The sequence below is a fragment of the Malaclemys terrapin genome, chromosome 4 (genome assembly GCF_027887155.1).
Source record: "Malaclemys terrapin pileata isolate rMalTer1 chromosome 4, rMalTer1.hap1, whole genome shotgun sequence".
NCBI lineage: Eukaryota > Metazoa > Chordata > Testudines > Emydidae > Malaclemys > Malaclemys terrapin.
The window spans coordinates 12,734,639-12,839,742 of record NC_071508.1 but is presented as its reverse complement, the minus strand read 5'-3'; the positions used below and the strand labels follow the sequence as shown (position 1 = coordinate 12,839,742).

The 105,104-nt window shown below is 42.6% G+C and overlaps 1 protein-coding gene and 3 long non-coding RNA genes across 8 annotated transcripts; 3 read left to right on the top strand and 1 right to left on the bottom strand.

Moving 5' to 3' along the window:
- The first annotated feature begins 339 nt into the window (after window positions 1-339).
- Window positions 340-39,767, top strand: LOC128836530 (C4b-binding protein alpha chain-like). 2 transcript variants are annotated; one of them, XM_054026884.1, is made up of 14 exons: window positions 340-475; window positions 15,246-15,437; window positions 16,328-16,424; window positions 17,297-17,382; window positions 18,918-19,124; window positions 21,038-21,220; window positions 21,940-22,119; window positions 25,313-25,495; window positions 26,212-26,403; window positions 29,988-30,173; window positions 30,579-30,608; window positions 32,210-32,276; window positions 34,520-34,625; window positions 37,284-39,767. In XM_054026884.1, exons 1-13 carry the CDS (start codon window positions 355-357, stop codon window positions 34,608-34,610), a joined length of 1,815 nt encoding a protein of 604 aa, XP_053882859.1. In that variant the 5' UTR covers window positions 340-354; the 3' UTR covers window positions 34,611-34,625; window positions 37,284-39,767. The 2 variants fall into 2 exon arrangements, with proteins under 2 accessions (XP_053882859.1, XP_053882860.1); XM_054026885.1 differs by lacking the exon at window positions 34,520-34,625.
- A 564-nt stretch (window positions 39,768-40,331) lies between these two features.
- On the bottom strand, window positions 40,332-80,271 carry LOC128836540 (uncharacterized). Of its 4 annotated transcripts, none has more exons than XR_008444794.1 (5): window positions 79,434-80,271; window positions 78,379-78,509; window positions 75,304-75,420; window positions 70,956-71,064; window positions 40,332-50,054 (listed from the first exon to the last, which is right to left on the bottom strand). It is a non-coding gene; the product is annotated as an uncharacterized LOC128836540 (long non-coding RNA). The 4 variants fall into 4 exon arrangements; XR_008444796.1 differs by lacking the exon at window positions 40,332-50,054 and adding an exon at window positions 64,763-64,785; XR_008444797.1 differs by lacking the exon at window positions 40,332-50,054 and adding an exon at window positions 70,410-70,473.
- LOC128836546 (uncharacterized) lies at window positions 59,278-64,144 on the top strand. Its single transcript, XR_008444803.1, has 3 exons — window positions 59,278-59,356; window positions 59,630-59,695; window positions 63,101-64,144. It is a non-coding gene; the product is annotated as an uncharacterized LOC128836546 (long non-coding RNA).
- LOC128836547 (uncharacterized) lies at window positions 78,535-81,167 on the top strand. The gene is made up of 2 exons (XR_008444804.1): window positions 78,535-78,839; window positions 80,265-81,167. It is a non-coding gene; the product is annotated as an uncharacterized LOC128836547 (long non-coding RNA).
- The last annotated feature ends 23,937 nt before the right edge of the window (window positions 81,168-105,104 follow it).

The window sequence follows — 105,104 nt, the reverse complement described above, 5'->3', positions numbered from 1 at the left end:
ATGACCGGTCCCCAGCCCTCCCCCTACCCCGGGGAGGGGCCTTGTCCCACCCCCAGCCAATGATTAAAACAACCCACAAGCCCTATGACGAGAGAGGGGCGTGGCCGGGGGGGGGCGGGGCAGCGCCGGCTGGGCGAACCCCGCAGACTCCCCCGGGGGAAGCAGCCCGGCCCCGCCCGAGCGCTTCCCGGGCGAGGCGGCCGCAGCCTGTCTCGCGCTCCTACGCAGCGCGCGCGGCCGCTCCCTCTTCCGGCTCTTGAGCGCGAGCGCGCTCCCCCTCCCCTCCCCCGTGGCACGCGCGCGCCCAGCGCCTTATGTCATCCAATAGGCGGCGGCGACGGCTCGGTTCCGCCCATGCGCAGTGTGAGGCGGGGCGTGGTTCCTGGATGCAGCGCCATGGAGCTGCTTCGGGCGCGCTGGGCTCCGCGTGTCTCAGCGCTGCTGGTGCTCGCGCTGCTTCCCCGGGGAGCGCTGGGTGAGTGTCGGGGGCCAAGGGAGCTCCCGGCCCCGCCCCCGGGCTCCCCTTTCCCTGCGCCGGGCTCCGGGCGAGCAGCGGGGGGAGCCGGGACTGGGGCTGCAGCTCTGCCCGGGGGCAGGAGGGGAGTGACTCCGGCGGGGCGGGGGTCTGTGCTGGTGGAGGGGGGTCCGGTGCCCGGGCTGCCAGTGACGGATCACTTGGTTCTCCCCGAGCCGGCCGGCCAGTGGTGAGTTGGGGTCCCCCAGCGGCCAGACCCAATTCATTGCTGTCGCCGTGGGCAGGGGTCTGGCGGTCGTCCCCAGCGTGGCTGGAGATGCTGGAAGTGGTGCAGTTCTTCTGCATCGCCTCCGGTTTAAACGGTATTGGGCATCCACCTGAACAAAATCACCCAAAGGGCCGTAATGCATAGAAACCGTGCTTAATTTTGACCAGATTTGCAGGCCGTCTACATGTTCTGCATTTTTCTGTACTGTTTTGACTTGGGTTAAAGGAAAAGTCTGTAGTCACAGGGCAGTATGAGCTGAAAGGAAATATTAATTGGGCCCAGGCAAGAAGGAGAAGTTCTCTAGTCTAGTGGGTAGACTATTCATGTGACATGGGGGTTCAATTTCTCCTGCCTGCTGAGGAGAAGAAGGGGTTTAGCTTGGCATCTCCCAGTGTAGGCTCCTCTTTTAATTAGCTATGACTTGGTGGTCCAAATATGCAGATCACTGTTTTGCCCCCTATGGGTCAGGCTGTGGGAGACCCCTGTTAAAACTCCTTCATGAAGGGATTTGACCAGGGGTGTCCCACACCCTACACCTAAGAGAACCTGAGAGGTGGGGGATCGTTGTTTCCACCTCCTCTGTTTCCAGAAAGACAAGGGCCTCCTGAGAAAGGAGGGGATTTAAACAAGGGCCTCTCATCTGGGAGGTGATTCAGTCTTGTCCAAACCTCCTCTTAACAGGCTGAGGGAGGATTTGAAGTGGGGTCTCCCACTTTCTATGTAAGTAGCCTACCCACTGGGCTACAGAGCGAGCCTAATTTTCTTGCTGGTCCAATTACTATTTAATTAAAGTGGAATAGCTTCAAGAGGCAAAAGTGAGGGAAGCTCCCACTTAACCCCCTTTGTCCTCATCTGGTAGAGGGCAGACTTGAACTAGTAACTCTGAGTTTCCCAGGAGAATAGCCTAACTGCTCTAGCATAGAGGGCTTCCCAGAGGCAAAACCTCAGGAGCTCCCATTTCAAACCACATCTCATCATCATCTAGTACAGGGAGAAATTGAACTAGGAACTCCAAGTTTCCCCACTGGGGTAGCTTAACAAGTGTAACATAAATGGCTGCTTGTTTTTGTTTTGGCCCAATTATTATTTAATTAAAGTGGAATAGCTTTAAGAGGAAAGATTCAGGGAGTTTTTGAGTCAAATCTTGTCACCTCAAGGGGAGATTTGAACCTGTATTACTAAGGCTCCCAGGGCATCATCTCAGCCACTGTGCTATAGAGGGTACTTGTTTTTTTGGGTCAATTTAACTGGTATAGGTTCAAGAGGCAAGACTGAGGGCGCTCCTATTCAAATACCTCCTCATTTCATAGAGGGAGGAATTGAATCAGCAAATCCACATCTCACAAGCGAGGCACTGAACGCTTCTATTACAGAGGACTCTTAGTTCTTTGCTTGACCCAATTAATATTGAGTTAAAGGGGAACACCTTCCCAAGGCAAGAGCCTGCATCTCATCAGATAGAGGGAAGAATTGAATCCACAGCTCCGGCAGTCCAAGGGAGTAGCCTACCCACTCTATTGTAGAGGACTTGTCTATTTTGCTTTGGCCCAATTATTATTTAATTAAAGTTGAACAGCTTGAAGAGAGAAGGAGTTGCTAGTTTATCTGCTACATGGGGAAATGGAACCAGCATTAGCTAAGAGACCTCAGGGGGAGAAGCCTAACCACTGTACTATAGAGGCTCCTTGGGAAGTTATCAGTCCAATTTATAGTTAATTAAAGCTTCAAGAGTAAAAACTGAGGGAGCGCCCACTTCAAATCCCTTCTCCTCATCAAGTAAAGGGAGGAATTGAAGCAGCATCTTTAATGCACCACGTGTTTAGCCTCACCACTGTACCATAGAGTGCTTCTCACTTGGACTTTGGCCCCCTTAATATTTAATTCACGTGGAACAGCTTCAAGAGGAAAGACTTGACGAAGCGCCCGCTTCAAATCCCTTCTGCTCATCGAGCCACATCTTCAAAATTCCACATGAATAGTGTAACCACTATATTACGGGGGTCTTCTCACGTGCTTTGGCCCAATTAATATTTTCTTCAAGTGGAACGGCTTGAAAAGGCAAGCTAACAGGAGCTCCCAGTTCAAATTCCTTCTCAGCTGGTAGAGGGAGACGCCTCTCCAAGAGCCTACGAGAGTCTCGTAACCACTCTGCTATTGAGTGCTTCTTGGGCTTATTTTGGCCCAATTAATATTGAATTAAAGTGGAACAGCTTCAAGGAGACAGCCTGAGGGAGCTTCCAGTTCATGTCCTGGCAGCTAGAGGGAGAAATTGAAGCTGGGGTTCTCCAACACACCAAGTGAGTCCCCTAACTCCCTCACTGTAGAGGGCTTAATTAACATAGCCCAGCTTCAACTAGAAAAGAACACCCCTTTGGAATAGCCCTTAATTCAGTTATTAGGCCATATGCATTAAGTGCTGACAGATCCATATTCATCTCCTTTCTTTTAAGATAGGCAGGGAATTAAACCATCTGTCATGGTACAGGCTACGACCCCAACCACTAAGCTAACAGCAAAATGGAAGATTGCTGTCATCTCTCCTCAGCTGTTTTGTGTGGTGCTGGGCAGGTACCTAGCAATTTCACAAGACATGGTTTAGGCACTTAAGTCAGCTGCCTTCAGGCAAGGATTTTGTGGCTGTGGCTTTCAAGCAGAGACGGACGCACCTCACTCCATGAAAGGCAGCACTTAGCATTGCCCTGATCAGCCATCATCTCACATCAAAGATGATCCAACCATCTAGTAGGCAACTACATCTCTGCTGGTTGAGGGCTTTATAAATTACAGGCATTACTTTGAATCGATGACCTGACCTAAGTAGCATGTGCTCAGTAACGCTAGCAAGAGTTAAATGTAGGTAATGTGGCATCTTTATTGTACAGTGGTAAGAACCAAGTATCTCTAGATAATGTGCACTGCAAATTGTTTGCTAAAAACAAAACAAATGAGGAAATGCCACCTTCAATGGCCTCCTTCAGGCAGCACCTAAAAAGTGTATTTTATCAGTCACATATATGGAATCATACAACAGTTCAGTATCTTCCAGTGGCCCCGGTCAGCAATGGGTGGGTAGCAGATGGCACAGGACACCTTGTTGGTAAAGTGAGGGTGCTGTCAACTGCTCCAAAAGCCACCCTCACCCCTGTCTTGTGAGAGTATGTGTGCAGGAAGGAGCTGTGAATGCCTCAGGTGTGCTCTGATGCATGCCACTGTGATAGTGACAAGTGTAGCAATGGAGTAGTGAACACATTGGACCCAGATTCTGAGGCAGAGTAAAAATGTTTCAACTATCTGCAACTTACTGTGAGCATTTTTCTGAGTAAATATAGCTCAAAGTAGTTATGTTAGCCATTCAGTAGCTCAGAGTTACAGGTAGGGGTTAATTAAGAATACAGAGCTATACTTAGTTATTCACACAATATATTCATACAAGACATTGTACAGCCCTGCTACTTAGTCATCACTTTTACATTAGTAATGTACATGTATTACCCTGTGAAGTTACAGGGGTACCACGTGTGCTTTAGACTTATGGCTCCATCTGAGCAGATAACATATATTTCTGAGGTTGTATAATTAAGGGGTAGGGATCTTATCTGCATAACTTCATAAAATAGAAAAAACTTTTCTGAAATGAGACCATTCTGCAAATGATAAATATTTTGATGTATTGTATGGTACAAAGAAGCTCGTACTGTCATGTGAATGTAGACTTTGGTTTTAAGAAAAGGCAAAGTAGTACAGGAAAATGCATAAAATATACCACGTGGGGCTAAATAAAACTCAAACATTCCAAAACAATGCACTATGTAGTCAAAATAGTACTGTCAATTGTATTTAGAAACTATCTGCCCATTTTGGTCAAAATTAAACTATGTTTCTATAAGTTACAGCCTTTCTGAGATTTTGATTTTTGCTGATTGGATGCCCGATAACATTTAAACAGTACATGGTATAGAAAAACTGCACCACTTCCAGTCTCTGCAGCCACGGTGGTGATGACCACCCGATACAGGGAGACGTGATAGCACTGACTTTTTTTTTTTTTTTTTTTTTTTTTTTTAAGCTAATGGGTCGTTTGTCCTTACATCTAAGGCATTAGAAAGCTGCAGGAACAGTCTGGGAAGTTCTGTTTTTGACATTTCAATTGAATGCATCTGATTAGTTTTAAGTGTTTTGTAAAACATCACAAGCTTAGTGTAATTTTCAGATTCATTTCTTCTCTCCTTTAAAAAAGTGTGTCACATCTGTTGGTGATTAGTGGCTTCTCTGTAAAAGAATCAGATTTTTTTCCACTGTAGTCTGTTTTTTCTGTCTGCATATCTGTGTTGTCCTTCAGTCAGGCCCAGGCTCTAGCATTCTGGACAACTGTTGCTAGGTTCCACTGTGTGGGAAAGGAAAACAATCAGTGAGAAAACACCTTTAAGATTTCAAAAGACTTCTATGGTTTATTTTTAAATGGAATCTAGATATTTAAACGACAAAAAGTGAAACAGCCCTTCAGCTGACATTAGCCGTATACAAAAGTAGGCAGACTATACTTAACTAGTGACACCACACTGATAAACGAAGGGCAACTATTATTTTTGGAGGTTGATTTTATAGAATAATTCGTTTTAAAATGTGTAATGTAAAATTATCATCTTATGTGGTGAAGACTCTTCAATACGTAAATCAACTCAAAGGAAACTGTCTCTAATTAAACAATTATAGCAGCAGGATATGAACTCACATCTCCTCCACCCTATTCACTTCACAATCTTTCTAAGGCTATTCCAATTTTAGCATTGGGTGGAGATTGCAAAGTCCTGCACCCATGTAATCACTGAAGATCCTACATCATTCTTAAAGCATTCATCCTGGCTTTCGGCTCAAATTTAAGTACATGAGTGCCAAATTGACTTCAGTGGGGCCACTCCCATGCTTAAAGTTAAGCACATGCTTAAGTGCTTTGCTGAACTGGGGCCTTGGTGAAATAGGAATATTTCATCTGCCAGAGAAATGCAGCTAACAGGTTGAAAAGTATAATAGAAATGCAGGATTACTACCATGATTAACAGGCTGGCCAAACGCTACCAGCATAGAGGCCCTTCACAAACATTCTTTTTGGTCTCTTCCTTACAGGTCTTCCATCTTAAAAAGAGAAGGCACATAAGGGGACTGAATCTATTGTTAGCTTCACAGAAGAAACACAGTTGGTGAACGCTACTGCATGAGCTTACTTATGGTTTTTCATAAGACTTTGGTACATTCCAGATCCCACTATGGAGAATAACTAGGTTATTCTTCTAGCAGGGTGTTAGCAGCTCTTTGGCAAAAAATAGGAGAAAAGGAACTGGAGAAGGTTGAGGTCTGCAGTGGGCAGGCTGAGTTTCCTTTGACGAGATCTGCAGGGAGAATGGCTGTATGAGTGATCATGACAGATCTCCTTTTGTACGCAGGAGTCTGTAAAATACAGAAAACACGATTAATAGGCAGCAGATTTAGTAATAGGCAGCAGCGTTAGAACAAAGAAAAACCAAGTACTTCACACAAGGCACAGTCCACCTGCAGAACTTGTTGCCATGGGATGTGGTGAAGGCCAAAAGCATAACTGGGTTAAAAAACGAATTAGATAAGTTCATGGAGGATAGATCTATCAACGGCTATTAGCCAAGATGGTCAGTGATACAACCCCATACACTGTATTCCCCCTAAACCCCCAACTGCCAGAAGCTGGGACTGGATGACAGGATGGATTATTTGGTAATTGCCCTGTTCTGTTCATTTCCTCTGAAGCGTCTGTCACTGACCACTGTCAGACACAGGATACGGGGCTAGGTAGACAATTTGGTCTGACCTAGTATGGCTTGTTACTATAACTAGATTGCTTCCTGACCCCAGACTCCATCCTTTTTCAAAATGTAAGTGTGGGGTAGCAGTATTACCCTTCCACCCAATGAAAGCAGCACCCCACACTCCTATTAGCCAGCTCCAATTTCACACCCAAACTTTTCCATCAGATGGTAATGTTGTAGTGCCTAGGAGCTCCGGTGGTACTCTAGGGCCCCCATTGTGCTAGGCGCCGTGCAAACACACAACAAAAATATGGTCCCTGCCCCAAGGATATTACAGTCTTAAGACAAGAGTTAACAGATGGACAGAGACAGACCAGTGGAGGAGTACAGGAGAATAGACGATATTGGTCAACATGATGGGCTGTGGTCTCAGCACACCAGCAGCCTAATTATTACCAAATTTTTTGGTAGGCAGCATGGCACAGGAGAGATTTGAAGGGAGATACGTGCACATGTTACCTGGGAGTTCCTCCCAACTATGAAGAGCAGCATGGCAAAAGGCACGAAGAACGGGCTTATTTGAAGATTTAACAAGTGGGCTTAGAGGCTGGCATCATAGTCTAATTGGAGGTGGGAGTTGACTTTTGAGACTGAATGAGAGATGATAGGGTTGGGATAGGTCATGAAGGGCCCTTGAAAGTGAAGACAAGTAGCTTATGTTCATGACAACGGAGAAGACTGAGCCAGTGAAAGAATGTAATGATCAAAGCATGGGCTAAAGAAATGATCTTTGCAATAGCCTTCTGAATGGTTATGAGTGGGGCAAGATAGCATTTGTCAAGGCCGGAAAAGGATGTTACAGTAATCATGATATGAGGTGGTGAGAGCTTAGACAAGAGTTTTAGCTGTGTGTGTGGATGGATGGAAAGTCTATCTTAAAGACGTTGTGCAGAAAGAATCTGCAAGACTAAGGCTTTTTCTACACTACCTCTTTTGTCGGTGAAACTTTTTGTCCATCAGGGGTGTGGGGGGGAAAAAAACCTCCCCTGACCAATATCAGTTTCACCGGCAAAAGTGCTGGTGTCAGCAGGAGAAGCTCTGCTGCTGACATAGGTAACGCTATTGGGGGTAGTTTGTTTAATTTGACGAGCAGCTACACAGGAGACCTTACAGTTGTACTGCTGTAAGGTCCATAGTATAGACATAGCCTTAGACATATCCTGGATGTGAAGACTTAGACCTCTCTCCAAGTTCTCCTTTGAATGTTCTTAGGTCTTTAAATCTGACTCACTGAAAATCACTTGAATTCATTACACTACATCATTAACAGTTTACCCTTTACTGTTTATGCTGGTGTAGCGGATGTTTATTTGGAATCTGGACTTTCAGCATAATAATGGTGAAACCTAATGACAAATGTAACCCACTAGATACTAGTAACCAAGAAATGACTTTTTTCCAGTTGGAGTTCATGTAATTAGGAACATAAGAGCATTAATCTTGAATCATTAGGCAGTTGATACCAGTACCTTGCCATTTTTTACCAATGCCAAACCACCAACTGATAGTCTTCCAGATTTCCTTCCTGTTAATACCATCTTAAAATACAGGCGCAATAAAAATTAATGTTAAAATACCTGGAAGTGAAGACACTTATCTTTCTTGAAATTGGGTGGGCAGATATCAGAGTTTTGCAATGGTAAGCTGTTTTGAACTTTTAACAAACAAACACACACCATTGTTTTTGGAAGTTCTTCCTAAGACTCTCGTATCTTAAGAAAAATTAAGAGCCAATTTTCTCTTTTTATTCCATATTTCTTTTCCGTTTTAATTGTGATATTTAGTGACAAGTTAATCTGTCTTTTTGGGTAACTTAACTTTCTTACTCCTTACTTAAAAAACGTAAGCGTCTCAGGGTACATCTATACTATAAGCACTACAGTGACACAGCTGCAGTTACGTTGCTGTATTGTAGACACTTGCTAAAGTGACTGCAGGGGATTTTTCATCGCTGTAGTAAATCCACCCCCTCGAGAGGCAGTAGCTAGATCAACGGAAGATGTCTAGTAGTATCTACATCGGGGTGGGCAAACTTTTTGGCCCAAAGGCCACATCTGAGTATGGAAATTTATGGCAGGCCATGAATGCTCACTAAATTGCGGGTGGGGGTGCGGACTCCGTCTGGGGGTGTGGGCTCTGGGGTGGGGCTGGGTATGAGGGGGTGGGAGTGCAGGAGGGTGCTCCAGGCTGGGACCGAGAGGTTCAGAGGGTGGGAGGGAGATCAGGCTGGGGCAGGAGGTGGGGCACAGGAGGGAATCAGGGGTGCAGGCTCCGGGCAGCGCTTACCTCAAGCAGCTCCCAGAAGCAGCGGCATGTCCCCCCTCCGGCTGCTACACAGAGGTGTGGCCAGGTGGCTCTGTGCGCTGCCACGTCCGCAGGCACCGCCCTTGCAGCTTCCATTGGCTATGGTTCCCAGCCAATGGGAGCTGTGGGGGCGGTGCTGGGGGCAGGGGCAGCGGGCAGAGCCCCCTGGCTGCCCCTATGCTTAGGAGCCAGAAGGGGGACGTGCCACTGCTTCCGGGAGTCGCGCAGAGCCACAGCACACACGGAGTGGGGCAGGCCCCAGAACCCGCTCCCTGGCAGGATCTTGAGGGCTGGATTAAAACATCTGAAGGGCTGGAGGCAGCCCCTAGGCTGTAGTTTGCCCGCCCCTGGTCTACATCATAGGTTAGGTCATCTTAACTGTCTCTCTCAGCAGTAGCTCAATCGATGGGAGAGGTCTCTCCGATTGCCCTAGAGCAGCGACACCAGCAGCACAGCTGCATTTCTGCAGCTGGGCCATTGTAAGCTCTCTAGCGTAGCTAGCCTACACCTCCCACTATCTATCATACTGCAAGTGCATCACAGTACAGAGACCGTTATGGATGCTGTGATTCCTTGATTTGTCTGTGACTTCTCTGTATTTGACTTCCTGCAGGAAGGCTCTAAGTGGGTGGGTTGCTAACCCTCAGGAGGGGAGGCCCCCTGGGGAGGTGTTGAAAGGAAGCCTGCCTGTTACAGGGTATACCACTCACCTCTGGACTGGTGCCTCCTCCTGATACTCTGGGGATTAGCTCAAGGACTACCCCGCCCCCACAGTTCACACATTGTCACTCTATCTGCCTGTAGCTCCTCCCACAGCTTCAGGAACCATAGCGTTCTCTTCATGGCTCAACCCTCTGGCCGTGTCACTGACTGTGCGCCCCACTTCCAGGGGTGGTTTAGCCATCAAGAATCCTAGGTAGTCCTCTCGCTCACTGTCTCAGTACTGTTCACCCAGTGGCTTGTAGGGGAACCTAGGCTTGCCCTCTATTCTGGGTTCTAGCCCTCAGCTCAGCAGTCTGGACCTTCTCTCTCTGGTCTCACTGCTCAATCCCTGGGCTACTTCCTATTTTTAGTTCCCCTTTCCTTCCTAGGCCTATCAGTTCCCAAAAGTCTCTTCCCAGGAAGTGACTGCAATCTCCACCCACTCCACCCTTTCCGTTGTGGGCTTTATAGGGCCCGCCTATTCCTGCCCAGCTGAGCCTTTTTAATCAGGTGCCAATATTTTTCGTCTGCAAAAACAGATTGTTCTTTGAGTGACTGTTCACACAGATTCCACAATTGGTACACATGCACCCCCTGGGTTGAAAATCCAGTTCTTTTTGGCTAGAAGTGTCCATTTAGCTGCACCTGTACCCTTTTCCATTGCTTCCCTCTCCCAGAGGGTACAAAGGGTGGAGTGGGCCCAGCCACCTCTCACTTTCTTCTTACTTCCCATGGCCGCAAGACAACCCCACACACTGGCTTTTTCTCTCTGCTACCTCCAAGAAAGTGGACAAAAGATATCAGTGTGATATTCCCGAGGATACAATCTGGACAGATGGTCAACTGTCCCCCCTCAATTCTCCAGTCTGGGATGCCTTGTACACTGTTTTGCTGTGAGAACCACCACTCGTGGCCAGATCTCACACAGCTTCAAGCATGCAAAAATCACACCCAGCTGAATTACATGAATGCTCTGGCCAGCCACTCATGAATTACATACAGGGCACCACCAGCAACTTCCCAGTCCCAGATCTTGCCCCTAAAATGTTTTTCTTGTACTGCCAACCTCTCTACTGAACAATGCAAGCTCACATAAAGTCCATCATTTCATCAATGGAAAATGATGTGCACAAATCTTGTTCTCTCAAGTGGAGATTCCCAAATACTTCAATCCAAACACACTGGTTTAGATAAAACAATAAAACAAGTTTATTACCTACAGATAGATTTTAAGTGATTGCAAGTAATGAGGCATAAAAATCAGAATTGGTTAAAAAAAAAAAGAAACAAACAGCAAAATGCAAACTAATACCTAATTTCACAAACTAAGCATGCTTAAAAGCAAAAAGGTTTGCCTCCCTGCCAGCTTATAGCCATCTGGATGGATTACTTCAGCTAGGACCTCCCCCCAGTTCAGTGATGCTTCCTTTATGTTTCAAACATTGATGTCATGAATGGAGAGAGGTGATTTGGGAGCTTCTGTTTTTCAGTCTTATACCCTTCTCCCCTCTTTGAGGCCTACCTACAGCTGGGGTTCAGGCAACAGTCTGTTTACATGGAAACCCCCCAGTTGTTCCTTTGCCATTATGTAAAGTTCTAGCTCAGGGGTAGGCAACCTTTCAGAAGTGATGTGCCAAGTCTTCATTTATTCACTTTAATTTAAGGTTTCGCGTGCCAGTAATACATTTTAATGTTTTTTAGAAGGTCTCTTTCTATAAGTCTACTTTACATACTACAGTAGTTTAGTAATATAATATGAACAAGGTTTTCAAAATGTTAAAGAAGCTTCATTTAAACAATGTTTAAACAAGCTTCAATTAAAATGCTGATCTTACACCGCCAGCCTGCTCAGCTCGCTGCCAGCCTGGGGTTCTGTTCACTTAGGCCAGCAGTGGGCTGAGCGGAGCCTGCGGTCGGGACGCCGACTGGCAAGGGGTCGGCAGCCGGGACCCCAGACCTGGGGGGGTTCAGGGGTCAGGGCAGAGAGCTGGAGGTGTGTGGGGGTGCAGGGCAGAAGGCTGTGGGGGGGGGGGTTCAGGGGTCAGGGCAGAGGCTGGGGCTGTGGGGGTGCAGGGCAGAAGGCTGGGTGTGGGGGGAGGTGGAGGGCAGAAGGCTGGGTGTGTGGGGGGAGTTCAGGGGTCAGGGCAGAGGGCTGGGGGTGTGTGGAGGTGCAGGGCAGAAGGCTGGGTGTGGGGGGGAGTTCAGGGGTCAGGCAGAGGGCTGGGTGTGTGGGGATGCAGGGCAGAAGGCTGGGTGTGTGGGGGGTTCAGGGGTCAGGGCAGAGGGATGGGGGGTGTGGAGGTGCAGGGCAGAAGGCTGCATGTGGGGGGTTCAGGGGACAGGGCAGAGGGCTGGGGGTGTGGGGGAGTTCAGGGGTCAGGCAGACGGCTGGGTGTGGGGGCGGGTCAGGGCAGAGGGCTGGGGGTGTGTGGAGGTGCAGGGCAGAAGACTGGGGGCGGTTTCAGGGGTCAGGGCAGGGGGCTGGAAGGGATATGCCCTGTTCCACCCCCTTCCCCAAGGCCCTGACCCTACCTCTTCTCTGCTTCCTCTACAGAGCAGGGAGCACGCTGCCACTCCTCCCCTTCCCCCTCGCAAGGGCCATCAGCTGATCGGCAGCAGGGAGAGGGAGGAGGAGGGGCAGGAAAGCACCACACTGGGGGAAGAAGCGGGGGAGGAGGGAAGCTTGGCTGCCGCAGGACCAAGCTTCTCCCTCCTGCCCGTGGAGGGGAGAGCGGTGGGCGGAGGGGGGTGCTGAGTGGGGCTGGGGGCCGGGACCCCGGCAGGCAGCAGCGTGCCACTCAAAATTAGCTTGCGTGCCCTGTTTGGCACGCATGCCGTACGTTGCTGACCCCTGTTCTAGCTCATGCCCTTCTTCCTGCCAGAGAGTGGCCACATGGTAGACCATTTGATTAGGTTTGGGCCTGTTTTTCTAACTTTGGAACATGTCACAGCAACATTATACAGTAGAGTGTTCTAACTTTACATACAATGTTGCCACACATTTTACCAGGGCAGTAAGGTCCAGCAGATTGAGTTTTCACATGATGCCTTGTGATGGGGTCTATCTACTCTGCATTGGGCCCCCAGGGCTTAACTGTGCATTGCAGACTGAGGAAGCCACATCCCTCCATCCCTGCTGAGCATGCCCAGCCTGGAGACCGGGTATAAAGGGAAGCAGCCCAGCTCACTTGGGCTGGACTGCCGAGGAGAAAAGATGTGTATTGTGAGCTCCCTCCATGGACCTGTGGGAGCCCCAGGTCACAGAGGCTAGGCATGCTGAACCCTAGGTGGACACTGGACAGCCAGTGGTTATCTGGGAGGGGACTGAGTTGCTGCAGACCTTCCCAACAGATGACCCCTGAGCACCCATGGACTGCTGTACTAGGAGACCAAGTAGGAAGTGGCCCAGGGGAAATAGACACTAGTCTGGTCATGAGACTGAAAAAATCTCACTGTTTTGGGCAGATCCCTGCTGACCCAGTGGCACAACACTCTGCCACTGTTAGGGCCCTGGGCTGGGTCCCAGTGGAGTAGGGTGGGCCTGGGTCCCCCTGCTGCTAGCCCCCACTGGGGTGGCAACGCCCCCACCTTACACCTAGAGCGTTGCTGTTGTCTACCATTCACCAGAGTCAGAACACTAGACTACTGAGACTGTGTATGTGTTAGCTGCTCTGCCCTGACTGAGGGCCTGAGATCCTGAGTGGTGGCGCAATCTACCCTGACCACTAGGTCATGCTCCCTGGTAACAGGCCCTAGGGGACTCTGACTGCTAGGTCACACACTCCTGTTTTGTGTGTGAAGCTATCAGAGACTCTCGCAGTTGAGGCGTAAGGTCCCTGCTGACTGTATGTGATCAGACACCCCTTGATGGGATTTATCTACCTAGGATATGCCTCAAAAGGCATCCTTTGTACAAAATTCGTCGTCATTTCTTAAAAAGAATGAACATGGTGTGCAGACTGTCAATCAGGTCCCCTCAAAGAGGCTTAAATATTTTTGAGCTACCTACACCTGGCTCTGTGGTTGTACAAGCTGTACAGGACAAAACAGTATGGTCCTCTAAAGTCCATCCCTCGAGAGAGACTCCTTGCCTCCTCTCTGAAAAGCTTGACTTGTTTGGCTGAAAGGTCTGTTTTCCACAAGCCTACAAATGAGGGTAGCAAGGTACTAAGCATTACGGGGGGTGGGGGGGGGTGTTAAACTGGGATGGACTGCCCAATTTTGTGGATAAGCTATCCAAGGAATACTAGGAAGAACTGAAAACACTTTTGGCAGAGGTCTAAAACTGCCAGAACTTCTCTGCAGACTGGATGTGTCTGACACTGCAGACTGGATGTGTCTGACACTGCAGTGCAAACAATGACCATTGGAATCCCTGAGGATTGCAATCCTGGCAATTCTCCTAATAGAAATTGCAACCCTCAGGGATTCCAAGAGGCAAAAATTGAAGACCTTCCAACTGAGGGCAACATTGAGGCACTCCATACTCTGAAGGATTGATTGCAGGGCTGCTCTGAGCCCTAAGGAGTGCAGTGTCCCAACCCATAAAAGAGAACAACAAAAACAGCCAATAGTTCAAGCAGTGCTCCCTGATTGTCTGAACCTCTGAAGAAAAAGCAGAGATTTCACCAGAGGCAACCTCTGCAACTTCCTCAGCTGCTCCACAATCTGGGGCTTTGAACAGACAGCCCCCTCTCCCCACTAATGTGGAGTCCTAATCCTCTGGGATTCTAGATTGTCAAACTGAGAGATGGTTGGGTCTGCACCATCTTTATGTCCTGGGCGTGGTCAAGGATTGATCAAGGATCCAGGTATGGCCCCAACAGATCCTGCTAGCCAGAAAGATTCCAGTCTCTCTAGTGCCTGGTGTTCTTGTGCACCAAGAGTGGAATCTGTGTCCAACACATCTTGAACCATAAATACTGTAGATGAAGTAGCTATTCCTTTACTGCAGAGTAAGCATCATCATTAAGCACCATTTAGTGGAAAGTTGCAGTCTGATGTGCAGCCTTATGTTTCTGCAGATTTCTTGTTTGCATAAGTAAACTGGTCAAAATGCTACAGATTTAGAGAAATGTCGTCGAAAGTGGAGTTGTCACACTGTCATAATGTGAAGAAGCAGATCAAGAAAAAGGGGAGAGAATAAAACAAGTAATGGGATGACTGCTAGATCATAATTTTTTTTCAACAAAGATCCTTGTTGATTGGACTTGAATCAAATTGATTCTTGCGGTTGGACATGCAATTAAGTTAAGGGGCCGGTATCTCTGAAAATTGCATGCCACGGTGGCAGATAACACTTGCTTTCAAACTTTGAGTTCTGTTGATCTTGCCACTGCTTAACTAGTCACGCTTGTTCTGTGGATTTAAAGATTTTTTTTTTAAATAAGTATCTAAACAGAGTATTGTATGTTCATTTTTCTTACCTTGTGCCTCACAGCTTGGTAGTGCGAGCTACTCGTTGTACTCCTTGTTTTAAGATTTCAAGCGGGGATTTCAAAAGAGCCTAAGGAAGTTCTATGCCCAGAACCCACTGAAACTTTCCTAGGCTCTTTTGAAAATCCCAGCCTCTGTCAATTAAGGCTTAGTTAAAACAAATATAAACTAAGAGTTTATGGTTTTTTTCCAAAGTTACAATGTTATTTTTTTTTTTACATAGGTAATTGTGGTGCCCCACCAAGGCTAACCTCTGCTGAGCTGCAGGACGAGTTTAAGACCCAGACAGACTTTGCAGTTGGGACCACAGTGAGATACAGCTGCCGCTCAGGATACCAAAGAGTCCCTGGAGTGCCGCCCACTCTTACTTGTGAAAGAGACTCTGTGTGGTCAGAACCCAAAGAGTTTTGTCTAAGTAAGGTTTTTCTCCTCTCTGCCACCCCTCCACACTCGGGGGTCAGAAAACACTAACAGGTTAAAGGCTCTTCTGGATTGGAATGAAGATTTTGTAACATTTGATGATTTGGAGCTTGAAAGGGACAAGGTTTTTCAAACAGAATTGTTTGTTTTTAGGAGGAGCATAAAGCTTCCCTAAAGACTCAAATGTAAAACTAACACAGAAGATGAAATTCTGGTTTACTTGAAGTCAGTGGCAACACTTCCATTCAATAGGGCCAGGATTGCACATGGTGATTAACGCAGACATTGCATGTAGTTATTGATAAAAGCGTGCCAAGCCCATAACTTAGTGATCCTGATTGGCATTGCTGTGATGGTGATATCAGTTAAATTGTTTTTCTTTCTCTGTGGAAAGTGCTATGTGGAGGGCTGTGCTTTCCTTGAGAAAGGAAATGTTGGGTATAATTCTTTAGCTCTCACATCCTTCTGGAAAGTATAAGTGCATCTTGCAGGATAGAGCTCTTTAAGTCAGCCACAAGTTTTGGCATCTGGTTGTATTATCTTCTGTGTAATTCACTTGATTTGGGTTCCTAGTAATTTGAAAGTCATCTGGTGTATTAGCAGGACTCAATCTGTAGCTTGGCAATGTGATAGCTTATAACCAATAGGGATATTATTTCACTAAAAGGGCACTGATCTTCTCCATTCCACTCAAACTCCACAGTATGTAAATTCATCATATTTGAGGGCCTTTTTCTTGTCTTCATAGGCTTTTTAAATTAATGTAACACTTAGCTTTAAATTAGTTACATAGGAAAATGTGGGTCACTTATTGTTTGCCTTTAGTTATCTTTTCTAACAGAACATAGAAAGAAAGATCTAATTCCTGTTTTATTCTCTTTTTAGGGAAATCATGTGGACATCCAGGAGACCTAGTTAATGGCAAGGTTCATATCACAGATCTCCTCTTTGGTTCAAGCATTACATTTTCTTGTGACGAAGGGTAAGGATGTCAAAGTGAGATTTTTTTTTTTTTTTTTTCCCAGTACTTTTCTCCTTCCTCTGTAGACAATTGTACTGTCTAGATGTCAAATTATGACAAACCTTCAGCAGGATATTCTGGAGTAAGAAGTTTCTGAAATAAATAGCAGAAACTTTTTAGCTGTTCTGCATTTTCAATGTAAAGAAGGTTGGGTTAGTGTTTCCATTGTGTGAACCTACTTTTTTTTTTTTTTTTTTTTTAAGTATCTTGTATTCAAATTTGAAAAGATATTTGCTTTCAAATCTTGGAATGACTTTTTTTAAACAGGGTCCCCAAAAGCTTTTTTAAATAGGCCTCCCCTTTATAAACATTTTTGGTGTTTATATTTTGTTAAACATCTATAATTGTATAATTATGTACATAGGGCAGAATTTTGTAATTTGTATTAACTTTATCTGTCTCTTTCAGGATGTTTGGGATATAGGGTCATGCATCAAACAAATACAATCAGAATGCACTGAGCTCGTAAACTGAGTGTTTGTTCTGAATTTGGTAGCCATTATTTTCCTCCCCCTACAGTATCTTTGGCATTGCTTTGGTAATTTTCAAAGAATCAACAGTGGTGACTGGGGTATCTATAATATGTAAATCTCAGATGTTGATCCTTCTGTTAGCTGGAGTCACTTTTCTCACTTGCTATTTTTTGGCTTTGATCAGAATACTTAGCAAAATAAGTAACTCTTGTCTTTATAATGAGAATGGCATCACCTGAAATTCAGTGTGTCATTGCCATCTGCTGGTAGAACAGAAGTATACTCCAAATATCTGAGCTGATGGTTTAGAAGTTCAGTAATTTAAGAAATTTTGCCTTTTAAAAAAATGTTCTTCTTTAGGTTCAGATTAATTGGATCGAAGACTATTCAGTGTGTGATTGATGGAACAAGGGTTATATGGAATCATGAAATTCCATTTTGTGAAGGTAAGTGGATTTTATACATTCTGTTCTGGTTATGCCAGTTCATGCAACTAGTTTTGGTAAATTGTCTTTAAGATGAATTCACCAGTAAAGAAAATAAGTATTGTTAAAATGTTCAGTCTTGTGTTTATTTCACCATTTTAAAAGCTAATGGAGGTACCAGTCTGAGGAATACTATGTTGAAAATGCCCAAAGATTAGGGATGGCTAGCTCATATGGGTCGAGTTCACTCACTTATTGAAAATCAGGAGTAAACTTTACCTGTAGAATAACTGGTAATACAACTGTCAATTTGTGATTAATAGTCTACATGGAATTTATGGCCACGTGTCAAATTCATTTTGTCTAAATTACATTGAAGAAAATTGTTTTAAAACTGATTTGTTTCTGACTGATTTTAGGTGAACAGGATACGTTTTCATGTATAATCCTGATACAAAGGAAGTAACACAGGATTATTGGGTATCACAGTAGGCTTTTTTCCCCATGACTTATTTGTAGAAAATGTGATGAATTAAACTTTTGTTTTGCTGTGTTCTTCTTCAGATTTATTGTATGTGGGAGCTAAAGTCATGCTTGCTTTTTTCAGACTCTTACGACATTTTATTCATCCAGTGTCATAAGTGTATTTAATGGAAAATATCTATTTGCTGCTATTATGGAAGTTCTTTTCGGATACATTTTAATGGCAAGCTTGTCAGATTATTTCATTCTAGACTAAGTTCTAGATTTTTGCATACATTAGGGGCTTGTTCTTTTAATAGTTATTTTTGAATCCTTATAAGGAAAAGGATTCCAATATAACTTCACTCTATACAGAGGTTAATCAAGCATAGAATCTAACTGCATTTCTAGCAAAAGTTGTATTACACTAACGTTTCCTTTTAATGTCCATAACATTTACATTTTTACTTCCGACCTCTAGTTTCCTGTGTAATAGAAAAGCTTGTTATCAAAATACACTCAGGTTTTCCAATTAAATATCAGGAAGATGTTAACATAATATTAATAACTTTCCTTCAGAAGGCAGCGAGGAAAACAAGTCAGTGATTTCCAGTGCAAATGCATCTACTTTATTCAGGTTTTCAGAGAGCTCTTTTTTCCCCCTGTTTTCTGTTCATCTACCACTTTAGCATCTCCTTTCCCCATTATTCTGCTAACATAAAATTGTATTTACATCTCCATTTTCTCCTTTTCTGACCTTTTTGGTGGTAGTTTTGCAATTATTAGTTTGCACCACAAACCCCCATTATCAAATAGTTGAGCTGATTGAATGAAATCACTTCAAAAAGTGTATTAGACCCATAAAATGGGTCAGATTGCAAGCTTACATGCATCAGATCTTTTGGAAATCCCCTTGCCTTGAATAATATTGCTGTAAAAATTAGTAGGCTTCTGTAATTCTTTGCACTAGCCTGAATGACTGTTGCCCTATTGCCTGTAGACATTGTACCTTGTTGTAGTTGTGCTGCTTGTTGTGATGTCAGTTTTTCTCCCTTCCATTAAATGCTTCTTTCTTTACTTTTAATATTTTCTAGAAATTCCATGTCGTCCACCTCCAGAAATCGAGAATGGGAGGTACAACGGTGACCCTAATAATCACTACACCTATGGATCAACAGTAACTTACAGCTGCAATACAGGAGGCACAGAGAGATTCTCACTTATTGGAGCAACATCTATTTATTGTACAGCTGACGAAGACCAAAATGGAATTTGGAGTGGAGAGCCCCCTGAGTGTAAAGGTCACTATTTTTTGTAGCTTCTGTAAAGTCATACCAAAAGGATACTCAGATTTAAGATTAAAGATCTCATCTGGATTAAATAGGGCCCCCCAGATCTCTTGTTTGTGTTTTGTCCTTAACTTTGAATTCCTTTGCTTCTGTGGTATTGGTTCAAATCCCGAACCTTCACATATCACGTTTCTTAGTTGTTCAGAGGGGTATCCCTCCCTAGTTTCCTGCTGTTTAGTAACGTTTTCAGATACGTGGCACCAGTAGATATGTAGTTTTCTTTAAAAATCCCCAATGCTAGATAATCCTGTCTCTTCCACTGAGTTTTTAATCTGAAGAAAAAAAATCAACAATGCTGAACTGCTTGGGATAGGAGGACAAATAGTTTTTGCTGCTAAAAACTTGTAGTGCATCCTTTCAGAACTTTAAAAGGAGTGGTAAAGCTCTCTCTCAGCTCAGTTTTCATCTCGCCCTGGATTCCTCGCTGTTAACAGTCCTCAAGCACTCCTTTGGCAAGCTCAACATCATGTGCTTGTATTTATACTGTGCAGTAACATTACAAGCTACCCAAAGCACAAGACTCTTACCTTCTCACTAGGGACAGGCTGAGGGATGTTATCTCCCTGTGATCCTGGGCTTGACTATCCCTTCCTTCCAGACTACCTCTCTTCCTATCCTCAGCTGGTGAGCTGAACCACCCTGTTAACTGATTAATCACCCAGTCCGTAACCAGTTATCTCCCCAGTTTGCCCCATGTGGGGGCACTTTCCAAGTCCCTAAACTGGTGAGTCAGCTTTAGGCTACTCCCATTCTCACACAGATGTTATGTTCGTATTTCACTTGAGTTTAAACAATGGTATGACATCAACACTTGACAGATATGCAGGCGCATTGCTATTAAGATGAGCATGGTATTCTAACCTATGTAGAATATAATCCTAATGAGTCCAGCCAGTCAATCCCAAACTGATTTGGACCATGTTTGTATTAGTGACAAAGCTTGGAATTCTCCCTTCTCTTTGTAGTAGCACTGGATAAGTTAGCTTTGTGTTGCTGTCAAATTGAACAAATCTCATCCTCTGCAAGGGATAATGAACTAGTAGTAAAGACAGAAGGGACCAGCTCCTCAGTTGGTATAAACTCGTGTAGCTCCCTTGAAATCAATGATTCTGCATAATTACCCCAGCTGAGAATTTGGACCAGGACCAGGGATCAGTTTTTATAAAGCAGATTGAGACACTTGATGGAAAGTGTAATCATAGGATGGGCGAGAGGAAATGAAAGAATATAAATTTCGATACTAGCAGGACAACAAAAAGCAAGAATACAGTAGAGTTGGATCTTGGTAATTGGGAGCTGAGGAATGAGAAGGAGAGTAATGTTGATTGGTCAAGGGCAACAGATCTACTAAATGAAGAGTGCAGACACAAAGAAAAGGGTCATAAGACATAAACCCACTAAGTATGAGTAGCAATGTAAACATTTTGTCACTTGGGCATATGGACACCCTCAGTAAAATTTAGGGTTTTTTGTCTGAAGTGAAATTGTCATTGATCTACTTAGAGTGTCACAAATAGCAAGGTTAAGGAAGAAATTCCTGTAGGGTTACCACAACCATGCTATTTCTTGGACTTGTGAAATATGAGTGCAATTAAGTATAGGGTTGTGATTTAATATCTGTATGCATCTGTTTGGTTACTTAGTTGAAAGTTCATTTTGATATATGTAAAAACATGATTTTTCCCTTGTCTAGCTCCTAGGCAGCCGTTGTAGAAATAAACGTTAAAATTAGGTCAGGGGGAGAAGGGGATGCAGAATTATAGCCACCATTTATTTAAAAAAATGTAAAGAGATGCTATTCATATGTTTCAGGGCTTAAATTCATCTTTAGAAGATGAGTTTTTCACATTCTTATCCATTTTCAGTGGTCAAGTGCAGTAATGTAGAAGTTGAAAATGGGAGAAAACAAAGTGGATTTGGTCCTTCCTATACATATGAAGACGCCATTACATTTGGATGTGATGCTGGCTACTTCTTGGTTGGCAGTAAAGTGATTGTATGCCAAGCGAATAATTCATGGTCTCCTGCAATACCAATTTGTGAAAAAAGTAAGTGCAAATGAGATTTGATGAGAGGTCAACTTCCCTTACACATTGCGCACACAGCATTATAAAAATCACACTTGTTCTTCCAAGACTTGGTTGGACTATAAGGTTGTTTAGAGTGAAGAAAGGAAGTGTAAATTTTAGACCTAACATGGGATTTCTCCAAAGCTCCTAAGGGAGTTCACCTCTACAAGCAGGTTTGGGTTTTTTGTAGGCATTCAGACATTTCAGTAGTAGCAATAGTTGCTTCTATTGAGAATGACAAATACAATTGAGTGTTGGTGTACTGTTGGCAGCTGAGCACAAAGTGTTTAATTCTCTGGAGTGATTTCCTGTAGATATTGAAGAGGAAAGCGGATAGCATGGATCCCTGTAAAATCTCACAGATGAGGGCCCTCCATTAGGAGGAGCAATTAGCCATCAGCAATTGAGTTTCAATCACTTGATGACGGAGTCATCTGCTCCTGCTATGTCCTGTAGATGGATTAGCAGTTTGTTTATGGTCCACTGTTTCAGAGGCAGCATAGAGGTCACATAATATGAGCAATCTTGCCTATGTCCATGATCACAAGACGTTTGTCATCTTGTGCCCTTAGAACAGTCTCTGTGCTATGTCCTGGTCCAAGCCCTAATTGTGAGGCATCCTGGTCACATGCTGTTGGAACTTTCAGAACACATTGCTTCTGCTCTGATTTGTGAAAATGTATGTATTTTTACTACAGGAATTTGCAGTGCCCTAGAGTTCCCACATGGAACAGTGCTTCCATCAAAATCTCAATATCTCCATGGAGAATCTGTTACCTTGACCTGCGATGCAAATTATTTCTTGCTGAATGGTGCAAAATCGATGACTCTTCGCTGCGAAAAGAATACATGGGATCCTCCTATACAAACTTGTCAAAGTAAGTAATGGTCAAAGTTGTCATGGTCCTTTCCACCGTTGCTTCACAGGCATGTGCATTAACACAGAGGTTGCTTCTGCAGATTCTAGGCCCTAGGAAACATTACCATTAAACTCCAGTTTAGGATAAATAGCTTTTAATTGTCAGCTGTTAGGGTTTCTGCATTGAGGGGGGAGTTTAAGGTTTTGATTTTATCTGTCAATGTATGCGGTGGTTACTATTTAAGTTATTTTGCCCAGGAATGGGATGTTGAAGAGGTTTTCAGGGTCCAGTTATGGCTTCTTGAGGATTGGGAAGCTACTGTTTCTTGCAAGGGGCTTGGTAGTTATGGAAATAGTACTTCTCGGAGAGAAGCATAAGTAGTAGCCATAGTTCCCTACTGGCCTTTACTAGCCAGGAAGGGCATGGACCCATTTCACAGCTTGTGGTTTAAATATTTTCCAGGGTTTCTTGAGCTACGGCTTACGTGATGGAGTCTTGCTGTTGGGTTGTGGAGCAGATAATATGATCTGGTCAGGGGTGGATTTCTTTCCCAGTTAAGTTTGACTGATCATATATGTAACTATCAGTGAAGTAAGCTGAGTGCTCTTGGTAATGGTCAATTCTTGGGTCTGATGTCTGGGCTGATTAACCTGAGGGCTATGAGAAATAGCTCTGCTGTGATTGAGACTCGCTGATGGCAGAGTAGAATGCTCTCTTTGCTGCCTTCACTGCAGTGGCAGTCATGGAAGAGCCAATGCTGCTGGCAGGTGGGTTCAAAATTTTATTCATTTGTGTGCTTTATTTGCCATAGTTCATCTGTGAACCATGGTGATCTTCTTAGAGTGGCGGAGGAATTGAGCAGCTTGGGGCCAAGGCATCCGTGACAGTGGACGTTAGATGTGCTAACTCATTGGCAGTTTGGCCTTGCACATGTGTGACTTGTGCAAATTTAAAACCTAGAGAGTTCAGGAGTCTTTAGGAGCATACTAGCTGTGGTTGTTCACTACCCTGGTGGGAAGCAGGAAGGCTCTGATCTTTGCCTGGATGAGGAGGAGGTGGTGGTCAGACCAGGAGAGTAGTACATTGGTGGTGTCTCCAATAGCCACTGCTAGGCTCAAGGTAGGATCTAATGTATGTCTGGCTGCATGTGTGGGCCCAGAGACTGCCTTGGAGAATCCCACATAGGGCAAGAACAGATATTTGTGTAACATCCACTCAGGCTAGGTCTACACTGGGGGGGGGGGTTTCGACCTTAGATACGCAACTTCAGCTACGTGAATAGCGTAGCTGAAGTTGCGTATTTTAGGTCGACTTACCTGGCTGTGAGGACGGCGGCGAGTCGACCGCTGCCGCGCCACTGTTGACTCCGCTTCCGCCTCCTGCCGCGGTGGATTTCCGGAGTCGACGGCAGAGCCATCGGGGATCGATTTTATCGCGTCTTCGCTAGATGCGATAAGTCGATCCCCAATAGATCGATTGCTATCCGGCGGGTAGTGAAGACGTGCCCATAGACAATGTGGAGGATGAGATCATTAGGACAAGAAATCTTCACCCCTTGTCCACCACATGGAGTTGAAGTTCATCTTCGCTTTCAAGGCTGTACAGAGTTGTCCCTTGCTTATCTGTCCTTCTCTCATTTCCTCACTCCATGCACTTCATCAGTGATGTTAGCCTTGATGCTTTGTCGGACTTCCTCTCTAGCATCTGTATATCCTACCTATGGACCACCCTTCTTGAGCTGTTCTGGGAAGACCTCCTTATACAAATCCCTCCTTAGGAGGCCCTTCTAATATGCTTACCAGAAAATCAGGCAAATCTGCTTGCATGTTTTATTTTTCATATCCTGCTTATCTTTTAGAACATTAGCTCTTTGCACCACTGTCTGTCTTTACAGCAGGAGGGAAGAGATGGGCAGTGTAGGGAATAACTACCATTGTCAAAGGACAGGACATCGAGCTGGGTGAATAATAGTTCCCCAGCTTCTGGGATGTATGAGCTGAGCCACCCTATTAACTGATTAATCACCCACTCCTTAACCAATTATCTCCCCAGTTTGCCCCATGTGGGGGCACTTTCCAAGGCCCCAGACTGGTGAGTCAGCTTTAGGCTACTCCCATTCTCACACAGATGTTATCTTTGTATTTCACTTGAGTTTAAACAATGGTAGGACATCAACACTTGACACATGTAGGCACATTGCTTAATGCACTAATGGAAGGCATTCTGTTGTTATGATGAGCATGGTATTCTAACCTATATAGAATAGAATCCTAATGAGCCCAACCAGCCAATCCCAATCTGATTTGGACCATGTTTGTATTAGTGACAAAGCTTGGAATTCTCCCTTCTCTTTGTAGTAGCGTTGGATGAGGTATCTTTGTGTTGCTGTCAAATTGAGAGAATCTCATCCTCTGCAAGGGATAATGAACTAGTAGTAAAGACAGAAGGGACCAGCTCCTCAGTTGGTATAAACTCGTGTAGCTCCCTTGAAATCAATGATTCTGCATAATTACCCCAGCTGAGAATTTGGACCAGGACCAGGGATCAGTGTTTGTAAAGCAGATTGAGACACTTGATGGAAAGTGTAATCATTAGGATTGGTGAGGGGAAATGAGAGAACATAAATTTCAATACCAGCAGAACAAAAAACAAGAATACAGTAGAGTTGGATCTTGGGGATTGAGAGCTGAGGAACAAGAGGGAGAGTAGTGTTGATTGGTCAAGGGCAACAGATCCACTAAATGAAGAGTGCAGACACAAAGAAAAGGGTCATAAGACATAAACCCACTAAGTATGTGTAGCAATGTTAACATTTTATCACTTGGACATATGGACACCCTCAGTAAAATTTAGGGTTTTTTGTCTGAAGTGAAATTGTCATTGGTCTATTTAGAGTGTCACAAATAGCATGGTTGCGGTAAACCTACAGGAATTTCTTCTTTAACCTTGCTATTTCTTGGACTCGTGAAATATGAGTGCAATTAAGTATAGTGTTATCTGTTTAGTTACTTAGTTGAAGGCTCATTTGATATATGTGTAAAACATGATTTTTTCCCTTGTCTAGCTCTTAGGCAGCCGTTGTAGAAATAAATGTTAAAATTAGGTCAGGGGGAGGAGAAGGATGCAGAATTGCAGCCACCATTTATTTAAAAAATGTAAAGAGATGCTATTCACATGATTCAGGGCTTAATTTTTTCTTATCAATTTTCAGTGGTCAAGTGCAGTAATGTAGAAGTTGAAAATGGGAGAAAACTAAGCGGACTTGGTCCTTCCTATACATATCAAGACGCCATTACGTTTGGATGTAATGCTGGCTACTTCTTGGTTGGCAGGAATGAGATTAAATGTCAAGCGAATAATTCATGGTCTCCTGCAATACCAACTTGTGAAAAAAGTAAGTGCAAATGGGATTTGATGAGAGGTCAACTTCCCTTACACATTGCGCACGCAGCATTATAAAAATCACACTTGTTCTTCCAAGACTTGGTTGGACTAGAAGGTTGTTTAGAGTGAAGAAAGGAAGTTCAAATTTTAGACTTAACATGGGATTTCTCCAAAGCTCCTAAGGGAGTTCACCTCTACAAGCGGGTTTTGGTTTTTTGTAGGCATTCAGACATTTCAGTAGTAGCAATAGTTGCATCTATTGAGAATGACAAATACAATTGAGTGTTAGTGTACTGTTGGCAGCTGAGCACATGGTGTTTAATTCTCTGGAGTGGTTTCCTGTAGATATTGAAGAGGAAAGGGGATAGCATGGATCCCTGTAGAATCTCACAGTTGAGGGCCATCCATTAGGAGGAGCAATTAGTCAAGTGGTTGAACTCAATTGCGGATGGCTGAGTGATCTGCTCCTGCTATGTCCTGTAGATGGATTAGCAGTTTGCTTATGGTCCACTGTGTCAGAGGCAGCACAGAGGTCAAGTAATATGAGCAAATCTTGTCTATGTCCGTGATCACAAGAAGTTTGTCATCTCGTGCCCTTAGAAGAGTCTCTGTACTATGTCCTGGTCCAAGCCCTATTTAGGAGGCATCCCGGTCACATGCCGTTGGAACTTCCAAAACGCATTTCTTCTGCTTTGATTTGTGAAAATGTATTTATTTTGACTACAGTAACTCCAACTGTATGCGGCACCCCACAGTTCTCAAATGGACAAATACTTCCATCAAAACCTCGATATGACACTGGAGATGGTATTACCTTGACCTGTGAGGCGAATTATGTCTTGTTCGATGGTGCAAAATCAATGACTGTTCACTGCAAAGGAAACAATGTGTGGGATCCTCCTGTACCAACTTGTCAAAGTAAGTCTAGATAGGACTGTCATGGTCCTTTCCACAGTTGTTTCACAGGCATGTGCATTAACACAGATGTTGCTTCTGCAGATTCTACGCCCTAGGAAACATTACCATTAAACTCCAGTTTAAGATAAATAGCTTTTAATTGTCAGCCGTTAGGGTTTCTGCATTGAGGGGGGAGTTTAAGGTTCTGATTTTATCCTTCTATGTATGCGGTGGTTACTATTTAAGTTATTTTGCCCAGGAATGGGATGTTGAAGAGGTTTTCAGGGTCCAGTTATGGCTTCTTGAGGATTGGGAAGCTACTGTTTCTTGCAAGGGGCTTGGTAGTTCTGGAAATAGTACTTCTCCGAGAGAAGCATAAGTAGTCGCCATAGTTCCCTATTGGCCTTTACTAGCCAGGAAGGCCATGGACCCATTTCACAGCTTTGTGGCTTAAATATTTTTTAGGGTTTCTTGAGCTATGGCATACGTGATGGAGTCTGATGGCATGGGCTGCACCCTCAGCAAGTTTGCAGAATACACTAAACTGGGAGGAGTGGTAGATATGCTGGAGGGTAGGGATAGGATACAGATTAGAGGATTGGGCCAAAAGAAATCTGATGAGGTTGGACAAGTGCAGAGTCCTGCACTTAGGACGGAAGAATCCCATGCACTGCCACAGACTAGGGACCGAGTGGCTAGGCAGCAGTTCTACAGAAAAGGACCTAGGGGTTACAGTGAATGAGAAGCTGGATATGAGTCAACAGTGTGCCCTTGTTGCCAAGCAGGCTGACTGCATTTGGGGCTGTACAAGTAGGAGCACTGCCAGCAGATCAAGGGACGTGATCATGCCTCTATTCGGCATTGGTGAGGCCTCATCTGGAGTACTGTGTCCAGTTTTGGGACCCACACTACAAGAAGGATATGGAAAAATTGGAAAGAGTCCAGCAGAGGGCAACAAAAATGATTGGGGGCTAGAGCACATGACTTATGAGGAGAGGCTGAGGGAACTGGGATTATTTAGTCTGCGGAAGAGAAGAATGAGGGGGGATTTGATAGCTGCTTTCAACTACCATAAAGGAGGTTCCAAAGAGGAAGGATCTAGACTGTTCTCAGTGGTAGCTGATGACGGAACAAGAAGTAATGGTCTCAAGTTGCAGTGGGGGAGTTTTAGGTTGGATATTAGGGAAAAAGTTTTTCCCTAGGAGGGTGGTGAAGCACTGGAATGGGTTGCCTCGGGAAGGGGTGGATTCTCCTTCTTTAGAGGTTCAGGTCAAGCTTGACAAAGTCCTGGCTGGGATGACTTATTTAGGGATTGGCCCTGCTTTGAGTTGAGGGTTGCACTAGATGACCTCCTGAGTTCCCTTCCAACCCTGATATTCTATGATTCTTGCTGTTGGGTTGTGGAGCGGATAATATCTGGTCAGATGAGATGTCTTTCCCAGTTAAGCTTGACTGATCATATATGTAACCACATCGAGTTCAAGGTTAGCTTTCAAGGCTGTAGAGCTGTCCCTTGTTTATCTGTCCTCCTCTCATTTTCTCACTCCATGCACTTCATCAATGATCAGAGGGGTAGCCGTGTTAGTCTGAATCTGTAAAAAGCAACAGAGGGTCCTGTGGCACCTTTAAGACTAACAGAAGTATTGGGAGCATAAGCTTTCGTGGGCAAGAACCTCATTTCTTCAGATGCAAGTGAGGTTCTTACCCACGAAAGCTTATGCTCCCAATACTTCTGTTAGTCTTAAAGGTGCCACAGGACCCTCTGTTGCTTTCATCAATGATGTTAGCCTTGATGCCCTGTGTGACTGCCTTTCTAGCAACTATCTGTATATCCTACCTATAGACCACCTTCCTTCTAATATGCCTACCAGAAAATCAGGCAAGTAATCTGCTTGCTTATGTCTTTCAGAACATTAGCTCTTTGGACCACTGTCTTTGTCTTTACAGCAGAAGGGGAGAGATTAGTAGTTATTCCCTGCACTGCCCTTGTCAAAGGACAGTACATCGAGCTGTCCTGTGAATGATAGTTGCCCGGCTTCTGGGATGCATGTCCTTGGCCGGACAAGATAAATGTTGTAGTATTGACTCATTAAACTACTTAAAATAAATCTCTTAACAAGAGTCCAGGGCAAGTCATCCCTTTATTTTTACTACAGTAACTCCAAGTGTATGCAGTGCCCCAGCATTCCCAAATGGAAAAATACTTCCATCAGAACCTCAATATGTCACTGGAGATGGTATTACCTTGACCTGCGAGACAAATTATGTCTTGCTCGATGGTGCAAAATCGATGACTGTTCACTGCAAAGGAAACAATGTGTGGGATCCTCCTGTACAAACTTGCCTATGTAAGTTGAGATAAGACCGTCATGCTCCTGCTTCAGAGGCACATGCCTTAACACATGTTGCTTTTGCAGAGTCCAGGCATGAGGAAACTTTTACCTCTTACAAGGTAAATACAGTTTCTGTACTGAGGGTGGAGTTAATCTATTTAAAAGGTAAAACAAATGTTGAGTGACAAGTATCTTAGAGGTTCTAAAACCATGTGCTTTCGTGTCCTCTTAGATCTGAGGCAAAGGGCTTTTGTTCACAGGAGCACTGCAGATAGATAATGTCTGTTTCATCATCTGTGAAGCACTTTGATGTAGACAGGTGTGGAATAAAGGGGGGAGGGGTTACAGATTTTTTTTTTTTAAATTGTGTATTTAAAAGATGAAAACTATTTTAAAGGGTGGGGCATAGCACAGGCACAACTAAAGTGTTTGTTTGTTTGGCTTTGTTGGTAACTAGTTATCTTGCATAAAACCACATTAATGTACCAACAATTAATAGATGCCCTCTAAGGAAGTAAAATGGAATATTTAGTATGTGGGGTTTAATTTTCATTTAAGTGGAACTTTCACAGGAGCTCTGGCTCTCTGCTCCCTTTGATTTTTTAGAAAGCCCTGATGCCAAGAGCATCAAAGAATGCACTCCCCAGAAGGGGACTGCAGCATGCTGCACTCTTCATATTGGAGGGGAATAAACTTTTAATAAAGCTCCTTAAGTGAAATGACAAACAAAGTTTTTGAACCTTTTTCTGTCCTAATATCTTCTCTATTGATGGAGATTAGCTCCACAGTGTGTGAGGGGCTTGCAGACGGTTGGATGGCTATTTTAACTCTTCCAGTGCTTCTCATTAGCTCATCTGTTAGGATAAGCATTGTATAAATGCCTATAAATACACAATAGTAAATCACTGGAAATAAACAGGCCATGAGACTGTAAGATTCCTGTCTACATATTGTGGCTGTTTTCCACTCCTTTAGTAAACCGATGCAAAGTACTCAAACATAAACAATGTTGAGTAAGTTATGGAACAGGTACTCTGAAATGTGCTTAGTTCTTACCAAAAGTAGCAGAAAGCTCCAATATGATATATCAAGTATCAAAGGGGTAGCCGTGTTAGTCTTAAAGGTGCCACGGGACTCTCTGTTGCTTTTAATATGGTATATGTATTTTAAAACGCATGTGAATGGAAATATTTTTAAAATGGGATGCCTAATCTCATTTGCACTTGGGTTTTGTATTACTTTGTTTTCACAAGTGTTTTTTCACGTTTTTAGTTTCAGGTGTTTGTCCAGAGCTAGTCATCCGTCATGGGACAGTAAAGTCTGGAGCAAAACCTCCCTACTCTGTTGGAGATCATGTTACAATTGAATGTTCTACATCATACACTTTGCATGGTGAACCTAATATTCAGTGCACTAATGAATTTCAATGGAAGCCTGCAATTCCAGAATGTAGACTAAGTAAGTATAAATGTGAAATTCTAAAAAATTGTCCAAAAAAATTGTGATACCTGAATGCTATTTGGGATTCAGGAAGTTGTCCTTGGGGACACATTTTCCCATTTAAGAGGTGGTGTTAATGCACATTGTTTAAGGAGTTTTGGGGTGAGACATGGCTAATGCCTTTTTATTCTAAAGAGATTATATAAATTACCCTTTAGATTTTTTTTTTCTTTTTTTATGTAGTCACAGTACCTAGAAGACGATTCAGTTTGTCTTATTTTTAATTGCTTCTTGTCCTAATTTAACACTTTTGCTAGATTTTCTTGGAGACAATCCAGTAGAGATAAATATATGTACACCTGCTTGTAGGCTTGTGTAATTACCATGCATGCTCTTAAATTGAATTCACTTTGTTTACTCTAGGTGTGATCACCATTGTCATCATTATTGTTGGTAAGTACCTTCTGAACACCAAATGAGATACAGTGAAGCTTGCTTTATTTCATTTATAGAATCCGTTTTTTACTTCTATTTCAATTAATTGTATGCAACTGCAAGAATCTACAGTGATTTGGGTGTTTGTCATTGAATTACATGCATACTCCTTTACAGATTTGCAAAGTTTCTGAAAAAACTGATTAGGTGTATTAGCATCAACTGCTATAAATCATAGTTTAAATAGAGTGGGGTTTTTCTTTGTTCCTCTATAATAACCGGTGGGAATACTTTGCTAAGTTCTGCAAAGAATTTGAAGCACATTTTTAGCTTTGTATTGGAACTTGTTGGGTTTTGTTGGAACTATAATTAGGCAATAACAGGTCCACAATCAACCAGCTGTGCCTCCCCAGCTTACAAAAGGTTTTTTCTCTTCTCTCCCTCCCTCTTTAGCACTTGGTTTTCAATTTTGTTTTACACAGTCCACAAAATATAAAAGAAAAAGTTGAAAAGAAAGATCCTCTCTTGGACTCTCTCCCATTCTTACCTCAATTCTGCAACTCTCTGGCCACCATAGAGCATGGTTATTTTAACAAGCAGCATTAGGCATAGTCAAGGTTTACTTACAACTGGCACATCCCCTTGTGGCTGCATCTGGGGATTAGCTCTGCTGAGGCTGACATCCCCTTCCATCACTTGCTTATGCCACAGTCATTCTTGGTCTCTAGGACTCAGTGCTTCCTCTCCATTGTTTGTTTGGCTGTCCAGACAGATTACTGTACAGCTTTTCCCTTTTCAGGGTAACAAAGTCACCAGACCAGGTGCCATTCCAGGCAGTCTTATGACTCAAGGTTGTGCCACTCTCCCAGTGGCTGGTAAGGAAACCCAGGCCCTCTCACTACTACAGCTTCTAGCTCAGGGACCCTACAATCAGGAGCCAAGGTCTACACCATCTCAACTCTTGCTGCCATTTCCATCGGTTGCTTCCTACACTGCCCTCTGCTGGCTTTCTTCTCCCCACCCTTCTGGGTCAGGAGCCTAGGTCTTGAGCGTCTACTTCCCCAAGTTTCCACCATCTATCTTCACTAAACTCGGACAATGACTGCGAACTTCCATGTTACAGCTCTTTTTGCTCATCCTTCCTGGCTTTATACAAGCCCCACCTACTCCTGCCCAGATGGGCACTACCTTCAATTAGTGCTTGTCAGTCAAGTCCCATGCTGCCTACCAGGTTAATTAGTCCCTTCTGAGCTACCTTAACCCCTTCATGGGTGGTTATCTTTGATAAGGTGTTCACAGCACTTCTTAAAAAAGAGAGAATGCCAGTGAACTTCCTGTAATGCAATGGGTGCAGCTGCTTTACCAGTTTGGGTCTCTGCTTTTTCTTCTCCTGAGATGATCCATTCAATAGCGTAGTGTGCTTTTGTGCACTAAGTGAGTATTTAATACTTTTGATTAAAGATTCAGAGGTGGGGGAGATTGTATTGTGGTTGAACACCGTATGTTGCTAAAAAAGCATCATGAACTTCATTTCTAAACCTGTGAAACTTGTTAATCGTGGGGGTGTTCTTGGGCTAACAGTGACTTGTCACCCAATTAATTTTTTTTTTCCTTTCAAGTAATTGTAATCGCTGCAGTGATACTGGTGGTTACTTGCATCTATAAGAAATATTTTTCACAAAAAGGGTAAGTCTACACCTGTTCCTTGTATTTGTTTGTCAGCTTCCTGATACCTTTTCTTTTTTGCATGAGCAAGTACTGTAGCTTCTTGAGCTTTCGTTAGCCTTTGTATTCACTAACATGAAAGATTCTAGCTTTTCATCTATTGTTATAAATGGTCAGTCTTTAACCTATTCTCAATTGGCTCTAATCATTAAGGTTAATTCACAGCTTTTTATGTGGGTAAAGACTGCCTTACTATATGGGAAAATATGTTCATTTAAGTTCATAATGCCACTACATAAATCCATGGTGCATCCTTCAAGGTGTGGGTGTATGCAATTCTGGTCACCCATCTCAAAAAAGATATTTAAAATGGTAAAACGATAGAGAAGGGCAACAAAGGATGATGAGGGGCCTGGGACAGCTTCTGTATGAGGAGAGATTAAAAAGACTAGGACTGTTCAGCTTGGAAAAGACCCAACTGGGGGTGGGGGAATATGATGTACAAAATCATGACTACTGAGCAGAAAGTGTTTTACCCCTTCACATAACACAAGTACTAGGAGTCACCTGATGAAATTAATAGGCAGCAGGTTGAAAACTAGTAAGGGAATACAGCACACAACCTATGGAACTTGTTGTCAGGGGATGTCATGAAGGCCAAAAGTATAACTGGGTTCAAGAAAGAATTAAATAAGTTCATGGAGATGTCCATCAATGGCTATTAGCCACAATGGTCAGGGACACAATTCCATGCTGTGGGTGTCCCTAAATTTTCAACTGCCAGAGGCTGGGACTGAACAACAGGGGGTGGATCACTCTATTAAATTGCCCTGGTCTGTTCATTTCCCCTGAAGCATTTGGCACTGGTCACTGTCAGACAGGATACTGCGCTAGATGGACCATTGGTCTGACTAAATATGGCCATTCCAAGGTAGGCTTAGTTCTGACACAGGACTTTCTTGTGGAAGGAATATGCCTATGCCCTGCTCAGAAGCACACCAGTTTTTTTCCCCCAGTGATTTAGATGGTAGAACACCCTTGTGCCATTCTCATTAGTTTTTGTTACTTTGCTGCCTCCAGGGCAGTTGACATCAGTAGGGAAGACTCTGTAGGACACTGCTTGTCTTTTCAAAATATTTTATTTTTCATGTCCATCTATTCCTCAAAAGTATCTTTCATCTCATCAAGAAGCCATTTGAATAAATGTTTAACAGGTAAATTAAATCCCCCTACACACCCACAACACAAGGGAGAGAGCATGCACTTGTATGTAATGTTCTATTTTTATTTTATACAATACTTTCATATAATTCATAATACAAAATAGTAGGTAGTATAGAAAAACAAGATGTATTTATTGGGTAGTTTCAAAATTTAAATACTATACAAGTGTTTGACGTTTCATTTGTATAGATTTCTAGCAAACCTGTATAGTGACAGAAGTAATTTTTTAAATTAAAAAAAGAAAATAGTGAACATTAGAACCTGACCTTGTTCTGAGAACAGTGGACCCTGCATCCATGCAGTTCTCAGGCGAGGACTGGAGCCTAACTTCTTAATTCATAAGTTGTTTCCTCTTTGTAATACCTTGCATACATTTTTCATGAGGTCCACTTTCTAGGACAAGTTGTCGTTTTTTGTTTTGTTTACTATGGTAATAAGCATTTGTTAGAATCTTGGGGGGGGAGGGGGTTGGGGACACAGAACATACTTTCAAAAATATTTAGTGTAGAGAAATTCAGAGGTATGTAAAGAACAAAATATAGGGCTCATTTCACCTGCTTAAAGTTGGGCATGTGTTAAGTGCTTTGCTGAATAGTATGGTTGACTTCAGAATTTACCTTTTAAGTGCTTTGCTGGATCCAGAGCATTAGCGCACCATGTGGTTTTTTCATTAAATATGCTCCATGAACTTGACACTTTTTTTTTTAATGCAAGATCCAGGTTAATATTTAACAAATCAAAATGAGTTTATGCCCCCACTTGTCGCGCGTGTGTGTGTGTTTGGGGGGGTGGGGGGGATGATTTTAAAACAGACCATTCAACAGACTGTTTTGGCTCCAATATTTGATATAGACGAGCTTATTTTGGAAATCACTGCAGGCACCAAACTCTGTATTCAGTTTCTAAACTTCTTAAGGCTCCCATAAAAATAAATAATCTCACCACCTATTTCCCTCTTTCCTCCACTCCCTTGGGCTTAACTCACCATGCATAGAGAATATTAATCAATTAGACTTTCCCCCCCCTCCTCTGCTGTTCAGCTCATACCAAACCGATGAAAACTGCAAAGAAGCATGCATTTTAAATACTAAAGTACCAGATGAAAGTGAAGCATCTGCATTAAAGAATTAATTGAAACATTAAAAGGTATATTTTGTTTAAATTTCCTTTCCACTTGAAAATGTCCATATTAGATGGCTTATTCATATTTCCAAGGGAAATGTGGTATGTAACTGCTATGTATTAGGTGAAGACCACAAGTTATTTTCATAGGTCTTCCTGTATGGTATGTGTTGTAGTGGTTTGTTTTTTTGGTGGACTAATTCATTTACCTCCTTTGATAAAGGAGAAATATTGTCACTTCAAACCTGGTGATGTACAGTGGTCCTTATCAGATGCAATTTGGTTTTAAGTGTTTTTAAAGGCATGCATGAAATATTTCGGACTTTCATTTTAAAAGTATTAGTGGCTTAAGTTTTTCAGTAATTTTATTTTCATAAAATACTCTAGTTATTACAAGGAAGTAATCATAGCAATGTAGGGCTGGATGAGACTGCAAGAGGTCATCTAGTCCAGCCCCCTCACCGAGGCAGGACCAAGTACACCTAGACCATCCTTGACAGTTTTTGTCCTATCTGTTCTCAAAAGCCTCTAATGATGGGGGTTCCACAACTTCCCTTGGAAGCCTATTCTAGTGCTTAACTATCCTTATAGTTAGAAAGTTTTCCTAATAGCCAATCTAAATCTCCCTTGGTACAAATTAAACCCATTACTACTTGTCCACCTTCAGGGGACATGGAGAACAAGTGATTACCGTCATCTTTGAAACAAAAAAACCCAAATAGTATTAAACGTAAACTACTAAAAATAGAAAGTTTTTTTTAAAAAAAGTTTTGACTTGGTAAGGAAACTGTTTCTATGCTTGTTGCATTTAAATTAAGATGGCTAAGAGCAGCATTTTTCCTTTTGCATAGTAAAGTTTCAAAGCTGTATTAAGCTTTGAAAATTTCAGTTTATTTATGAGTCATCTCGATTATCCCTTCAAAAGCTTTTTTTCTCCTGCTGCTGATAGCCATACCAACTGTAAGAGGCCAATCAATTGAGATGAGCTACTTCCACCTTGTCATGTTCTCTGTATGTATAAATATCATCTGTCTGTGTGTTCCATTCTATGCATCCGAAGAAGTGGCTGTAGCCTACGAAAGCTTATGCTCAAATAAATTTGTTAGTCTCTAAGGTGCCCAAGTACTAATGTTCAGTTGAAAACATTATGGTTCTTTCTAAAGTTTACAGAGTTAAACATTTCAGTTATGAACAACCTCCATTTGCAAGTTGCTCATAACTGAGGTTCTACTGTACTTTATACAGGACCACGAGGTTTTGTATCAATTAATTAGCAACAATTGTGGTGGTTATTACACCTCAATTGAGTCAAAATGTTTATTTCAAAATCGTCAGTTATATTTCAAACATTGTATCAGAACAAGGGACCAACCTGCTGCTTTTCACTGTGCTCAGTGATGACAAAGTTCTGGCAGTGTTAACACTCTACATTTTACATGCAGAGATAACAAAACAGTCCTTTGAAACCAGGGTTTCCCTTTATCCCAGTCTCAAATCCTACAGTATGGCTTCCAAGAAGAAGGTGGTAATGGATTGGAGATCTAACATCTCAATCCTGGCTGCTTCTAAAAGGTTTATTGGAAGGACATTAGATACCTTAAATTTTTTAACTGAAACTCTTTTCTGTATTGGAACTTTGATAAATTTTAGGTTAGTTTCAGTTGGACAGTCTGGACTACACATTACATCCCTATGTACCATTGTAGGACAGTCTTTGACTACTTTAGAATGGTGTTTCTTATTAAGACTGTAGATTAGCTTGTGCCTCTCCTCTTGTGGAAAGGAAGGTGCTCTGATCATCTTTTGTTGTGACAAATCTAGAAATAGGTAGTCGTCATTTCCGTATCTCCTGGGCAGGACACGGTGATCTGAAGTAACAGCAATAAGAAGTGTTTACAGTGGTAACTTACGAATTCCAGTTTGCAGTTGCCAGGAACTCCCCATGGGAGTCGGGAACCTAGAGCAATAACACTTCTTGGCCGTTATTCTAACCTTCTCCCCCCACAAAAAAGTAGATAGAAAGGATCATTAACATTTGGTCTGAAAGTCTCAGCTTCGTTTAATAATCCTTTAATTTTTAGATATATTCTAAATACTGACACAATCCGTTGTAGGTACACACTGGGGTTTAAATCCTCACGTGTTGGGATGCTAACCATAATGTCATTGGACCACAAAAAAGAGAATTTTGCTCAAAACTGTGTTTTTTAGGGCAGCGTTTGGTTCTTAATTTTTGCCACTGGTTCACATGCCTCCAAGTCTTAAATATGCTTAAGGAAGTGACTTCTCAGGAGCATGGCATTCCTAGCTAATTGTCACAATGTTGGTAACTGCAAAAACACTAAGAATTTAACGCTGTTTATTTTACAATCTCTTCAGCAACCAGAATAATCCATATAACAAATGCATTTCAGGAGAGCAGAAATGCAGGATGTTGTCATTAGCAGTTATCAAGCTGCTAAAGTTTAAAAAAATAAAGAAAAAACCCAAAGTCATAAGAGCCTATTTACATTTTAACTTTTTATAAGTGTACCAGCAGCCAGTATGTCTCTGAAGTAATAGAAAAGCTGAGTTGCAAAATATCACCAGTTTTGTTGTTACAAAGGAAGAAATATGCTAAATTACCAATTAAAACGAATAAGATTGTACGAAAAATCTAAATTCTAATTCTTGTTTTTGCAGGAAAGATGTCTCCACTTCACTTACTGCTCAGTACACGTCATGTAAAACCTGATTGGTGGGGAAGGGGCAGTGGTGAAAGAATTAAGCGAAAGGACTGCATTTGCACTATATTTCTGTAGTGGAATATTTAGCCCCTACTTTCACCGGAATTGAAGATGCTTTCATCTTAGATTTTCTTCTCCTTTTGTGATTGACTGCTATAGGCATCTTTACCAAGGCAGAAAGCCAGAACATATACCAATGCCATCCCTTTTAGCTCACTTGTCTGTGTGTGAAATTAACTTATAAAAAGCTTTGTGTGTCTCACAGCAGCCTTGCAGCATCTTCCTGCGTCCAGAAGAGACTATGCAATGAGAGTGTGCTTGGTAGGTTCTTCGTACGATTTATATCGCATGAGTGATCATACTGTTTAAATTATCTAAGTCCCTCTATTTTAGGAAGGTGACTGTGCCTATTGAGAGAGATGGTGCTTAAGTTATGAAAATTAACTTAAGTTTTGCACATTAGTTTTCATATAGGGAATAAACTTCTCTTGCTGTCCACTGCTTTTGGATATACTGTGCATCTAAATCAGGTTTTTGTAACCTTCCTGTTAAGGCAATTCATTGGTCTTGGTGTGCAACACGGGGGAGCCTGGGTAGTAATTCTGTCCCAGTTAAGACTGCAAAGGACCTCCTTGAATGGGGAATCAAGAGCATGACCACATCAGAAACATCCTGTTGCCACTCAGATTTGCTAGCTAATGAAGGTTTCCCACTGGAAGTGATGGAAGATACTTAATTGGACAAAGTGCTGGCAAATACACTCTTTTTAATTGCAATATAAATACAATCTTGAGGTGGAAGTTGGATGAGGAAACACTTTTTTTTCCCTTGGTGAAGGACCAGCCAACACTTGTAAATTTTTTTTTTTTTTTTTTTAGTTGTTTCAGCTGACATTAGGGATGTTGGATGGGAGGTTTCCTACTGGAGTTGAGTTCTTGGTGCATATCTGAAATCAGATACTTAAATCTGTTTTTCTTCCCAGAGATTTGGCTGCTGAGTTCAATCCAAATGTATAATATTATGAAAATTGTCTTGATCTATCTCATAGCAACGTGTGCCTAAGCTAATAAACCTTTTCTTTTACCACAGACCATGTAGGCAGTTCTGTTATAGGGTCACTTTCCCACAATTTAATTTTTTTATTTCAGATGTTCATTGTTCTGTGTGATATGGATGTATATATTTGTATTAGTGCTATGAGATCTTATTTATTCAAACACAGTAATAAAGTACTATCTAACATTTCTGATAAAAATGTTAGACTGTGGGGCATACTTAACAAGGAAGGGCTAGATTCACAAACTTTTTGGGGCCAAAAAAATCACACCGTCTAGGCGGGCTGTGCAATGAGTCAGAAACCAGCATGTTTAAGATGCTCCTTGTATAACGTAGCCAGTAGGTGGTACAAAGCCAAGAGGTAGGTGCTAAGCTCTACCCCTTTGAGATTGGCACCTCCCTGCTCTGAGTCCTGTGGGGTGAAGTACCTATGCTGTATGCTGTTTTTGCAGGAAGTGGGGGGTGGGGGGCAGGGTTGCTCAAGCTTGCATGCACTCCGCATTTATCCATCATGCAACAGCTTCTACGTTGATCCAGCAAGAAGGAGCAAGTATGAGTGACTCAGTAACCTAATGATTAGAGCATGCACCTAGGAGCTGGACATCTGCTCCAGTGACTTTTTAAAAAATTATTCGCCATGCAACAGTTTCAACTGGATATACTGAAAGAATCCTATATCAGACGAGGGCACTCACTGAGCAATGGCAGATCCCTGTTCAAATCCCTTCTCTCCCTCAGGGGGAGAGGGGACTTGAACCATTGGTCTCCCAGGTGAGTTTCCTTTGAACTTTTAGCCTAGTGAATAGGGTAATCTGTGCCCTCCGGTCATTTTGTGTAAGCTCATCTCTAGGGGCCTGATCCAGCAGGCAAGGTTTGAGCATGCTTACCAGATAGTCCTCTCACTCATCTCTGGGGTCCTATCTACCTTTTCCTGGTTTATACACTGTTCTGGGGCTTCAGCTTTAGTTGCCTACATCCTTTTGTGAATCTAACCCAAAATGTCAACTACTAGTCTTTTTGCTTATCAAAATAGCTTTAACAGCTAGGACCCTGGTCCTGCAAAGACTTGCTGTAAATAGTCCCACTATGTGTGTACAAGAAAACATTGTTACAGACTGGGGGGCTAGTGGGGTGGAATTGCTTTCTAAGTACAGGGTATATTAGAAATGCCTCTATCAATCAGGGGATTGTTTTATAGTGCCTTTCAGTGGTAAGGGGGCAGGGGAGAGCTATTTAAAATGCAAGGCAATTGTAAAAATGGTAGTGTGATTTTAACCATCTTCCTTATTTAGTACTATTCAGTTTATGAACACAAGGATTTGTCTTAATGTAAAGTCTAGTATCCAATTGTATTATTACTAATAAAGAAAAGTGATTTTTTTAAGTGAAGTGTGACTGTCACTCAAATTCTCCTTTGATTTTTAATAAGCAGTATGCCATGTAACAACTAGTCTGACTTATTTCAGAAATGTCAGATTTTGCAATTTCACTCAATTTTTTTTTAAATGAAAAAAGGTGTGATATCTAGTTTTTATCAATCATTTTGCTGGAGAAAAAATACTGTTTTGGGTTGTCCTGAATCAAAATGAGTTACTTGCACAGCTCTACTCCATACATAGTTTATACTACGCTCTTACTGGGTTGCAAAGTATCACCATCCAACAGGTAGATTAAAACTGCATGAAGTAATAGTCAATCTAAACAAGTTATTGCAAGTATTAATAGCTGTAGAACTATCTTCAGATATAAATTTAACTGTCAATTATTAAACATGCTGGAAACTGGCCTGGGGGAGTGAAAAGAAACCATACTTGTACCTGTCAGTCTCTACCTGGGCCAGAGGCCAATACCATCTTGATTTAAAGAAAAACTAAATCAAAGTAGGTCACCCAGATTTGAAAGACACTCTGCAGACCAGTAAAATAGCTATTTGTAAGTCAACAAAAAGTAGTTTTTTTTATTTTTTTATTTTAGAATATACACAGCAGCACCTCCTTGTCCACTGAACAGGAAGAATCTGCACTACCATGTGGGTGAACCAAACCCTATTCCTTCCAGTTCAACAGAATACAAGCACAAATATTACATTAATACACACAGAGCAAGATGATACTTTTGCTGACAGCATTTTGGGATCTCCATGATGTGAATAATGGAAACTCAGTTTTTCCCCTCTCCACAAGCACCTATAGTGTTGCTTTTCCCCCTACATCATAACCGATTTCAAATGGTGCTAGACAAAAACTGAAACTCTGAACACCAAGAGAGATCGGTCAGCCTGTGTAAGAGAGATTTTCCCAGCTCAAAGAAGGGGGGGTTGTCACAGCCACAGGTCCGTTTGAGGAAAAAACTGCTGTACCAATGGTTTGACTGGATGCTTCTGGACACACAAGCCTCTGAAAAATAGTCAGGCTAGTTTCTTCAAACTACCTTAGAACTCAGTATCTTCAGTGGTCTGCATTAAATATGGGAGGGTTATGGCTTTACTTGTCACAGGAGCTATTGGAAAGAAGTAGTCCTTGAATTTTTGTTTTTTAAACAGTAACATCTTTCTTTTTTCAAGAAAATAGCTTGATATTCGGTACATGAGCTTCCATCACCTACTGGTAAGAGAAGGGGTTATAATTTCAGGACTTGCTGAGTACCTGTAGTTCTTACTGACTTTATCACTACTGAAAAACAGGCCCTAAAATGAATGCCATGATTTATTATGGCACTAATGGATATATGAAGTTACCCATCATACCAGTCACTTAAGCTTCCCATATTGCTTATCTAGATATAGTACTAATCGCTCTTCAGTATTCACAACCTGCTAAATAAGTGCTTAAGTTACCTTTGTGGATCCTCATCCTTCAAAAGTGTCTATAGTGAAAACACTTAAAACCTATTGAAATCAGTAAGTACCTTTGTGGATTACTCATATCCTTAATTGGGTAAAAATACATTCTAAAGCAGTTCTTCCTTGCAACAACTCTAAATATGAGTGTTGGATTTGTAAAACAGATAGCCTGAGTGGCAAGTTTTGAAGCATCCCTTGTGTGTGTGTCAGTTTGGTTATTTACCAGGCTAAAACTAACTTGAATCGTTGACCCATTTGATGAAGTTAGCAAGCTGCTTCTTGGATCTTCTTTTCCCATGCTGCAATTCTTGCTCCTAGAACACTGATTTCAAATGGTGCTAGATACAAAGATGGGAAAATCTAAGCCACCATGTGAAACCAGCTTCCAGAAGAAGACATCTCTGCATGGCCACCATCTAAGACAGAAAAACAGACGCCTTCAAAGTCTATAAAAAAAAAAAAGCTTTTTTTAAAATTACAGCAGTCGATACGCCACAGCTGTGGGAGCAAACTGGCAAGTGCTGACAAACTTTAGTCTTTAGATAACAGCATTAGTCATCATATAGAATGTCAGATATAAGTACCCCTGATAAACACGAATTCGGATATAAGTCTATATATAACACGGTAAAGTGGGGCTGCGCACTCCAGCAGATCAAAGCAAGTTTGATAGAACACGGTTTCACCTATAATGCGGTAAGATTTTTTGGCTCCTGAGGACAGCGTTATATCAGGGTAGAGGTGTATTATCAAAATGGCAAGATACCTGATTTAAGAAAATCAAAGTGGAATTATAGCAAATCCAGTAACAACTCCCCGCTTAACGTCCTCTCACTTAACGTTGTTTCAATCTTGCGTCCCTGCTCCATTTTATATATATATATATATATATATATATATAAGTTGTGCAATGCTTCGCTATAACATCGTTTAGCTGCCTGCTTTGCCCACAGCTGGCAGCCCCCCACGCACCTGCCAGGGGCAATCAGCTGGTTTGCTGCTGGCAGGAGAGAGGAGCAAGGATGCAATGTGCAGAGTAAAGGGGGTGGGGGAGAGAAGAGATGGGTTAAGGTTGACTTGCAAATCCTGAGTGATGACGATCCTGACGGAACGCAGCTCCCAAGTGATTGGGAGAGTTGGTCATCTAATGTCTTGCTATAAAGAAATTTACCAAGAAGAAAAAAAAGGAAAGCAAAACAAACAATCTCTAGATGTGTTTTTTCAAGTTCAGAAAGTTCAGCAAGAGGAGCAGCCGGACAATCCACCCTCTGACTCCGCCACTTCAACCCAAGCTTCATACTCGCAATGATGATTGTAGTATTGAATTGTTTTAAACAATTTTAAACAAGCAATTTAATACAGGTATAAGTTTTAAATTTATATAATGCCTTTTGTCTGGCAAAAAAAAAAAATTTTCCCTGGAAGCTAACCCCCCCTATTTGCATTAATTCTTATAGGGAAAATGTATTCACTTAACGTAGTTATGTTCCTGAAAAATGCGACTTTAAGCGAAATGACATTAAGTGAGGAGTTATCCATTTAACATATATAGGAAGTACAGTACGTAAAGAAAATGAATAGCATGGCAAGCTAATATCACGGTCATGCAATGTAAATATCCACACTTCTTTTAGTCTAAATGTTGTTACAGGATTCTTGTTCCATATTACATACCACCAAACTTTGAGCTGAGGCATTCAAACCCCTCCATTGCCTTTGTCCCTTATTTCAGGCTGAGGCTTGGTCTACACCTAACGCTTAGGCCAACCTAGGTACATCACTCAAGGGTGTGAAAAATCCACACCCCTGAGAGACACAGTTAAGCCAACCAAAGCCTCACTATGGACAACAAAGGGGGTGGATATGCTACAGAGACGGAAGGATTTCATCCTCTAGTAAGTGTTTGTTTACACTTCAGAAGGCTAGCTGCCACGTGCTGGGTAAACACTCAGTCTCATATCCAGATGTGTGTACAGCCACACCCTCTTCCTTTCAATAATAGTGAAAATAGGCCCATATTTTTGTTTTTTTACTTGTGATTACACCTGTCACAGGATTTTTTTTTAAACCAACGTACTTATAAATACAGACATGCTGATGCAGATGTAGCTTTTGTAAAGACAGAGTCATAGGTGTTTACTAGTTCTGCATGTGCGATTTGCCAGGAATGCAAATCCGTTTTTAAAGAAGAAAGCATAGGTACAGGAAGTACATCTGTCCATCTGATCTTGCTGGCTAGAGGTCTGCAGTTCCACGGACTGACCTTCTGGGGGCGGAAAACAGCTTTGCAGTCTTCAAAAAAGATTTCATGGGAACAATGCTCAGTACCAGAAAAATAATTAAGGGCTATGAGAAAAGCACTGAGAGTTCATAGATTCTAGGACTGGAAGGGACCTCGAGAGGTCATCGAGTCCAGTCCCCTGCCCTCATGGCAGGACTAAATACTGTCTAGACCATCCCTGATAGACATTTATCTAACCTACTCTTAAATATCTCCAGAGATGGAGATTCCACAACCTCCCTAGGCAATTTATTCCACCCTGACAATTAGGAACTTTTTCCTAATGTCCAACCTAACCCTCTCTTGCTGCAGTTTAAGCCCATTGCTTCTTGTTCTATCCTTAGGGGCTAAGATGAACAAGTTTCCTCCCTCCTTGATACCTGAAAACTGCTATCATGTCCCCTCTCAGTCTTCTCTTTTCCAAACTAAACAAACCCAATTCTTTCAGCCTTCCTTCGTAGGTCATGTTCTCAAGACCTTTAATCATTCTTGTTGCTCTTCTCTGGACCCTCTCCAATTTCTCCACATCTTTCTTGAAATGTGGTGCCTAGAACTGGACACAATACTCCAGTTGAGGCCTAACCAGCACAGAGTAGAGCGGAAGAATGACTTCACAACACACCTGTTGATTCTGGGATGCATTATGTTTGCTTTGTTTGCAACAGCATCACACTGTTGACTCATATTTAGCTTGTGGTCCACTATAACCCCTAGATCCCTTTCTGCTGTACTCCTTCCTAGACAGTCTCTTCCCATTCTGTATGTGTGAAATTGATTTCTCCTTCCTAAGTGGAGCACTGTGCATCTGTCTTTGTTAAACTTCATCCTGTTTACCTCAGACCATTTCTCCAATTTGTCCAGATCATTTTGAATTATGACCCTGTCCTCCAAAGCAGTTGCAATCCCTCCCAGTTTGGTATCATCTGCAAACTTAATAAGTGTACTTTCTATGCCAATATCTAAGTCGTTGATGAAGATATTGAACAGCGCCGGTCCCAAAACAGACCCCTGTGGTACCCCACTCGTTATGCCTTTCCAACAGGATTGGGAACCATTAACAACAACTCTCTGAGTAGGGTTATCCAGCCAGTTATGCACCCACCTTATAGTAGCCCCATCTAAATTGTATTTGCCTAGTATATCGATAAGAATATCATGCGAGACTGTATCAAATGCCTTACTAAAGTCTAGGTATACCACATCCACAGCTTCTCCCTTAACCACAAGACTCGTTATCCTATCAAAGAAAGCTATCCGATTGGTTTGACAGGATTTGTTCTTTACAAATCCATGCTGGCTATTCCCTATCACCTTACCATCTTCCTTCCAAGTGTTTGCAGATGATTTCCTTAATTACTTGCTCCATTATCTTCCCTGGCACAGAAGTTAAACTAACTGGTCTGTAGTTTCCTGGGTCGTTTTTATTTCCTTTTTTTTTTTTTTTTTTTTTATAGATGGGCACTATATTTGCCCTTTTCCAGTCTTCTGGAATCTCTCCCGTCTCCCAAAATATCCTATTACTAATCACTCTTTGTCCTTAATGGACACCGTCTTAACTACAGAACGTTAAGTCAATTTTTTTGTTGTTGCAAAATGGTCACGGTCTCAAAATGTAGGTTCGTGAATAGGACAGCATTAAATACTCTTCTATTACTGAGCCCCTGCTTGTCCTGGAAACTGAAAAGAGCCAAACAGCATGTAAGGATCATTAGCCCAATGCGGGTAGGCTCCTATCTTTAAACCACGTTTGCAGCTGTTTAAACTGAAGACACTTCCAACTAAAAGGAAGTATTATAGCGTTTGACAGAACATTGTTCAGATCCATCCACACTGACCTACCATAGGCAACCACTGATCCAGTCATGTGCCTTGATGAATCAACTTATGGCTGACAAGTCCAATGCGAGCGTGACACAGCTTGTTACAAATTTCAGATCCAGGCGTTGTCTGAGTTGGAGTCCAAGATTACAGCACACTTCCTTCTTTCTCACTTTGCTTTCATCCTCTGGGTCAAAGCTGCTTCATGAGGAGCTGCACCCATTGCCAGAGTGTCCCTCCAGATTGGACAGGGTTCTGCTCACTCCTCCCAGCTTTCTACGCTGATGTTGAACGACTTCACATAATTTTTGCACACATTGTGGTACTACCATAAAAGGCGACCACTATTTAGAGCCATCTCAAAACTCGCTTTACAAAATATTCTTGGGGATACGGTCTCCTCCCAGTCTTCCGACATGACTGAGCCATCGCAACCTCCTCTTCTTGATAGTGGTTTCTGTGTGTCAGTCCTGCACACTCCAGCACTTCTGTGTTTGGTATTTTGTCTTCCCACTTAATTTCCAGGATCTTGTGTAGGCATCTCATGTGGCAGCTATTCAGTCTCCTGCTGTGCCTACCACATGTAGCCCACATTTCTGACAGCACACAAGTGCTCTCGTAGATTCGCATCTTCACCTCAGAGAAACGTGCATGGAATAACAGAAAACTGTTGACTAACAGCCCAAAATTCTTAGCTGCTTTTCCAATCCTGTTAGCTCAGTCTGAGGGTCAAGATTCCTGCCAATCATAGCAAAAGCTGTTGACGATGCCAAGAGATTTACCCTCCAGAGTGATGTCAGGTATTGGTTCTTCCACCCTTCAGTATACAATCAGTCTTCTTGAAACTAATTGTTAAGGCGAAGAGCCGAAGCTCTTGCATAACACAGAAAATCTACCAAAGAGATTTTTCAGGGAAGATTGACTGTGGGTAACCAAGGCTGCGTCTCCTGCAAACGGGAAATCTCTCAGAACCAGCTTTCTCTCCTTGGCTTTCCCTCTAAACTGAGTGATATTGAACAAGCCTCCCTCTAGTCTAGTTTGCAAATAAATGCCATCATTGCTGTCCTTAAATGCATGAAGAAGAAGGAATGATGTAGTAGATGTTAAAGAGCCCAGAGGCTAAGTAAGAGACACCCATTTCACCCCGTTGTTAATGTTAAAGGCATTTGAGTCTATGTTTTCATACACTACAGTTGCTCTCATACCTTGATGGAATGAATGATATTCTATAATTTGGGGAGGACAACCCAGTTTCTTCAGAACAATAAAAACCATTACAAAACACATTTCCAACATGGTGTGACTACTTCCACGCTGGCTAACCAAGCAAGGTTCAAGTTTTTTAAACTGGCTTTGAATAATGTTCAAAATAACACTTAGCTTTTCAGTTTGGGTACTCCTCCTAAGGCCCATCCCAAAATAACATTTCCCAGAGTTCCAAAAGTCTCCCTATTCAGTTACTTCCTAGAAATGTATATTTTAAAATAGCTGCCTTTATCCTACCTAATCTGCCAATCTGGGTGAATCACTCCGTTTCGTTTGCTAAAAGCTGAAGTAATGAAGAGCCATACATAACTGGGCCTGATTACTAAAATTATTTTGTATAATTCCATTCTTCTCCCAGTGATTTTCCAGCTGGAACTCTACCAGCCCCTTTTCAGCCATTAAAAACATCTCCTTAGTTGAGGGTTAGACCACTGAAATGCAAAATCCTGAAACTAAGATTTGTCAGTTCATTTCATCTACGTTGCAATAAAAAATACCACCCCCTCAAGTTTCAGCAGATCACTTTTAAACACAAACCATTCACTTGGGCTTGGGAGAGAAAAGATGAACCCTTTCTTGGCTGAGTGGGACAAGCCCAAACTAGCCTAAATGCCTGCCTCTGTTAAAGACACACTTGTGCCCATTTAACACACAAAAAAAGCCCAGAAATAAACCTGAGGGAGTGGGAGATAGAGCCTTCTTTACAGCTGTCCTAGGCTGTGAAGCACAATCCTGAAAGAAATAATAATTTCATGCTTGTCCTCTATAGATCCTTCTGTACGTCTTCACTCCTCTTTGCCAAAGCATTCCCTAAAGAACCTGAGAAACAGGGGAGGAATAGATGAGGGTTAAAACATAAAACAGGAGCAGGATCAAGAAAGTGGTCTGCCGACGTAGTTCATGCTAGACTTGTTGCAGTATTATTTAGTTGCTACAGGAAGGTTTATAACATGTGATTTAGAAATCCTGATAGATGAGATTGTTTGTGCTGCAGATACAATTTGAAAAGCTTGAACAGAAATTACCCACGAAAACTAAAAATCTAGGGGTTATTAAATGAAAAATATAATTTTAAGAAAAGATGAATCAAAGAGTTAAACAATGTACTTCTGATATCCAGGGAGACTGCTGGTATCAAGTACAACTAGGAGAGAATACACCAACTATGTCAGTAATCAGTCAACAGGTTAACAATAGAACACTTTTCTGCAGAGCAGAATGAGATATCTAAGTGTAGAGTAATTTATGTAACAGATCATGAAAATTCCTGATACATTCCATTGATGTTACAGGACCAAGATTGACAAGGAGGCTATTTAAAACAACCCCCACCATCGCTTCCTTCAGTGCCTTCTGTTTTTCATAAAGATCTCCACTAAAGAAAACAGCCGGCAACATCCAGGAGACAACAGAGAACTTCAATCAGCTAGGCGTGGGAATTTAATCAGAAAAAAGTGAATGATATTGCGAATTGTTCAAAAACACTTTACTAGATTCCCAAAAAGCCACAATCCCGCAATTGAGGAAGAAGGCCGTATTGATTAAAAAAATGCCTGGTTTAGAAAGGAAGAAGTGACAGCAGCTATAAAAAATACAAAAAGTTATAACAAATGGAAAAAAGGGGAAGTTGATAGTAATGAATATAAATCAGAAGCTAGAAATTGTAGAAAATTGATAATGGAAGCAAAGGGTCATAAGGAGAAGTATTACTCTGGGGGAATTCTGCGCCACTGCACAATGCAGAATTTTGCAGAAATTAATGTTGTGCACGCAGAATTTCCTCCCCCCCCGAAATGGGCTGCAGTGCTGCAAGCCACCACCAGGGGCCACTGGACCTGGCAGAGCCCAGCTCACACATAGAAGACACTGCCAGGAGGAAGGGGAGGAGGAGCTGGAGGGTACCCGGCAGCCACAGTTCCCCGCCCGCTCTGAGAGAAGGAGACGGCAGCGCACAGGAAACGCTACACAAGCCTGGGACCAAGCATCAGGCTGTTTCTCCCTCTGGATCCCTGGGCTCTGAGGGCAGGTGTCTGGGCTAGGGGTGGCCCTGTGGCTGGGCTCTGCAGGTAGGGGGTGCGGGTACCTGGAAAAGGGGTGCCCCACATCTGACCTCTGGGGGGAGGGAGTTTGGATGTATTGGCTGGGGGGGCCACAGCTGGGCTCTGGCAGGAGGGGTTGTGGATATCTGGCCCCCTAGCTGGGTTCTGTGGGGGAGGGGGGCAGAGAAACAGGAACTGGGTTGTCATAAGGGTTTCTTTAACTCTCTACTCATGGGGAAATTTTTATTAAAGACATACTTGCTGACAGGTATTTTGAAATAAATTACCAAAATAATTGAAACCGGCGTGATTATGTGGTGTTATTTTGACAAATAAAATTTGAAGCATTTTAAAATATTTTTAGGTGTCGAATTCCCCCAGGAGTAGTCTATGACCAGCAGATGTGAGGACAATAAGAAAGAATTTAAAAGTATATTGGGAACAAAAAAGAATCCTAACAAAGGTACTGGTCCATTACTAGATGGAAATGGTAGAATTGGTCAATATAAGGCAAAAAAAGCATAAGTGTTCAATAAATATTTCTGTTCTGTATTGGGGGGGGGAAACCCATAACAATCTCACCATATGACGACACACTTTCCATTTCACTGGTATCATAGGAGGATGTTAATAGCAGCTATTAAAGTTAGACATTTTTGAATCAGCAGGTCCAGTTAACTTGCATCCAAGAGTTTTTAAAGAGCTGGCTGAGAGGCTCACTGCACCATTAATATTGATTTTCAGTAAGTTTTGGAACACCGGAGAAGTTTTAGAAGACTGGAAGTAAGCGAATACTGTGCCATTATTTAGAAAGGGTTAACAGGAGGAATCTGGGTCATTATAGGCCTGTCACTCCAAAATCAGTACCAGGCAAGATAATATAAATAATTTAGGACTATTATCCCTGAGCTTGGCTCTACCTTGGCTCATCAGGGTCAGTTTGACACAATTCCCTGAATACAAACAGGTCTAGTAATGCACTTTTTTGTTTCCCCCCAGTCAACAAAATTATTAGGTGGAGTTGAAACTTTTTCTGGTCACAGATAATTCATAGATTCTAAGACCAGAAGGGATCAGTGTGATCATCTATTTTGCCCTCCTGTATAACACTGACCATAGAACTTCCTCAAAATAATTCCTAGAGCATATTTTAGAAAAACATCCCATCTTGATTTTAAAATGAAGAATCCACCACAACCCTTAGTAAGTGGTTCCAATGGTTAACTATTCTCTGTTAAAAATGTACATCTTATTTCCATTCTGAATTTTCAGTCTAGCTTCAACCTCCAGCCATTGGATTGTCTCATATCTTTCTCTGCAGATCATTTTTCTTCCTTTCCTTCCCTGGAAATTACCTCTGCTCGTCACCTTCCTCTTCCAGAGTCCATAGTTATGGCTAGCACCATGCAGTATGGTAACCATCATCTGTGGATAAAAAAAAGCACAATGATCACTGCAGGAAGTGCCATTAAAACCAGTAATTGTAACATTTGGAACTGAATGTACAGCTTCTCACTTGGGCACCAAAATTTAGGCACCCAGAATCATTAGATACTTGTGAAAATCCAGACCTTATGACTCCATATTTAAGCACCAACATTAACTGCCAGATTTTCAGAGGTACTGAACACCCACAGAGCCCATTGACTTCAATTTGACTACATTAGTGCCTCTGAAAATCAGGCCACTAATTTGTGTGTTTAATTTTCAAAGTGCATATGTAAGGCTAAGATTTTGTCATGGATATTTTTAGTAAAAGACATGGACAGGTCACTGGCAGTAATGAAAAATTCACAGAAGCCCATGACTTGTCCCTGACTTTTACTAAAAATATCCATGGGGACTCGGAGCTCCAGGGTCCCCCTTTGCTGGTGGCACTGAGCAGCGGGGGTCCCCTCTGCTGCCCGCGGTGGCCACCAGCTTTGGGGGTCCCCGCTACTGCTTGGGAGCTGTGGGGGTCCACCCGCTACTCGCAGCTCCCTGCCTCCACAGGTGGCAGGGGACCCTGCAGCTCCCAGCCGGCGCTGGATTCCCGGACTAAATCGCAGCCTTATGCATAAGTGACTTAGGCCTTACTCAAAACAGGACTTAGGCTTCTAAGCCACCGAGGAAGCCAACTAAACCAAACTTTTAACCACATTTGAAAATTTTGACCAAAAGTCTCACTCTGCTATTGAACACTTACTGAGAAGTAAAGATAGCACTTCACAGGCTCAGTCACACACCCACTGAAATCAAAGGGAAGAGTCACATGGCCTTCAGTAGGGAGTTAGAGCAGATCTTTAATAACGGCTCATCTTAATACCACTGCTGCTTTTACAAATTACAGCAAAGTACATATACATTTGTGCTAAAAATTCTTATAAATAATTAAAATCAAAACACTCAATCACTACCTCTACAGAAGGGACATAGATTGCCTTTAAGAACATCTACCTTTAGAATTGATTGACTTTATATTGCAAGGAACAGCACCTCTGAAGATAAATAGCTACAACTACTATATTTCTTCAAGACCCAACAAAATAAATAATATAACAGGTCCTGAGGTACAACAATTTATTTGTAACTAAATTCATGATATACAGACAACTATTTTTTAAAACCTCAAACCCATCTTTGTCAAAACAAATGAAGGAAAATATAAATTCTGTGATATCGTATGTTTGATTTTCTTTTTATATAAAATTCAGTTATTAGCTAATTCACAAAATATAATGATCCATAATGGGCCTCGCAATTAATGAGTTTCTGCTGTACATTACACACAAATTGCATTACTTTCAGATAATTATCACGTCTTTCAATTAATACTTCTCTTTCTGTTTATTAAATCATCCCCAGAGGCTTGACTTGAAAAACCTTTTCACTGTTTTTCTTATTCCAAAAATAGTAGTAGTTTGGTTCTGACATGTAAAATAACTCAGCAATTAAACCAAGGTATTGCTTTAAATTCATCTGATATTTTTGAAAACAAAAACAAAAGAAATTTTGTTACAATACCAGCATATTAACTTCCTATTTAATCTAATTACAGTCTTTAATTCTTGCAGAGGTTTCTTGACAAGAGGACTTGAATGGTAGTGAAATGAAAAGCCAAAGTTTGATAGACGAACAAAACATTTTCTAAAACTGTATTCTTCACAGTATTCCCTACTGCTATATTGAAAACTACCTAAAAAGCTGAGTCTGACATCTACTGTGTGTTAAAAACGGAAAACAAAATATTACCTTTCTGCTGATTCTTAAACAAACAAATTTTTTTTTTTTTTTTTACTGTTTAACCACTGTTTGTGAAAAACTCCAGAATAGTAGGACACACTGTTTCTCACTCTCCTTTTTTGTAACCTACTGAGACCAATGGGGTTTTTAATCCATGTTTTCTTCAAGTCAAAGGTTCAGTTATTAAGGTACAGCAAAGACCAGCAGAGTTTACCCAGAGTTCCTCTCCATTTGGCAGATATGCATTCCCCCCCTCTCTCCCACTTTCAAAGGTTTTACAACAGTATTGCTTGTGGTGGAACTAATTAAATTCTTAAACAAAACAAAAGTCAGAATCAATGTACTGCTTTGCAAACACACCTTCACCTTTCTTTTTCGAAAAGAAGAAAAACATGTAGCAGAAATGTTAACTATTTTCACCTTTTCTAAAAGTCTGATCAGGTTAGAGAATATGGTAGGCAAGACATTCATTGCTTTGTAATTTGTATTTTATTTTTTGAACTTTAAAGCTTAGTTGAAAAGTGTACTGTACATTGTTGGTGCTAGTTGATGGTGCTAGTAGTTGGTGCTAGCATGCAGTTGATGGGAATATTACCCAGTATGTACGAGGACAGTTGGCTGCAGATCAAAAACAATAAAAGGAAACCCCATCATCTTACATTTAAATCTGGGGCTAATCTATTTTCTTCAAATTAGAGAATATGCTATTTAAAAGTGCATAAATCCATCTGCACGCTTTGTGATAAAATAAAAAGCAATACATATATATTACCTATCAGACAGACTGTAAGAAGAATGATCTGTCACAGAGTTAATCATGGGTTCAAATTGACTCTCCTTACACACCCAAAACTCCCACTGACTTCAATGGAAACTGAGTAACAGATAAGGAAGTTGACTCAAAGCAGTTGTTTGTTCCTGTGTATACCTGCCACCAACCACATAGAAATACGCACTTGTGGGAAAACTGCCCTGAAAAGGCGGTTCTGTCCAGCAAGCACTTGAATATAGATGTGTCACAACAAGCCATTTGGATTGCCCAAATGAGAAAGCAAACCTGCAGGCTGATTTAAGAGAGAGACAAAAAGGCTGATGTTTTGGGCAGCTGGAGCTCTTGGATTTGCGAGAACCCAGCCAGTTACAACAAGTCCAACTCTGTAAGGGGCTGGAAACATGCCCCCCTCCCTCGAATCTTGGTTTCTAGGAGAGTTTGTGGTAATTTGTAGCAGAGTAGATGCAGGAGTGAGCTGTTAGAACCAGGTCATGGGTGGTCAAAGCAGGAGTTAGGCCGAGTCGGGTCCCAGAGCGCAAACCATGAGTCAGGAGGCAGGCAGGGTCACCCACAAGGAAAAGTATATATAATCTCCTTTCCTGGGGTAAACGGTGTCCCACAGCTACAATGATCACTCACTCTTGTCAGGTATTTACCCCATGTCTATGCCTGCCTTCTGCACCTGCTTTCACTCTTACTTAATCTTTTCCTAACTAGTTATCTGTATTGTTTCAATGGAAGTCAGTAATAACATGTGCAGGCCTGGTCCTTCATGCAAAGAAAATAAATTCCTAACCTAATTTTCATAGCAAGCTGAAAGACAGATCTGAAAAAGACAGATTTTAATTCTGGCACTGATTTTTATCTAACCTTATTGCCTTTGATTCTTTTGTCTCAGTTTTATTTCTGTTAATCACCCAGAATGGGATTTTCAAAAGCTCTTAAGGGCTGTTTTCCCACAAGTGTGTATTTCTAGCTCAAAGAGGCTACAAAGGCAGAAAACGCAATAAAAATGGGGGATTTTAACTATCCCCATATTGACTAGGTACATATCACCTCAGGAAGAGATTCGGAGATAAAATTTCTAGACATATTAAATGATGGTTTCTTAGAGCAGCTGGTCCTGGAACCCAGAAGGAGAGGGGCCATTCCTGATTTAGTCCTACCAGGAATGCAGGATCTGGCCCAAGAGGTGAATATAGTAACCGTAATGTAAATCAATTTAATATCCCTGTATGGGGAAAAAATGCCAAAAAAACCCATCACTGTAGCATTTAACTTCAAAAAGGGGAACTATACAAAAATGCGAAAGCCAGTTAAAAGGAAATTAAAAAGAACAGTCACCAAGGTGAAATGCCTGCAAACTGCAGGGAGAGTATTTAAAAACATCACAATTAAATTTATACCACTCAAATTAAATGTATACCCCAAATAAAAAATACCAAAAAAAAAAGTAAGAAACCAAAAAATGCCACCATGGCTAATCAGCACACTAAAAGATGCAGGTAGAAGCAAAAAGGCATTTTTAAAAAACGGATGTAAAATCGTAGTGAGGAAAACAGAAAGAAGCATAAAACGCTGACAAATCAAGTGTAAAATGTACAATAAGGCAGGCCAAGAAAGAATTTGAAGAGAAACTAGACAAGGACACAAAAACTAACAGAAAACAAATTAAGTACATCAGAAGCAGGGAGTCTGGCAAACAGTCAGTGGGGCCACTGGATGATCAATGTACTAAAGGAGCACTCAAGGAAGTTGTGGAGCAGCTAAATGAGTTCTTTGCAGTGGTCTTCATAGCAGAGGATGTTTGGGAGATCCCCACACCCAAACCATTCTTTTTAGGTTACAAATCTGAGAAAGTGTCCCAGATTGAGGTGTCAATAGAAATGGTTTGCAACACATTGATAAATTTAACATTAATAAGTCATCAGGACCAGATGGTATTCACCTAAGAGTTCTGAAAGAACTCCTATATGAAATTGTAGAACTACTAACTGTGGTATATTACCTCTCTCTTAAATCAGCCTCTGTACTAGATGACTGGAGGATAGCTAATGTGACACCTGTTTTAAATACAGGCTCCAGAGGTGATCCTTACAGACCAGTAAGCCTAACTTCAGTACCAAGCAAATTGACTGAAACTATAGTAAAAAAACCAAAATTATCAGACACAAAACATACATGATATGGTGGGAAAGAGTCAATACAGCTTTTGTAAAGGGAACTCATGCCTCATCAACCTATTAGAATTCTTTGAGGAAGTCAACAAGCATGTGAACAAGGGTGATTCATTTGATATCGTGTACTTGGACTTTCAGAAAGCTCTGACAAGGTCCCTCATCAAAGGTTCTTAAGCCAACTAAGCAGTCATGGGATATGAAGGAAGGTCATTTCATGGATCAGTAACCAGTTAAAAGATAGGAAACAAAGGGTAGGAATAAATGGTCAGTTTTCACAATGGAGAGCGGAAAATAGCAGGGTCCCGCAAGGATCTCTAATGGGACCAGTGCTGTTCAACATATTCATAAATGATCTGGAAAAAGAGGTAACCAGTGAAGTGGTAAAGTCTGCTAACAGTACTAAATTACTCAAGATAGCTAAGTCCAAAGCTGACTGTGAAGAGTTTACAAAGGGACAACACTAAACTGGGGGACTGGATGACAAAATGGCAGATGAAATTCAGTGTTGAAAGTAATATAGTGAAAAGTAATATACATTGGGAAAAATAATCCCAACTCTACATACAAAATATGGGGTCTAAATTAGCGGTTACCTCTCAAGAAAGAGATATGGAGGTTACAAACCTGCAACTTGAGGTTCTTCAAGATGTGTTGTCCCTATGTGTATTCCACATGTGAGATACGCATGAGCACCATGTGCCTGCATCTGGAATTTCTTGCAAGTAGTGTCCACTGTCTGGGACAAATGCCTTCGCTCTCCTCATGCTCCCCACCAAGGGCACTAATGGCAGTGTGGGCCAACGCCTCGCCAGTGTCCCATTCCCAGCTGCAGCAGAGGAGACGGAAGACGGATAGCGGAATACAGATAGGGACCACGCATCTCAAAGAACCTCCAGTTACAGGTAAGTAACCTCCATTTCTTCTTTGAGCGATGGTCCCTATGTTAATTCCACATGTGGGAGATTAACAAGCAGTTGTCAGACAGGAGATGGGTGCAGGGACACAGAAGTGATAGCTGACTGCAGTACTGCTGTCCCCATAGCCGTAGCCACAGCTGATGACTGTACCAGGGCGTAATGTCTTGTGAAAGTACGCAAAGAGCTCCAAGTAGCTGCTCTACATATCTCTAGAATGGGTATGTCCCTCAAAAAAACAACGGGTCTATGATGGCCTCGTTGATAGGGAGCGCCACTGGACTGGGCTCAGAGGGCAGAAGAATGTCTAGTAAGCTGTGCTGAGGAGCCTGAATTTCCTCCAGCTATATTTGTATTTCTGCCACTATCATGTGCATGAATTCTTGGTGTTGTTCTGGCAGAGGAGATGGAGTGACTGCCTCGTCCGATAACAAGATTGTTCCCGGAACCACTGGAACCGACTCCCCTTCCTCCTCTGAATATGCTGAAGGAGCTGGTTGCGTATGGCTGGGTGATGGCAAGCAGGACTCATGCACTGATCCTGATTGTCTGGATTAGGACTCCCACAGTCCCTAGTATTGCCAGCAAGATGGATCAGCTGGTGGGGAGGAACCCATGGCATAGGATACCACCAAGCCCTTGGCCAATTGTGTCTGGTTGGAGGTTAGAACCCTGACCTCCTAGGCCTTCTGTCTGGGGCCACCTCTCCTCAGCGCCAGAGACACTCCTGTGGAGCCTCTAACTCATCAGAAGAACAGGCCGGATGCCTGATTACTGGTGGGACTGACAGTATTGATGGCTGGGTTTCAAGGGTAGCCACGAAATGGCATGGACCAAGTGAATAAGGAGTTGTTATTTACCCCTTTGCATAGCACAAGAACCAGAAGTCACCTGATGAAATTAATAGGCAGCAGATTTAGAATTAACATAAGGAAGTATTTCTTCACACCAAACAGTGTCAACCTGTGGAACTCATTGCCCGCGGATGTTGTGAAGACCAAAACTATAACCGGGTTCAAAAAAGAATTAGGTAAGTTCCTAGAGGATAGGTCCATCAATGGCTATTAGCCACGAAGATCAAGGACACAACCCCATGCTCTGGGTGTCCCTAAACTTTCAACTGCCAGAAGCTGGGACTAGACAACAGACGGTGGATCACACAAAACTAACTGCCCAGTTCTGTTCATTCTCTATGAATTATCTGGCACTGGCAATTGTTAGAGAAAGGATACTGGGCTAGATGAACCATTGATCTGACCCAGTATGGCCGTTCTTATGTTGTTCTTATCCCATTACCCTCTACTCTTCTATAATTCATCATAATTAGAAATTTATAAGAACAATATATTAAAAAGTCACCCTCATCACAAAACCCCCAAAAGGTTGAGGAGATCGAGTAGGGGGGTCAGGGGAAGTGTTCATTTAAAAAAAATACTCGGAAAAAAATTACAGGCATTTAAACTGAGGATGGAAAGTTTGAGATGTCGGTCAAGTTTTGTACAAATGGGTTCTGCCTCCCATGGTTGTGATCTTACAAAGCAATGGTCATGTAATGGAAAATGAAGGCACTCAAACCTCACAGAACCCAGAGCAGTGGAGTAATAGTGATGTGGCAATACTATGTACAGTTAACTGAATTTTCAGATGCTGGGCAACTTTGGAGTCAGTGTTGGCACAGTCTAAAATTTTATAATGAGAAAAGATCACTCTGAAAAGAAAGTTTTTTCTCTGTATCTATAGTGAGACTATTGAAAGTTCATAATTTTTCCTCCTTTTTCCAACATTAAAGAATAATTCCGATATTCTGGCTTTTAAATATGTAGCTTATGCTTCTGTTCTACAGCACAAAATGATCATCCCTCACGTTTAAGTCCTACAGGTGAAAAAATGATGGAGGGAAGGAATTAGAAACTAAAGTCTCAATCCAGCAGAACACTTATTAATGTGCTTAACTTTAAGCCTAATCCTGTGTTTGTAGTTAAGCACATGCAACAGGATGCCCAGCTAACTCTTCCAGTGCAGGATCCAAATTAAAAAAAACAGTTTATGTTAACAGCTACTCATATTTAACTGCCTCCAACTTCTATAAACTCCTCTTTGCAGACTGTCTGTCAGGTCAGAAGAGAGGTTTGATCCAAAATAAGAAGATACTACAGCACTGCTTTTACATTCACCAAAAGCTTGTTCAACCAGCCTCTTTTCCCTCCACTAAAAAATAAAAATAAAAAAAACACTGTTGGTTCACACTTGCAGAGATTAATGCTAGTGGGAAATACCAAGCTCATCAGACACGCAGCAATTTTATAACCTGCACAGGGAGAGAAAAAATAGTCCTCAAAAGTGTTTATATTTGTTTTGGCTTCTTCCTCCTTATAATTCTCCAGCCTTGAGCTTCAACACAAGCCAAACCACGTCAAGTGAGCCAAAGGTAATGCTAAGCATGCACTGTTGAGGTCATTCTTAACCCAACTAGAGACATTTGCATATGAAAATTACGAACTGAAGATAAAACAAAAATTAAAAGTAATCTTCCTGTGTGTAAAAATAAATTAATAAAAATTGAATTGTGCAGAATATATTTACATTAATGGATAGTGGTTCCTAAATTGGAGGATATGCTGTAGGAGGCCAAGCATTAAGGTTTAAACATCTCATTTCCTTGGAATCACAGGTTCAAATCCTACCAAGGTCAACTTAATCCATGTTCCTTCTTAGGTAAATAAATTGAGATCCATGCAATTAGCGGTCTTTCATATGTAATTTGGCTCGGTCTAGACTCGCAACTTATGTTGCTATAACTACATCGCTTCGGAGAGTGGATTTTCCACACCCCCGAGCAACGCAATTATAGCCACCTTACTCCCAGTGTAGACAGTGGGAGGGCTTCCTCCACTGATACAGTCACAGCCTCTTGGGGAGATGGAGTATGTACACCAATGAGAAAAGCCCTCCCATCGGGATAGGTAGCATCTTCACTAAAGTGCTACAGCAGCACCACTGCAGCATTTTAAGTGTAGACAAGCCCTTTAAGAAGAGAAGCTGTCTGTTCTTCATGGACATTAGAAGCTCCCATGGCAATTTTCAGAAGAGTGGTATTTTGCCTTGATGCCCTGGCCAGAATTTGTCATCCTACCAATACTGTGCAGCATTCTGAAGGTAGTTTTCTAAGGTAGCGGCAGTTCAGTGGTGCTGTACTACACACAGTGTGTCTACGTACAAAAAATGGTATGTTCTTACCTCAGGTTAAAACAGCTGTGAAGACATGGCATCTTAGCTTTTAACTCACATTAGCAGGGTGCGTTCAACCCCAGGCTGCCATATAAGGCTTTAACTATCAGAATTAAGCCCACATATTTACTGCCCAGATTAATTTACAGTCCAAGTATGACATGGCAAACACATGCAAACAAGACATTGGGAATTATTAGGGATGAGGGAATACTTGATGAGCTGGTCTTAATGGCAATATCTGGAGGAGGAAGTTGGTGGACCGGGGGGGGGGGAGGAGGCGGAGGCGGGGGCGGGGGGGAAGAGAGAGAGAAAGTAAAAGGTACTTAGCTCTTGGATCTCTTCGGCAGCTCAAGTGCAATACCTTTCCTGCAATATATCCAGCAAGCTACATTATCTGGCTTTAAAGATGTAAGTATGAAAAGAAAGAAATGTCCCCATTGTCACAGAGATATTGTATCAAGCTCTTTATCAGCACTGATGATGTTAAAAAAGAAGCTTGTGGGCTACATTTAAAATAAGTGTTTCTCAAACAGATGGTGTTTAAAGAAACACTCTAAAAATGGTCTATTTGATGTTGTAAGTTGTGTTTATTAGTAAAGGGCTCCACTTTTTACTTTAAAAGACAAAACAATCCCTCACCTTTTCTGTTTCTCCACTCCCTCTTCCCTCTCTCCACTCAAGGTTTTTGAAGGTCATGAAAAGTGTCAACGCAGACTGGGCAATGCTGACTTCCTGGACTCTTATCATGTATGTAAATTATGTTACCATGTAAAATGATTTGCAACAACTAAGCTGTACTACATCATTTTTCACTTCAGGTGAGACAGACCCAGAAGAGGTTATGAAACAACAATTATACGCACTGTTCATAAGTCATGGGAACATATTAAACCACTAGAAAGGTGAAGTGAAAGCTACTGCTTTGTTTAGGAATTCACACTTTTACCTTGCAACCACTTTCTCTGGAAAGAAATAACTTTTAACCTGGCTACCTGGCTGTTCAGTTTAACACCAAACCAGGAAAACACTTGTGAGTGATTCTATTTATTTTTTTACCCCCTGAAGTTATTTTATGCTGATGAGAACTACTTAAGGTTGAGTACTTTATTCAAACCAGGTGCATCCTGGGCAGCCTCCATCCTGCTCCACCTTGCACTTGAACCTGGGAACAAGTGACTAATTCAGTCTCCACAATCCACTCAGTCCTTGGCCTGTGCTGAGAGTGCCCATTATGTTGGTGTTTTTTGTGACAGGGATACTGACAGATGGAGGACACCAAATAATGTAATATGGGCTGCAAGCATCCATCTAATGGAAAGAGCTTTCAATAACCATCAAACTGAAATGGATTGAAACAGGTTCATCTGGAAGACAATGGGTTAGGAGCCCTATAACAAACTCTAAGGCCTGGTCCATATTTAAATATTGTATTGACCAAGCTACATCATTCAGGGCTGTGAAAAATTTTGCCTCCACATGCTGTACTTGGGGCACTCTAACCACCAGTGTAGATGCAGCTACATTTAGCTATCCCTTCTCAGAGAGGTGGATTAACTACACGGACCGAAAAAAAATAACAAATCCTTCCGTCAATGTAGGTAGTGCATCTGCTGTGCTGCAGTTGCACTGCTGTGGCACTTGTAGCATAGACACAGGCTGAGTTACCCATCCCCCCGGTGCTAAACTGCGCGAACTTCTGAAGAATTACTGCACTGAGAAAGTGAAATATCCAATAAAGGGAGGCTTTTGGGGCACCTAGCTAAGAGAGAAGACTAACAACATAGAATAGTCTCGTGGATGCTTGGCTAACAGTCCCATTGACTTAAGGTTGACCTAATTAGTTTTATAGCTTTAAAAACACTGGATATCTCAGCTGAATACTTCAGCCAGCTCTCTACCTCCATGGAACCAATGCTTTAGATTCCCAAACTGTGGTACATATACTCCTGGGGGTACATGAGACATCTCTGGGGGGGTACAAAGGAGAAATTGTGTAATGGTGGGTTTATTATTTTATTTATTGCATTTTTCTAATAGACTACTCAGACAAAGCTTTTAAAACTCGGTGGGAATTTGTTATATAAAATATGGTAGTTAATTGACTTTATGATGTGTCAATGAGAACACCGATACAAGGAGACGCTGACGTACAAAGCCCTCACCTCCAATCACCATACAGTGCAGGTTCAGTTGCCTGGCAACTGTCCAGTTTAACTGAGCTCAGAACTTAGTCAGGGTTGTTTTTTTTCCAATTGTATACATCGCACTATAACTCTATTTGTACATAACAGTGAAATATAGGCCGATGGCTCAAGACAGGCAGTGCTATGAAGAACACAAAGTATCAGTAGTCAGACAGGTAAGGGAACGCAGGCAATGAGTAGATCTGGAAGGGGTATGCAATAAGAAAAGTCTGTGAACCTCTGCTTCAGATTAATACAAAAAGGAGGGTAACAGGTTTGTGTTTGTTTTCATATACTAAACATGTCTAGGTATGTAATGCACAGGCTATTTCATGCACATCAGCTGTAATTCTTCCTTTTTCACATCAGGTTAATTAGTACAGTCATTTAGCAGGGCCTCCAGCTAAACAAATAGTTTCAAATGCAACAAGTACATATTTTACAAATAACTTGACAATAAACTTTGCTGAGTGCCTCTCAGCTAGGGAACTACAGGGATAAATGCAAACACCAGCGCGCGCGTGTACACACACACACACACACACACACACACACACACACACACACACACACTTGTATTAACTGGGCTTCAGTTAAAAACTGCCCAGGCAGCACTGAACAGACTCCATCCATTGCTCAGAGTAAGACAATAAGATTAGCCAAACTAATTTGCCTACCTGCCACCAATGATCTACAATATTAACTACATAATAGGAAGAGGCAGGATCTAGTAATGAAAGCAGGTAAATGCATATCAGAAGACCTGGGTTTTGTTACTAACTCGAAACTGACTTGTCCGAGGTCATACAAGACATCTTGGTGCCTCAACTGCCCCATCTTTAAATAGGGATAATACTTACTTACCTTAATAAAGCACTTTTTGATTCTTGGACAAGAAAGATGTTAAGTGCAAAGTACTATCATTATAAGCTAATTTCCTGATGCATTTCAAATCCATCCTTGCTACAATATATCCATCTGATAGACAACAAAAATGTTAATGGTTCGGCTGGAATGAAGAGTGTCAGAAAACAGACAAAGGATGCAGCGGAAATACCGCAAGCCATAATAACTAGGGGGCCACACACTTTTTTGCTTCTGTCAGTGAAGCTCACTGCACACACCAGGGGGTCCTTGCGTCCCTCCATCCTCCCCGACCCACGCCGCCCTCCCATCCCCCTCTATTTCAGGGGCTTGTTGCAATCCCTCCACCCCGTGCTACAGGCTCTATGTCCCCTATTCTCTACTCCATGCCAGGGACTGTGTGCAACCCCAGTCCTCCCCATGCTCTGTGTGAACCCCGCTTCTCCCCATACCAGAGTCCCACATTCTCCCTCTGCCAGGGATTATGTGTGCCCTCCCCCATCCATTCTTCTTTTCTTTCTCAGACAACATTTTTGAAGTGAATTGGGAGGACAGACAGAGCTAAAATGAGGGGTAGATAGTGTTATGCTTGAATGTGTTAATGGCTGCCATCTACCAGTTATCTGATCTGTAGACAATTACAGAGGTGGCTGAAGCTGCTAGCTCTGCTATCCAGAGGTTAGGGGTTCCATGTATCTCCAATTTCCCTCTGCTGACTTTAACCAAAATCGATACGGTTCTGCCCATCGAGGTCTAGAACATTCCCTGAAATTTTGCCATCGATCCGACATGGCGTTCCACGGTTATCACATTACATCCAAACGTCCAAGCACAGAAGTGCTATCAAGTTGGGTTTTTATAGCCCCTTTCACACATAACAGCACTTCACAAATGTTAATTAAATGTAGTGACCCCTTTGGGAGGTGGGTATGTATCACTCATCTTATAGATGTATGAATTGAGGCACAGTGATTTTCTCAAGGTCACACAGTAAGTAAGTGGCAGAGTCCTGACTCTGCGTGCCCTCCTCTAACCATTGGACCACATTGGAATTCTTCTACGAGATGCAGCCAGCTAAAGTAGAGGTTTTCGTTTTGTTTTACAGCAGCACTTATAAGTGCAACAAGGAATACGTGAAGACTAATGCTATTTCATGGTGTTTCAGCGTGCCCTGCTTTCAATTTGTTCTGCTGAAAGGAATTAATGGCCAAAGTCCATTTGAAGACAAGCATGGACAGAAAACAGCTCAGAGTGGTTTGGAACAGAAAAGAAAAGGAATTCCAGTTTCATTCTCTGAAAAATGACTGTTAATAGGAAGCGAGTGTGATTCATGCGCTACAGATGACAAGATGTATTATTCAAAAAGCATTCAGCTGAACTAGCAGCCATTTTGTTTTGTCAAGCTGAAATTCAAGCAAGGCGAGAGCCAAATTCAGACAGTGGTGTGGGGGAATCATTCCATTGCTTCAGTGACAGCACCCCCAGCTCGGAGATAGAGGCTCTCTCCTGCTAGAGTAGGCAGATAGGGAGATACATGCATACACACATACAGGGCCAAATCTTCAGCTGGTGTAAACCAAAACAGCTTCTGTGCCATCAGTTCTAAGGGTCAGTGATGTCGACGCTATGAACTAGAAATCAGCATACTTCAGTTAAAGCCATTTCAGTTAAACACAGACATAAAAAGCAGAGAATCTGGCTATGACTACACTACCGCTCACATCAATAAAACTTTTGTCGGTCAGAGGTATGAAAAACACACACCCCTCCCCCGACCGATTGACAAAAGTTTTACCGAAAAAAGTGCCAGTGTAGACAGCGCTTTGTTGATGGGTGATGCTCTCCCGCCAACAAAGCTACTGCCCCTCGCTAGGGAGTAGTTTTATTTTGTCAGCAGGAGAGCTCTCTGCCTTCTGTCTGCTGCCTTCCATCCCAGAAGTGACTGCAAAATGCCTTGGGATCCCTTGCTGGTGAAATGGAATTTTTACATTCTTCCCATTACTCCTAATCTAAATCAATCACTGCAAACTGATAATCTCTATGGAGCAAAGAAGCACTCTTCGGCAACAGCTTGACTAATGTTTTCCGTTGATAAGAGGCTCAGGTAATAGAACCGCATGGATGTGCTATGGTTTAATAATCTCAGCCATAATTAGCCAGACCTTTGCAGAATGCTGTCGTGGAGCATTTTCTGGTTACCCTGCACTCAGAAAGACAATGTGGCACAGCACCCAGGATTCCATACATCTCACAGCCTAGTCCCCAGAACTGTCAGGAAATAACCACATTCCGTATTCAAGGTGATCTGTAAAGGAGTAAGAAAACCTTAAGGCAAACGTCAGCACCGCCAAATTTTTATTTTGCTTTCCAGCAATTATTTTGACTCAGACACTGGATTTAGAAACAAAAACAGGTGTGGGAGACGACTTGACTTTCTGTAGTTTGCTTACCTAAGAAAATGTGTCTTGGAGCAAGAAGACTTCAGGGCTTCTGTTCCGCCTTGTGGGCACTCTTCATCCCCACCAGCTATGGTCTTCTCTTGGACGTCTTCCAGGGATGACGCTGTGTCTGCTGGTTAGACTAGAGGCTGACTGGATGGACCAGTGAGGATGTGCACTTTCAGCAGTGCACACTGGAGAGACTCATAGACTCATAGACATTAAGGTCAAAAGGGACCATTATGATCATCTGGTCTGACCCCCTGCATGCTGCAGGCCGCAAGACCCTTCCCTGGACTCTACCGTTGAAGTCCCCAATCCTGTGTTTTAGTGCCCTTTCTGTCTCTGGAATCTAATTTTAGTGGGTGAAATAATTGTATCATATCAATATATCACATCACAAGCATTTTTCCCAAAACTCCAAAACATTCTGCTACCTAAAACACTGTTTAAAGATTTCCCATTATACTCATTCACTTTTCACAGAGTTAATGCACATATTCTGAAGGTGCAACTTAGGCAACAGTGTTTGAAAATGTGGCTCTGCATACACACATGCACACAGTAAACAAACTTCCGAAAATGGATTACTTCCCAACATCTGGAACACATAAGTATCTTGTCTGGCTTTGGCTACTTGACCAGAATGTTAGTTATATTTTTAACATCACAAACCACCTGCCACACTACAGAATTGTTTTCTAGTGGCGGTAGTTAGAAATGTTATGTAATCTTAATATGGTGGAGAAATGCAATAACTGCATAGAAATTTTCAATGGTTGTGTATCCTTGTAGGCTGCCCAATAGACACTTCACGGTTCAGCAGCATGGCCTCCAAGTGTTAGTAAGACACTTGGATAAGGAAGGATCGTTCATATGAATGATTTTCCCTGTTATCCTGAAAGAGCCTGTATGGCAGGAAGGAAATACACTTTGTGGGACTTTGCATTTGAGAGTACTTGCTAGAGAGTGGTTTAAGGCACAGATCCAAGTTGGCACTCTCCTGTGGAACTACTGGTGCTATCGCTCACCTTTAAGTCCCAATTCCTACCACCTCCGCTGGATGGAAAAGGGGAAAGATGGAGTGTGGAACAACTCATCTGTGAGAGCTATCCCAATTCAAATCAGGCAACTATAGCATAAACCTCCACACACCCTGAAATGACCCTGCTGGAAAACATCCTCTTGCCTCTGTAATATATCAGAGAGACGCTACTTCCCTAGTTGCTCACACTGTCCCTGGGGAAGGGACAGCACTAGACAGTCTGCAGGAGCTTTTCGGCTGACACTTGGGCTGGTGGGGAACAGCCAGCAGAGGCATGGAGGAATCAGTATTGTGAACTCCACAAGGCAGACACGGGTAGAAATAAGATTTGTCTTTGAATGCAAAGCTCCTGGCAGCAAGGTTTTCGTTTTCCTACGTTCTATGTTTGCAAAGCACCAATACATACTGACAGTCACTAGAGCAGAAAATCATGTTTAAACCCTGATTTTCCAAGGAAAGTAGCAAGCTTCAAAACAACAAAAGAGAAGAACTGTGCATTAAATATTTGAGTTCTTGCAATATTCAACACTTACAGCCCCAAGAGACAAACAGGAAGTGGGCAAGGAGACAAACAGTGGATCTGATGCTGAACCAGTGAACCTATGTTGTGAAGAGAAATGGAAAGCCCCAAACTGTTGCAATGCGTCATGACATGCAAATCATATTCCTAGTTCCAGCCAACCCTCTGCTGAAAGGGAAGTTATTTTATTAAACAAACAATAGCACTAGAAGTGGCTTCCATGGCACTGACTCAATTATTATTTGCTTTATTAAACTGTTCAGTGGTGATTTATTCAGATCTCTCTGATCACCCTCACTGACCAATCCTGGAACCTGAATTCTTGTAACTTTTATCTCTATTATAACTATTCTTATCTATTTTATCTCCACACAGACTGTAGCTTGCAGAACTTCTACATTTTAAAGGTTTCATCCTCATTTGTTGACCCGTTCAGCCAACTTCTATTTGATGTTATGCCAGCTATTCAAAGCTGCTGCAACCAAAAGAGGGAACAAAAAAACAGCGTCCCTGGATAGGCAGTAGCTAGTTTCAGCTAAGGGGAGTGAGGCTCCTCCTCCAGTTTCAGTCTTTCCTTCTCTTATTGTACCAGTGCACAGATTCCGTGTTAACTTGGTCAGAGCCAGAGCCAGAGCCAGATCTCACACTAGTGTAAAATCAGGATCAAGTAACAGAAGCAGCCCCTCACCATTCCCACTGGGGGGTGGCTTATCCACTTCACCTCAGGCTTCATAGCATGAAGAGCCACCTGACTAAACAACATAACCAAACTGTATGGGCGACACATGGACTGCCAGCCCCCAGCTGTGCCCCTTCCACCCGAGACCCCTCCCCTCCCCCCTTGCTGGAGCCCAGAGCCCCCCACCATGGCCACTAGCCAGCGGCCCCAGTCTCCCCACCCCACAGTCCCAGGAGGGCGGGCAGCACAGGCGGCCCCAGCCTGAGCCAGGGCCAGGCACAGGGGAACTGGAGCCAGAGCGGGAAGTGGCGGGGGGAGGAGGGGGGACCTGCGAGCAGAGCGTGGGCAGGGCCACGCCTGGCTGTTTGGGAAGGTGCAGCCTTCCCCAGACTATGATACCCGCCACCCATGCCACAGTGGCCTGAACGGCTCAGAGCACAAGCAGAATAATGGCAACACAAAATAACTCTGAAGGGAATTTTCAGGAGGACTGAACATCAGAACAAAAGAGGAAGTGCTGGGTGTGGGTCTGAACAAGAGACATTTGAAACATCATAATTTTAAAAGCTACACATCCTCTTTTTTCAGAAAAAAGCTTCTTGTGTTGGGAAGGATCACTAACAGTGAAACCAACCTCTCTCCCTCAACCCCTTACACCTGGTATCGGTTACGTTAAAGCATTTTTTTAGGGCTAAAAAGCGACCATGTACAAATGGTTCCTGCTGCTCCCTGTGTCTCTGAGTCACATCTGCTGATCTTTAATCCTGTTAACCCCATAGGAGCTCATGCAGCTACGGGAGAAACATCTCACACTTTTACCACCCCCACCCCCCACCCCGCTTATGTAACTATAAACATCAAGGGGGTGCATCTGTCCACCGCAAAAACTTTTTGTGGTTGAGCTCCTCAGCGACTTTGCCTGCGTCTATTTTGGCCAAAAAATGGTCACATAGCTAAAAGTTTAAAACCCACCAGTTTTCACCTATGTACAGCGTTTTTCTTCTTATATGGCAACAGTAGTGGGGAAAAATTTGCATCAATAACGTCATTGATGATTCATACACGAGTTGATTAGCTGTATGACTTATGGCCATCAGTTCTTTAGGCGGTAAGAATAATTTGCATCTCGCCTGACAGAAAATTATTGCCCGCTAATCCAGAAAACTGCCAGAGAAAAGGCTGGGTCAATATCAAACGCTGCCTACGAGTCCAAGCACTACAGTTCTAAAGTGAGCTGAGGTTTCATACTGTGGGCCTCAGTTATACTTGGCCTAGGCCACCGATTCTACTGCCAGGTTTTGTAAAAGATATTCAAAAGGCTGCTCAAGTTATGTTCAAATGAAGAGAGGGCAGGCACACACTATTTATTTTAAAAAAATCCCACAATAACTTGCCCAAAAAGAAAAATTAATTTTTCAAACAAATCTCAAATTCTCCGCATCCACAAAGGAACTGAGAGGGCAGATGCACCTAGGACTGTCTCATCAGATCACCACTGATTGTTTTAAGTTAACCTCTAAATAAGCAGAAGTTGCTGAGGAAAATGCATATTTGAACCTGCCCAGCTGGCTTTGACCGAGAGCAGTTACCAACTGAAGGAACCCATGCAAAATGAATTCAATAGCGTAGGTCCCTTTCCCAGAGAACAAGGGACAGATTCTCTTCTGCTGATAATCTCTGCTTGGTACAGGTGGGGCCAGGAGAGTCTGTTATGGCTCCCTGATTCCGTGGGCTGACCTGTGCCAGCCCCAGTGTGTGGGACAGATTTACGCCCCTGGAGAATTAGCAGAGCTCCATCTTGTCCGACACATCCCCTATGCCACGGCAACTATGGGCAGCTGGCCCAGGGGCCTGTTCTGCTGGCTTTATACAAGCGGATATTTCCTCACCACCACAGGAATTCTCATCTGGACAGCTAGAGCCAGAATCCAGATACAATCTTACTGTTCTACTAACCACTGCGTGCAGTGTTTACTACTGCAAATAGTCTCATCAAAACCAATGGGGATCCGCAGAGTACGAGATAAGGACAAGAAGCCTGCATTTTCAAATGTCACTTGAATTTTTGGGTGCCCAATTTAAGACAGCTTAAAGGGGCCTGGTTTTCACAGGGCAAGCACTCAGCACTTCCTGAAATTCAGGCCCCTTTCAAGTCATCTCAGTTTGGGTACCGAAAAAACAGGAGCACCCAAAATCACTAGCCACTTTTAAAAAGTTAGGCCAATAGTCTCTGCAAGATCTGATCTGAAAATCACAAAAACAACCCTACACCCTGCTCTCACTGACACCCAGTCTCAGCAGAGAGGCCCAGCATAGGAATGGATCATGAAGACTGAATTCCCCTCTGACTGATGAAGGGAGCTGCCATCCATCCTGAGGGCCAGAGGATGAGGAACTTATGCCTATATCTGCTCCTTTTCGATAGGCTGCCAGTTCTGCACTTTTCATTAACACTAAATTATATATTCTATATGTAAATGCAGGGGACAAAAAAAAAAAAACAAACTACTGTTACCAGAAGCAAAACCTCTTGAAGAAAGGGAAATTACGATGTACTGTAGCAGAGCACTGACTATTTTCTGAGTAAGAAAGAGTTAATTGAAACAGTCACATTAAACTTTGGAAACTTGGCATTACTCTTTTTTTTCCCTACTCATTTATTCCAAAGAACCCTCCTCCTCCTCCTCCTCCTCCACAGCGCTACTCATGTCTCATTAAGTTCATAGCTACTAACTGTCACACCTAGCAACCATTCCCTCAGCATGAACTAGTATTCATTTCAGATTGTTCATCTCTTTCAAGATGGCCAGTTGCTGCTGCAAGCTTTCCCCATCACTTAATTTAAGCAAAAAAGAAGACCCCTCTTGTACCAGCTATGTCCCCCTGATATTTTCAAGTCATCGTTTCAGAAAACAATGACTTGATAATATGATACACCAAAGTGGTACATCATAAGACAGTCTTCTAAAGCAGGAACCACGTAATACATTCTAGTTGTTAAAATAGGAACTAGTCTAGTGAACTACTAATGATGGGAAAGCATAATTACTGAAGATTAACATCATGACACATGGAATTTCAGATTTCCACAGCATGCAATAAAACGACCTTCTAAATGCCATCTGATTTATTTTGCCCTCAAACTTTCTGTTCTTGATGCTGAACTAGTTGTGTTTTCTCACCAATCACAACCAAGGGGACTGATTCTTATTGCCATGAACCTTACGCAGTCATTTGTATGTCCAAAGAGCATGTAATCAGAATAATAGTGTCTCACTATGCACCGGAGTAAATAATAATGACACAAGGGGAAGGCAGGGGAGAATCAATCTCAAGACTTTTCAGAAAGCAGACAAAAATGCAACCTTATCTTCAGCCTTTCTTGTGTTTCTTAACTCTATGCATCCTTGTTAGTTTTACATATTGTGTCCCTTTGTCAAACTGCACCTAAAAGTGTGAGGGGAACAGAAATATTAGAAGACAAAAAAGGAGGAGGAGGAGGAGCAGGAGCAGGAAGAGATCATATCAGAACAATCCTTGTGAACAAACAGATGAGGACAGGAAAATGAAAAGAGGAATTATAAGTAAGATTTGCATGTTGGCTTGAGACCATGTTCTAATTTAGATGTCTAAGTAATTCAATGTCTGCAAATCTTTGCCTTCACTCCAAGGCTTTCATCTAAAGAAATCTCTCTCCCACAAAATGTGTTAAGGTCAAGAATTATTTCTTACGTTCTTAAGTGCTGGAGCATTGTCGAAGCCCTTTCGTTACCTCATTAAATCTTGCATCTGAAATCTGAGAGGGGAAACCACGTTGAATGAAATACGGGCTCAAGCTTTTTAAGAACACAGAAGCTGCACACTCACACACTAAAGATTAGAGGGCACTTTAATCAGTCTTGTACTGTTCGTGCTCCAAGGTCTCTGACCGCAACCAATGATAGAGCCACAGAAAAGGAGCAGAGCCAAAATGACTTCACAAAACAGCAACTCCAGTTAGTTATTGTATTAATCAAAACCATACCCAGCGCAGTAGTCAGAGAAGGGACAGGACAGGGGGGAAGAGGAACATCAACAATGTGGACTAACATTTACAAAAATACAATGAAGCCACAGAAACGTGTAATGGTTCACTTGTTTTCAGTCTCAGTTGAATTGCCATAATCCTTTACGTTACCCCATGTCAGTAGGAATTTGCAGTCAATTGTTTTAAAGCAGAATTCAATTCAATATAGATGCTGTTCAGTGTCAGAGCCTACATGCTTTCCTGTATCTTACCAAGTTTCCTTTCATGAAAAGAGGAATCTCTGATAGCTGATGCGGTTCTTTCCAAAGTCTGTGGCTTGCTTGAGCATCTAATACAGGATGTCCATGAGGTCAGGCAGCACTGGGGAAGAGGAAATATAAAAAATAAGAACAGTTCATGATTCTGCAATAGGTTAGCAGTTGCCTGGGAAACAGAAACTATGTGTAGGCAGAATTCACCCTAACAAAGTGAGTGTGTGCACACACAGTATCTACACACCCCTCCCTGAGAAATAAATAACCAATTAGATCCATCTGGAATATTTCTGCTGAAAAGTTTTCAGCAAAAAATAGAGGGTGGGTGTGGAACTTCCACAAATGTATTTTTTCACAATTTTCAGCCAGCTCCAATAATGCTCTGCATGTACACAGCCTCTTTCGGGAACTAAGGGCTTCATGGACATTAAGGCCCCTTTGCAATACTCTGGTAGCATGAAGGGGCCTTAAATTGGGCAGAACCCACCCCGAGAATCACCCCTACACAGGGACCTTCTTAGCTGGCATAAAGCCTCTGTACTGGCTCAGTGTAGATGGCAGACTGGAGGCAGGACCAGAGTCCACCATGTTACAGCTATTTTCTTCTTCCCAATTCCCACGGGGGGGGCATGGAAAGCAGAGTGTATGTCTAAGTAGCCCTGAGGCTACTTACAATGATCCCAGAATACAGGGACAAAGGTGGTTTTAAGCGTGCCACAATCCATCCATTCCCAGAGTGTTAATTGAGGATCAGACCCTAATTTTCTCAACACCTCTGAGAGGAAATACCCCCATTTTACAGGGGGGGAGACTAAGACACTGAGGAAATGTGAATTACACACAAGGTAATATAATGAGTTAATAGTAGAGCCAGGCACAGGACCTGGGGATCTGGTGTAACAAGCAGTAGCACATAGAGAGAATTGAATTGGGTGAACTTCTGAAGCTTGGGTTGAGATTTCCATGTGAGGAGATGTGTAACTCATGCCCACTCAGTGTGGCACTCTGTCCTCCTCTGCCTCACTCAACCACTATGTGACCCAACTCCTGGTCTTCTCTGCTACAATTATTAGTTCACCATGCCTCTCTTAGTGAGCAGTCTCATCAACCTAGGCTGAACGGCAAAAGTCAGAGATAGGCTAGCCATTATTATTTTTGTTTCAGTGAACTTAATGCTGGTGAAAGGCGACAGACAGCGTTCCATACTCCAGCACTGTCTATGGACAGGATAGGAGCAGGCTGTGACAATCTTCCCACTTAGTTCAAAAGTTTCCAGTGGAAGTTTTTCTTGAGCAGGAACTGAATAAAAACAAGAGAGCATGCCCTTAATTATTACAGCCCTGACAGCACCCTACACTTATATTCATTGCCCTACTACTGTGATATAGCCAATGAACTAAAACAACATAGAGCTCTGATCCTGCAAACCTTACTCATAGTAGTAATCCTGGAAGCCCATGAGACCTTCCACAAGCAAAGGTTGTAGGGCTTTTTGTCCCATTCTATCCTAACGTAATAACAGGTGAGCCAGCATTTCTGTTCCAAATAGACCAGCAGTTTGAACTCCTGTGCAAGTGAAAGTTAGTCTCCAAGATGCCAGCGTACCCACACATATTTACCTTGGAAATATCTAACTGGGCAGAAAGATTGAGATGCAGATTTTTTTAACTGAGTAACAGACAAGGGTTTGGTTTGGCCAGTCACTAGTTTTAAGAAATATTTTAAAATATATATTTTTTTAAAAAACACGGAGAGAACTGAATAAAGTTTGGTACTGTCAGGCAGAAGTGGTGGGAAGATTTTTTTGAAATGGTGGAGATATTCGAAAAGTGGTTGCTACGCAAGTGTTGCAGTCACATTCAAAGCAATTTCTCTTATGCGTAGCTGCTGCACTGAACCCATGTTACTGCATGATTAACCCTTGCTCTGCCAAGTGGTTTAATATGGCTAGTGGTTTCAATTCATGTCAATTTTTGTTAGGGAAGGTCAATTTTAAACAGGAAAGCAGCTTTTGAATGATCAGAGCCATATTAAAACCGTGTTAAATGGAGTATTTAGCTTGTATAGCATTATCCCCCCACCAAATAAAAGTCCTATTCCCTCCACCAGACCAAGAATGTATGGCTTAGCGCAGCGGAGCCTTCCATGGGTCAGAATCCCACTGTCCGGGCTGCGGATCGGCAGTAGATTTGCCAAGGTTAGCACGGTGGAAAAATCGGTGGAAGCCATGCTGTTGCAGTTCCACTTGTGCCCGCTCCTCCCCCTCTCTGCAGCAAACTGGAAGGAGCGCCCACAGAGCACAGCTCTGCGTCACATCCATCTGCAGCCTCCTAATGCCCTGCCAGCCCTCCCATGCAGGAGTCAAATGAAGAGTTAATATGGACCAATATGCTTTTTATTGGACAAGACAACCCAGTAGAACACTATGATCCACTGGTCATAGATCATAACAGTATCATTCTGATTTGTCTCATGCCAGGCCTAGAAAGAATAAATGACATCATATGCAACTGCAAGCCAATGTTAACTCGCTTCACTGCATTTAGACACACCAACTCATATGGCATGTAAGTTCACCCCACATTTTATGGCCTTGCCATAGGGGGCTACATTACCTTCTATGTCTAGATGAAATGGAGAGGGTTAAAAAAAAGCTTGAATAACTTTGCCTTAGTGGGTTAAAATCTAAGGGGTCAAATTCAGAGCTGGCTTGTGAGGATGAAATTCCACTGAAGTCAGTGACTTACCACAGGCTTTAAAAGGAGCGATGGGTTGAAATTAAGTGAAGGGAAATTGCAGCTGTTAAGGAGAAATGCCGAGTGGTCAGCTCTACTAGACTGTGGAAGTGCATCCCAAGAAAAGCACTAGCAGACTCATCACTTCAGCCATTTAAAGCTAGCCTGAATAACACCATAGAGAATATACTGTAGTGAACAATCCTCCACTGGACTAAATGGAACCCAAAGGGTCTTTTTCAGTTGCTAACTTCTATGAAATGTCTGTTTCTAAGGATTAGCAAGGGAATTCAAGCCTTTCCCTGTGCCCTTGAAGGGAAGGTGAGCCACATGCATGTCACCAATCAGTGGCTTGGCACAGAAGGGTTCTAGAAGGGTAGGCCCCTAAAATGATCACTGCCATACAAGCCCTTGATGCAAGGCCATATAGCAACATGCTATCTGTAGTTTAACGCGTATTAGAACCACTCCTTCTGCTTTATTTTGCAGATCCCTCAATTGAAACTGTTCACTAAAGAGACTCAGAACTTTCATCTTCTGGCCACATGTCTCACGCTTAGGGCCGTGTGGTCCTTAGCTGGTCCTCGAACCATTACATTTTCCTTTCCTCCACAGAAACTACCCTTGCACCTAGGGGGTTGAAGCCAGTGCTCCATGTATGGATGGGCTGCAAGAATGCAGGCAGTTGTGACGCATGTACGTGGATCCCATGTATCTGTCTGAGGATGGGGGAACCAAGCTGCCAGTGTCCAAATGTTGTCAGTCTAACACATGCAACAATGGTTCAATGGCGGCTCTGAAGTGAATGAATTTCATAATCACGCAGCCACTGGCTTCATATTTGAAGACAAACCTTCTAACCCATTTGCCCTATATAGAAAGTGTTGTGCTTGGAGATGAAGGGATGTATTTAGCTAGGAAATATCTGCTTCTTGGAAAGCTTAAGGTCTGAATCATGCTGTGTTGGCTTGGTTTTTCAGCAGACAAACTACCACATAGGTTTTCTTGTGGGTGGAGAGGCAGCACAGCCATCAGAATTAGCAGCTGGGTTTCTTTCCCATGAAAACTAAGTAACAATGCCACTCCACACTAGGGGCCCAGAGTTACTTGAAAATATCACTGGCTTGTACAAATGGAAACACCTGCACAAAATCAGGAATCAGCTGGTCAGACAACAGCGCACCAAGGGACTGAAAAGCCAGTAAGCAGTGACTAGCACTAAGAATATACAAGGGACTGTGCCAATTAAATGGTCACTGGCAGAAGCACAATCAGCAACCCGAAGAATTTGAGTGATAAATATGTGAGCAGATATGCAAATATGGATGGCTTTTTATTTATTTATTTTTTGCATAGGTGCAACTTAGGTGTCTATGTTTGAAAATCCACTCCCTCTCGCCTACCAGTCCAGGAAAAAGGGTTTTTACCAGTTCTGAAGATCAGCTCAGAGCACAAAACTCAGAACTGGATTTCAAAATACCGCCATTTTTGATGGTTATTTAGATTTAGGGTTTTGGTTTGGCCCATTACAAAAGTAGAGACCATTTGCAAAACTCAGAGACAGGTGCAGAGCTTGATCATCATCACTCCAGGACATTTGGTTCTAGTACCTGTTAGTGGCTGATGGTGAGACAGCAGAATGACCTTGCAGGAGGTGGTTGATGGTCCACCCTGCTGTGGAAGGTAACTCTCTCTGGGCATGAGCACAGTTATTCCAAGATCGATCTCTGCATAAATTATATAAAAACAATCAGTATTTCTTAATACTAGTAAAACCATTCCATGAGCCAACATAAGTATCTATTGCTCTTTTCCAGCAAAAATTGTAGGGGGGAGGGAGGGCAGGAGAAACAATGGAATCAATTTCCCCTCTATAAACCAGGGCACCAATGCAACTCGGAATTGGCATTTTATATGGAAACCCTGTGATCAGCCACATCACCAGCCATAAGTATCAGCTATAGCTAACCACTGCGGCATATGTCCCAACGCCAGGCATCAAAGACTGGTAATCCCTGGCCACACCCATACCAACTACAAGAGAACGCAATGCACAGGGTTAAAAAAATCCTAAAGCAAGATGTGGTTTTCTCAATGGTTTGGGGGTGATTTCTGGTGGGTTGGGAAGGGGACAAAAATCTAGTATTTGGATGTTTTTAATAGATTTCTCCAACAAAACCATTTGCTGAAAGAACATAACCTCCTCACAGCATCAGCAAAGCTTCTGTCACAGAGCCCAACGCTGTATTTATACAACATGGAAATTAACAGCAGCAGCACTGCAGGCTTAGAATCTATTCTGCAAGCAACAACATGGCTAGCGGCGCTGTTGCCTCCATTTGGATTCCTCTGCTGCTTATGAGGGGTGAAAATGGTGGATGCCGATACCACTGCTGCTTTGGTTATGGTTACACACTATACTACCGACGTTGAATTTATGTCTCTATGAATCTCCGTTCTAAACCTCACCACTCCGCTCCACAAAGCGGAGACTCCCATCACCAACAAAACAGAATGCGTCACAGATGTAACACGACCATCAGCAAAACAAGTGCAGGAAGAAATCATGGCCGCCCGTTCAGAGCCCTGCTCAGATGCAAAAAAAAACCAAAAAACCCAACACTGGAATTTTCAAGGCCTGTGTTATCGGGGAGACCACACTGGACGATCGCGATGGTCCCTTCTGGCCTTGGAATCGAAGAAAAACATTAAGGTAATGAGTTCAAATGCATAACGCCGTCCATTGGAAGGTCTGAAAATGATTTACAACAGGGTCCCAAATTGTGACTCCTTGCATGGTAAACACTACTATGGAAATCAGTAAGGGTTTTGCTTGAGTAAAGACTAAATGATTCAGCTCATTAATGAACAAAGCTTCACAATACCCCTCTGAGGCAGGTATGATAAACTCCATTTTACAGAAGAGGAAGCCAAGGCACAAGGAGGTAAAGTGACATGACCAAGATCACACAAAAGCAAGTAAGTGGCAAAGCCAGGAATAGAAACCAAAATTCCTGACTCCTGTTCAGTGCTTAACCACTAGACCACTTTTGACCAATTGATTGTTCATACCTCTAACACACTTACATTAGTAACTCCAGCCACATGATCTGAATGAGTCAGTTTTCCCCATCACCCTATAGAAAAATACCATGCCTCTGCCACTGCCTTATTTCAGATGATCCTTTGAGTCCCATAGATTTAGCTGCAGCAGGTAAGCTCAATTCCCACATGAACATGTGTTTAGCAGTGCAACTAAACTTAAAGGTTAAAATAAGACAACAAAAATGAGTCACAAAGGCAAACATCTCTGTAAGCAGCTGAGAAATGAGAAAAGGAATAAAAATGAACCACTCTCCATGCCTGAATATGGGTGCTCAGAAAGGATGCTTGCTCTTTGTTGAGTGGAGGGGCTGCCAACTGTACCTCCTTCTCTAAATCCAATCCCCAGTGGAAACCCCAAACAGCATGACAAACACCATTATTGGGCACTGTATGTTGCAAGTTAATACGGAGCCCCCAGCAATGATAGGTGGGAAAACAAGGGGCACCCGTATACGTGACATTCAGCAAAATGGACTTAACCCACCAGTCTCCCAAGCAACAGCTCTTAACCCAGCTGCTGCCTTGTACAAATGCAACTGCAGTATTGTGCCTAGATACGTATATGTATTGTGTGCTCTGCAGTAAGACGAACAGACACATATTGTTACTGCCGTTCCGCTGCTCTGCGGACCTGGCACTGCAGGAAGCAAGGAGACTCCAAGGGAGCCAAATACACAGGGCGAGGGATCAGCGAGTCATCAGGGGCATTGGCAACCGCATTAAGAGAATTTTAAATTCACTGTGAACCTTGGAAGAAGGAGGAGAGGTGAAAAACGCAGAGATGAACACGAGGAGGGAAAGAGGGGAGCGGATCAGTTATCCCCTCTGGCTTGTTGTTTTCCCTCCTCCTGTCTCCTACCACTTCTCCCTCTTTGGGAACGGTCTACTCCCTCCTTTTTACTGCCCCAAGACATTGAGCTGGAGGCAAGAGAGCAAGGCAGGTGCTCTTTAAGACCTGATGAAATCAGCACTGGAAGGGTGTGCGCGCATGTATCTACATTATATAAAAATCAGGATGCACTATAGGAGACAAACTACTATAAAAGAAATCAAGAAAGAGAACGCAATACATCTGATCTGGTTCTAAACCCAGCGATTGTTGCTAAATCACTATACTTGGCTCTTTAGATGTCGGTAAGTTATACATTAAATGCTTGTACCCCCATATTCTTGAAGTCACTTCACATGAAAAAGGGATAAGGAATAACTCGCCCTGCTGAATAATCAGGCAAGTTACTACTCCTCTGCAGAATCTGGATGGCTTCCTGAGCAAGAAGACCCAAGCTCAAATGATTTGTCCACAGAACGTCAGAGGAGAACTGAAATCTCCACTGTCGATCACTTCGAGGAGGCAAGGGAGGGTGAGAAGATAGCAAAATATAGTTATGAAAAAAAATGTCTTCCTGTTTGTCTTGGCCTCCTTACCCTCTTTTCCAGGTCCCTCCCAGACCTGTGCTGTTGGTCAATAACAAGAACTTAATATCCTTAGAGGGAAGAGAAAGATACATAAAAGTCTATCACTTTCCTCTGGTCTGACTGACACGTCACTGTGGCTTATTTTGCAACAACAGGAAACTCACCTGTCACTGAAGTAATTCAAGCTACGAAATACTTGGTTCTGGCAGTGTTATTTGCATAAATAACATAACAAACCACCTCCAAGAGTTTGTCACATTCTTCCCTTGCTTTTTGTTACTTTGCATAACTGAAACTGCAAGAGAAAGAGAGAGATTTCAAATGCCTGCCTTAAAAAAAAAGGAAAAGAAGAGAAAACCCAGGTGATTTTAGTCACAAAGTGTTTGGAACTGATTTGAGGCAAGTGAAATCAACATTTAGATTTGACACCCTGCCCTCAGCCAATCCAAGAGAGCTTTTCACCTGCCATCACCCCTTCTACCAATAGGATCAAGTGTTTAGGCTCAGAACCCTCCCCAGCCAATCGTGTGCAAGCTCAGCCACTTAGTTAATGATGCAGCAGTACAGGGAAGACTATCACATGTGAGCTGGAAGGCTGCCAACATGGAGACACGGAGAGAGCAAGGTAAACAACTTTCCAACGCCAAAATGATGACATTTAATCCCTAAACCTTAGCTTCCCTTCTCGACTCATCCTTAACCCCTTTCTGCTAGTCTGGAAGCCTCTGAAAGGCGCTGTGTACCTGTCCCCCTGATGCTTTTAAAAACTGGACAACATGCCCTGCAATGATCACTGCGTCACCATTTACCACTTTCTGAACTACGCAGTGACAAACCTCCAAGCTTTAAAATGCAGAGTGTCTATTAATCCCTGCACCAAGCCCTGGCCGATGTGCCAGCCTTTAAATAAGTGGGAGGGAGGAATTTAAAAAAAAATTATTTAACGACAGCCTCTGCAAAGTTGTCATCTCCCCCCACGACCACCACCCCCAGCTGCCTAACAGCACCACAGGCAAGAGCGACATTCGTACCACCTGTGCCATCGTTCCATTCAGAAAACGGCTCTGACGCAGAACAGTGCAGTAACATCCAGCCAAAATCATAATAAAACCACTCCGGGGTTTGAACTTAGAGGAGTGGGAGGGAGGGGGGCAGAAGAACCTGTAAATAAATAAAATAAGATGCAGTTCTAACCCAATCCCAATCAAAGGGTACGTACGTGGAAAAGACGGACCCCGAGCCGAAGACCTCTGCCCGTTAAACATCTGCGCAGTCCTTAGCCCTTCGCTCGCTCGCTGTGCAGCGCCGCAGAATAGAATGTTCCAGAATTTTCCTCCCGTTAACCCTTCCGACGTCTGCCCACCCTCCCTCCCCGCGGGATTAAACGCATCGTGTCTCCAGCATCGTCAATGGGCGAACCCTCCAATATCAATTAAGCCAAAATAAATTTTTTAAAAATTAAGCTGGCCGGTTGCAGGAGCCCAGTCCATGATGTTATTACTTCTGTCTCTCTCTCTCTTGCTGCCTCTCTCTCTCCCCCCTTGCTGCAGCAGGGCTGTTGCTAGTAGACCTATCGAGGGAGCTTGCTCTCTCTCTCACACTCACTCTCTCTCTCAGAGCTCTGTGACGCAGCTCAAAATTCTCCAGGCTGCTCCCTGTGTTATAACAGCGGAACTGCAGCTTTCCCAGGAGAGCTGATGCCAACAATGCCAGGGCCAGTCAAATCAAGAAAGTCAGTCACTGCTGGACTCTGCACCTCTGCCCTTTTCTTGTTTTTATTAATGCTCCTCACCTCCGTTTTTTTGCTTTGGTTCCAAACCTCTCACGATTGCATCTTTTTCTCTGCTGCTTAGTCACACCTACTCGGTTAACTCTTTTGGGGTCGGTAGTCAGCAATGCAAATCTCGAACAAGTGCCACTGACAGCATGGACAACTTTGTGGTGGTTTTTCTTTTTAAAACCAAGGTAAATCCTCTCCCGTTCCTAAAAGAAAAAGAAAAAAAAACAACATTCCAATGGCATATTAATGCTGTTTGATTAACTCTTTCAGGGATAGGAGACATGGTTTGACTTTGGGAAGTAACGCACTTTGGCCCAGAGCCCGCAAATGTTCACGCACGTGTTTAACTTTACGCACAATGGGACTTCAAAGGGACTACTCACTTGAGTAAAGCTATGTGTGTGTGTAAGCCTTTGTAAAACGGGGATGTAACCGGATGTCCCAGGATGGGTTTTTGGCAGCTGGGCTGAAACCTTGGACCTCTGGATCTGAAAGCATGAGCCTCAACTGCCTGACCTAAAAGACCCAGCTGCATTAGCCCAAAAGCTGTAGCAGATTCATCAACCTTGTGTGTTATAACAGCAGAACTCCTAGCCACTTGAGGGAGACAAAGAGACAAACTACGTAAGTGTGGGTTACTGTAAGTATTGGAAAATTGTAAGCTCTTCCCTTTCCATCCACACTGATTTCAAAAATGTGTTAACCAGATAAAATGAATGCTTTTGCCCAGAGTGAAGATTTTGAGGCTCATGACGACATTGCCTGGGTCACCAGCACTACTAGTCACAGTCCAGGAATCTTCATAATAGCTAAAAACATCAGCACAACCCTGTATGGGTTAGGCAAGCAAAACATTCCAGAGGGCTTGGACACAGCTCCTCAGGCAGCAGGCTGAAGGTTAACCCTAGTGAGTCATAGCTAGCTCCCATGTTCGGCAAAGAAAGTTGGACGCTCAGATTATTTATCTTCAAGAACTAGGGCAGTGGTTCTCAAACTTTTTTCTCGTGGACCACTTGAAAATTGCTGAGGGTCTCAGCGGACTACTTAATGATCTTTCCAAATGTTGTTTGTACCATTAGCTAAATATTGTAAAGCGCTTTGGATAAAAGCACTATATATAAAAAAAAAACGTAATTAACTTTTTTTGTTCTATAAATAAAAGCACACAACTCATATTTTAGTATCAGTAGTCTTACCTTTCTAATGCAAAGAATGTGCCCTCTCTCTTCCGCCGCAGCAGTCCCCGAGCTGGGGCTGGGAAGGAGGGCCGTCTCTCCCCAGCAGCTGCAGCCCTGGAGCTCGGGAAAGTCGCCTCTTTCTCTGGCTGCCGCAGCCCTGCATGTCCCAAATTCCCCCCACCCCCTCTTCTCACCTCACTGCCCCTCATACCTACCACCTATTCCCCCCAAGGCCACCACCTCACCTTACAGGTGCATCTTCTCCAGGTCCAGACTCCTAATTAGTGGAGGCACACCTGCGCGGCTCCACTAATTAGGTGGGTGGCCCTTCATTCGTTCGTGTGCAACTGCCCAGGAGCGCACCTTAGAGGGAACTATCCGCAGATCACCTGAACGGAGCTTGCAGACCACAGTTTGAGAACATCTGAACTAGGGAAACCCAGAGGAAGGCTAAGGCAGGTATAGCATTTGAGAAACCAGACAGCTGTGTGGATGCTAGTGAAAAGCCAACAGCATATGAAAGAATCTGCGCAAGAAAGAGCATCTGTATGGAAAAAAATAAATACAGGAGAACACCACAAAAAATTGATACACCTGCCATATTAATACGAGATTTCAGAATGGGCTGTGAGTTTGGGGGTTTCAGCACAGCTGAGGCTGAAATAACCAGTATTTTTTCCTTCAGAGTCTGAGCTATCTTGGGATTCCTCTGTACTATACTGAAAGTGACACCTGTTGCATGCAGACATGAACAAGAATAATTGCAAGGTCCCAATTTATAAAATAAAACTCTGCCAAAAGATGCAAGTCACAGGAACCATCTTATACTGGGGGAAAGACTTTGACTTGGAGTGAGGAGCATTCCCCCTCCAGATCACCAAACTACCAGAAGCCAATACAAGAAATATAGATGGTGTGTTGTAACTGCTATAAAGAAACCCTGAGTATCCCGAGCTTTGTAGTGACCCAGCAAGGTCACTTTCCATCAATTGGATGCAATGAAACGTGGCTGCATGCGTACAGACGGACACATGGTCACCTGTGGAGATTGAGCCTAAGACGTTCATCACCAAAGCCACAAGTTTCTGCCACTTGAGCTAAAGGAGATGAAAGCAAGCAGCCGGTAATACAGAAGCGTGAACCAGCCACTTGAAAGAAACATTGTCACATGGATGTTATCGCCAGCGGTATGATTTATTACATAGAAAATACCTCACACAGCTTGCTAGGCTGGTTCCATCTACCCTTACATGTCTCATGAACCCCACTAACTTCCAAGGTCAGACCCTGATTTCTTCCCTCACTCTGCATCCCGCTGATTTAGAATAGCACCAGTAGTGTGCCATGTACTATGCAGATACACAAGAAGAAAAAAATCCCTGACCCAAAGCCCTTAGAATTACTATTTATTCTGTGGTAATGCCTAGAGGCCCCATCAAAATACAGATCCCATTGGGCTAAGTACTGCATTGAACAGATCAAGGAAAAGGACAGGGGAGCAGCAGAAAGAAGGGCACTATTGTACTGCTCTTAGCACACATTTGGTCAGTGCCACAGTGTTTAAAAGGTGGGGATGGGGGGGGGGAGTGGAGTTTTGACATATTTTTTAGGGTTTATTTGGGGCAGGGAGAGAGGTTGGCTCTCTTTTATTTGTGTTTCCACAGAAAGAAATCATTTATTTTAAAATAACCAAACATGGAACATTTCTGGCACATTGCCAGAACATAATTATTTATATTCTGGTAGTACCTGGAGGCCCCGAGCAGGGATCAGGGCCCCAGGGTCTGGGTGCTATACAGACACGGATAAAGGAACCCCGAAGAGCTTGCAATTCAACTGAAATTCAACTGCATGATCTGATGACTGTACCCTCATCATCCCTCCTCATTCCTTCTGATTGCTCCAGCCCCTGTTGCTTCTTTTTTTTTTTTCAGTTGAATTGCAAGCTCTTCGGGGTTCCTTTATCCGTATCTGTACAGCACCCAGACCCTGGGGCCCTGATCCCTGCTCGGGGCCTCCAGGTACTACCAGAATACAAATAATTATGTTCTGGCAATGTGCCAGAAATGTTCCATAACAGGGGCTGGAGCAATCAGAAGGAATGAGGAGGGATGATGAGGATACAGTCATCAGATCATGCAGTTAGGCATGTTAGCTACCACACTATTGGATGCTTACAAGGTTTGGGTTTTTTTTTTGTAAATATAAGCAAGCAAACAGATATCAGGACTCCCTACTGGCCATCTACCTGTTATTAGCTGGCAATTTTCCACTGGCATCATGGTAGAAGTAGAGTGGTGCCTTTTATCAGTAAATCTGGCAAGTGCAGGATTAAACTTTCTATGCTAATTCATCAAAAACGTTTCTGACATTTTAAATTCTTCCCCACCCTCTCCCATGTCATTTCCCTCCCCACCACCAAAGGGAACACGTTCTCAGCAGCAGTGGGCTTCCGTAACTCCAGATTTCACACATGAACACTTAAGGATCCCATTCCAGTGGTATTGTGGGCGATATAAGAATCTAAATAAACCTGCTGTGCACTCACTAAGAGAGGTCCTTGGTCTGATTTTAGCAAAACTCTGACTCAAGTGGTACAGTAGATGATTGCACAGGACTTTCATCTGACCACTAGCAAACCCTTAGCTCATATTACCTCTCGAGCACAGGAAACTACAATTATTAACATCAGGGCAAGTCCTGTTTAAAAGCCCAAGATCAAATCATCCAAAGGCCTAAGCAGTGCCAGACAAATTCCTGCCCAAGAATAAATGGAGAGTTGCAGCTGTTGTGTATGTACAACCTCATGACCTCAATCTCCGTGTCAATGACGTTGCAGCATGGTGCCTTGGGGAACAATCGGCAGTAAACTGAAGAAGCCAGAGATCAAAAGAGAATGGGGAAAAAACGTGCAACTTAATAACATTGCTTAGTACTGGTACGGCTCTTCCACTCTGCTGAGTGCTTTGCAAACATGAGCACCATTAAAATGTGCCAATTCAGGGCTACAAAGTCATTGGCTAACTAGATCAAACTCCTTCAGAGGAAGATGCAAGAAGAAAGTTACGTGGGAAACAGTTTCCTTTCCCACAAAAATTTTTGAGAGTTCAAAAAAAGTTCCTGTCCCGAATCAGGACGAAACATCAAAATCTCAAAAATTTTCATGAACTGAATTTTTTTTTTTTAAATATAGTTCAGGTCAGATCAATTGAAATGTTTCGTTTTGATTTCAACCCACCTTCCTTTTTTAAAAAAAAATTATAAAACGAACAACCTAATCAGGTAAAGTGACCTTTCTTCACTTGAAACAGAAGCTGCCAGAATGTTGTGGCTTTTAAAGGAAACGGATGGGAAATTACATACACACAGCGTCTTAAGACACTGTTTTAATGACAACAGAAGCATGGAGTTGACCATGGAAATGTGCCATTCCAAAACATGGGTGGGTATTTACTTGAGCAAATACTGTCGTCTACAAGGAAACATTTATAATGGACTACATTGTATTGTATTGTATTCCAAGCCTAATCTACAATTGGAAAGTCACCTGCACCTATTTTAGAAAAGTAGTGACTAGTAATGGGCCAATATCCAAGAGTTAGGTTCAGATCAACTGAGAAGATCATATCAAAACTAGTTTGGTCTTGGAATGTCAGAGAAACTGGTTCCTGTAAGATTTCCAGTTCCTCCCAGATTAAGATAGGTCAGAAGGAGTAACGATACCACCTCTTTATCATCCCCATTCCAAGCCACATACACTGTTCTCTGTTAGGCTCACAGTATTTTATTTCTGTTCATGGTCATGGCTAACACCAGAAAGAACTGTCATGAACACAAATGTAAAAAAAACCCAAACAGACACTTGCAAATACCCTTAAGGTCTTCATTCCATGCACCTGCTTGTGAGTGCACAACTAATTGCAACCACAACATCGACCCACACAATTTTGCATGCACCAATACTACATATGCACTGTTCCGTGTGTTTTATGCATTCCCCTCTGTGCCTGACTCACAAAGATCTGCTCCAGTTCCCAGCTAGAAGACTAGATCCCAGAGGTTAAAATTTGGCCCTAGTTTAGAGAAAACACAGTCCTACAATTTACTCTATTAAATTTGAGCAACACAAACTAAAGACAACATTCTCTCTCTCTCCCTCCCTTTCAATGAGATGGTGATGCATTAACATGGAGGTCATTTCAGGGAAGAGTCCACCTCCCTGTGTTGGTGTTGTGTCCAATGGCACTTAGCATCTCAGGATAATAGCCCTGTTCATCATTCCACTTCACACCTGGCAGTGTTTTGTACTCTGTAGCAGTCAGTAAAGGAAGCCCTGCCAAGACGTTGGCATGTGTGGCCCTAGAGTACCCAGACCACTTCACACTCCACGGGACAATGAAAGGAAGCAGAAAGCCTTCCTGAGCACGAGGGTATGCTAACCTCCAAATCTAAGGAGCCAATGGTGCTGAGACAAACATCATTATTTCAGCTATTAGCTGCTAAGAATAGAGCCCACAGAGGTGCTCTGAGCAACTGAGGTGCACTGCCAGCACAGTTGCAGGTAGCAGAAGTTGCAATGGAAGCACAGAAATAGTCATTCTCTGCACTCAGCAGGTTCACGAGTCACTGACATACAAAAGGGACATACACAAACCAGACAGCATGTGCCACTGGGCTGGACTCTCTGGTGAGGGTTGAGGGTCAGTGAGACAGCAGGGTTGTGCTGGGGAGCCTGCTTTCCACTAGGTAAACACCTCTCCTATAATAAAAAGTATGGGAGCCCTGACATGCCTCCTCTCACCATGAGATTCCCACCTCCACCGTGCACTGTCCCGGCCCCACAGAGCAGAACGCTTCTCCCAAGGGAGATGTCTACTCCAGATATACCCGGCCCTTTCATACTACTCAGAAATGGGAGCTCCTCTCCCAGCCATGCATGTTCCTCACCTCTGGAGTTATGGTGGACCTGTCCTTCCTCCCACTGATAGAGCGAAGTGGGCAGAAAAGAAATTGCCCCCCATATACCCTGCTACACAGAAGAGAAGTGGAGGCTGTTCAAGAACTGACCCTCTCCAAGCCCTGAAAAGAAGCTTAAGGGGGCTGAAAAAATGTTTTTTTCATGAGAAGTGACTGTTTTCCGTGGAAAATTTTGATCTTTTGTTGAAAAGCCAAAGGCCCGAAAACCAAAATATTTTGATTTGAAAATATTGCTGCAGTACCTCAATGGGAGCTGTAGTTTGTTTGCTTGTCATGGCTGGACTACATCTCCCATGATGCCCCATGGCCAGGGAATGGTATGTACTTCCTCCCCCCTCCAAGAGGGGAAACTATGGTGTATCATGGGAGATGTAGTCCCACCAGAGAGTCTGGCCCATAAAGGCGAATAGTAACTTGAGGTACTCAAACTTCAACTCCCATGAAGCCCAGTGGCAGTATCATCAAACCAAAAGAGACTAATTATTGGATTTCTGCCCCAAATCAGAATTTTCCATAGAAAATTTAGACAAAAATTAATTTGCTTTAGTCAACAGTTTCCATGGAAGGAAACACCATTTTTTCCACTAGCTCTATCTCCTCTCACTGTTGCAGCGTTGAGGATGGGAGGCTCATGAATCTGACTGGGCCTGCCCCTTCCACACCAAGGAAGGTAGCCCTGCTCAAGCCTCCCTTGCGGAGAGAAACAGATCTTTTCACCCACAAGCAGAGCTCTGGCAGACTTGTTTGGAATGGATCCCAAACAACATTCAACGTAAGTAAGAACCCAGCCCCACAGCCCTTCCTAACCTAGTCCAGAGCTCTCTCAACTAAACCCTCTGCCTTTCACAAGCACTGGAAAGGATCTAGTCCTCTAAGAAGTATTGCAAACAACAAAATATTACCAGGAAATAAAACAAACCAAACCAAACAACCACCTCAGGACTAACAAGTCCTTATCCATGTTCAATCTGCATTAGTTTCCATTGCCTCCTGTCTGCTAACCCTCTACTGGTCACACTTAACATTAAGATTCCATTTAGAAATACTTTATAAAGGCTAATACACGGGTAATAAATGTTTTAATACATGTTTAATCAATTGTTTGCATGACCAAGGGGTCAATAGGTTGCTCCTATTGATTTCACAGAATTGTTTGTTTATAAAAATTTCCCCCACAAAATCAAAGTATTTCCATTTTTCAGTTCAAAGCATTTCAAAATTTCCTTTTATTTTTTTTTTTTTAAAGTTAAAAACCATTTAAGAATGCTCAAAATCAAAGTTTTTCAATTTGCTGAAAATTTTTAAAAATTTCACTACTGGTCCAACCTGAAATCAATTCCTCCCCCCCGCCCCCAACTTTTCGCAATTGCCAACAAACTGAAACATCCATTATTAGCTCAAGTCTACTTACTACTCATGTCTGTAACATGATTATGACGACATCTATTAACCATGTATAAATGGACATTTAATATAAAGTGTGCCCCTTCAACCACAATAAACCCTTCAGGCCTCAATTTTCAGATCCAAAGAGAGATTCCAACACACACAATTAAAGTCAATGGGAATCAGGGAATGGGGGAAATCAGACCCCATGTTTCTTTATCTGTCTAAAGAATCTAACCGACTTCAGTGCTATACTGTGTTAATAATTAATTTATTGTTCCTGCAGGTTATATATGTAACCCATAGCCTGATCTACACTAGAAAAGTCACACTGATGTCACTAGACTGGTTTTAAACTGATTTAGTTACAGCCGGGCAGCTTTTCTAATACAGACAAGCTCTGTGTTACTCTATTGCTGTATAGTCTTGCATGAAGTAGGATTTCTATTTTACACATATAAAGCCAATTCTTACCTAAAAACAAACTTTAAAAGGACAAGGCAATCGTCATGCTCGTTGGTGCATCTGCAGAGAGAGAGAGTCAAGATAGACAGACTTAAAGCAACACCTCAGCTGGGACATGGACAAGGCACCAGACAGTTTGCTGATATGCTAAAAATAGATTAATCCCAATTACTGCCACACTTCTACTTTTTCAAGGTTTCCTGTTTCACTTCCTTAGATGAAAGCCTGTGTGAATGGATAGGGTGAGATTATCAACCCACCGTGGCAGAAGGAAGGCGGGGCCTGAACAGACTCATTTGTGTTGCATAACTCCGGGAACACACAGTCCTTCAGCTGAACTAAACAGAATGACCGCACACTTCCCTTGATCCAGTTGCCTTTCGGTACCATAAGAATTCTGATCAATAACCAGGCTTTCAAATCCATCTTTCCCCAATACTGAAAAACAAAAAGGTACAAAATTATCCCAACTGAAAAGTAAGTTTCAGATGAGTGTTTTTTTGTTTGGCTAACCCCTCCGAAAAATCATTTTCCTGTCAAGCTTTCTGAACCCTCCTACCGATTTTAATAGAGAATTCTAACTCTGCTATAGAAGTCTATAGGATGGCTCAAAAAGGCTCTAGAAAAATCCCATTCTCTATTACATTTTATAGGGCCTTAGAGTAGAGTAAATTCTATAAATCCTTATTCATTCTTATTAATTTCTAGAGGACTTTCAAATAATGGAAAGAGACAATGTTATACAATACTCAGGATTTCTTAATGGATTAAATTATACATATTATAAAATACACACATACATTTAAATCCATCCTATAGACCTTAACAGTTCATTTGTCTGATCAAATCCTTTACACTTATGAAAACATATTTTTTCACCCTAAAAGAGGTGTAATAAGGATGGCAGAGCTGGGAAGGAGGGACAGGGAATCTAGCTGAGAAAATCCTTTTTAGTTTTAAGTACAGTCTTGTTTTAGCTATGTTATTTTATTAAATATTATTTGTATTTAGGATAGTTTGGAAAACAAGAATTCAGTTTTGTGAAAAACGTTGAGGTCTCAATATTTATTTTCAATTCTCCATGGGATCAATTAGACCTTTTGAAAATTTTCATAAAAAAACAGAGACCTGCACCACCACCCCAAAATAGCCAGGTGATTAGGGCACTCACCAGGCATATGGGAGACCCAGGTATACCAAGTCCCTGGTCTGAATCATAAGCCCATATCCCAGGCAAGTACCACTGGGTCATTGGCTAATTTGGGGGTTTCTCTCTCTCTGGACCCGAGAACTGTTACCCTGGCCACTTGGCCAGTGTTTCTCAACAACCGGTCCATGGAGCAGCGCCGGTCCCTAAGATCTCCCTGACACAGTTCAGGAAGGCAGCAAGCTGGTTCCTGGTTTCATAAAGGTTGAGGAACACTGCACTAGACCATACAGGCTCAACCAAACAATCCCCAGGAAGATGCCAATTTGTATGATTCCCCAGAGTGGGAGAGGGGAGGGGGCAGAGATCATGAACAAACAAGACAGGGACTTTGTTCTTCGATCCTACTTAACAGATGGCACTGTAATAACCTAGCAAATATGTATCCTTTATCTTCTGGATATGCACATTCAAGTACCTATTTGGAACTGTTTTTGTTTTTAAATCTGCAGCGGCTGATTTGGAGAAATGGTAGGGTTTACAAAATGACTTCAGAATTCATTGATTATTGCTACCTTAGACCTAGCACTAAGGCCCTGATCCTGTAAAGACATATGAATGAGCTTGACTTTATGGAAACGAATAGACCCAGAGTTAAGCATGTGTGTTAGTCTGCCTTAAACTATGAAAACCTTGATATCTCAGGCAACTAGTCACCCTTTCAGTATGAAACCACAACAAATGATACACTTTAGAAAATGGCGAGGGAAACTGTTATACAATCAGATCCACATCAACTAGTCCTCGTAAAAAAAAAAAAAGGGAATTTTGAGTGCACAAAAATTTCACGAAACCATTCTCTCTTCTTGTTGGAAAGTTTCAAATCTGGAAAGGTTTCACCCTAGCTGTAGTATCAACAAAGCGAACCCCTTCTTTGTCACAGATTTCCCCACCTGTCTGTCCTATTCACCTGTTGTCTCCCACCGTCAGCTGAGATTATTTATTGTTTTTAAACAAAGTCTCTGCCCAAAAGAATTATATTATGTTTGTACAGCACAGTACACCAGGGGCCCATAGGGGTTTTCAAATTAAAAGTATTTATAATAAAATGATAGTTTCTGAAAGGATGCGCTTATAAAATTGGGATGTGAGAAGTCTTCCCCTTAATCCCCCTAAAAAAAATTATTTCTGAGTCAAGTCTTTCTAGGCCAATTCCCTCCTCAACCTTTTTTTTTTTTTTTTTATTTTAAATACGGGAAGCTAATGTACAACTATAGGGATATAGCTAATACTAAAAGGTAGGATAAAAGAATATTAGATTCTTCCATAGCATCATTCATTTGAGGACCTCAAAGTCGTCGTGAACTAGACATCATGGCTATGAGGGATGCTGAATACAAAGCTGCAGCCGGTAAACAAAAATTCTATAAAAAGTTTTTTTCCCCTTGGGCAGGATTTGGTCATTTAGCAAGACCAGAATCTGTCGCAGATACACTTCAGTTTGTTTTGAAACTTTTCTCTTCTCAAAAACTGGATGGAAAGTTTTACAAAACAAAACAAAAACAAACAAAAAAGAAAAGAAAAAAGCCTGTTTGTCATGCTTCAAAATATTTTTTTGTTTCTCTCTTTCACCAATTTTGATTGGTCAATGTAGTTCCATGGGTTTTTTGCGTTTTTTTTTTTCTCCCCAAAATGGAAAATGTATTTTAAACAATTTTCTTGGAAAACTCAGAAAATGGAAAAAAACTTACATATTTCAAGACAAAACAGACTGAAAAATGCTTTTAGATTTGCCAGCATTTCTGCCAACTACGGTTCTGATTTGTTTTTAAACTAGCTGCGTCTCACAGTGAGCATGACTCAGCATCCCTTTGTCCCACGTACAGCCGGGAGAGCTGCAGATCACATTTTAGCCAGATGGAAGGTTGACATCCAGGTCCTATACAAAGATCTGGCTGGAATCACCCCAAATCAGAACCCAATATTTCTGCCAATGTAAGAAAGGAGAGGGAAAAGAAGTGTATTGGGGCAGGGGGAGCACACTCATTTGCTTGTTCTTTTATGCTGTGTGAAGGTGGTCTCATGGCACTGATATTTCTTTGCAGTTCACCTTTAAGAATATATACCACAGAGAATACATTTTTTCCATACAATAAACAATGGTGTGAGCATTATTTGATTTGTCCAGTGGAATCCGCTGAGCACAAACCATTGCAGCTTAAAGCTAAGTTCTCATCACTCTGCTTTCCTAAAACCCCACTGGCAAAGCAGGGAAACTAAACCATCCTCAACAGACCAAGAGCCTGATTATCAGTGGGGGCTTCAACCAGGACTTCACTTGTATCTGCATGTGTAATATCGCTACACTAATGTGCACGTGTGCAGGAAACAGATTCTCATATGTGGACATACAAATCCCATTGTAAGTAAATTCTAACACCTGCACGTACAAATCTCAGTGCACAGACCTCGATGCATACACATGCAGACCTCAATGCACAGATACCTTTCTAACACAGGTTTATACTGCCGCCCATTTGTACTAGCTGTGTGCCTTCCATGTAAATTCATAGCAGAGTCCCTAGTGGACTTCATGGAGTCTCGGACATCTTTTGGGGGTAAAAACTGATTGGAGGAGGGGGTTTGATTTTTTTTTAGATTTTACTAATTTCCCTCTCCCTTTGTTTGTTTGGGTGTTTCTTGATTAGAGGGAGTGTTAGTGTTATGCTTACAGTGGAGGCTTTTTTCAGAACGGTTTTATTTTAATGCTTCCAGAGCCATCATTGTGCTGTGAAGCAACCAGGATTGTCACTGATGTCACCTGTTGGTTATGATCGCAATTATTTTGCCCAAGAATGGGAGGATGGAGATAGGACAGTAGGTGAAGAGATCTTCAGGGCAAGTGATGGCTTCTTGAGAACTGAGGAAAGTATTGTGTTTTTCAAAGGATTTGGTAGTTGTGCTTCTCTGAAGGAGGCACTGATTATTTCCATTAGTAATGGGCATGGTTGTTCTTCATGGACTTTTACCAATCAGGAGGATCATGGATTCGTTTCGCAGGCTGTGGCTCTTCTATTTTTCAGGGCTTTCTGAGCTTCGATGCTGAGTGCACAGATTTCAGTGCATGCATACATACACAGGCCTCAGTGAACAGACATTGCACACATGTGCAAACAAGAGGCAATCAGACACTGAAAAAAACAGGCCAACGCTTTACACAGAGTCTTACTCTTCAATATTCAGAACGTAACTACTCCAAAAAATGGAGGCTGCACAAGGAATTAAAATTTCGGGCACATCAATAAGTGATAACAGGTCGGACAGCAGTGGCAGGATCTTTCTTTTGTATTCTTTCGGTAGGTTAATTTATACTGACCCCAATTCCATTCTTCAGACTGTTACATATAATTATTTCTATTTAGTAAGTTTCAAGAAGTAAACCTACAAGTGATGTGTTGGGTGAGGACTCAAGGATTTATGGTGGCCCCCACTGTGGTTATTTCAGAGTAGCAGCCGTGTTAGTCTGTATCCGCAAAAAGAAGAACAGGAGTACCTGTGGCACCTTAGAGACCAACAAATTTATTAGAGCATAAGTTTTCGTGGACTACAGCCCACTTCTTATTGTCTCAGGTGTGCGTAAAATGACGTGAGATGCTGTGTTTGATGTGACAATGACCTGGGTTGACCCGAAGCCCTAGTTTCTATATGTAACCAAGGTAAACTGAATTATCAGCAGAACTGCACAATAAACCAGTTGTGACTACACCCCATTTGTTACTGCTGTACCTGGAATCCCACCACCTGGCAGTACTTGCACCTTTTCAAAGATGCCCACCAGAGTTACATTCTCTTATGAAAGGTGGGTCTTGTGTGCGGCATTATCATTTCTAATTTTTTCTAATTTAAACTAGACTGAGTTGGGCTGAGAGGAAATAGGAAGAAATCAGAATGCCATTACAGTTCATACACAATACTAGCTCTCAGGAATATGATTAGTTACTTGGCAACCAGAAGAAGGTGTGCCAGAGTAAACGGGACACAAATACATGCACGCTAGCTTCAGCAACAGAAAATGGATGAGAGGAAGGTCATAGTTCGTCTGGCTCATCCAATTTTGTTGTGGAACAGTTTTTAGAACAACGCACCTGGAAACAGCCTCTCATGACTTTAATACAAAGCAGGATCCTTCCACACCATTTCTGTGCTTTCCAAACATTCACTTCATGTGATGCTGTCTTATCAAGCAGGGAATACAAAAATTGCATGCCTCAAGTCGGCAAGTTATGCGTATAGTGACTCTCCACTTAGACAGAAGCTTTCCTGACCGAGGAAGAAAGATGATCTGATACCATGCCCACGAGTGCAGTACAAATTGCTAGACAGATTAGACTAGCTTGATAGAGTTTACTTTAGGCAGAGATTCAAGTGAAACCGTCAACTCAATTTGAGCCCAACAATTAAGATTTTGTAAATAAACAAAGCACTTAGCTTTTGCTAAACCTAAATCCTTAGAAATGCTTTACAGGATTCAATTGTATTGTCTAATTCCATCAAAGAAAGTTAAAAAGCAAATAAATTTTCCTCTGCTATACTTCCATACCAAAAATCTCAGCACTGAGGACCTGAAAGCAAACTATAAATCAAAAGTGAAAGCAATTTAGTTCATCCTCATAATCCAAACCTAAAAAAATTGCAAAAAAGTAAACAAACACCACAAATAGTGGAAAGGGAATTGAGTTTTTTAAATTCTTTCAGTTTTACCAATCTAAAATATTATTAGTAACATAGGTGACGAAGTTTCATTTGTTTGTGGTAAATTATTTTTTTAAATCTGACAATCTTCCTATCACTGTAACCAGCATTGTAATTAGTGTGATGCACTAAGACCGTGCCTCTCAACCAGGGGTTCATGGCCTCCTAGCCACGAAGCAGGTTCCCGGGTGGGGGGCCCAAGCAGGACCAGCATTAGACTCGCTGGGGCCCACGGCAGAAAGCCAAAGCCCCTCTGCATGGGGTTGAAGCCCAGGTCCCTGAGCCCCACCACCCAGGGCTGAAGCCTGAGCAATGTAGCTTTGTGGGGGCCCCTGTGGCAAGGAGCCCCAGGCAACTTCCCTGCTTGCTACCCCTAATGCTAGCCCTGGCTTTTATATGCAGAAAACCAGTTACTGTGGCACAGGTGGGCCGTGGAGTTTTTATACTATGTTGTGAGGGCCTCAGAAAGAAAAAGGTTAAGAACCTCTACACTAAGACAAGACTTTCATTCCACTTCAGTATTAATGGAGTTCTGCTACACACTGACTCCACTGTGAGTATAACATCAGAGACTCAACTTCCTACATGTTGTAGCTGCCATTACTGGAATGCTGTTACTTCTAACTTTTGCATCAATGAAAAAGTTCATGTAGGCAAATATCACTATTGGTTCAAACATGATATTGTTTCAGTAAAAAAATACCAGTTTAAGAACCCTACTGCTCAACTCAAAGTAAAGCATAGCATTTCGGAAAACTGATCTCCAAAACAACTTTTCTATATCATCATGATAACCACTTCAGTAGCAGATTTCATTCAAGGTTCACAAATAAACAAAATATCTATACAATCATAAATAAATCTCACAACACCTCTCTCAAATAAAGGCTATTCTAACCACTTTCCTGGAACACTGAGACAAAGACAGGGGAAATGGCTTCCCCAACGTCACATACTGAGCGAGTAGAAGAGCTGAAAACCAAAGCCAGTAGTCCTCACTGAGTCCTCAGCTCTTACCATAGACAACACTCCCCCTCTAATGAGATTTCACCATTTCCCCTTCATGGGGGAAGAAGCTAATCTCTTCTGGGCCCCTCCCCTCCATCTTTTTCAAGAAGTTACTATAGAATCAGAGAAGCAATAATAAACTAAAAGGAGTTGGCTGTACCGGAGCAGAGACATCAGTCAGCCACCAGCCAAAGCTCTGATGCGTGGCGATATGTAGTGTCTGCTGGACCTGTCAGAGATGCAGCATAGTCATTTGCCTACTGAGGTTTGTCCTGCTGCCCTTCCGATTGTCCTAGTTTTTTACCCTTAGGATCTGCTTCCTTCATCGCATGCCCCAGAGATTCCTGTCTTGTCAAGGAACAAAGAAAATGTTTAAAGGAAAGCTATAGAAACCTGCTAATCAGAGCATAAATCTGTGGCGTTTTTACATAGCAACATTCATTCTTCACATAACATTGTACTTGGTTCCCTGTAAGCCACGGAACGTGTGAGAGGTAGCTCAGCGCATGTTATGAAGTATGGGATTTTACGCTGTGATTTGAAATTCCACAGGAGATGGGCACCTAACTCCCTTAGGCTCCTTTGAAAATCCTACCCAAATGTTCTAGTACGTTATGAACTAAAAGCTCTAGAGCGCCACAGCCTTGCATTGGATCCTGATAAGATGGTTGACTGAGCTTGGAAAGATAACGGGCCCAAAAGTACAATGCCAGAGCAATATAAAGATGCCTTCGTTTTGAGGAGAAACCAAGCCCATAAATGGAAACTTGTGCTGGAAAGTGTCTTCTATCATTTAGCATCTCCCACCATTAAAAGTAATCAATTTTAAAACTAGGCTTTTTGGTGGAGCACTGGGGCAGGGGGAGAGCGGAGGGGAGTCTAGAAAAGCCGATGAGATGTGGCAGGTGAAGATAAGTCTGTCAGATGCTCATGTCCCCAACACAAAAATTACTGAGAGACTAAAATCTTGGTCTTTCCATCTGGCATATGTTCTTGGGGTTAGGGTTACCCAACCAGAGTTCCATTTTCCATGATGGTTTTCCTTTTCCACGGTTAAAACTAAGAACCACCAGTGTCATCATTACCCACCCCCCCTTCCACTTTTTCCAACAAATGCTTCTATGACCGGCTGCCTGGGATGCACCACATTGAGAACGCCACATGCAGGGCAGGCTGCAAGAAACAGGGTAGACAATCCTCCCAAACTGGTGGTTATTCTAGAATTAGATTCACCAAACCAGTAACAAAAGAGTTTCTATAGCACCACACTGGTTAACAAGAAGCCAAACACACACACGGTCCCCTTTAGGCATTCCAGCCCTTGGTTCCCATCCAGACAAACTGGTCTAATATAGCGAGAGGTCACTGAAAACCCAATTCACCATATCTGAGATTTTACCAATCCCAAAGGATCAGACACTTACCGCCAGGTCAATATATATCTCAGATCTTACCAACATATCACGCTGTCAGCCAGTCCTTAGTAAACGAACTAAAGATTTATTAATAAAGGAAAAGAAGAGTTACTGAATGGTTAAAGAATCATACACTACCAGTGATTTCCAGTGTTCATAGATCAGGATCACAGCAGTGATGGAACAGACTGCTGGCTTGCAAAAGTCTCTCTGGTAACTTCCAAAAGATTGGGAAGTCCTCAGTCCATTGTTCAAAATATTTCTTTTCATTGTAAATCCAGTCCGGAGAATTGGCGCGGGAATGAAACAAAATGGAGATTTCTCAGGTGTCTTTTACATCCTCCGTCACATGCATGGAAATTTACTGTCCCAAACCAAGCCCACAGCCTCTGTGTGTGGAAAGTTACTGGCCCAAGACGGAGTCCAGGGTAACATGCCCTTAACCACATGTCCTTACATGCTTTGCTGACTCACAGAGGCAGCCATTGCCCATATTCCTTCTGAGGCGTCCACAGGCCAGGCTTACTGGCAGGATGAATTTCTTTAATTGCCCATTGTGAGTAGGGTGACCAGATGTCCCGATTTTATAGGGACAGTCCCGATATTTGGGGCTTTTTCTTATATAGGTGCGTATTACTCCCACCCCGGTCCCGATTTTTCACACTTGCTGTCTGGTCACCCCAACTGTGAGAGTGGAGTGTCCTTAATGGGGCATCAACACATAGCTGTCTAGTCTGTCACCTTCCCTCCATTTTCAGATCTTCAAATCGGGCCCCTGACAGTTTGCTGTTATCTCATATTGAGGTTGTTAAAAGGCAGTGACTATTAGTATTTTGGTGTATCTGGAGTTGTAAGAGGGAAGTGACCCCATAGGATGAAGTGTCTGTTAAAAGACAACACGCATCCCAACCATGGAAATTATAGATAGTTTATAACCTGCTGTATTTGTCCAAGGACCTAGAAAAATGATTGTGCTGAACCTGCAGGAAAACTATAGATCGCGAGAGTAGGATTTTCAAAAGCACTAGCCTAATTTTTGAAAATACCACCCTAAAATGACCTATATGATTCACCGTAGTCTGGATTTAGACATTGTTACATACACATTTGTCTTGTCTTATTTATGCTGTAAACTCAACAGAGCATGGAACATGCCTTAATCCATGTTTACAAAGCGCCATGTGACTTTATCATGCTGTAAAAACACATTAGAGAGAAGTTTTGTGACCTGCTAAGCCAAAGTTCATATTCATTTCATAGTCTGATACAGCCAACACTGGAAACTGGTTATCCATGCACACTAATATGTTTTTAAAGAGCACAAAACTCACATTATGTAGTAGGTTTATCCTTAACGGGCAATGCATTGTGAAAGCATCATGCTGGTTTGTATGGAGGGGAATACTACTATAAGAACTGAACTAGATAAGAAAGGGCAGTGTTGAAACAAGAAACAATGAGTCATACTTTAAAGACACACATCTTCAGAACACTAATTTAATACACCTTAGAACACAAGGAACAGAGCTTTCTTCTGGAAGTTGCTCTATGCAATAAGGCATTTAAACAGAAATCTGCAGAATCAGTTAGTTCCGTTTACCAGGATGCATGAGATGGAAAAATCTGTCACCTTTAGGAAACCAATACATAAACTTTGGGCCAATAGCATTCACAGTGGCTTCCATTCAAATGATCATGATGCACATATTGGCGTTTATGTCATTCCCAAATGACTGCAGGGCTGGAGCAAATTGTGAAAGAAAGAATAATTAAATTAATTGAGGTACATGGTAAAGGGGTATAATGCAACGTGGGTTTACCAAAGTTCAATCATGACAGACTAACCTGATTTCCTTCTTTTATCGAAAAAAAATCAGGTATTTTCTCAAAGAAGGACAGTAGATCTAATATACTGGGACTTCAGTAAAGCATTTGACATAATACCATATGGAAAATTATTAGTTAAATTAGGGAAGATAGGGATCAGTACAAGAATTAAAGTGGATAAGTAACTGGCTAAAGGGGAAAAGACAGCTGGCTGTGCTGAAAGGTGAATTATCAGAATGGAGAGAAGTTACTAGTGGAGTTCCTCAATGATCAGTCTTGGCATCAGTCTTATTCAACATCTTCATTAATGATCTTGGCACAAAAAAGTAGGCACGCACTAATGAAATTTGCTGACGATACATAGTTGGGAGATACTATTAATACAGAGGAGGATTGGAATATTATACAGGAAGATCCAGGTGAATTTAAGGACCGAAGTGACAGAAATGGGATGAGATTCAATAGTACCAAGTGCAAGGTGATGCCCTTACGGTCTAATAAAAAAAAAAAAAAATTCTCCTGGGAGCGCATAAGCTGGAAGCAACAGAGGAGGAGAGAGACCTGGGTATGTGGGTTGATCACAGGGTGACTATGAGCCACCAATGTGATGTGTGTGTGAAAAAGGCAAATGTGATCCCAGGATGTATCAGATGAGGCATTTTCAAGTATTAATACTATTGTACAAGGCACTGGTAAGACCTCATTTGGAATACTGCCTACAATTCTGGTCACCCATGTTCAAAAAAAGATTAATTTAAACTGGACCAGGTGCAGAGAAGAGTTACTAGGATGAGCCTGGAAGAGCCCGACTTGTTTAGTTGAGCAGAAAGAAGGCCAAGAGAAAATACAATAGCTCTCTAGAAATATAAAAGGGGGTAAATACCAGGGAGGGTGAAGAGCTAGTTAAGCTAAAGGATAATGCTGAGGCAAGAACAAAATGATATAAACTAGCCATGAATAAATTCAGACTGGATATTAGAAGGTTTCTAATCATCAGAGGGGTGATGTTCTGGAATAGCATCCCGATAGTAGGTTGGAGCAAACAGCACAATTAAATTTTGAGAGAGCTAGACAGATTTAGGAGTGCAATTGTATAACTGCATTGCTTGTGATAAGGGGGTGGGAATCAACAGCCCTGGTGCTTTTTCCAGGTCATATCTTGTGTTCCTAAAAGCACATGCTTCAGATGGTCACCTGCAGAGGTCAGGAAGGGTTTTCCCTCCCTTCCGCCCAGTGTATGCTGTTTTTTTTCCATCTCCTTCCTCTGAAGCATCAGGGATGGCCAGGACTGGTTTTGGGACGTGGGACACTGTAATCCAGGGCTCTGAGGTGGCACAGAGTATTCTCTCAGGTGCTTGGCTGGCTGGTTGTTGCTCACATGCTCATGGTATAACTCAGGGGTTGGCAACCTTTCAGAAGTGGCGTGCCGAGTCTTCATTTATTCACTATGATTTAAGGTTTCGCATGCCAGTAATACATTTTAACGTTTTTAGAAGGTCTCTTTCTATAAGTCTATAATATATAACTAAACTACTGTTGTATGTGAAGGAAATAAGATTTTTAAAATGTTTAAGAAGCTTCATTTAAATTAAAATGCAGAGCCCCCCCGGACCGGTGGCCAGGACCTGGGCAGGGTGAGTGCCACTGAAAATCAGCTCATGTGCCACTTTTGGCACGCGTGCCATAGGTTGCCTACCCCTGGTCTAACTTATTGCCATATGTGGGGTTGGGAAGGAATTTTCCCTCGGGTCAGATTGGCAGGGACCTGGGGGAGGGGGAGGGGGGAGTTCACCTTCCTCTGCAGCATCTGGGTATATCTCACTTAAGCATTTTCCTGCCACTGCGGCGACCTCAGCAGATACTGGTGCACCTCAGTACTTCCTATTCTCTGCTTGTGGCACATAACAGTCTAGTCTCATGTGGGTTGGAATACTTTGGTCTAATTTCAGTTGTTGGGTTTAATGTGCAGGTGCTGGGTGGGGTTGGTGATATAGAGAAGATTGCGGTACAAAGGGGGTCAGACTAGATGACGTGACCTTCTGACCTTAAACTCCATGGGTACATCTACACAGCCCACAGCAGGGAGTCTCAGAGCTGGGGTTGACAGACTCAGGATTGTACTATCATGCTAGAAACAGCTGTGTAGAAATTGCAGCTTGAGCTGGACCATAGGCTCTGAAGCTTCGGAAGGGGAATGGGCATCAGAACCCACACTCCCGCCCGACCCGCAACGTCAACACAGCTATTTTCAGCACAGCAGTGCGAGCCCAAGCCTGTCAAGCCTGCTGCGGGCTGCAACTCAGTGTGTAGATGTACCCTATGATTCTATGACATTACTTATTAGGTGACAAGAAGTGAGCTCAAACAAATTCTTAACAGACAGATGCCGTATAGCTTTGGAAACACTGCAAAGAAGAAGAGACCTGAGTGAAGTCCTCAAGAACACAAGAAAAAAAACTGAGGCTTGTTTGAGAACTGAAAACCACCACCTTTTAATAGCGCATGAAAAAAATACAGTACTTGACTTTCCATCTCCATGGTAACCTCCTCCCTCAAATTGCTTTGATTTGTTTTTGATTCCTCTGGCTTCTTGCTGGCCTTGGAACCAAGCAGCCAAGGCTGAAGCACTGGTAGCCAAAGGACAGAAGATGGGCTTTGCAACTGTTCTTTGTCTTCAGCAGCAAGTGACTGGGGGGGGGGGCTTCCCCTTCCCCTCAAGGAAAGGTCTGTGCCATCATCACCAAGAAGAATACATGTTCCCGTGAAGCAAGCTAAAGGCAAATCACCTCAATAGGATGACAACAGGTGACATGCAATCTGAGTAAAAGGGCTGTAAACAATGGCTGAAGCTGTTACTGGTAGGGGCCAGGCCTTGATAACTTCTTCCAGCAGGAGACCTCCTGCTTCTGGAAGATTTATGTTGGCATCTGAAACTACAGACACACTTACCCACTCCAATCTCCTGAAGTTTTAAAGAGTGAGCCTTCCACGGGACTAGCAAGAGCCTGGAGGAAGATAACAGATTCTTGGAATATGGAGATTAGATACCATGGTGATAAATGCTATGTACAAAATTAAGATGGGGTGGGAGCTCCACATACAGCTACTATGGAGTTTAAGGAGAAAAATCTCTAGTGAAATTCAGACAATTTCTCCATAATCTGTTCCAGAGACGTACGTGTGTGTGTGTGCGCGCGTGTGAGGGTGGGAGGGAGACGCACATGCGCACACACATTCGGATACACACAGGACTTTTTCCATGAAGGGCCCTCAACTCTAGAAAACTCAAGACTTCTTTGTGTTTTCGTTATTCTTTATATAGCACTGTAATGGGGTACGCTCACCTCTTGCGAGCGCCCCTGGTCAAGTGTATGCATGCCTGCAATTTTTCTCAATTTCCTTTGCTCATAGTGTCCCGTCGGCTGCTGTGCTCATCAGGCGGGTCTTCGGTGACTCAGCCCTCCGGCCAAGTCACACACTGTCCATTTGTGAAACAAACAAACCCCTTCCAGGGCACACAGTCCAAAATGTCCTCAATGTCCTGCAGCCCTCCCTAGGCTCAGTCTTCTAAAACAGAAGAACAGGGTCCATCACGGTACCCTCGCTTGGTTCGGCTAGATTGCAAGGCTCCTTCTCTGGAACTCAGCAGCGCCCCAAGGGCTTCTTCCCTGGGGACTCCTTGCCTCTACTTGAGTCTTCAACGACCCCAGCCTTCCTGCTGAGCCACCCCCTTGGGCTCAGTTTGCTGACCATAGTTCCCCGCTGAGTCAGTCCCAGTAACTACCTGCTTAGTCCCTTGCAGGGGTCCTGCATCCAGCCCTGCTAGCAGCTGCTCTGTCCAGCCTTACAGCTCCGGCAGCCAGCCAGGAGCAATTTTTGCTCCCCCGATCCCTGCAAGCAGACTGAACTCACTCTGGCCCAGCAGCTCCTTTCATATGAGCCTGTTGGGCCCTGACCCGGTGGCTCCTTGCAGCCCCTCTCCTTGGCTGTATCCCACACAGCTGCTCTAAGCAGCTTGGAGGACCTCTCTATTGCTCTTTTCTGGGGCAGGGTGAGGCGGGGCTGTGAGGCCTCCAGCAGGGGGCCTCCAGACCTAGTCCACCCCATCATAAGCACCCAAAATTGTACAAGAGGCCCTACAGCAGGGGTCAGCAACCTTTCAGAAGTGGTGTGCTGAGTCTTCCTTTATTCACTCTAATTTAAGGTTTCACGTGCCAGTAATACATTTCAACGTTTTTAGAAGGTCTCTTTCTATAAGTCTATAATATATAACTAAACTATTGCTGTATGTAAAGTAAATAAGGTTTATAAAAGGTTTAAGAAGCTTCAATTAAAAATTAAAATTAAAATGCAGAGGTCCCCGGACCAGCGGTCAGGACCCGGGCAGTGAGAGTGCCACTGAAAAATCAGCTCGCATGCCGCCTTTGGTACGTGTGCCATAGGTTGCCTACCCTTGCCCTACAGCCATAAGAAAGGCTTCTGTCTCAGAGAGTTACATATAAGCCCTTTCGTTGTTCCCTTTTCAATTTGTGATTTTTCACATGGGGCTGTTTATATATTGTATCTTCCACGTGTGGTTGGGCATTACTCTCTCATGGTTTCAGATCTAAAGCATTTAGGCACATTTTCCTATTTATGATCTTACATTCAGACATTACTTTCCACCCAGGTGGATCCCAAAATCTTCAGAAACTTTACTAACTGTACAATCTAGGAACAGGTGTCAGTCCACCCACTAGTCAACTGCAGCCACTTCTGGGATAGAATGCAGCAACAGCACTACACAGCAGTTTAAGACATGATAACGCATCCAAAAGAAACTTCACAGGGAAATGCTTGGGTGCTCCATAAATAACAATAAAAAATACCTGAGGAGGTCTTGGAGTGTTTCAGAGTTGAGGGCCCTCCACAGAGAAAGTCCTGAGCGTGTTAGGATGTGCATCTCTCTCACACATGACTAAGGGTAGGTTAGGTGACTCTGAATCTCCATACAAATGGCCAATATATCGCTACTGCTTTTTGTTTTTGCAAACTTAGCATCCTTTCCATATAACGTCTCTAGGGAGCATGCAAGCCTCAGGATCATTGTGAGGACAGATGAAGAGGAAAGTTGTAAATGTGAACAAGCCACACCTGACACCTTTTGAAGAGTGAGGCTGGAGGTGAAAATAGCAAAGGGCTAAAATAGATGATATCACAGAACCGAGAGGCCATTAGAATACCTGCAGGGGACCTAGCCAGGGCAACAGCGAGGAGCATTTACCTTACTGCAGTCAAAAGCAAGGCCTTTCAGCTTCAGGCTTCAGCATGAGCACAGAGGTATCTAGGAGAAGGTGGGTATAAATCATTGATTAGAAGGAAGCACGTCCAGTGGCTAGAGAAGGAGAGACTGGCAACTAAAAGTACTCTGCTCTCTTACTTGCCTTCTCCTTGGCCAAGTCACTGCACCTTCCGGACTCAGCTTCCCTACCTGGAAAATTGGGATCAAAAGACTTACTTTCAAAAGTGACCTGAGACTTTTGGGTGAAATGGTGCCATCTAAATATTGTTATTTATTACAAGAGAGTAAATTCCAGCACTCAAGGCCCTCCACTGAGACTATCCTATGCCTGCCATCAGTGCTTTAAGATCTTTATCAGTTTTCAGCCAACTACAGATAGCAGGCCTCTTCCATTTCTATTAAGTCTCTCTTTTCATCCAGTTCAGCATTGGCCCCTTCAATATATTCCCAAGAGCCTTGATTGGTAACAATAGCGGGATATTTTAGGTAACTGTCATGCACAGGCCACACTGCTCATTGCGTCAATGCTGCTATTGTAGTGCCACACTTCTCCTCCTCTTGTAAAGCATGTGGGCAGATACTTAGGGGATGCAACATCCCTAACTCAGGAAGGCAAGAACAATGCTATTCTATAGACCAATGCATCAGGATTCTCCAATTTGAGGGAACAGCAATAAGGAAGTGAAATAAATCTCGCCTCCATTACAAAGGCTTGGTAAACTGGAATCTTAGGCCACTAATGCAGCAGTCTGATACCTGGAAGAGATATTTTGTTAAATGTGCATCATGAGAACAAATCTGTTGATGCAAGAGAACCCTGAGCTTCTTAAAGATTAAAGTTCCTAAATTAAAAAAATCTACTGCAACAATATAATTGGGTCACAGCTACAATACATGGGAGCGTGCAGTACGGTACCAAAAGATGCACCGAGAAATTTAAAAAAAAAAAAAAAAAAAAAAATAAATAATGGAGATATCCCATCTCCTAGAACTGGAAGGGACCTTGAAAGGTCATCAAGTCCAGCCCCCTGCCTTCACTAGCAGGACCAAGTACTGATTTTGCCCCAGATTCCCAAGTGGCCCCCTCAAGGATTGAACTCACAACCCTGGGTTTAGCAGGCCAATGCTCAAACCACTGAGCTATCCCTCCCCCCCTTCTTTTAGGGAGGGCATCTAACCTCCTGCAATAGCAGCAATGGATGAGACAATCTGTTGCTGCAAGGTCTCTCTCACCACCTATTTCTCGTCCCTATTAACATGCATACCTACCATACCAGCTTGGCCTGCAGCGATTCATGTGCAGCGATCCAGTCAGCTCTCAGCAGGGTCAGGCTGCATCAGTACATGAATGGGGGAATTGTAACAAAACACTTCTATGCAGCGGAAGATAGTTCTGGTGGTTTAACAGGTAACATTTTACCTTCTGTAAACGCACTGATCCACTGCCCTAATGGGGATACTAGAAATCAAAAGTGCTGTCTTTCAGATGAGCCCTAAAACTGAGTTCTGATCCCTTCTGCTCATGAAAAGATCCCACGGGGTTTTTGTTTATTTGCTTGCTTTGCAAGAACAGGGGTATTAACACTGGTCTCCTAATAAATGTACCCCTGAACTGAAGTTCTCCTTGCAATTTAAATTGAGTAAAGCCATCCTTACCTTCTGTCTTCCGTCGTT

Coding starts and splice junctions, on each gene's coding strand:
- LOC128836530 (XM_054026884.1), top strand. CDS start 355: ATGCGCAGTGTGAGGCGGGGCGTGGTTCCTGGATGCAGCGCCATGGAG. Junction 16,425..17,296: donor ACATTTTCTTGTGACGAAGG/GTAAGGATGTCA, acceptor GTTCTTCTTTAG/GTTCAGATTAATTGGATCGA. Junction 21,221..21,939: donor AATACCAATTTGTGAAAAAA/GTAAGTGCAAAT, acceptor TTTTTACTACAG/GAATTTGCAGTGCCCTAGAG.